The following is a 144,179-nucleotide window of genomic DNA, read 5'->3' on the forward strand; positions in this document are numbered from 1 at the left end:
TCTGGGGGACGCCGTATGAGCATAATGGAGACCAAATGGAACGGAAGGTACTTATCTGGATTTATTGAAGATATTTGACTGTAACTTGGATTGCTGAGCCTTACCGCTGGATAATTCAATACCCTGCTCGAGCAAATAATTTCTATACAAGTTACTTCATTTGTTCTACTTGACTCATACCGCCACCTTGTCCTGAGTTGCCAGACAGGTATAATCTTCTTTGCATGACTTTTGTTACTTATTATTAGTGGCTGCACCACGAGGGGACTATATAAGCGGAGCCATATCAACTAGGGGGGATAATGGCTGGTGTCAAATTAAGAGCTAGTGAGTTAACGAGTCACAGGGTGCATAGGCGGAAGTACGTATACCCCCTTTAATTGAACAACGACATGGGCAGGCATGACAGACTCAAGGTCAAACCAGGGGGACTAGAAGCATTTCTGGGCCAGGGCTTGTAATGCCTGTGGAGGACGGCCTTAGCAATAACAGTAATGTCCATAACAAGCATATAGAGGGCATTCCTGTGGATATTGGAAGCTCAGGCCTCAAATTGGGAGAAGAAGCCGAAGTGAATATCCCTTCTCACTCGGATTACTATGAGGCTTTTAATTCGAGCCTAATCTCTCCTGTGGCGATAATACATTGAACCTAACCCCCGACGGTGTCCCCGCGACTGTAGCAGGAACTCACACCATGGGTCTTAACCTCTCTACAACAGCATCTTCTGAGCTAAATCGTTACCTCAGCACTGGTGTGGTATCTCAAGCCCCAGTCAATTGCTCAATGGCCTGCAAGATGCCTCAACTATTGCTGCCACCTTAGAGAATGGGGGTGAAAATGGCTACAGTAGCTGAAATATAAACGAGGATTCTGGAAGCAGGTGCTTTGGCGAATAGTAAACCCTTCCCCTTGCCAGAAGCTAATGTTGGACTTAGTCAGCCCATAATGGTGTCTCTATCTATGGCATCTCATTCTATAAGTGGAGGGGAGACGAAATTTTCTGGATCAGTTTACTGGAAAGCAAGGAGCCTGCCTTTTACTTGACTTAATAAAGGCTCTCAGCCACTATTGTGAAGATGCAGCTGACCTAATATCATGGCCTATGCTCTGGTGGAGTTAGAGGGCAGCAATCCAAATACACTCCGAGCACTGCATATTTTGGCTAAGGCGAGAGCCCAGGAAGACTTTGCTCGGAAACGACACCACAGAAGACCTTAGAATTCTTTGCTTAGCTACCCTTCATATACATTTAATCACATACTTTTAGAGAAAGGCCAGTCAGCTGGTCAACTAAGTGTAAATGCTCTCAGTAAAGGCCTTAATTTATTAAGGGTGAGAGAGTAAATTTGGACGCAGACTCATCACTTTAATTGAAACTACCTTCTGATATTTTGCACACCCTCTACATCTGAGGCAGACGAATCCGTGGAATATTCTACACACTTGACAACTTCAACATTAACTAAGTTTCTGCTAAAGACTATACTAAAGGAACTTCGCTCAGTCCAAAGCAATCCATGCGCACTAGCTGCCAAATTTGAAAATTTGACATGAAAACAAAGTTCTCTCTATTGAGCAGCAAATGACTGAGTTTGTGGATTCTAGCAAAAAAATAGAAACTAAGCTTCAGACGCCCAAGGCTGTGTCTGCTCAAGTAAAAAAGAAAGAAGGGGATATGGGAGATCAAATTCAAACTCTTAAACAAAATGCAAGGGCCTCAAGAATCACTCCCGCAGACTGAACTTGCTCTTGGTGGGAGTACCTGAAGGGTCGGAGTCAGCAGACGGTGCGATCACACAGAGGTGACTATGATCAAATGGCTTGCTAAACATATCTTTACCTATGTTCTTGGCTACTCTCAGAGTTTTGACATGACCCTGCTGACTCACTGACAATTGCATGAGCACATAGGGTTCCATCAAGACTGTACACACCCAGAAACGGACCTCGTCCCATAATTGTCTATTTTCAGGACTTTGATATCAATGAGAGAATTCTCTCCATAGCCAGGGAGCGCAGGAGATTCACTGTCCCAGAGGGGTATTATTTTTCCTTATTCCAAGACTTGACCTGGAAAACGGCATGTAGACTTCCAGAGAGGTAGAGTCGGGCACTTTCTCTTTTATTTCCTTTAAGGAGCTGACCTGTGAGTCCTCATTACAATTAATCACCCATTGTAAATCTGGCTCTCCTCTCGACCTTGTTCCTGCTAAAATGATGGGAATATTAGCTCCTGTGCTGATCAATCCCCTCCTTTCTATCTGGAACTCCTCTCTTGAATCAGGTCAATTTCCCATGTTGTGGAAGGAGGCGATGCTAGTTCCTATTTTGAAAAAGGCGAACGCTGATCCTTCCCAATTTAATAACTATCGCCCGATCTCCCTTCTGCCTTATTCGGCTAAGATTCTGGAGAAAGCGGTGCAACTCCAACTGGCAGATTATCTGGAGACTAGCCGGCTACTCCATGACTCCCAATCAGGATTTAGGACGGGTTACAGTACAGAGACAGCTCTCTTGGAGGTCTCTGAGACAATCAGAGAGTGCGTGGACAGGGGCGAGGAAGCTATGTTAGTCCTCCTCGACCTGTCCGCGGCCTTTGATACTGTCTCACATGAATTACTACTGGCTCGTCTTAGTCATGCGGGAATTGGGGGCATGGTGCTGGCATGGCTTGCCTCGTTTCTGAAAGACCGCTCTCAGAGGGTTTTCCTCAGACCTTTCAAATCAGTGGCTCAGCCTCTTCTTTGTGGTGTCCCCCAGGGCTCGGCCCTGAGCCCATTGTTGTTTAATGTTTATCTGGCCCCTCTGGCTAATGTGGTGGAATCTTGGGGTGTCAGGGTGATCTCTTATGCTGATGATACACAGCTTGTATTCTCATTTAAGGATCACTCTGACCCTGGGTTTACCAACTTCCGCCAATGTCTGAATAATATATGCACTTGGATGACTACCAACCATCTTAGACTTAATACAGACAAGACGGAGGTAATGTTCTTTAATCAGAGAACTACCATTTCCCCGAGCCTCTGGTGGCCGACTGTGCTTGACCCCCCGCCTATTCCTGCCTCCACGGTCCGCAACCTAGGCTTTCAGTTTGATAACACCCTCTCCTGTATCCCCCACATTAATAAAACCACCGCCGCCTGCTTTGCGAAATTGGGTATGATGAGAAAGATCTTTCCTTACCTCCCTTTAAATGCTCATAGAACTGTGGTCCAGGCGTTAATCACCTCTCACCTGGACTACGCTAATAGTCTCTATGCCGGTGCCCCTATGTACCAGATTGAACGCCTGCAGATTGTGCAGAACGCCGCGGCCAGACTCATCGGCAACATCCCCTATCGTCAATCAGTAGCATCTTACCGTAAAAAACTTCATTGGCTTCCTGTCACTCGTCGTATCCACTTCAAGATTTTAACATTTGCTTTTCGAGCCCTGAATAATTCTGGTCCTGACTATTTGAAAAAGCGGATTGTCCTCTCTCATTCTATCAGATCTCTTCGATCTAATAGCCTTCGTCTTCTGGTTGTTCCTCGCTTCCGTCTCTCTAGGATGGGCGGAAGAGCATTCGGAGTTCTGACGGCCAGACTCTGGAATAAACTTCCCTTGGATTTAAGATTTGCTCCTACTGAATCTGTTTTCCGCCGCAAACTTAAGACATGGCTGTTCTCCTCTTAATTGTTCTGTTTTTTTGGTTTGTTTCTTTTCTGAATTTCAGTCGTTAGCGCCGGGACACCCCCTCGGGGGTAGCCGAGCGCTCTATAAATTTCTTAAATAAATAATAATAATAAGATGAGGGCTCTCATTCCCAGGTTTAAGCCTCATTCCCAGGTTTAAGGCCATGCCAATTACAGTCTCTTTACAAGGGGATCCTCTCTGAAAGTCAATTTGAAAGGCTGATTTATTATATTCTCCAAACCTGAGCAGGCCTAACAGTTTTTACGCAATGAGTGTGCATCACACTAAAATTATTTGGCTTTGATGCATAATTCATTGGGGGTCCAATGAGTTGAAATTGTAGGGAAGAGGGTTATTGGTGCTTTTTCTGGAAATGATTTCATGGAGTAGGAGATAAAACTTTACTATTGCCTGGATGTCCGGAGTGATAACCCATAGGCATGCAGGGTCTCCATACCCCCAGCAGTGCAGGGCTGGGGCTTTCTGAAGGTCTAGGAGTGGGTGGGGCAGGGAGGCAGGGAAATTGATGAGTGGAGGGGATGTGAAGGGTAGAGAGTTAAAGATTATTGAAAACCTGGAAATAAGGCAGCATTTGTGAAATTAGCAAATTAGCTATGGGTAGAAAAAAACTGCTAAGGACAATAGTTAACATTTTGTCAGGGAATATTAATGGTATGAAAAGGAGAAGGAAAAGCGACGGTCTTTCCTGAAGCATGGCATATTAAACCAGATATTCTGGTGGTACAGGTGCTCTGCCTCCTATCATCTGTTGTGAAAGAGGGGTTTGTGAGTATGGGCACTGTCCTCTCCATGCCAAGGTCAAATTGATGTGGATTTGGTTACGTTTTTTTCACATAGAAGCTGCCATATTGATTTCATTCTCTCCTCAATGGGAAGGCCAGGTAATTTTCAAATGGCATTGACCTTGCTTTGCTTGGTCACTGCCTAGGGTGGGCTTATTTTCTAGCTGTTTTGCGGTTCTCTCTCCTCGCCTGTGTTATCACGATAGGTTGGTAGGTCCAATCACTGCTGAGCTCCTTCATCCTGGCTGTTTCCACTCTATCTTGTAGTTGTTGATGTTTTATCTTCCCTGCCCACTTGCGACTTGCTGGCTGCTGGTACGAGGTGTGTGGGGGCTGCACTAAGCTTTGCTTCCCCAACTGCGTAGATCTGTCATGCTTCTGGTCTGTGTCCTTACTGTCCCCTCATACTGTGGCCATTTGGCTCCTTCTGGAGGCTGCTGCAATGAGTTGAGTGGCACCAACATTCCATCAGTTCTATTTCCTATGTGGATGCCACTCGTGACCCTATACCAACAGCTTGGCGTGGGCTCCTGTTTTCCAAAGCTGCCGACTTGGTCTTCCATCATTCCTCTCTACTTTTATTTGAATTTCAAGGCTGTTCTGTGCTACATTTTGTCAGGCTAAGCTGTCACCTTGTGCTGCCTCTGGTCAGACCTCCTTCTGTCAGGGACTCTTGGTTTACTGTACCCTTGAATATATATAGAGGTGCCCCTGCCTTGCTGCTGTGCTTGTTGCAAGGCTGTGCAGGGAGTCCTATGTACAGGTTACAAAATCTGTCTTTCAGCTGCCGCTTCATATCGGACACCTCGCTGTGTTTCGCCTGTTTCAGTGTAGCAGGATGGATGATTTGTCCGTTCCCTTTCCTTGCAATCTTCCACTTTCTTTTTGGATTAAGAGGTGTTCTGGGATTGGCCCGAAACATGCTTGTGATCTTGGTGGTTGTGTTGGCTGCCAGCTGCTGTGACTGCTTGCCACTTGGCTGTCTTGTGTGCTCTCTACCTGGCAGTGGTTGTGCCCCTGAGGGGGTCCTCATCCTTCCTGCTGGCCCCTTTAATACTGTTTTGTTATTTTACCATACGTGCAGCTGTTTTGACTGCCTGAGCTTGAGGGAGAAGGGGGCTTGAGGTCTGCCTCCTGTGGGATTCTCTCAATAGGCCTCCTGTTTACTCTGTTGGTCCTCCTGGAGTCTGCCTGTAATCCTGGTGGATTGCGCTACCTCCCTTGTGCCCGGGTGAGTAGGCAGCCAGGATTTGGCAGATTAGTCTCGGTTTTCAGCAGCTCTCCAAGCAGATTTTAGCAAATGTGGCTCATGCACCGGTTTTCAGAGAGGGGTCTACTGAAAACAGAGGGAGGTTGATTTGTATGTGTTCCAAAGCAGAACTAGTTAACAACTATTATCACACCATTTTGTTTCTTGGCGGGTGATTCTAGACCTTTCTTTCTTGTCTCTTCTTAGTATGTGTTTTGGCTTCTGATAAAATCTTCCTTCATCTGAATTAGAGATGCGATCTTCTCCTTTCTGGACCCTGGGTCAGTGCAGGCTGTGTTTTGTCATTTTCTTGTTAGGTTTCCCCTGCTTGTGAAGTTTCTTCTATTTAATATATCTTAAAAGGGGGCTTTTATCAGTTCCTATGGCTGAATTACTGTGTTCATTCCTTTTGTGTGGAATTTTTTTATACTTCCCCTGGCTGCAGGCATTTAAGATACTTCTAAAGCTCTTCACACTGTTTAAGCTCTATTCACTGTCAAGATAAGATCTGTTCCCAAGGAAAAGGCAGATACCTTCTAACTGTATACTGGAATCCTTGCTTTTTATTACCTAGTTGTGTAAAGCAGATGCTTGAGCCTTAGAACGTGTGGCATTTTCTATATATGCCTCAGTACCTTCTTTCCAATGTGTAGGCATTTTTGGATTGATTTCTTAAACTTAATGTATTTGATTATTATGATGAAATTCTAAATATTGTAATAAACATTGTGTGTTAAAAATAAAGTAAGTATACTAGAGCTATGCTATATTTTACTACTAAACAGGCAGCCACAAGTGCAATGCACTTGCAGATAATGGGGTCATGATTTGAATGGTGCAGCAGGTTCAGTAGGAACCGGGCCTAAAAGTTGACAGAACTCCTCTAAACACATAATATTGCTATAGTTGACTACTAAACAGGGAGTCACTATTGCAGTTACCCTACAGTTAAAAAGGACTTGATTTGAATGGTGCAGCATTTGCAGTGGCACCGGAGCCAAAAGTTCTAGCAACCCCCACTAAACCCAGATTATTGCGAAAATTTTAAACTAGTCACAAGTGTAGTCTTTGCAGACAGCAGGGTCAGGATTTCAATGGTGCAGGAGGTGCAGTGGCACAGGCCGAAAGCTCTAGGCACCCTACTAAACAACTAAAATTGCTACATTTTAATACAAAACAGGTAGTCACAGGTACAGTTACATTGCAGACAACAGTGTCATGATTTAAATGGTGCAGCATGTGCAGTGGCACCGAACCAGATTTGTCAGAACTCCTCTAAACACCTAATATTGCTATATTTAACTACCAAACAGGCAGTCCCAAGTGCAGGTATTTAGCAAGCACTAGGGTCATGACTTCAATGGTGCAGCAGTTGCACTGGCACTGGGAATAATTGCTCCATACACCCCACTCAACACCGATTATTGCTACGTTTTGCAACTAAACAGGCAGTCTAAAGTGCAGACATCTAGCAAGCACTAGGGTGATGGTTTCAATAGTGCAGCAGGTGCAGTGGCACCGGGACCAAAAGCTACAGGCACCTCACTAAACACCTAATATTTAATCAATCAATCAGTGTTTATTAAGGGTGACTACTCATCTATGAGTGTCTCAAGGCGTTGGGGGGCGGGGCTGCAGGTCCAGATGGGTGCTGAGGTTCAGTTGAAGAGCCAGGTCTTGAGATCCTTCCTGAAGTGGGTCAGCAACAGGGATAGCCTGAGTTGGTGAGGCAGGATGTTCCAGGCTTTAATGGTGAGCTAGGAGAAAGATCTTCCTCCAGTGCTGGTCTTCCTAAACTGAGAGCCAGTTCTGCGGAGCGGAGGTGTCTGGTGGGTACGTGGAATGAGAGGCAGTGTTTGAGGTATGCTGGTCCAGTGTCATGGAGGGCCTTTTAGGCGTGAGGATCTTGTACGTGACTCTTTTGTGCCAGTGTAGTTCTCGCAGGTGTTCGGAGATGTGGCTGTAGCGTAGGATGTTGAGGACCAGTCTGGCTGTTGCATTCTGAACATACTGTAGCTTCATGAGGAGTTTCTGGGTGACACCTTCGTAGAGTGCGTTGTTGTAGTCAAGTCTGCTGCTGATTAAAATGTGAGTGACTGTCTTTCTGGCCTCAGTGGGGATCCCCTAAAGGTCTTTAGAAGCAGGTGAAAAGTGTGAAAGCATAATGAGGAGATGGTGTTGATATGGCGGTCATCGTGAGCGATGAGTCTTGTATGATACTGAGGATTCATGCGTGGTCTGTGGGCATGGGGGAGGTTCCTAACGTGGCAGGCCACTAGGACTCCTCCCAAGCATTGGTGTTGGGTTCCAGGATGAGGACCTCTGTCTTGTCTGAGTTGAACTTGAGGCAGCTGTCTCTCATCCAGGAAGCAACGGCCTTTATTCTGTCATGGAAGTTGTTTCTGGTCATTGTGGGCTCATTGGGGAGGGAGAGGATCAGCTGGGTGTCATCAGTATGGGAGACTATGTTGAGTCTGAGGTTCCTGACTATGTCTGCCAGTGGGGCCATGTACACGTTGAAGAGGGTGGGTCTAAGGGGGAAGCCCTGGGGGAGTCCGCAGCTGATCTCCATGGGTTCTGAGAGGAACAGTGGTAGTCTAACTCGCTGTGTTCTACCAGTGAGGAAGGAATGGATCCAGTCCAGTGCTTTGTTGTGGTAGCAGGCGTCTTGGAGTCTCGTGCTTACGGTGCGGTGGGAGAAGGCGTCAAAGGTGACCGAGACGTCCAGGAGGATAGGGGATGCTGTTTCTCCTCAGTCAAGGAGGGAGCGGCTGTCATCGGTGGTGGCGAGGAGGGCGGTCTCTGTGCTGTGGTTGCTTCTGAAAATGGATTGAGAGGAGTCCAGGCCGTGGTTAGCTTCAATGAATTTGGAGAGTTGGGCATTGATGGCCTTCTCGATGACCTTGGCGGTGAAGGGAAGCAGGGAGATGGGTCAGATATTCTTGAGGTTTTTCGGATCTGTGGACAGTTTCTTCAGCAGGGGGTTGATCTTGTCATGTTTCCAGTCATCGTTGAAGGTGGAGGTCTTGACGGAGCAGTTGAAGGTGCAGCGTAGTTCGGGGGTGATGGAGGTGGCGGCTCTGTGGAAGAAGTCATGCGGTCAGAGGTCCAAGGGTGATCCGAAGTGAATGCGCTTCAAGGTCTTGAAAGTGGCATCCATGGTGAGCGGGGTCCAGTTGAGCAGGGTCTGTTGGGAGGCTTCGTGTGTGGTGGTGGCAGGATTGATGGGCGGGTCTTGAGTGTCAAAGCTGTCCTAGATATGCTTCATCTTGTGGTGGAAGTAGGTGCTGAGTTGGTTGCAGAGGTCTTGGGAGGCTAGGACTTCTGTGGTCTTGCTGTGGCATTTGGAAAATTTCTTGATGGTGGTGAAGAGTTCTTTGTTATTATGTATGTTGGTGTTAATTCTATCTTAGGCCGTTTTCTTTGTGGTTTTGAGGAGGAGGTGGTGTGTGGTGATGGCTGATTTGAAATCTGCATGGGCTTCTAGGGTTTTGCTGTTCATCTCTTCTTGAGCCGTCTACTGGTGCGTCTGGAAATATGGAGTGTGGCAGTGAACTAACTGACTTTCTTGGAGTGGCGTTTGCTGGGTGCTTTTTTGAGGGGTGACAAGCGTGGCTCAAATCCACCTGAGCGACTTACCTCACTCATCTATCATTCTCATATAATAAGCCAGCCAGGCAGTGGAGAAGAATTAGAAATATATTTATTAGGACATAATATTCATCTGCAGATGGGCCCTGTCAGGTCTACACCCAAAGGAGTGCATCGAGAGGACTGTCTCATCCTATCATGATAATACATTATAACATAACATGGCAGGGTAAAGACACGCCCAGCCTGGAAAATTACAGAACTAGCGAAATGGTGAACAATGAACTCATACATGAGGCATCTGAACCTGCGAAGGCAACATCGTTATCTACCCTCAAGGTCACAGAGCCGAAGCTCTGCTTCTCCAGGGCATGGAAACATTTCTGCAGAACTAACTCAAGGCAAGGAATGCTGAAACAGGGATTTTCTGCTCATAAGGGAGGGGGGAAAACTGTACCATGAGACATTGGAACTGCAGAGCAAATGTCAGCATCAGAAGTCTGCCTGCCATAGACAAGCTTCTCTCTCTTATAGGAAAGTATACAGAAATATCAATAATGGAAACCTAACCAAGGGAAAAGTAATGTACCACATCAGGTTTTCTAACTTAGAAGGCAATAATAAGACAAAAGCTTACACATTACAGAAACAATTCTATCCAACTGAAGCTTGCACATTACAAAAATAGCTCAGTGGGTTGCAGCACACGAATAATAGGCTGTAATTGCATGTTGGTTAGACACATCATGCTAACTCATAAGCGTAATATATACAGTGGGCGGGGCATCGAAAACTGAAACCTATCAGGGACACAAGTGCGTTGAAGCAGTTGGAGATCCATCATTGAAGGTTGTGTGCTGTGGTATTGCTGTCTGTGGATATAAGGCAGTGTGGTTGTACTGAGGGTGGCACTGAGCTGTTCTTTGGTGACCTTGTTCCAGTTACGGAAGTGGGTGCTGTGGGTTTGTTGAAGGCGAAATGAACGCAGTGGTTGTCAGTCCAGAGGAGGTGTGGCTGTAGGTGATGTTTTCATTGGCGGAGAAGACAGTGTTGAGCGTGTGTCCCGCTGTGTGAGTCAGAGAGGTGACAAGCTGCTTAAGTCCGATGTTGGCAAGGTTCTCCAGAAGGGATGCAGTGTTCTGATCATTGGGCTTGTCCAGGTGGAAGTTGGATGTTATCAATAGATGCGAGAGCCTGCGGTGCGATGAGGTTGATGATGGTGTCAGTGAAGGGCGGGCAAGGGCCAGGTGGTCTGTTGACGAGGGTGCTGTAGAGGGTGGTGTTGGGGTTGGCCTGGAAGTGGAGATGTTCCACAGGAGTCGTTGGGTTGTCTGGGTGGGTGGTCTGCGGAGGGAGATCTTCTGGATGATGGCGATGCCTCTGCCTGGTTGGTCGGTACAGTCCTTGCGGGTGATCTTGCAGCCTTCTGGGATGGCGGTGGCGATGTCCGGGCCTGAGCTGTGGTTCGTCCAGATTTCCATGAGAATGGCGATGTCCGGGGGAGACTGAGTCGAGGGGGTCCCAGATTTCCATGGAATGTTTGTGGAGGGACTACGTGTTGAGAAGGATGCAGCTGAGCCAGTTTGGTGCACTGTGGGTTGGCCGGGCAGCTAGAGGAGCTGGAGTGCAGAATTGGGTGAGGGTGCAGCTGCAGTTTCGGCAGGAGAAGGGTCGGCGATGCTTTGTTGCAGGTGGCATGGCATCCATTGTTGAGGGTGCTGGTGTTGTATCGGTGAATCGTCCGAGAACTAGGGTCCATGCTGGGCACAGTGCAGGCACGGACAGGCGCAGATCGACTTGCCTTTTGTGTGCCAGAGGTGGGAAGCAGGAAAAGGGGCTCTGGAAGAAGGCAGGGCGACTGGTTTCGAGCAGAGGCACGGTGGATAAAGAAGAAGGGAGTGAGAAGTTAGAAAAAAAAGTTAAACAAGTACGAAAAAAGACACAGAAAATTAGAAAAAGTCAGTAGAGTGCAGTGGGAAAAACAGGGTAGACAGCACAGGTACAGAGGACAGACCAGCAGCTGGGCAAAGATGGTCCCCACCAGCCCACCAGGGATGAGGGGAGGCAGGAGCCTGCGGATGGATGGGGGCCTTGAACACCAACCAGCATGGGTCAGTGGAAGTGCAAGGACCAGCAGCTACCAGTAGGAGCTGCGATGGAAGGGAAGCAGTTCACTGACAAGGTCAGTAATATTGCTAGATTTGTATTCCCAAGCAGGCAACCACAAGTGCAGTTACCTTGCAGACAACAGAGTTCTGATTTGAATGGTGCAGCAGTTGCAGTGGCACCGGGCCCAAAAGTTGTCAGAACTCCTCTAAACACATGATATTGCTATATTTCACTACTACACAGGCTGACACAATTGCAGTTCTCTTGCAGTAAAAATTAGCTTGATTTGAATGGTGCACCAGGTACAGTGGCACCAGGGACAAAAGCTCCAGGGACCCCACTAATCGAAGAATATCGCTAAATTTTACTACTAAACAGGCAGTCACAAGTGCAATTATCTAGCAGGCACTAGGGTCATGAGTTCAATTGTGCTGCAGGTGCAGTGGCAACGGAGACAAAAGTTGTCAGAACTCCTCTGAAAAACGAATATCGCTATATTTAACTACTAAATAAGCAGTTACAAGTGCTGTTACCTTGCAGGCACTAGGATCATGATTTCAATAGTGGGTCAGGTGCAGTGACACCCGGGCCCAAAGCCCTAGGAACCCCTGTGTAATTCGAATGGTGCAGCGGCACCTGGCCCAAAAGTTGTAGGAACTCCTCTAAACACACAATGTTGCTATTAAATCAATTAATTTGATTATTTAAGTCATAACGCTTCAACAGACTTTCGGTAATTTATATTGTACAATTACTCCGCAAGCTACAACTTACAACAAAAAAGTTTATTATTAATCACATAGGTGAAATCTAATGCATTTACTAATGCTTGTTTTCTTTTTTGCTGTGTTAGCTCTCTTAAAATGGGTTCCTTTAGCTTCCGCCTCTGATCCCTTCTGGGGTAGGCGGCTCACGCTAGGCCACCATGTTAGGTTGAATCTCTCCTCTGGGGTGCTGTGGTCAGTTTCCCGTGGGGTTTCCTATCCATTTCTCTTGCTCGAGGTTTTGAGCTTTCCCTGGTCTTTTTTAGGAGGGGAGATGTGCTTGTGGCTATTCTCACAGCTGCATTTCTTCCTATGATACTTTTACAACCAACAAAAAAAAGGGATGGCCAAAAATGCCGAAGGACCTGTAGAAGCCCCAAAGCCTGTGCAACATCCAAAATCTAACACAGAAATACACAAATGTATTGCTCAGCTCTGCTCTCCAAATACTTCCCTGAGTCTGATCTGTACCACTTGTAGGCCATCTGTACCCTCCTGTATCGTCTGTTAAGGTGGCAGATCATCCTTCCAGTTCCTATTATGTTGCTGAGAATACCCTAACAGTGTGACTGACCCTTACAATACTGCAGGAGTAAGGAAACCCAGACACCCTGGAGTCCAAGAAAGTACTGACCACAAACAAACGGTGGCAGGGTGGAACATTAAGGGTCAGGCCCGACCCAAGGACAAGTATCATCCGTGCTTACTGCCCTGGTGGCACTTGCCCTGGTCCCCAGATAATCCAGGTGGGTTGATGGCAGAAGAGAGGCAGACTAACATCTGTCAAACCAGACTCCAGAGAGATGTTTTTGCACCACTGCAATGAACACCATAACATATTCTGTGCTACATTCTGTCAGGCTGCCTTATTACCTTGTGCTGCTTCAGGTCAGACCTTCCATCGTGTTTAGATCCCATGGCTGTTAGGATTCCTGGATATTAGTCACGCTGGGACCAAACAATAGGGCACTGAAGGTACAGTCATAGGACCTTTATAGAATCCTAGAAATCCCTGGGCCATGAAAGTCGGGTATGCCACTTACCCACCCTTACACAGGTAGGGACTCCCGTCCAGTGATGGATATAGGCTCAGTCCCTGAAAGGAATTCCCATTATCATTGGTGCGAAGATGCAAAAAAATGTGAAGCACAAAACTATGCCAAGGCACAAAAGTACTGGTTTCCTATTGGGATTGGCGCTTTCATAAGTCATTGGATGAGCTAGCACCCTTTACAATGTTACAAAATGACGGCATAAATTATAACAGAAGGCCAAAATATATGCTTTTAATTGTATTTAGAGCAGTCTAAGAGACAATCCTGTATATTGGGTGGAATACAGAAAATGTAAGCACTGCCCCGGGTCCAAAGGAATCTGTTCTGGTCTCAAGGAGGCAGCGCCCATACTGATCAAATGAAGGACCCTATACAGAATCCACATGCATTCATGCTGTGACTTTGCAAATCGCAGTCCTCTTCTAGATCAGCTATATCAGGGCATTAAGTGGGCCGAGTCTTGCCGGTGCTGAGCCCCGGCAGTTCTAACAAGCATTGAAAATGCAATAGGTCTCGCAATAGAAGAGTTTGACATTTTTCGTTTTGCATATAGATGAGTGGCGTTGCGTGGATGAGTGGCGTTGCGTGGATGAGTGGCGTTGCGTGGGTGAGTGGCGTTGCGTGGGTGAGTGGCGTTGCGTGGGTGAGCGGCGTTGCGTGGGTGAGCAGCGTTGCGTGGGTGAGCGGCGTTGCGTGGATGAGCGGCGTTGCGTGGCTGAGCGGCGTTGCGTGGGTGAGTGGCGTTGCGTGGGTGAGTGGCGTTGCATGGGTGAGTGGCGTTGCGTGGGTGAGTGGCGTTGCGTGGGTGAGTGGCGTTGCGTGTGTGTGTGGCGTTGCGTGTGTGTGTGGCGTTGCGTGTGTGTGTGGCGTTGCGTGGGTGAGTGGCGTTGCGTGGGTGAGTGGCGTTGCGTGGGTGAGTGGCGTTGCGTGGGTGAGTGGCGTTGCGTGGGTGAGTGGCGTTGCGTGGGTGAGTGGCGTTGCGTGTGTGAGTGGCGTTGCGTGTGTGAGTGGCGTTGCGTGTGTGTGTGGCGTTGCGTGTGTGTGTGGCGTTGCGTGTGTGTGTGGCGTTGCGTGTGTGTGTGTGGCGTTGCGTGGGTGTGTGGCGTTGCGTGGGTGAGTGGCGTTGCGTGGGTGAGTGGCGTTGCGTGGGTGAGTGGCGTTGCGTGGGTGAGTGGCGTTGCGTGGGTGAGTGGCGTTGCGTGGGTGAGTGGCGTTGCGTGGGTGAGTGGCGTTGCGTGGGTGAGTGGCGTTGCGTGGTTGAGTGGCGTTGCGTGTGTGAGTGGCGTTGCATGTGTGAGTGGCGTTGCATGTGTGAGTGGCGTTGCGTGTGTGTGTGGCGTTGCGTGTGTGTGTGGCGTTGCGTGTGTGTGTGGCGTTGCGTGTGTGTGTGGCGTTGCGTGTGTGTGTGGCGTTGCGTGTGTGAGTGGCGTTGCGTGTGTGAGTGGCGTTGCGTGTGTGAGTGGCGTTGCGTGTGTGAGTGGCGTTGCGTGGCTGAGTGGCGTTGCGTGGCTGAGTGGCGTTGCGTGGCTGAGTGGCGTTGCGTGGTTGAGTGGCGTTGCGTGTGTGAGTGGCGTTGCGTGGTTGAGTGGCGTTGCATGTGTGAGTGGCGTTGCATGTGTGAGTGGCGTTGCATGTGTGAGTGGCGTTGCATGTGTGAGTGGCGTTGCATGTGTGTGTGGCGTTGCGTGTGTGTGTGGCGTTGCGTGAGTGGTGTTGCGTGTGTGAGTGGCGTTGCGTGTGTGAGTGGCGTTGCGTGTGTGAGTGGCGTTGCGTGTGTGAGTGGTGTTGCGTGGGTGAGTGGCGTTGCGTGGGTGAGTGGCGTTGCGTGGGTGAGTGGCGTTGCGTGGGTGAGTGGCGTTGCATGGGTGAGTGGCGTTGCGTGGGTGAGTGAATGGTTAGCTGTTGCTTATGCGACGTATAGCACTTAATACTAAAGTAGGCAGACCTTCTTAGCCTTTGTGAGAATAATAGCAAAATAAAAATAAAAACCAGATCAAGTCAAGGACGCAAACGGCACCATGCTATTGTTTATTTACTCAGATGATTTGCATAAAAATGTAACTTGTGAGCACGTTTCTCTAACTCTCCAATAATCCCATTACAACACTTTGTACAAATGAGATTGGGACTCATCCTTCCGAAGTCGAGAAAAATGTGCAACGCTGTGTTGAAGTTAATTTTTTTAATTAACAAAATGCAAATGATGTGGAGAGATTTCAAGTGATTCAGGAATGGGCGCCCTTGTAAAGAGAAAGTACGGCCGGCCTGGGCAGTGATAGGGGAGGAGGGAGGAGAAATGCGAGTCAAGGCAGCAGCAGCCTTTGATGTGCCTGCCGGCCGGCCGTGAATAATTAGGGGGTGAGAAATGCGCTCGGAGGGCTGCCTTTGATGTGGTAATGCGAGGCAGGCAGGCAGGCGGCTGGTGGCATTGTGCACGCGCTTTTTAGGGCTTGCGCAAGCGCAATGACCTAAAAAGCACATGCACTTGAAGGAATCGCCAGTGGAATCGCCAGTGGATAAACACTGGATAAGCCCCTATAGAGCTTCGCCAGCTATGCGCTGAAGCGCATCAGCAGGCGAGCCCTAAAAAGCAGGTGCCAAGATAGGTCCCTATCGGGGTCTCCATTTTTACCCTCACTCTCAGGGTGAAATACATTACCTTGGCTCTGCAGCAGTACCACCCTTCACTGCCTTTGATGTAACTTCAAAAAGACTCCTTTTAAGTTATTTCACAGTGTCATAATTTCAGAATGGAAGCATTTTCATCATTATATGAAGCAATATTTTGTTGCTAATTTATCTTATGCAACTAACACCGATTGGCAACGCTAATAGACCGAGCTTGGTGTTTGTGTTATGTTATTTGTTGTATTATATATCTAGATGCAATGATAAAAACAGCAAAATACCAGTGAGGCAGCACACTATGGTTAGCGCAGATTTTTAGTTTAGGTGTTTTAAGCCACGCCCCTTTGAGAGACCCCCCCCCCCTCCTTAGTTTTTTCATCCCACTTAACACCCTAAGCCACATACATCCTTCCGCTAAAGTAAAGACCCTTTGTCTAGGTCGAGGGGTTGGCTTGTTCCTAATCTTTTGGCTTCGAGATTAGGGTGAATGGCTATTTATTGGCAAACAAAAAAAAACCTGTGCAGTCTGAGGAGATGTTCACTGCACAAACTTACCTGTTGACTTGCTAAAATTGTGTCTGCCCTGTGAAGAATACTAATCTATGCGCACCACTCAATGTTTGAAATGCGTGTACCTTGGTAAAGAAGTGGTATCAGTAAGGAGTCCCACTTTCCTTAGAGATGGGACCGGTAAAGGTCGGTATGATACTTCGCTCCGAGCCATCAGGACACTTTGTTCCAGACCTGGGCTTTCATTTGACATCCTAATGTATTATGGAAATTACAGTCATGGTTTACTTCCACAGAACACATTTGGTACGCCTGATCAAATTAAAACTGCGTTTAGGCAACGTGATAAAAGGAAGCAAGGGGTTGTGAGCACGGAAAGTGTGCTGGGAATAGAACGGGGCGGTCGTCTTAGATAAGAGGGCACATGGGGTAAAGCAAGAAGGGTGAATGTGATTGTTATTCACTGCGATAGACGGGGTCACTTGTGGACGACCAGTAGAAGGCAAGGACGTTAGACAAGAGGATGCTGCAGATAGCCAGAGGGTCGGGAACTCACTGAGGGAACTTTATGAGGCAGAGTAGAAAAAACTTCAGGTCAGACTGGCCTTTTATTGCATCGGGCACTCTCCTCGGTGCGTTAGAGCCAATGGAGGCCGGTTTGGAAAGCTCGTGGCCGCTGATGGTGCGTCTATCACTACCCTCGCCTCTCCGAGGTTAAGTTCTCAAAGCACAGAAGAATTCAAAAGAGCGAAGGAAAGAGTGGGAGAGACAGCGCGAGCTCTGAGAGGGAGAAGAGACGGGGTAGAAAGGAGAGAGACAATGAAAGGATGGAAAGAGAGAGCAAGCGAGGAGAGGAAGGTATGGGGCTGGTTGAGCATTATTTCTGGGCTTGTTCTAGTTTTCCAGTCGGCCCTGACTGAGAGACTTAAGGTGCGACGAGCGAAAACGACGCATTCGGCTACCTCGTATGCACCCCGGGCTATCATTCACCTCTAACATGCGCGCCGGGCTCGCACATTCCAGGCATCTCGGATAAGAAGAATGCGAGATTGTAGCCTGAAATTCTTCAACCGTCAAGTACCTGCCTGGTAACTAAACTCACAGCAGAGACAAACTGCTGATAGTTTCTGCGCAGCAATTTTCATTTTTTTCTAACAAAAGCCAAACAGGCTCTTATTGCAAACCATACCCGAGCATTTCTATGGCAACAGCCTCATCAGCTGTGAAAGATACGACTGATTCCGCAGGCGCGTAATTGCCAGGCAACAGGCTTTTTTTTCTCCCTTGGAAGCTGTTCAGATTTTTTCCACAAAATCTGTTCCAAAGCTTTTTATAAAGCTGATTAATTGTTGTTTTGAAAATTCGGATGGAAAAGCGGAGAATCAACATCACATTAGGGACTGTGAGTAGAAGCAATTTTAACTGATAATCATGGAATGAAGCTCATCAAACTCTAGCTTCAAAAAACTCTGTTGTTCAATCATGTTATGAGTTTCTTATGTGTTTCCGTCAAATCAGAGCTGTTTATGGAGAAAGCGTAATTATATACCTTTTTTCCGAGACCCGCATCCCCCGCCTATCCAGGCCTTAATTGACTCCCCTAAATTGCAGAGGTGTGCATCAGTGGTCCAGCACAATTGGTCCAGTCCACCTTTTCAGGATATCCACGGATTACGTAAATGATTTTGCCTTCAGATCAATGGCGTGCACTTTTACCTCTTTGGATAGTCTGGAATTCTTGCATGGATTCACCTATGTAGACTTGCGACAGACACTGCTGCTTCAGTGCTCGGAAGCGGAAATCCTATCTAGTAAGCGATTTTGACAGGTAGCGCATCACTTCAGGATTTATGGAATGTGTAGACTTTCTTTTCCAAACTCTGAACATGATTAAACATCCCGCATTAGTAATAATGGACGAAGATGTTCCATGTCTCCCAGGTGGCAGCATTATAAAAGTACTGAAACGAGACACCAGTTTCTTTCTGCAACATAATGCAATTCTCAGAGTGCGACAGGACTAGAACCAATTTTGACAATCCTAACTTGCCAGGTTCTAGGCGGCAGCCATTACAAGCTGGATTCACTGGCTCAGCGTTCCTTATGAGGGACCCTGGCCTTGGCAAGCAGCACCAGTGAAACAGAAAGAAACAGCATCTTTGTCTTGAGGAACAAAGTAAAGGAGCTCGTTGTCCAGATTGATGTGAAATAAGAAATGAACCAGAGGCATAACAATGGGTCTCGGGTGTAAGATGACTTTGCTTTTCATTTGTTTGCTTTTAAATAGGTTGTGATCAGCCTTCAATGACTGTGCTTGAAGGGACTCACCATGCACATATTCAAATGAAACTTCCTTTCTGATCCTGTAACATCAGAAGAAAACTCTGCCAGAAACTAGACAAGGATTGGCCAGAAAACAACAGTTCTCAAAAGTAAGCAAGAGGTGTGAAGTGTTTCAATCAACCAATGTGAGAATGACTCACCACATGTGGAAATCTTGCCTAAGGACCAAATGAGCTTTTTTTTTTATGTTTGAAAGCTTTATTGAGATAAAATTGTCAATACAATAAGGTGACAACAGCGAAATGAAAAACAAAGGTTCATTCATGGGAGAAAATAGAACATAGTCAGCTGGTGGCACAACAAAAGAATCAAAGCATTTTGTAAAGATTTTAGGGGGGATAAGGGGAGGTAGGGAGGGGGAAAAGAAATAATATTAATACACTTAAGAATGAAATGGAAATAAACATAAACCAGTTAATTATTGGCAATAAAGTACAGTAAATGCACAAATATCTAGAAAAATATGTGAAATACGAACCTTATCAGATATAGAAGTGAAGAAAAGAAGTTACATTAGTGAAAGCTAATATACATAAAAACTACGAGCAGGAGTACAACTGTTCAAGGAGGCTTAACATTATCACAAGAAAGCGGATTGTATGACCTTTTTGTGAGCTGATCCAAATGTAGGGTAAGAGGCAACCAATATAGCTCAACATTGCGAGAGGGCTTGCAGCTGCCTGCAAATGCAACATCCAATCTATGAGAGTGGCACAGGAGGTTCCACCAACAAGTTATGGAAAGTTTAGTCAAAGACTTCCAATTGGAGGCAATATGTTGAAGTGCAAGGGCTAGCATAAGATCAAAAAGACCATGTGAGTGTGGGAGAAGGTCAAAAGACTCGGAAAGGCTACCCAGAAACACCAAAGAAGGAGAAAAAGAAATAGAAAGATTAAAGAGATGGGAAATGCGAGACCAGACCTGAGTCCAGAAAAGTCGGACTGAAGGACAGAAAAAGAAAAGATGGAAAATATCAGCGTTAGGAGCAGTACAGGTCCAGCAGTTAGAAGTAGAAGAGGGAAGAAAACGAGATAGAGAGAGAGGAGAAAGGTACAATCTGTGGTAGAAGAAAAATAAGGATTGAGTGAGGGATGCAGTACGGGAAGTCTTCAGGGATTTAGCCCAGAGTTTATCCCAGAGAGAGATTGGCCAAGAACAACCGAAGTCTTTTTCCCAAGAAAGTTCCAATTTTGATTTGGGACGAGCAGGATCAGGAGCCGAAAAGTAACGATAAATAAGCGAAGCCTTAGGGATAGTAGAAAGAATGGGAAGTAAGGAGGAAGGAGGAATAGGCAATACGTTCGATATCAGAGAATAGTATCGGTCAAGAACAGTTTCAATAAGGATGTAATATTTATTGGCAAACGAAGAAGGGCAATGAAACCGGGACTGAAATTGAGGAAAGGAACAGGGATTGGAGCCATCAAAAAGATGATGAACCCAGATGATACCTTTCGATCTCCATGAGGACCACGCAATGGGTCTATTACGTATAAGGATAAGTGAGTTATACCAAATGGGAAGTAATAAAAAGGATTCACGAGATATCGGGGTTGCAGAAACCAAAGGTCTCAAAAGAGAAACAGTGTATTTAAATAATGGAGGAGTAAGACAAGACGCTTTAGCAGAGAAGCGAACTGCATCTTGAAAAGAATAAGGAAACAATAAGTCACGTTCAACAGAAAGCCAAAGGGGAGAGAGAGGATCAATGTCGTGTGACAGCCAGCGGGAGGCTTGACGAAGAGAGAAAGACTTATGATAAAGTTGAACATCTGGAAAATTAACCCCACCACTAGATTTGGATTTACGAAGGGCTGAGAGAGAAATACGAGCTTTCTTCTGTTTCCAAAGAAACTTAGACAAAACAGAGTCAATACGACGAAAGTAGAGAGCTGGGACATGAATTGAAAGCATGGAGAGTAAATAAATCAGGATTGGGGCAATCATCATCCTGATGGAATCAAGACGACCCCACCAAGAAAGGTATAAGGGGTTCCAAGAAGAAAGCAAAGTGTCAATTCTAGATATGGTCGCAGAAAAGTTAAGATGGATGGAGGATGAAAGAGAATTAGAGAAAAGAACGCCAAGATATTTTATTTGTTTACTGTTCCAAGCAAAGCCAGTGGAGACAAAGAAGTGTGGAAGACAAAATTTAGTTAAGGGAAGAATCTCTGTCTTGTCCGAATTTATTTTATAACCGGAGACCAGGGAAAATTTCTCAAATTCTTTAAGTAAGGCGGGAACAGAGGTAACTGGATCTGAAATAAATAAAAGAATGTCATCTGCATAGGCTGACAATTTAAGCTGATGAGCACCATATGGGAAACCAGAAATGGAAGAATTGTTACGAATAGAGGATAGGAAGGGTTCAAGCGCTAAAATAAAAAGAAGGGGGGAAAGAGGACAGCCCTGACGTACTCCACGTTTAAGTGTAAAGGGAGAGGTAAGTTGACCATTGACGAGAACGGAAGCCTTGGGCATAGAGTAAATTAAAGAGACATAGGAAATAAATTTCGAACCAAAGCCATGCCATTTCAGAGAAGCAAGTAAAAAGGACCAATCTACTCGATCAAAAGCCTTTTCAGCATCAACCGAAATAGCTGCAAGGGGAATAGAAAGAGAGGGAGCTTTGTTTAGGACATTAAGGAGGAGCCTGGAATTATCTGAAGTAAGACTCCCCTTAACAAAGCCACACTGTTCCTTCCCAATAAGATGCGGCATAAGTGAATCAAGACGAAGAGCCAATAATTTTGCAAAAATTTTATAATCCACGTTAACTAAAGAGATCGGCCGATAGTTCTTACAGAATTTGGGATCTCTTACCTCTTTAGGAATAAGACATATGGTAGCATCTTGAAAGGAGCCTTGAGCTAGACCATCGGAACAGAAAGATTGAAAAAGAGAGAGAAGCTTAGGTAAGAGAAGATCGGAAAAATGTAAATAGAATTCAACTGGAAATCCGTCTGGACCTGGGGTCTTACCTTTAGTGAGAGAAGAAAGGGCAGTAGATAATTCAGAAAGAGTAAGGTCTGAGTCAGCGTTCGAAAAGTTAAGATGGGAGGAATCTGGTTTGGGTAAATTCTCAAAATACGTTTGGAGGAGGTCCGAGGTAGGGGGATTTTCCGGGGTATACAAAGATTCATAAAAAGAGTGAAACTGCTCCAGAATTTCGTTGTCTGTGTGTACGAGAACATTAGAGGGGGAGTAGATAGAGTCTATAAGAGTACGCTCTTTACGTGATTTTAGATAGTTAGCTAGTAATTTGCCCGATTTATTGCGGCCACCATAGTATCGTGCACTCCCTCGAAGAAGGAAAGAAGAGGCCGAATCTGTAGTAAGTTTGTTGAATGCTATTTTCGCTTGAAGAAGCTCAGGAGACATCTGATTAGGAGAAGAGGTATAAAACCGGTGTTCTAATGACTTAATATGTGCAGGAGCCACCTTACGTTTTTGGAGAAGTTTTTTCTTTTTCTTTGAAACAAAGTCGATAATAAAACCTCGAGCTGTAGCTTTGAAAGAATCCCAAAGAACATGAGGAGGGGTATCAGGGTCAGAGTTAAGGTGGAAGAATTCAGAGGTAAAAGAGCGAAAAGAGGAAGAAAAAAGAGGATCCGTGAGCAAAGAAGAGTTAAAGCGCCAGCGAGATGATTTAGGAAGAGGAGAAAGAAGATCAAAATCAGTGATAACAGGAGCATGATCAGAGATGACAATAGGTTCAATAGAAGAAGATATAAGGGATTGAGATAAAGAGGGAGAGAGAAAAATATAGTCCAGTCGAGAAAAAGAGAAATGAGGAGGAGAGAAAAAAGAGAAATCTACAGTATCTGGGTGGGTAAGTCTCCAGGAATCTACAAGATGAGTCTGTGTAAGAGTATCAAGAAACTGTTTGTGAGGTTTGTGAGGGATGAAACGAACAGAGGATTTACGATCTAAAAAGGGATCTACAATCTGATTACAATCACCACCTAATAGAAAGGAATCATCTTTATGTTGAATACATTTTGTAGTAATCAAGGGCCAAAAACTGGAATCAGCACATGTAGGACCATAAACATTGAACAAGGTGATTGGAATGGCATTAACAAGAATCCAACGTCCTTCATCATCTTTTTCTTCTAGAATTATTTTACAATTGAGGCGTTTGTGAATTAAAATGGCAACACCGTTCTTTTTATGGGAGGCCGGAGAAAACAAAACTGTGCCAACCCATAATCTTTTTAATTTCAAAGATTCAATATCTGAGAGATGAGTTTCCTGAATCAGAGCAATATCAGGATTGTAAGAGGAGAGGTGGGAAAGTACTCTCTGCCGCTTAATCGGGTGATTAAATCCTTTCACATTCCATGAAACAACTTTGAAGGTCAAAACATATGAAACTGATCAAAATTGAAAAGTGCAAAACATACTGTACAAGCAAAAATCCAAACATTAAAAATCTAGAGAAAAAACCAACTATTAAAGGATTAGAAGAAAGAAAAGTGGGAAAGAGGAGATGAAAAGGAGAAAAGAGAAGGAATAGGAGAAGGGGGGGGGATAGAATAAAGGAAAGGAAAAAGGTTCTGGAAAAGGAAGAGAGGAGAGAAAAGTTAGAATGCATAGAAGACAGTACAATTCCATAAGGATGACTGTAAAAAACATACCTAAAGGGGGAGAGACACAAAGGGAGATGGGGAAGTGGTGATGCGTAACAAGACGGGTAGACTAGGAACATAAGCACCATCGCACCGAAATCTCACGGAAGTACAAAGGTGGACACACCGTGAAGGGAGGAACCAAGACACGCCTGCATGGGGAAAGAGAGAAAATAGTTAAATTGGGAGGACATGACAGATCCGTTAATTACAGTAAAAACAAGACATAAAATTTGCTAGGAGGAGATATCAAACGGGCAAAAAAGAACATCAGAAAAATACTCCCGGAGGAGACAATAACAGGTACACAGGAGACATAATAGTATCTTCAGCCACTATGCGAAGGGGAGGAATCCATTCCATCCTTGTCGTGGAGAAGAAGAAAATTACGGAGTTCACCAGGTTCTTGAAAAGAGTAAGACTTGTTTTGATGAGTGATACTGAAGGTACATGGGTGGAACAAGCCGTATCAGGCACCAAGAGAGCGCAGAGAGGGACGAAGAGTCAGGAATTCCTTACGTCTAGCAGCTGTGGCATTAGAGACATCTTGGGAGATATAAACACGTTGACCCTGCCAGGATAGTTGCCGTTTGGCTCTAGCTGCAGAGAGGATGGACAACAAATCTGTGAATCTCAAAAAAAGGATGATAACACCACGAGGCTTTGTGGAGGACGATGAATGTGATCCAAGTCTATGCGCCCTTTGAATGCTAATGGATGTGGAAGGTGGCATGTCCAAAAGCTTTGGAAGAAAAGAGGTGAAGAAAGTGACTGGATCCCCCTCAATAGTTTCCGGCAAACCATAAAGACGAAGGTTGTTCCGCCGATTTCGATTTTCCAAATCCTCTGTGTGGCGCTGTAGAGAGAGAACAGTCTTTTCTAAGGAGTCAATGCGTTGTGAGTTGGAGTGAACCTCAGGAAGCTGCTGCTCTATGGAAGATATGCGAGTGTCCATCACCTCCCATTTGTCTTTCAAAAGTTGCATGTCTCTGCTCGTGTCTTCAATAAATGTGCGCAACGCCCGGATTTCTTCTAGAATTAAATCCATGGAAGACGACGAGGGAGAAGCATCTGGTGTAGGAGAGTTCTGCTTCAGTCTTTTGGGAGTCGACGCAGAAGGTGAAGTTTTATGTGATGGTGTGTGACCAGAAGAGGAGCGCTGAGAAGAAGAAGTCGCCATGTCAACAGATCCTGAGGAGACACCCAAATTCGAGGAAGTCACAGGAATATCAGTAGAGGACGCGAACACAAATTTGGGCTTACGCAGATTCACCATAGGAGAAAGCAGGATAATGACAGTAACGGAGGTAAAGTAACATGTGTAAAATTGTGCACCATGAAGAGTAGAGAGTTCGAGCCACTGGCACCGGAGATGATCTAATAACGTTGAATGACCTATCTAGAATGGTCTGCGGTAACACACCACAATTCACAATTCACAGGATTGCGACTAGTGCATGGAAGGTGGGCATCGCATTCGCATGACTAATGTACTCCGTATTAACAGTTAAATCAAATGAATGTTCCAGAAACTGCCTACCGGGAAGTGCTCCACCATGCAACAAAAATGTCCATCTGACACATAAATATCCGGAATAGGGCAAATTCGATGAATATTACAGTTCGAACATTCCGGCAATTGTATGTTAGATCTCAAATACAAGTATACTCGTTTTGTCGTTGAGAGTTGCAAAGATGGCCCATTAAAGAAGAGGGAATGTCAAATCCTGGAATGAGAACATTAGCTATGTCGCAGAAAGAAAAGTTCCATGTTGGAAGAACACTCACCATAGAGAGCGGCAGGTAGCGATCCTGTGCAAAAGTAGATATCAAGTAGGTCCGAAGGTGAAGCCATCAAAGGAACATCGCTGCAGGCAATAAACCATGAGGAGCCCAAACCGCGGCTCGCATATCAGGCGCGGTAAACATAAAATGGCGGCTGCATGGTAGTCCGTTAGACAAATGACCTGAGGTGAAAGAAGTTACTGATGGACCATAAATAGTCCCAAAAGCTCACCTCCAAAGTCCAAGAGCGAAGGCTAGGTAGTAGTGGCAGGAAATTTCACCAAGAAGTGGGAGAACCGGAGACCAGTGAGGAAACCGGTAGCGTCAAGGCGAATCACAAAATGGCGGTCTCAGGCGACTCAATGCTCGAAGTCGCGGCGAAGGCCCTGGAAATGGTGTTCAGAAGTCGGAAAGATTCACACTATGCTCACGGCATGTTCCGGTTACGGAATTTTGCGTTTGCCAAGACAAACGGTCCCTTTCACATCAGGAAAACCGTCCGTAGAAACCTCGGCGCTGAGGAGCTCTTCGCCTAGCCGACCATCTTGCGCGGCACCTAAGCCACGCCTCCATGAGCTTTTAAATAAAGGACAGTCAGTTCCAGGTTGACCCCAACCCCAATAGTCTAATAACTGGCAAAACACACATTAGGACCTTGCAATTTCCATAAAGCATACTTTTCTAGGAGCCCTACCCAATGCTAGGCATAGACCAGTAAGATAGCCGGCCATGAAGATTGCTGAATCATAGCAGCATGCCCTTTGGAAAGACCACTCCATTTAATGTCAACATCTTACTTATCTTCGAAGCCGACGTATTAAGTGAGCCAAGTCCATCACAACACTAGAGTGGAAAATAGCCAAGAGGTCGTATAATAATTCCCATGGCAGAAACCTAGAGAGATCTCAATGAGTAGAACATTATGAGAATGCCACAAAAATAGGAACTTCCTCAAGGGCTTGATGGCTCACTCCCAAGACCGAAGGAGTGTGTAGAATCAGAGAGATGGCTTAGTCTTTTCAACTTGTTCTCTCTCGCATTCCCTTTGGGTCAATTGAGAGCTTCCACACTCATCATATGAAATGCAAATACAATGTGCGATATTGTGCCTAATTTCTCTTACGGATGCGTTAAAATCTCAATGTTGAATAACTGCTCCTTTGATGAGCTGCTCAAAGCTTGAACAACCATACCAAATACTAGAGCAAGATGCAGTGGCTCAGTAGACCTCCAGTTATTTATTAAGGTGGAGGCATATTACGGACCTCCATCAATGTCTGCCAGGTAAAAGTTTTTTCACTATACGGTGTGGTTCATAACATTCCAGTTCAACTTCAGGACCAGGTAATTTAGTGGTGCCAACCTAAGCTTTATGCCTTGCAGCCATAAGCAGAACAAGAGCCTCTTGCCCCATTCTACGCTTCCCACAGAGAGAGAAACTGTGATTACATCCATCATGCTTGTGTCTAGCTAGATAGTGGTCGGATTGAGGGATCGAACATGAGTGAGCTAGGATCTAAATAAGGAGACCGAATCAAACTATGCATATGAATTGTGGAACAAGGAATCATAGCAATGAAAATTACCATGTGTATTAAAAACCCATTACATATGTGCTAGAAATAGGGGGCTTCTCGTTGACAGAGGTAGGCACCTTTGTCCAGGTAGGGACCCGTCAGGGTAAAGAGATTACACACTTCAGATAACCCCTGCTCACCCCCTTGGTAGCTTGATACGAACAGACAGGCTTATCTCAAAGGCAATATGTGAAGTATTTGTACCAAAAAACACAGTAAGCCAGTGTAAACACCACAAATGAACACCAGACCAGTTTATAAAAATAAAGTATATTTATCTAACGCAAGTATCTTTATCTAAAGCAAACATTACATATTTGCTAGAAATAGGGGTCTCTAGTTGGCAGATGTAGGCAGCTTTGTCCAAATAGGGACCCTTCAGGTTAACCCCTCCCATGCTCGTGACGGAACCGTTCCGTCACGAGCCTCGGGTGGGCTGTGCTGGTGACAGAACGGTTCCGTCACGGCCCCGCCGCGGCGCCTGCGTGGCGCTGATTTCCCGCCTGCGCGGTGCGTTCTATTGAGCGGGCAGGGCCGTGACGGAACCGTTCAGTCACAAGCACAGCTCACCCGCGTGCCGTGACGGAGAGGTTCCGTCACGAGCACGGGACTGCCGCGCCGCCACCCCGCCCCCTTAGCGCTGCGGCGGAATAGCCGCCGCAGCAAAGGGGTTAAAGGGATTACACACTTCAGATAACCCCTGCTCACCCCTTTGGTAGCTTGGCACGAACGGACAGGCTTATCTCAAAGGCAATCTGTAAAGTATTTGTACAAAGAAAACACAGTAACCCAGTGAAAACACCACAAATGGACACCAGACCAGTTTAGAAAAATAAAGTATCATTATCTAAAGCAAACCAGACAAAAATGACAAAGATCCAACATACATGTATCAAGATCTCATTTTTTAAACGTTTACTTCAGAAATAGAACTTGTAGAAAGAAATAGCTCCACCTGGGGCTATTATTACACCATGACAGGCACAAATACCAAATACAGGCCCAGCCGTGAGGTGCGCAGGTCAGGCACGGGGTCATATGCCCCCTCCCCCAAACAATAGTACTTTGGAGACGAAATCAGCAGACAATGCATGGCATCGTGGAGGTGAGGCGTCGGTGCCGTGGCAAAACCGGTTTCTTTGTGCCATGGGGGAGGCGATGCATTGAGTCTGTGAAGAGGCGAGGTGTCAAATCCAGGACAGGAGAAGTTGAGCGGCGTCAGCGATGAGGCATCGGGTACGGTGAAGCAATGGGACATCAAAGAGCTCGTGGTGTTGCCCTCGTCGGTTATTGGCACTAGGATAACGTGATGCTAGATCAGGGGGTGACAGCATCATTGCGAGCGCTGACATTGTGAAGGCCAATAACTGCAGGTGTAAGAGCCTCAATGAGCCTCGGAGCTGCGGTGCAGGCCGGTGGTGCATTGTGCACTTTGCGAGAGGTGCCCCCAGCCTCAGAGCCGGTCGCGGCATCACTGGCGGCATCAGAGTAGTTCTTCTTGCTTTGCAGCACCAACCACACAATTGTCAGGGCTGAGGAACTAGAATTGGCACCCTTTTAAATACAGGGGTCCAAAGAGGAGTCCAGGTGCTGGTCAGTAGGTGCAGGTAAAATCTTTGTGGCCTTAAGGTTTCAGACCAGAAGGCAAGCACAAACAAGCCCTGGGAGATTCTTCTTCAAGCAGGTTCACAGCAAAGTTCCAGTCATTGTCCTCTTGTTGCCAGAAGCAGGAACTGTAGGCAAATTCAGCAAAGCACAAACCGCAAAGGGGCAGTACTCCACCTTACAGCTCTCCAGCTCTTGACCTTGGCAGAGGTTTCTCTTGAGTCCTGAAGTGATCTAATTCTCTTGGGTTTAAGATCCAATACTTATACCCCATTTTCATTTTGTTCTCTTTGTGGCTATGATCTCTGAGCCCAGTCCAAACCAGTTCTGTCCTCTCTGGCCTAGCTTCCCTACAGGAGGTGAAGACCGTATTGGTCAAAGGAGCCACAGCCTATTCGGATGCTAGTGAAACTCCTCCCACTACTAAATGCAGACCAGATTTATTCACCCCAACTACGAGTCACCCAGGAAAGGCAGGGCACAAGTCAACCTCCCTTTGGGACTGTCTAGAGTGAATGCACATCCCCAGCTTCTGTCACTCCAAAATTAGACAGTTAAAACACAAACAGGCAAAGGTACACAGATTGGTTGAACTAGAAAATGACCACTTTCTAAAAGTGGCATTTTCAAACACTCAATTTAAAAACCACCTTTACTAAAAGATATGTTAGTAAATTCTGAGTTCAGAGAGCCAAAACTAAATTTCTCCATCTTGTCCCAATGGGTAGTTACACTTGTAAGTTGTTACCGTGCAGCTTCCATGTTAGCCTATGGGACAGACAGCCTTTCAATAGTGAAAAACAAAATACACAATATTTCACTATCGGGACATGTAACAAACACCAGTGCATGTCCTACCTTTCACATACACTGCACTCTGCCCATGGGGTACCTTTGGGCCTACCTTAGGGGGGGACTTACATGTAAGAAAAATATGAAGGTTTGGGCCTGGTAGGTGAGTGCACTTGCCAGGTCAACTTGGCAGTTAACAACTGCACGTGCAGACACTACAGTGGTAGACCTGAGACACAGTTACAGGGCTACTCATGTGGGTGGCACAACCAGTGCTGCAAGCCCACTAGTAGCATTTGATTTACAAGCCCTGGCACATTCACTGCACTTTACTAGAGACTTACATGCAAATCAAATATGTTAATCATGGATAACCAATCATAGTTTACTCACAGAGCATATGCACTTTAGCACTGATTAGCAGCGGTAAAGTGCCCAGAGTTCTATAGCCAACAAGAAATGGGTCAAAAACTGGAGCTCAAGAAGCAAAATGTCTTGGGGTAACCCTGCTAAAATGATAGGTCTCTAACAATATGGATGCCAATTGACACCAAAAGGGAGGACAAAATGCAAGTCAGAAGACATTTATGCAGACAAAGAGAAACGCCCTTTCAATATTTGTACACCAGAGCATGCTCGGAGAGGAGGAATATACTAGACGGCTCTAGATAGAAGAACAGAAACACACGTCCCTAAATGCAGAACAAAAGTGGTCAGGAGTGCACAAAGACGTCTTCAAGAATAAGATTTAAAAAGACAACTTTACACTGAATTAGCTAGGGAGGAACTGGTGGACTACTCCATTATACATGGACTGGCATAGGCAACTTGATCCACAGAACGACCAATAAATTAATGGCTCTTGCTAGAATCTTGTTTTCCCTAGATAGAATTTGGAGTAAAAAAACCTGCCCCAAAGCCAAACTATTTCTGCCCATCCAAAACTTGATTGTGTTTGCAAGTTGTGAATTAATAGAAGAGTATTGGCTGCGGTTGCTTCTCCCATTTATTTAGCCTAATTGGGATCTGTTTTTCTTTCTTAGGTCCACATATGGTGTCAGATCTCCCATAACCAAATGCTGTATGACTTTATTTCAAACATCCTATATTACTTTAACTGTAAAACATGGTGACTTGGTGGGATTCATCGTCCACATTTTCCTGAAGAGTTGACTCCTGATTCTTTGCCTTGATTATTTGATTTATTTACTTGATCTGAAAGATGAGTCTGTCCATGGAGATGGTGGAATTTCTTGAATTTGTATACGGGGTAGATTCCACAATAACCCTTGCATTGGAAGATGTTTCAGTTAGTTCTTTATTGGTCCATGTCTTCAGTTCACTGAATTGATCACTCTTCTCCATAACATCAGAGAATGAGGTGAAAGAAAATGATGCAGAGGTAAGAGTTCCTTTTATTAATGGGGTCGCCTTTCAACACGTCCTAATTGAAATAGATTTTCCAAAAGCATGCTGCATTTAAGTCAGCTTTCATAATATTTTGATTGGAAGCCACTCATAGTCCTGCTGGACAGTCCACTCTAAGACAGGATGTGCTATTATTTCTTTTGTACAAGGCCAACATGCACAGTTATTGGTCCAAAGAACCCTTGCAAATCCACAATATGACATATTACAAAACATAGGGCCTGATTCACAAAGGTAAACTTAGACCAAAGGCCTAAGTTTAGTCCTGAAGTCTAACTTTACTGCTAGTAAAGTTAGACGTTTGGTCTAAGTTTAGACCAAAAATCTAACTTTAGTTGTAGTAAAGTTAGACTTTAGGTGTAAGTTAGACTTTTGGTCTAAGCTTACCTTTGTGAATCAGGCCCATAGTTCGTACAACAAATGCAATACTCATCACCTCCCCCTTAATGTGGCAGATGCAATTACAAATGTCATCTGTGATTTATAACCAGGTTCTATATCACATTAAACTTACCATTATCAAAGAGACAACTGAGAATTTAGCATTTTTTATTAGTTGACGTATGTGTTGTCAGTAAATGGTGCTCTGCTTTTACGTGCTGTTACCTAGTAGTATAAATGTTGCAAGGTTATGAACATTGAATTTGATGTTGGGGTCATGGTTAGCATGGCTGTTGTGCCAGTTATGATTTGAAGAGTTAACCTTAACCTGCACATTTTTTGCCACCGCGCCATGGGTCAACATAAAACATATCAGAATGCAGTGAATGCAGCATTAGCACCAGCAAACGAGTCCTCTTTGCAAACAGCGTCCTTTACTGTGTAACTTTTTTATGTGAAGAAAAGATGTATGACTTTGAGTTTCTGAAAGGCTCAGAATGTCCTTTAAATTGTCAAAAAGTTTGCAAACTCTTCTATAAATTCACCGACTTCAAAGAAAGCCCTGAGCTCGTTGCTAGGTGTATCAAGTCTGCAGACTTGAATTCAAGTCTGTGGCCTTTGTCACATTTAAAAAAATATATATTTACATTTTTCAACCGAACACTCCAAAGCAATCTGACTCTAGCCTACCCCTGGACAGCAAATTGAGTAGGACTTTTATCAATCTATATATTTAAAATAGTGATCAAAATTGTCCACAGTTCCCAAACTTAAAATCATGTCCTCAGGATCTACACTCTAAAACTCCACGACAGTCTTCTAACTCTATACTAAGTTGTTGGCTACCAAGGAGATAGAATATAAGGCCATTGGTTTCATAGAAGGGGACCCAACATGTGTCCAGATTCCTAGCTTGAAATCTGTATTCTTTAGTAAAAATGTCAATCGTTGGGTGGGGGTTGGGGGGAGGGTATAAGGGAACTCCCACCGTGACCTTATGTGGTATTTATGTTTATTTTTCAAGATGTGAGGACCCTTGACTAATTTCTTGTAATGACAGCTGCAAGAGCACATTTTCTCTTGCGGCCATACAATCAGAACCTTCAAGTCTTAAAACACAGCTTTGGGGTCCCAGACCCAAAAAGAGCAATAGGATAAAAGGCTTCCTCGTCTACTCAAATTAGTTTTCTGTTTTTTTATTTTTTTTATTTGGGTGCATAGACTGTGGGTTCGCAGGGAAGATTGCACGTTTATTTTAGTTATCTGGTGAGCATCACTGCGGTGTTCGTTAATAGAGGTTGTGCTGCTGTAATGCAGCCCTTGGTTTTTAAATAGCTCTCCACAGTAATGCTTTCCGCCCACATTGCAGCCAGTATGATTTCCGACTCCCAGGCTCCCGAATCTCCCAGCTTAATACAGCTTAATACAGTGAGGGATTTAATGAGGACGCTCCCTTGCCAGAAGTCATCAGCTCACGAAACAGGCTGGCTTGATTCTGATCTAATTAAAAGGAATTACTCAAGCACTGCAGTTCTTTTCTTCTTTTCAGATCATGTTTTGCGGTGCCCAGCAGGTCAAACAGGAAAATGCCATTGTCTTGTTATGACATCCAGGGTTAAGTGGTTCTATCGAAAGAGATAATTATAACAAAAACGGAAAGACGTTTTTGTGTTCCATTTTGTGTGGCTGGAGGACAGCGGAAGGGAAGGTTGGCACAATTCCTTGTAGAAGAGTCCTCAGTGGGAAAGATAAAGCTATTGCTACAGGCAGATGCGTTTAATAGCTAAGAGTTACCTTTATTGGGACGGAAGCGTGTGATCGTTGGCAAATGTTATTTCCCTACGAAATTTTTAATTTCCAGTTAATGGTTTCCATGGTGCATATTGCCAGATATTCTTTTCAGGGTGGGCGATTTTATATCCTTTGTCCCTGAGAGTGGTTCTAGGGGTGTGCTAATTTAGAATGTTGCTGTCAGAACTGGGAAATGATGCATTTTTATTCGAAATATGTAGGAAGCTGGGTTTCTGTTGCAGTAACCCCCCCACATTTTGCCAGATTTCTGACGCACTTTGACTTGATGTGCCATGGGTCCCTGCCAATCAGGTTTCCAGTGTTCTGTATCAAAACTGTACCTTGTACCCCCAATTGGCACCTCTCTGGCCACATGTAAGGCCCATGTAAAAGGTACCATGGGTACCAAGGGCACTGCGACCAGGGAAGGCCTCTAAGGGCTGCAGCACATATTGTGCAACCCTTAGAGGACCTGTACCTTAACTCACACACACAGCCATTGCAGGCTGCATGTTTTGTTGTAGAGAAAAGTGAAGAGTCGACATGGCACACATACCTGTGTGCCATGCCTGCAACCCACTGTCGGTGGTATAGGTAAGACACCCCTCTAGCTGGGTGCACTATAGCACAGGTGGGGGTTCAGTTGCATTAGCACTGTACCCCTACAGTGTCTAAGTCCATTCTTAGACATTGTAAATGCAGTAAAACCATAAAAGAGTATATGTCTGGGAGTTTGTCATTACGAACTCCACAGCACCACAATGGCTTAACTGAATTCTGGGAATTTTGGTATCAAACTTCTCAGCATAATAAACCCTCACTGTTACCAGTGTCAGATGTATTGTACAATGCATTCAGAGGGCATCTTAGAAATACCCCCTGAAAAAAGACCAGCCTCTGGTGGGCCCTCCACTGGTAAACACCAGCCTGCCACCACAAGACATGTTTCTGGACCCCTGGGGTGGGAGCTTTCACCCCCTGAGCCCAAAAACCAAGTCTTTCCTGGGTGGAGGTGTTCATACCTCCCCCAGGTCAGGAAGAGCCATCAGTGGCAGGGGAGCTTCAAAGGCCTTGCTGCCTTTGTAACACAACCCCCAGCCTCTCCTTCTATCAGGAGCAGGCCCCCTTCCTGTCTCCCATCCTTTTCAGTGGGAAGACAGGCGGGAAAAATTAGCACAGCCCAGAAGGTGTGCCCATCTCTCACAACCCCACACCTCAGGTGCAGCCCTGCCAAGTGCCATGCATTGTGCGTTAGCCTAACACATTTTAATGCAAGTCCCCGCATTCAAAATAAATATCACGCATTCTAGCGCCTCCTCAGCTGTCATGTTGGAGCACTGCAGTATGGTAATTTAATTAGTACTGTCGGAATAAAGCTGGCAGCTCAGTTCGTTCGTGCTGCTCGCAGCTTGGGGGCTAGCTCCTGTGCTGCTTGCATTGGAAACATTTATCCAACATTCTGATTTACGTGACCTAAAGCTGTTAGAGAGGCACCCGACATCACGTGACATTAACGTCACTAGTTTCTACCAAGGCACCCGTCCCACCCTGGAATTTAGTTAAACTCATGCTTCCTGAGACAGAAGCGGGGGCGGGGCAGCATCCTAATGGTTTTAGAGTCTACACTAGTGTAAGTGCTGATATGTAACAGTAGGCAGCTCTTACAGTATCCTGCAATTTCACTGACTCGATCCCTGGGCTCTTAGCGAGCCTATGTGGCACACACTTCAGCCACGGCAATATGGCAGAGTCTGAGAGCTGCTGGCATGCGTTATCTGCAACTCGACCGACTCCAAAGGCCGTACCATGAGACTGGGCGTTTACTCAGGGCATAGAATGGAAAGGGAATAGTAAGGAAAGAATACTGCTGTGTTAGGAGTTGTTGCAACCATGAGACCAGACGCCAATTCAACTGCCTGATCAGCCTATTTTCTCACGAGGAATTCAGGTACTTTTGTGCAGTGAGTGAAACCGTCTGTGCCCTAAGTGAACCGTGATACCTTGCACCTGCGCCCGTTTGTCTATGTGGGTCTGAGCAGTCACATGACCCTCTTTTGGGAGCCTGGCTGGCTTCACTAAAACAACTTCAAGTTCCTAAATGTCATTGCGCCGTAAACACATTTTAATATTAATTATGAGTTGGCCCACCATTTGTCAGGGGACTCTCACAACTTTGACAGGTTGAGAGCAATGGCCTGAAAATTCTGGTGGTACTATAGTGTGTTTATGGTACCAACGAATGACACTGCTAGTGTGCAAGTAAAAACTGAGCACTGAACAAAAGTCAACAGCGTTGACTTAGTGTGTGAAACTGGTTAAAAAAAACCTTGACTGCTTAGACCCCTGTTCCACATTTTACTGAACTCTGGTTATCAGAGATCAAACCCCACCTCTCAATTTCTATGTGTTGGTGCATTCAAGTAATCTTTTATTAGGACTATGTTCCCTTTAAAGAGTGCTGGGTTATAAATACAAGCCATGGAGAGTGGGGTCCACCTTAGCACTGGCAGAATGGCTTCAGCTCAGCTGGTGAGTTCACATCAGTAGACAGGTGCACATTTTATTAGAACTTACTGTATTGTACATTACTAGTGCACTGTACTTTTCAGGAACCCTGAGCAGCGCAACAAAGTTGAAGTCACACTTTACTCACCGGTGACGGTGGAGTGAGTCTGGTCAGTGGTGACGGAGATATTGTCACTAATAGTCATTGAAATGTCACTCATAATTATACTGAAATTCTGAATATGTCACAATTGGCAGTCTGAAACCTTGGCAGCTATGCAGGCGGGGGAGGCGAGGTGAAGCCCACTCTTCAGTTTCCGCCATCCTGCAGATGGCAGGCACTCTCCAATCAGGATTATTGATTATGCCCACTCCGACATGTGGGGTGAGCACACCAAGGGTGTAGTCACCCTAAGGTCAGTATCCCATTGGCTACTAACCTCAAGACCCCTAAAATGTCCCCTAAATACAGTATTTAGGGGGCAGCCCTGTACTAAGAAGACAGACATCAGCCACCTAGAAAGAAGAAGGACAAAAGAAGATGCCCAGCAAAGGAGACCGGGGAGAAGAACTAACTTGGCCCCAGCCCTACCAGCCCATCAGCAGTTGCCAGAGATCCTGCGCCAAAAATTGCCTTGTCCTGCATCCAGCGACCTCTAGAACCCTTGGAATGACTGACTTCAACAAAGACTGGATCTCTTGTGTACAGCAGCTCTGTTCAAAAGAAACTCCAAAGACAGACACTGAACCTGCCGAGGATAAAAAAAAACCGACTCCTTAAACCACCATACCACCCAACGTCTACGACCCATATCCGGGTGGCCCTCTGGCCTCAGTGAGGTCCCTCAGTGCTCCAGAGTCTGAGTCCACTGTGGACTGACCCCTCCAGGACTCCCCAACGTCGCCTGCAGCCTCTGCACGGAGAACCCCATCTGAGAGTGGCCTGGTAAGGTGAAATCTGACCTCAAAAGACATCCCTCCATCCAGCCACTCTGCGCCCTGGAGAAGAAAACCCGAGAGGCACCTACATCCATGAGCCCTCCAACTTACCTGCCCAGCTGTTGGTTCCTACCGGAAGTTTTCCTGGACTGAGCCTGCAGCCAAAATCCCCCATTGGATAACATGGGGCCTCAGCAATCTACACCCTGCCACCCTAGTGCCAGAATGCCAACTCCCACAAACAAGTACCTACCTGTAAACTGATAACTTCATTTCCTCCCATAGCATTGCAATGACTGCTTTTCTTTGAAAATTCTTTCTAAGTGTGGAGTTGGCGTATATGAAAATTTGAAAAACTGCAAATGTACCAAAAGTGCATTACCTTTTGTCTAGGAAATGTCTCAGTGTGATTTCTAGGCATATCAAACTGATTAGAAAAAGAAATTTAAAAAGTAATCCAAGAAGTAACCAGTATTGTAATCTACAAAGTAACTGAAATGTAATTCTGATATTGACTTACCTGTGAATCAACCAACTGCATTTGAACCTGCATTCAACTGTAATCTAGAAATAAAATAACTAAATAATATTTTTGATACAAACAAATTGATCTGAGTTCAGTCTTTGAGTGTGTGACATCATTGCATGCCTGAGTGTGTACAACAAATGCTTAACACTACCTTCTGATAAAGCCTTACTGCTCGCCCCCACACTACCACAAATATAGAGTAAGGCATTATCTACTTTTACCTCTGCCTACCTTTGGGATTCCACTGGACTCAGTGCACACTATACCTCACTTTGGTATAGTATATACAGAGCCAGCTTCATACAAATTGCCATTCAGGTGAATTTTCCTTTTTTCTGGTGAAAAGTCGGTTTCAAATCAAATGTTTGGTGCTCTGCAAAGGAAGCGATAAATCTGGAGAGATTTGTTACCTTTTGTGTAAAAACAGGAAATATTTTACAAGTATATTAATAGTTATAAAATTGTCTAAGTTTTCCCAGCATACATGAAAAGAAAGACTTTCAAATTTTCATACACTTAATCAGTGAATCTCTACCGCATGGATAAAAGCTGTTTGTATGCTATGTGGGGTTGCTTACTGTACAGACCTGACAATCCCTTTTTAGTCATCGTGATAGTCTGGCCTTCAAAAACTATGAAGTATTTAGAGTTTGTTTTCTATTTCCATTGCAAAAGTGCATATATTTGTTTAAAGGAATATGGGTCCTCTTTCAAATGCTTTTGCTGGTTGTAGCTTCTTCAAGAAGAAGAGTTCAGCAACTACCTCAGTGCAAGGCATTTGGGGGCATATTTACAAGAAGTTAGCACACCGCAGCGTCATTCTTTTAAATGCAACAGCAATGGAATCAGTGCTCCATACTGCTCTATATTTACAAACTGACGTATTGAACCCAATGCATCAGTTTGTAGAGGCCTACCTCACAGTATACCTGTAATCAAAATCCCTACGCCTTTCCAAACCGGGCGGAAGGATATACACAGGGCTTTTAACATGGGACTTGCCTCTGTGTTCGGACGCATCGCTGAAGTAATGTCCGTATTACTACCAACTCCGGCAATGCGTCACTTTATCACCAAAAGGTGCATCAGAATTTTTTAAGCCTCTGTGAATCCTTGCACCATGGATTGTATTGTAAATACAGCGTATCCACTGTGCCGTTAGGGCATTTGAGGCAGACACAAGAAATCTGATGCATCAAGCTCGATGCATAAGTTCCTGTAAATATGCCTCTTGAAGTAAATTGGTTGCTTTGCAATAGTAGCTTATATGATGCCCCAGTGCATAGCTTTTCTTCTAGCATCTTTTTAATAGTGTTATAGCAGTTGTAGTCACTTAGGCCCTTATTAACAAGAAATGACACATCCCTGTGCCAAGGCCGCAATGCACCAAAATGTCTTGCACCTGTGTCAAAAAACCTTTTGACACCCTGGATGCGCCGTATTTACAATATGAGGCTCCATAGTGCAAGGTCCCAAGGATGCGTGAGAAATTCTGACTGATCCGTGGGAGGATGCTGCAAGGAATCCGGCCCAAAAGTGGTCAATTGCTGTAGTTGGTCATAAGACTGAAGCAACTACAGCAATGCATCAGAAGTCAGAGGCAATGCATCCGTTTTGATTGACGCAAGTAGCCCATGTGTGAGGACCAATGTAATTGAGTGTGAAAAGGTGAAAACCTCATCTTGAACTCTATTACATTGGCCCTTATAAGTGGGCATAGTGTACTTTTATGTAACACTGTGCCTACGTATGTGTGAGAGTACAAAGTGAGTGCATACAAGTCTATGATGGTGTGTGATGTGATATTTTCTGTTACACTTATCTTATGCGTGCACTTACCTATTGAGGAGATATGAGTGGATTGCAGATTTCACTGTTTCAAGTCACTTTTACTTGTCAGATACCTATACCACAGCCAACGTGTCCTTCCCATGCCTTGGTTTTAGAGGCGCAGGAATTTTGACACATCTCAAGCTCATCGGTCCGCTTTTGCAAAATGTCACAAATACTACTGCATCCATTTTATGGGGGATTTGCATACATTCAAACTAACGTGGCACAGCCAATTCCAACAAAGGTAAGAACTGACGCAGGCTGACAAAGTGACGCATCTGCCTAGATGTGTCACCTTGTAAATATGGAGCAAAGAAAGCACTGTTGCTGTAACCCAAAATAACCAATGACACAGCAGCAGAGCAAGCTCTTTGTAAATATTACATTCAGTATTTTTCCTTAGTGGCAAAGGGGAGATGATAAAAGGCCCATAGGCACAAAGCAGCTACCTCACTGTCCTATGCATCATGCACCTGTCACAACCCTCCTTTCTAAAAAGCTGGCGGTACAATTGTAAACACCAGTGTGCACAATGCTCCAACATGGGGGATATCTTTGCATTGGAGGGTACATAGCACAGTGAGAGTCGCAAAGGACAAGTGCATGGGCATAAGAGGATAAAAGCACTGGAAGGCAAAAGTGGCTCTGCAGAGTAAATTTTTTTGAACCAGGACCTGATTGCAGAGGAATTCATCCGTTTCATAAGGCAGCACAGCCAGGGAGCTGTAGATTCCAACCAGTGAGTCAGCACAGAATTGGGGAGGTGGTAGGTTCAGGAAGTGCCAGGACAGTGCAAGAAATGGATTATTTTGCCCCTTTTTAGGTCGTAGCCTACAGACATATTGAAAACTTTTAGAAAGTTGACCGAGAATTGCATTGCACCCATTGCTTGCTATTTGCTTTGTGGTTCGTAACTCCCATTTTCTTGCTTTTCATTTACTGGTTTTATTTGCTTTAGGTTGTCCAGGTTCAGTTTGTCCTACCTGTTGCCTAAACCATGTTTATGGTCTTATCCTTCTGAGTGCTCTCTTTCTGTGAACAGGCCTGTAAATCTTGTTCTTATCTTGTCACATTTGCTGTGCATTCAAAGACTGAGGTCAAATGTCAGACACTGTCTTTCCAACTGCACTTATTTACTTTTCTTTCTCTAACTTCAAAGTGAGAGAATTTATGTGACAATCTTGTTTTACTTTTTTTATTTTTATTTTCTGTACCTCTTCTATTTACATTAGTTGGCTACTTTCAAGTTCTGGTTAGATATTAGCTTGATATAGGAGAGAATTTGAGAGAAAAGACGGTGCTGGAATCCAGGTAGAGTCTTCTGTATTGACACATGCAGGGAAATGGATGTCCTCTGCCATCGACATCTACTAGTAAAGGACATCTATATCTGAAGGACTTGCAGGCTGGAGCAATGCAAGGATAGCCATTAAGGTTAGTGAATCACCACCGCATGCATGCCTAACGCTAACAGTGACTTTCCTCAGCATTGTAAACAGACATGACTGAAATCTACTCACCAAAGCAAATTACACATCGACCAAATGCAAAACTTTGTAAATGGCTGTCCTTTTCCTGGAGCAGTGCTTAGTAAACTTCCTAGTTTTATGAATGGATTTGCACAAAAATGCAACAAATCCAGTTTGTTAGAATAGACTTGTGTGTGTTCTGTAATTTCCTCGAACATGATGCTGTTCTTGGGCTGCTGCGTCATCCATCCTTGTAATATACCGATTCATTATACTGATTCATGTTTGCTGTGTTATATTCTTTTTCTGGAAAGTGCTTTTTGTCACCATAAGGATGCTATAGAGCACTTAATTCCCAACAGGAAAGAGAGCATAAAGGGAGCAGAAGGACGAAGACTGAACACATGATGAGCCTTTTAGGTGGGAAACCATGAAGAGCATCAAAAGCGCTTCTACACTGACCTCCTGCATCAAGGCAAACGCGGCTCCAAAAACAAACTGGACAAATCATCCTTCAATAAAACCTCTGGACATTAAAGATCAAATGGAGCAGATAACGATCACAAGTGCAGTCTCGCAGACTACTAATGCCAAAGAAACATCCAAACTAGGAACAAATCAGTGAATTCATGATAGTGGAACTATTGGCCTAGTAACAACTGAGACCACCAAAGCCCATCAAACTCAGGCCACAATACACAGGCTTGTGACGAGCACGTTATTCTGCTTGGCCTACATTTCCAAAGGCCCTTTCGATATCCTAAACTGAAGCAACATCCTGAAGCTGACTCAAGTGATTCCATTTTGGGAGAATGTAACAACAAAGGACATTTTAGTCGTTGAGTTCTTACACCCCGGCCTGGGGTATCACAATGAACACACTAGAGCTACCTGGAGCTCTGAAAAATTGACATTAATGTGATGACGAAGGTCGAGACCTTTAAGAATTGGGGTATCTCAATATCTGCTCCCAAGATTTTTTGATGCCCCTACCCACTTGAACAAATCCATAAGGAGGAACCCAGATCAAGCTGGATGACAAGAAGAGTCTTCTCTGTACTAAAGAATGCTGGGAGAAATTCTCCAGGACGGACCTTGTATCCAGTGGAAGAGCCAATTCCGGCACCTTCTCAACACAATCAATGAACCACAATGGGGCTGGGTAACAGGCTCACTAAACACAACTAGGAAGCGGCAATGACAAAGAAAACTTAAAAGCAACTAGGGTGAAAAGACACTAAGAATGTGCTCCTGGAATATTTATGGGTTTGTTAGAAAATTGGATGAATTGCCTACAGTACAATATCTATGCACCTTTCATGTAGGTCTTCTGCAGGAGACCTGGGTGCTAGAATCTGTCCCATTGGATGGCTTTTCACATTTTTATATTTCGAGAACTCATGCTCAAAGGCTGGGAATCAAGAGGGTGACCTCCCAATCTATTTATCAACATCTATTAATAATAATAATAATAATAAAGGGGTTTATAAAGCGCCTGGTGACGCCATCCCGGCGTATCCCCGCGCTGTGGAGCGAGAGTCAAGAGAGCAGAAACATCCATCCCTAGAGGGCAAACAGATGTGTTTTTAAAAGCTTCCGGAACATAGTTTCAGTATTGGCTAGTCTGATCACAGCTGGAAGGCTGTTCCATTGGGTGGCGGCCAACACCCGAAAGGAGCGGCCTCCCATCCTGGCCCATCTTCCGATGGAGGGCAAAGTACTTAAGGTCAAGAACGTGGGAGTGCAAATTGTGGAATTAGCCATGAAAGCCTCTGATTGCCGGATGATCACCACAGTAATTGTGAACGTTTACATTCACCCCAGCAGAAAAGCAAGACTCGAGCTCTCAAAAGCTCCAGGGTCTCGGGAGACTTTAACATGAGTCTGATGTGAGCTCCATTGCCCAACAAGGTCTTGGTAGCACAAGACCAAGCCTGGGGCATAGAGCATCATGTAAGCCCAAAATGGCATAAAAATGACAAAGGTCAGCTGCTAATAGGGGACCTGGAGCTTAGGATCCTGAACGGCCTCGCTACCCCCGGGCCTTTCATACCACTCTACAACTGGAGCCTCTCTGATCGATTACACCTTGATGGTTCCCCCTCTAATGCAACAGGTAATCTTGTTTGCTTTGGGAAAGAAGATCGAAAGTGATCATCGTCCTCAGGAGATAGTTCTTCCAATCATCCCAGTGGAACCTGAGCATCTGCTTGATGAGGAGACTGTGGCTTACATAATCAACAACCAGAGAATTCAATGGACACCCACCTCCTTGCCATACCTCACTCAAGGGGTGAAAAAACGACTTCAGATGCAATGCATGGTCCTGTGAGGAGCTGGGAATACTTTACAGCCAAATACACGGGACTCTTTGCAACAACAGTAGTTACTCATTGTATAGGCCAAGGAATTAACGAAATTTCACACGGCACCTTAAGGAGAAATCATGATATCAGGGAAATAACAAGGTGAGCTATCCACCTTTGGAGAGCACAGCGGAAAGCCCCAAGTGATATACACCTTTGGGAAGACTTACGGAAAGCAAAAAAAAAAAAAAATAAGAAAGAAAAAGTGGGAGCTATTCAGAATTAGTAGAGAAACTTTCCGGGCAAAATTACTCTGTGATGCAAAAAGAAGCAACTCAGGCAACTTTTGACAGACAGTAAACCTGTTCAACAGTCCCTTACCGCGCATGTCAAGCTCAAATGTTTCAGAAGCCACCTGGGTCAGCTTTATAGCCACTCATTTTAACACAAGGGGCATTACGTACTCAAGCAGAACGGTACAGTTATCTTTAGGATCACAAGGAACAACTTTGGAAAAAGAACCTCAGCTCACATCTCCTAGAAGTATCATTGAATGGGAAAAAGGAGGAGAATTGTTGAACAAGATAAGATAACAAGGCCCCAACATAATCACAACTGCATCAATAAGGCCAAACAGTGAGACTGATAGAGCAAGATTTCGCATCGCGACTTGCTCGATTCATGAACCTCGAATCTGTTGTAACCTTATAACAATTGTACGTTTTACTAATCTCTTTTATTTTGGGTATACGTGTGTAATAGCGAAGCTTGCCTATGTGTTTTACTAATATAAATAACCCGTGTCCATAATATGGCCGCCGCTTTTGAATTTGCTTCTGCGCATGCGTTAGACATAATCACGTGACATGACGCAGTCATAATTCGGAGGGAAAAGGTGCGCATGCGTAATAGCCTAGAAAGGCTGCTCAAACATAACCATGTGGTGAAGCTCGTGCCTTTGCTCTCGTGTCGTTAAGTGTTGCACTAATATCTAATTGCATAGTATATTTTTATAATGATAAAACAGAAGTACGAAATCATGACATGTAATACCTTCGTTTATATTCTATGTTTTAATTTGTTTTCGCTTACTTTTCATGTATCGCGGGAAATGGGGGTCCAATGGGTCGTGAGCCATCTTGAAGGTCCCTTCCGCGCATGCTCATGATGCGAGGCAAGAAACAACCGTGGACAGTGGAACTCAGCCAGCTGGCAGCCACAGTCAAGATGCTCATGAGAAAGCCACCTCTGACCCAGGAGAATGGGAAAATGTGTTCCCTTATTGAAACAAATGTATATATTCATTGTTTTCTGTGACACTTTTCCGTGAGAACCCCAAACTTGCTAGGCGGAACCTTAACATGCAAAATAAGTCTTGAAATAGTCTGTTCTGAGTGGTGTGTTAACCAAATCCTACCTTAGGACCAATCGAAATTGGGGATTCTGACACTTTGCAACATTTGGGGGGTGGTACCCTGTCCCAAAACAGTATATCTAGCCTAGGTTCACCTAGGGAATTTGTCCGACTTGTCCGAATAGCTGACCTGTCACTGACCCAACGCACTCAATAGGTGACTGAAGATACAGAGCGCTGCGGAGCACTCTGTCCGAATTTGACCATAGACTAAGGTTTTACTAAACCTTAAGTGCTGGCGGAGCACTTTGCTGGGGAGTTCGCTAACCCAATCGGGGTTCTGACTGATAGCTGCAGAGAGGGTGGAGCGCAGGCGTTGCTTCCAAACTGCGGGTGCTGGTCGTGTCCTGGTGGTCCTGTCCTGATCCTAATCTGGGTTTCCTGTCCTGTCCTGGGGTGTCCATTCTGCACCTGCTGTCCCGTTGATGTCTATCCTTCCTGGGGTTATTTCCTGCCCGTAACTGACCCGTGGCCAGGGTTGGTTTTCACACCAGTCTAGGTAAATATCTTGCTGAAATCTCTGAAACTGCACCTTCCTATTTTCTGTCTTTGCTTAAATAAAGACATACCCTTTGCATATGTTAATTTTCCATGCTTTTCTCCGCAATCATTGCATCTCATTAAAGTCATTTTTTTCATTTGCATTTCATAGCATGTTCCTATGTTACCCTACCTTTTTAGAAATCATTTTCTCCATTGTTTTTCCAAAACTCTGATGTGGTTTATAATTTTCTCATATAAATCTGACTAAAGTAGTTCCTAGATGCATAGTGTTTCTCTTTTCTCACTCTTCCTATAGATTTATAGGATCTCTGAATTTTCCCTTAGTTTAAACACTTCTCCAATAGTATAACCCTAATACGTGCATAAGTTTAGGAATGTCCATTATTAGATCTCACTTCTGAGTCTACCTAGTATATTCATGTTTTCCACTTCCCATATTTGTATTCATAATTGTTTGTTTTAGCATTTGTCCTATATGGATATGTTATTTTTGTCATCTTAGTTATTGATTGTCTGCTTGCAATAAATTGTATGCTCACTGAATTTGAACTTTAGATAAAGGTTTTAAAACTTCCCAGTTGTTCGTGGTCATTTCATGAAAATTAAAAGTACAATAAGCGAGGTTTTGTATTTTGCTGCCTTTCCTTTTACAGCTAGCTCCCTGACCCATCGTGGTCATAGGTACCCATAACGGTGGATGGTAAGTTGGGTACACTGGAAATAATCGAAAGGGACTCAATGATTATTGGTAGTAGATTGTAAGGTCATCTGATCAATGTATATATAGTAAATTGGAGTATATGGGCCCGAAGCCAGAGTGGCGAAATTATTGGTCGGGTGACCTGCGATCTCTATCAGTAATTTTCTGGTAGCATCGAGGATGGTTAGGGAATAGTTAAAGGTTAGGTAGATCTAGTTAGTCTAGCTAAGTCGGATGCTGCTATAAGAGTAGGCGCTTCAAGGGAATTGATCACTCACTTGAAAATTGTTTACTTTGAAAAATTATGAAATGTTTTAAAATTGTTATTCTTGTTATTATATTGTTATATGTATTAATCCATTCGTACGTAAAACGTTTTTTATGTTGTTAGGAATCCCCGGGGAATTGAATAGCGAGTGGTGAATAGAATCCATTCGTTTGAGGTCACTGGCTTTTAGGAAAGTTGGTGCAGGTTAGGCAGAACTGGAAGCACTAACTAGGGTTTTTTTCTGAATGTATGTTTGAATAAATGTTAGTAACGAGGTTCATTGGCAAAATTCCTATTGTTGCATAACCTAGTGAGGGTCACACCGGAAGAGTAGCAGGTTCATCGAAGCTCGGGTGAAGGCAAAGGGGCTCGCTGGTGAAACTTTAGACTCGGATATATCCCGGAAAAGTGGATGAGTCTAGGGAAGTAGCAGGTTCTCCAATGCTTGTGTGAAGGGTAGGCAGAAGAGATCTACCCGTAGTGTATGAAAAGTAAATGGAAGTAGTTTACTTGCAGTGAAAATTCTTTCCTGTCTAGACACTTGAGCACAGTGGCGAATGTGTATTCATTGTGAAATAACCAAGCACTAAGCACTTTAGAAAGTAAGAAAGTTTCCGTTACCTTGTAAAGGAGGGAGTCAGGCGCGAAGCTGCTCTGACGTCACTCTGTGCCGCGCTGGGATTGGTAGACGCAGCGGGCGGGTAGCGGAGCTGGAATTGTAAAGGAGGGGTGAGCGCCGAAGCGTGAGAACTATCTCGCAAAAAGGCCGCGCACCCATTGGTCGAAAATATTTGAACTCGTGCATTTTATTGGCCGCACGAAAATAAAAGACGCATTATGATTGGAAGTGATTTCGTAAACAGAAGTCACTTGTAGGAATCGTATGTGGCATTCATATAGACCACATACTCGACCCGATCCACGACATATGGGATTTGAGAACGATCAGTGGAAAGGTGTTAAAAACGACATTATGTACGGAAATAAGAGAAAATTATCCCTTGTAAATAAAGTAAAGAATTTTTTCAAAAAGGACAAGCCAATTAAAACTAGAGAAGGTGTTGTAATTCCACCACCAAATACTCCCGCATCTTTCATGATGTTCGATAAAGGGTACAACACATGTGTATGGTTGGAAAATTGGGCGGAATACACAAAAGATGACGGAGTATTGACTTTTCCGTTAGACGGAACATTTAACAGCAGAATTCTATTTAATTTGAGAACCCGAATGAATGATTTACATCCCAGACCTAGATTAACGCAGTACGAAGCACTAGAGGAATGGGAAATCGAGGCTTTCGAAAGGGATAAGCCACGGATGGATAAAGGGTTAACAAAATTTTATCCAAAGTTGAAGCAGGAAGCCCGAGCCAAAAAGATGAAACAGTGGAGACAGAATATGATTGTAGAAGGGCTGTTTCCAATGATGCCAGCATGTGGCCCTCCTACAGGGGAGAAAAAGACAGAAAAATGTAAACATTGGGTACCCATTGGAGAGTCGGATGATGAATTGTTAGATGACATATTTACAAGAAGCCCACCTCCTTATAATGAAGAACGTAGACCTTCTAGTGAAGGGGAAATTTTCCGAAGACCTCCTCCCCCGGAGGAGGCCAGATCTGCCAGTGCAGGAGGGGGTTGCTTCATACTGCCCTACCCCGAAAGTCTAGGACCTGTAGAGAAGAGGGATATTTATCCAAAGATACCCGTTAGTGGGGAGGCAAGATACTCCCGTGAAAAGGATTTTTGCTCTCGACCTCCCTACGGAGATGAAGCAAGACCCTCAGGTTCACGGATGCCATTCCTACACCCTCATTATGAGGAGGAACCAAGATCCCTAGGCACAGGAAGTTTGTTCCCAAGACCTAATTATGGCGAAGGACCAAGTGAAACACATCCCACTGCCCCGAGTTATGCTCCCACTCTGACCCCGCAGGTGTTACATGACAAAACCTTAGAGAGAATATTGGAAGAAAAGGAGCGAGAGGTTCTAGCAAAACAGAGAGCTGAGATCATTCAGAAAATCTCCCAGTTAAATACCAGTCCTGAAGCCTTGACAATCCCAGTAACTATCGGACCGGTGGTTCCGTTGTATGGGGACCGTCAAGGGAGTCCGAAAACTCCAGTCATTACTCCCGTCATAGCACAGCCCAGACCAGAGCCCTTAATTGTAGATGAACAGACAAGTGAGGGCGAATCTGAAGTCTCACTATTGGATCTGCCCATTAGAAATACAGGGAGAAGGATGCAGAAAAGACATAATCCTTTCAACACGAGGGAGATTCAAATTGAATCAACTTCGGGTACTAAAAGTGTCACGTTGGTGACTCCTGAGGAAATCGAAAGATGGAGTCAAGAATTAGAGAAACGAACTCCACAGACGAAACCTTTAGATATCTACAAATTGAGAGTAGAAATAGAAGAACTAATGGCAGGAAATGTAGGTTTAGACAGATTAAATACCTACTCTGAAGAAGAGCTGCTGTTTATTTGCAAAAGTCTTACCCGAAATGCCCGAGTACTCCATGAAAAATTGACAGATACGGCTGCTAGCATGGGAATAGATATTTCAAAATCGAAACCTTTGCAGAAACCCTACAGAGCAGACTTTTTAGACAAAGATTTAGAAAACCTGAATGTGTCAGGAAAGAAAGTACAGGTCAAAGAACTATTGACAGTATTGCAGAAATGGGGAGATGTAGAAAGATGGAAAGCCAGATGGGCTAGGAAAAAAGATGAGGCCAGGTCTAAGCAGGCAACTCCCGAATTTGTTCTAAAGGAAGCTGACAAACCAGAACAGTTATGCCCTATGTGCGAAGTGCCAGGTGGAAAATATGTACACGTTCCATGGTCCAGACAGGATATTGTGTCCTTTACTAATGACTTCCCAAAATTACGCGAGAAGCCCGTGGATTGGTACCGACAGGTAGAAAGGTTTGTAAAAGTACAGAAATGCCTGTGGAAGGACCTGGATGGGTTCTTCGACATAGTGGTCCCTGTAGACCTGTGGACCGAGTGTAAAATCGCCATAGCTTGGCCCAGTGAGGAATACCCGAGAGATTCTAAAACAGGAGAACCCTCTAAAGAAGTGATGAGAAAATATGAACAGGTAATTCAGCATCTGAAGCTAAAGGTGCCCGCAAAGGAAACTGATTGGACCAAGATAGATAGAACAACGCAGGAAAGGGACGAGACTGTGCACTCCTTTTATGAAAGGCTGTTGCAGGTATTTAAGACCTACAGTGGTATAGATAACATCGAGATGAAGGACATGACCCACTTCATTTACAGGTTTGTAAACGGTTTAAGACCCGAAATTTGTCAGTGGATAAAAGATAATAAAATCTGTTGGCATACCAAAAAGATGGATGAGGTCTTACGGTACGCAAAGTACTGTGAGGATGAGATGGCAGAGAAGAAAAAGGCTCTCAAGGAAAGGCCCAAGTAAAGCTCGCAGAACAGCAGGAGAAGCAATTGAGTAAGTTAAACAAAACTACTCAGAACCAAGGCCCTGGGGGTGGGGGTGGAGGAAAACCCCGAGCTAAAATGAGCAGAGAGGAAGCGAAAAAGAAATTTCCCTGCCACCAATGCGGAGAAATTGGACATTGGAGAGACGAGTGTCCATATTTACAGTCTGATAATGCCCAAACCCCTGATTTAAATCCACAGACGCAGAATGAAAAGCCAAGAAAGACCCAGCAGCAGGTAAAAACAATTCAAGTACCCCGAGCGCCAAAGCCAACTTTTAAGGGTAAATCACCGCAGGGTGACGACATAGAGATCTGGGGAGGCAATGAAAATAGAAATACAGCAACTTCGCAGTATCTACTGAATGACACTTTCTTCTGTGACGACCAGTACTGACGGGGCCTGAGAGGGGAGGACGAGGAGTGTGTACTTGGCGCCTCCTTGCCGGTAGACCAGTCAGGGCCATACATTGAAGGAAAGGTCGACGGAAATGATGTCACTTTTCTATTGGACACTGGTGCTACCCGTTCTACTGTGAGAACAGTGGACGTTCCAAACCTACCCCTCTCGGGAGAAGCAATCCAGGTAGTAGGGGTATCTAATCAATTGATTAGTACCCCCGTTACAGAACCCATGGAGATTTCAATAGGGAACTTTAAAGAAATGCACAGATTTGTCGTCTGTGATACTAGTCCAGTGAACTTACTGGGACGTGATTTGCTGTGCAAAATGAACTGTACAATCTTTTGCACACCAAAAGGCGTTGAAATTCAAACCCCAGATGAAGATGGTATCTACAAGTTAATGTTAATCAGACCTGACTCAGAAATCAAACGAATGACTATACAGGACTTGCCTGAAGAACTCCAAAAGACAGTACTTGCCTGAAGAACTCCAAAAGACAGTGAAACCAGAAGTATGGGACTTTACAGGAAAGGATGTAGGACTAATGAAAAACGTAGACCCCATACAAATAGCAATGAAAGAAAACGCAGTGTACCCCAATACCAAGCCCTACAGAATGAGTGCCGAAGTAAGAGCAGGAGTTGCCGCCGAAATACAGAAATTACTAGAAGCAAACATCATACAGGAAGTAATGAGCAGCCCTTGTAACTCACCCATTATGGGCATTAAAAAGCCTAATGGCAAGTACAGAGTAGTGCAGGACCTGAGAAAGGTAAACAAAATAGTGGTTCCTTGTTGCCCTATTGTTCCGAACCCAGCAGTGATTCTGTATCAGATTCCCTGGGATGCTGAGTGGTTCACAGTGATAGACCTATGTCACGCATTCTTTTCGATTCCATTGCATCCAGACAGCAAATTTCTTTTCTCATTTGCTTTCAACAGTCCTGTGTATGTCTGGAATAGGGTCCCCCAGGGGTACACAGAAAGCCCCTCTATCTTTATTCAGATCTTGAAAAAATGCCTTGAATCTTTAGTCTTACCTGGAAAATCTGTTTTGGTACAGTACATCGACGACCTATTGGTGGCGTCCAAAAGTCATAGGGACTGCGTGATTGACACCGTTGCCCTACTGAATCACCTGAGTGAAAAGGGACACAAAGTGGCCCCTGAAAAATTGCAGTTCTGTTCAAAATCAGTGAAATATCTGAGACACCAGATAGAAAAAGGCGTTAGAAAAGTCACCTCAGAGAGAGTCAGAATAATCCAAAATATGCAATTACCCCGTACTCAGAAAGAAATCAGAATGTTCCTTGGAGTTGTAGGATACTGCAGGCAATGGATTGTGGGATTCGCAGTCCTGGCAAAGCCTTTGATAAAAATGACAAAGAAAGAGGCTCAGGACCCAGTGGAATGGGATGATGAAAGCTTAACAGCATTTACTAAATTACGAGATTGTCTGTGTACAGCACCTGCTCTAGGGATGCCTGACTATTCTAAGGAGTTTGCCCTATTCTGTGACACTCGTGACAATTGTGCATTGTCAGTCCTAACTCAGGAGCATGGCTTAACCAGAAGACCTGTGGCATATTTCTCTGCCACTTTGGATCCAGTGGCTGCTGGATTACCTGGGTGTTTGAAAGCAGTAGCTGCAACTTGCACTAGCTTAGAGCAGAGTGAATCCATTGTCATGGGACATCCTGTAACTGTGTATGTTCCCCATGCAGTTGTGATCCTACTGACCCGAACTAAGACTCAGTATCTCACCCCTAGTCGGCTGACTAATTACGAGAGAATTCTTGTGGGTGCTGCAAATATAGCCATTACTCGGTGTAATATCTTGAACCCTGCCACTCTACTCCCTGATTCAATGATTTTGGAAGATGGGGGAGACCACGAACATGACTGCATTGATTTGACAGAGTTCAGTACCAAGCCCCGTCCAGACATTAAAGAAACACCCTTGCCTGTACATGATGAGGAATGGTTTGTGGATGGTTCATGCATGAGACACGAACAGGTGGGTCTAAGTGCTGCCTACGCTGTGGTTGCTTTAGACAGAATTACAGAAGCATCCTGTTTATTCGGAGTAAAGTCTGCACAAGTATCCGAATTGATTGCCCTGATAAGAGCTTGTAAATTGGGAAAGGACAAAAGAATAACAGTGTATACTGACAGCCAGTACTGTTATGGGGTTGTGCATGACTTTGGCCAATTATGGCTACAAAGGGAATTCCTGACTTCATCAGGTACTCACATTCGAAATGGGAAAATTATCCAAGACCTTCTAGAGGCAATTCAATTACCAAAGGAATTGGCAGTGGTCAAATGTGTTGCTCATAAAAAGGGCATTGACCCTGTGTCATTGGGAAATGATTTTGCTGATCGGGTGGCAAAACCATGTGCTAAGGATCGCATGTCCATGAATATCAGACTGGGTGGGACTGGAAACAGCTGCCAACTTATGATGTTTGAAGAAGTGCCTACATGGGATGAAGTGAGAGAGTGGCAGCATGCTGCGCCATGGGAAGAGAAGGAGAAATGGAAGGAGCAAGGTTGTCGACCGAGACGTGAGGATGGTGTCATTGTGGGCCCAAATGGTATGCCTGTGTTACCCAGACACCTGCTTGCCCCTATGGCCCGATTGATACATGAAGGGTCACACATTGGTAGGGATGCCATGGTTCTGGTGTTTCAACAGACTTGGTACAACAAGAAATTCAGGAAGGTAGCAGAGTCCCTTTGTCAGAGGTGCTTGACATGTCAGCAGTTCAACGCTGGCAAGAAGACAGTAGTCGAACTAGGGAAAATTGGGAAGTCAGGGGGTCCCTTTGTGAGAATACAAATTGACTTCATCACCATGCCTCATTGTGAGGGAAAAAGATATGTCCTTGTAGTTGTCTGCCTATTTTCAAAATGGGTGGAAGCTTACCCTGCCACACAGAATGATGCCATAACAGTAGCCAACTGTTACTAAAAGAGTTGATACCTAGGTTCGGGATTCCAGTCTTTATTGAATCAGATAGAGGCGGACATTTTCAGAATGAAATATTGGCTCAACTCTGCAAAGCATTTGGGATCACACAAAAGCTGCACTGTGCACATCGTCCAGAGGCTTCTGGAGTGGTAGAGCAAATCAATGGCACCATAAAAAATAGATTGGCAAAGATGTGTGACTCTACTGGCATAAACTGGGTAAATGCCTTACCTCTTGTTCTGATGGGACTCAGGAGCATTCCAGATCGAAAAACAGGCCTGAGCCCCCATGAGATATTGATGGGAAGAGTGATGAGACAAGCATGGGTACCAGGATACAAACTGTTAAGCATTTCTGATGATTTGGTACTTGAATACTGCAAGCAACTGGGTGACCAAGTGCGTTCTATCTCTCGCCAGATTGGGGCAGACGCCGTCGCCAACCCGACAACCCCAGTTCACAAATTGGTTCCGGGTGACTGGGTTAAAATAAAGAAACACACTCGCTCGAGTTGCCTTGAACCAAGGTGGGGAAAAAAGCGCCAAGTAATCCTGGTAACCACGACAGCGGTGAAGTGTGCAGGCGTTCCCAAGTGGATCCATGCCAGCCATACCCAGAAGGTGATACCAGACGAGGAGCCTGGAGCTGAAGGTTGTCCAGCTGAGGGGTCTGCAGACGTTGGTCCTGAAGTAGCTGATGACGAACAGCCGAGCACCAGTCCAGTTGAGGGTCCTGTAGACGTTGGTCCGGAAGTAGCTGATGACGAGCAACCGAGCACCAACCAAGATGATTGGATACCCCTAATTGATCTCATTGAAGACCCAATCAGAACAAGAGAACGAATCTACGAAGATAGAGAGTGGAATAGAGAGGTTGAGTCAGGCACAGGCGAAGACCCTCAGATCATTGAGATTCACATCAAGTCTGAGGACGAAGAAGAAGGTCAGACAGGGACAGATCAGGTGATTGACACACCTCCACTAACTCCTGAAATCGAAAAGGGAGAGACTAGAACTAGTGTAAAAGTTCGAGCAGAAGAAAATCAAGGGATCGAAGTGCTTGAACAGGATCAGTTAGAATTAGAAGAACGTGTTCAGGACGCAGAAACAGAGACATTCAAAAGCAAAAACAAAATTTCACCTGAACCAGGCCAGCTTAGTAACCAGGTAGAAGAAATAGATACAAGACCTGGGACCAGTCAGACAGGAAGGGAAGAAACGGAAGTGCCACAGACAAATGAAAACAAAAGAGCATTAGAAGAAAGCCAGATCACAGTGCCAGCTAAAAGACTAAAGAAAAAGAAACACATTGAGCCACGATATATTAAGAGGCTGAGACTGAGAATAAAAACAGTACAAGAGAAACTTGCCGACAAAAGGAGAAGTCCACGGATTGCAGAACAGCCTGGGGATAGCTCCAAAAGAAGAAGTGATCAAATAAAAAGACTGAATGAAAAATATCAGGATCCTGAATGGACATACTTAGTTTTGGAAAATTTTGAGGACCTTGATATAACTGACGAAAGCGACGAAGATCAGGTTACTGATTTGTCTGCCGAAGAAGAAGAGCTCACCTGAAATTGCGCAGAGTAAGCTACCTGTGTAAAGTTACAAAGAGGGGTTGAAAAACTTCTTCTGAGCCAAAATGTCTGATTCAAGAATGAATGGAAGGCCTAGTCGTAATTGTTGCAAAACATGCTGCAAAGTATGTATATGTAGTATAGTTATAGTTATATTAGTTTGGATAGGATTAACAATTTTCATTCCCTTTATGGTAAGCAAAAATACTAATATCGACCCTACACAGACTACTGATACTGAAGAACTGACAACACAAAGTGTAGAAAGACGTGAAAAGGCACTCAGACAAACAAAACGAGACTTAGAAGCATCAGATGAGGAAGGACTACATTACCATGGAGTTAAAAATCAGACTCATTTAAATGTTTTCGCAAACCTGTTAGTACACTATGTAGAGACTATGGAGATAGAGGATTGCTATGTCTGCATGAAGCTACCTACTTCTGTAGCTGAAGGCATGACTTACCATCACTTGCCCCTGACATATGGAATTTCCTGTAGTATTTTAGCAAGCTTGTTTTACAAAAGAGGACCGTTACAGTACTATTACTCTAACACTGACGTGATCTTTTCTGAACTTCCTATACGTGGAAACCTGAACCCTGTACATACTAAAAGTGACGTTACACGTTATATGGGAGAATACTTTCTGACTATAGGTACCATAGACCTAAATGACGCACACAGGGACAACTTGACCTGTTCATTACATGAACAAGAGAAAATATTTTTAAATGGCAGAGAAAAGAAGGGAGAGTTTCCAAAGAAAGGCAAATGACAAAAGACAGAAAACACCAAAGTGGGCTGAAAACATGGAAAGCACCTCAAATGGCGAAACAGGGCCTGCTTTGTTGCTGGATTTCGAAAAGAAAGGGAAACTCTGTCTTCACCGCGAGAAGACTAGTTATTATAATAACATTTTCATTGGTTCCAGTCAATGTGAGCACAATTACAAGGTAATTGGAGGTTGGGGTTTCAAAAATGGGTCAGAACCTGTGTTTCCAGGAATTTATTATATATGCGGAAACAAGGCTTATTTCAAATTGCCGGATCACTGGTATGGAAGCTGCTACTTTGGCATTGTTTTCCCGAAAATATACCATGTGAATGAAATTGCTGGAAGCAGTGAAAACACTAATGGCTTAGTGCGTAGCAAAAGAGAAAGCGTAGGTGAAATAATGGGTAGTATTTTTAGTGCACTGATACCTGGAGTGGGAGTGGTTCTGAACACTCACAGAATTTGCAAATTGTCCACAATAGTGGATGTGTTGTCTACCGACACGGCTCATGGATTTCTGTTGGTCAATACCGAAATGGTTGCGATCAGATCAATGGTTTTGCAGAACAGACTTGCTCTTGACACTTTATTAGCAAAAGAGGGCGGAGTCTGCCGGATGTTGAAGGCGCAACATTGTTGCACTTACATTCCGGACAAAAGTGTACAGCTCAAAAGATGTGTGAAAAATATTACTAATTTGGAAAAGGAACTTAAACCACTCGAGGTTGACAGTGCCTGGAAGAGACTAGTTGATGGTCTCTCAAATGTAGGTCATTGGTTTGCTAACTTAGGTAGAAGCTTATTGTTCAAGATACTGATGCGAATTGGAAAAATAGGTTTTATCCTATTCCTCATATTCGTCTGTTGCAAATGTCGCAAACACACAAAAGGGTATCAAGTGAATGCAAGAGGAGTGAAACGGAGTGCGGATGAACTTGAATTAGAAGAATTGAATAATCAGAATTACAAAAGGGTGAAAAATTCTCACCCTACCTAAAACGAGAAAGAGAAACTGAATAGGCTGTTGGAAGAAATAGAGTTGTACAAAGTGTGAAAGGAAAAGTTGGCATCTGGTTCCATTATTTTGTGATGATAGTAAATATCATCAAAGAGGGGATTGATAGAGCAAGATTTCGCATCGCGACTTGCTCGATTCATGAACCTCGAATCTGTTGTAACCTTATAACAATTGTTCGTTTTACTAATCTCTTTTATTTTGGGTATACGTGTGTAATTGCGAAGCTTGCCTATGTGTTTTACTAATATAAATAACCCGTGTCCATAATATGGCCGCCGCTTTTGAATTTGCTTCTGCGCATGCGTTAGACATAATCACGTGACATGACGCAGTCACAATTCGGAGGGAAAAGGTGCGCATGCGTAATAGCCTAGAAAGGCTGCTCAAACATAACCATGTGGTGAAGCTCGTGCCTTTGCTCTCGTGTCGTTAAGTGTTGCACTAATATCTAATTGCATAGTATATTTTTATAATGATAAAACTGAAGTACGAAATCATGACATGTAATACCTTTGTTTATATTCTATGTTTTAATTTGTTTTCGCTTACTTTTCATGTATCGCGGGAAATGGGGGTCTAATGGGTCGTGAGCCATCTTGAAGGTCCCTTCCGCGCATGCTCATGATGCGAGGCAAGAAACAACCTTGGACAGTGGAACTCAGCCAGCTGGCAGCCACAGTCAAGATGCTCATGAGAAAGCCACCTCTGACCCAGGAGAATGGGAAAATGTGTTCCCTTATTGAAACAAATGTATATATTCATTGTTTTCTGTGACACTTTTCCGTGAGAACCCCAAACTTGCTAGGCGAAACCTTAACATGCACAATAAGTCTTGAAATAGTCTGTTCTGATTGGTTTGTTAACCAAATCCTACCTTAGGACCAATCGAAATTGGGGATTCTGACACTTTGCAACATTTGGGGGGTGGTACCCTGTCCCAAAACAGTATATCTAGCCTAGGTTCACCTAGGGAATTTGTCCGACTTGTCCGAATAGCTGACCTTTCACTGACCCAACGCACTCAATAGGTGACTGAAGATACAGAGCGCTGCGGAGCACTCTGTCCGAATTTGACCATAGACTAAGGTTTTACTAAACCTTAAGTGCTGGCGGAGCACTTTGCTGGGGAGTTCGCTAACCCAATCGGGGTTCTGACTGATAGCTGCAGAGAGGGTGGAGCGCAGGCGTTGCTTCCAAACTGCGGGTGCTGGTCGTGTCCTGGTGGTCCTGTCCTGATCCTAATCTGGGTTTCCTGTCCTGTCCTGGGGTGTCCATTCTGCACCTGCTGTCCCGTTGATGTCTATCCTTCCTGGGGGTATTTCCTGCCCGTAACTGACCCGTGGCCAGGGTTGGTTTTCACACCAGTCTAGGTAAATATCTTGCTGAAATCTCTGAAACTGCACCTTCCTATTTTCTGTCTTTGCTTCAATAAAGACATACCCTTTGCATATGTTAATTTTCCATGCTTTTCTCCGCAATCATTGCATCTCATTAAAGTCATTTTTTTCATTTGCATTTCATAGCATGTTCCTATGTTACCCTACCTTTTTAGAAATCATTTTCTCCATTGTTTTTCCAAAACTCTGATGTGGTTTATAATTTTCTCATATAAATCTGACTAAAGTAGTTCCTAGATGCATAGTGTTTCTCTTTTCTCACTCTTCCTATAGATGTATAGGATCTCTGAATTTTCCCTTAGTTTAAACACTTCTCCAATAGTATTACCCTAATACGTGCATAAGTTTAGGAATGTCCATTATTAGATCTCACTTCTGAGTCTACCTAGTATATCCATGTTTTCCACTTCCCATATTTGTATTCATAATTGTTTGTTTTAGCATTTGTCCTATATGGATATGTTATTTTTGTCATCTTAGTTATTGATTGTCTGCTCGCAATAAATTGTATGCTCACTGAATTTGAACTTTAGATAAAGGTTTTAAAACTTCCCAGTTGTTCGTGGTCATTTCATGAAAATTAAAAGTACAATAAGCGAGGTTTTGTATTTTGCTGCCTTTCCTTTTACAGCTAGCTCCCTGACCCATCGTGGTCATAGGTACCCATAACGGTGGATGGTAAGTTGGGTACACTGGAAATAATCGAAAGGGACTCAATGATTATTGGTAGTAGATTGTAAGGTCATCTGATCAATGTATATATAGTAAATTGGAGTATATGGGCCTGAAGCCAGAGTGGCGAAATTATTGGTCGGGTGACCTGCGATCTCTATCAAGACCACGAATCATCAATCCAGCCATTATTTTGAAAGCAAATCAGAACTTATGCTAACAACCAGCGCACAGAATATCTGGAGGTAAATATCAAAAGGGTGTCAAGAAGGGGCCCCTGTCCCAAACGGAATTAGCCCTGCATTCTTCAAGGAAGAACGATATTACTGAGCTGAGAAGTTAAAGCCACCCTTCAAGTTTTTTCTGTCCACTGACAGAGCTTCCGCTTCATGGACTGGCTCAGTGATCTCACCAATATTCAAAAGGATGCAGGGGGGGACAAAAACAAGCAGACAATTACTGTCTAGGGGCATTAATTGACAACAAAGCTAAATACTTTGCAGGAACCATTCTGGAGGAACTGCAGCTGTTAGCTGAGAATCATCACATTATCCCACCAAACCAGAATGGTTTTACAAAACAAACAGGGTTTATTACCAACATTATGGCCCTTTTCCTGCTAAGCAACTTCACAATGTCATATAAACCTGTTCACCTATGTTTTAGACTATAAATCTGCATTTGACAGGGTGAGCCATAGTAAATTATGCAAAATCATGCGGATTGGAATATACCAGGAGGCTTCTTATTGGCACTACAAATGCTGAACTCAGACACATGGATCAGGATAAAACTTGGGAATGCCTCTAGGTTGTTCAAGCATAAACCTACAACAGGCTGTAAAACAAGGATGTGTGCTGGTCCTGACTCTTTTCAATCTGTTTCTTCCAGACCTAACACCCTTACTAAATAAAGCAAATAGTCATGCGCCATAATTGGACGGCTTCATTACATCAAACCTCCTATATGCGGACAATTTAGTTCTGATAAGTAGGACCAAAGTGGGACTGCAGGGCTCCTTGATGCAATCTTCGAATATTATAAAAATAATGGATTAGCTATTAACAAGAAAAACAACCAAATCCTCACATTCCAAAGGAAATAGTAGAAAAAAACACATTTGGCGCTTTGGCACAGAAGAAGTGAAACAAACCAATGTGTACAAATATCTGGAAGTCCTCTTATGACCTAATGAGAGATTTGTAGCTTAAATGGAAGAAATCAAAAGGAAAGGCAAAACACTGGGAGCTGCCCTGGGACTGCTCCACAGGAAAATGAAGGGATCTTCTTTCAGTCCAATCTTGCAGGTGGCACAAGCCAGAATCCTCCCAACGTTGGCTTATGGAATTGAGGCACTGAGGGGCTGGGACAGTGTGGCTCTCGAAGCTACAGTCTCAAAAATTTTAAAAGCTGGCTTCCATCACCTAGCATATGCGCCTCCTGCTCAAATTAGGCGGGATTGATCCGACAGGCAGCTTTCAGGAGTTGTTGCCAGAGCCTTAAACTTGTAAAGGCGGGCTCCGTGGGTACTATCTCTGGCTGGAAATATGGAGGAGGGAAAAATCACCCATGCGAGCTTTCTTACAAAGGTCACTTGACACCCTGGACCTCTCATCTTCCTGGGCCCAAAATCTGAGCTGCAGCGAGTTGAAATAAACAATTAAATCAAACACTAAATTAAAGTCTCTACTGGAGAACAAGCAGACTCCGCCAAGATGGAGCCAGGGGTGGCTAACTCTCTGCAATTGCAAGGGCTCTCCAGCAACACCCTATAGTATACACACAAAAGAACAGTTCTTAAAACTTAGGTTAGGGATAATGCCAGTATTTGTGCATTACCTGCTCTGGCAGAGAAAGGATTATGGGAACAAATGTAGGCTGTGCTCTGCAAAGTCATCATAGATGAACGTCGGAAACTACTATGCAGGGAGTTCATCAAGAGAGGGATAAGGTCATGCAGAGAGGCTGTGGTTGCTTGTTTTAACCCTGTGGATCTTACACTTAACTGTGCACTGAGAAAATTCCTCAAGAACGTGGAGAAAAAGGTGACGACAATAGAAGTCAGGAAGTAGCAGAGAGGCTCGAAAATTCATTGGGAAAACTATATTAGAGGCACTAAAAGCACTTTAGTAATTTTTCTCTCCTTAATAGGTCCCGGGAGAGATATAGTATGGTAGCACCCACTGCACTATAAGAAATAACTTTTTTAGACAGGATTTTGCTTGTTTTTGTGTTTAAGGTCAGACCACATTTTACAACTATGAGAGATGATTTTTTAATTGATAACTTGCTGATTGTTTAAGCTGGAAAAATTGTATTTTAATGATTGTGAAGTAATTGTTTTGCAGTGGTGAATTAATAGTATTGCAATGGTTTTAATTAACTAAGCAAACTTAAGTCACACTCATGTCTGCCTGCATCACTATTGTATTTCTGCAAACTGCCCACACCTCATTGCAAGAATCACAACCTACCCCCTAACATTCATACCCCTGCAACCTAATAACCACTAAATTTGGGGCAACTTGTTGCCTGATGTAAAGTGCTTCAATGCCTCATCAGAGGTAGTAAGATCTATATAAATGCAGTACAATATCAGACATAAACTCCAGTGTAATCCGGCTGGTTGTTAGTGCATCCAGGATAACAAACACCTGGACTTCTGGGTGATACGGGCTGTCTGCAGTGTCTAGTGCTGCTGTTCAGCACTATCATTCTGTTATTCTCCATGTGATCTGGGCAGAGAGAACCTGGCAGAGCACTCAGACTCTTCCATGTGGGAATTGTTGCTAATCCAATCCTGGTTCTGTACTTTACATTAAGGCACTTGTGGTGTCCTTTCACATGATGCATGACTAGAATCCTTAGAAAGTAAAGAAGGGGTCAGCTATTCTCACCTAACATGGGAGCAGTTGAAAAAGGGTATTCCAGGAAGAAAAGTGTAGCTTAAGGACCTGTAGGAACTTAAAATAGCCAGCCACGTGTCATATCTGTCTCAAAAAGCAAAAAGCAAAAATGGCTGTCAGTCACTTGTGAGCCTGGCCTAATATGAAATAACTTGCTGACACAGACAAACGCAGAAAAACGTGGCTCCTAGAGTGCAATTATAAAGTCATGTCCAAAATATAGGTCACAACAAGACAAATTACCAGAACCTGGATAGCCTTGGAGAAAGCTCAAGGGTGCATACCCCAGAGCGAAATATGTCAGCTGCTACGCTCATAAAAACGCCTCATCAGGGGTAGTAAGCGCTGTATAAATGCAATTAAACTCCACGTAAAAGTTCTGTTTTTTAAAAATAACATAAATGCTATAGACCGTCAGTCAAACACAAGCACAAGGTAACAGTGCACCTCTGAGAAGCTGATCATGCTGGGGAGAGGCTGAGGGGGGACGAGCAGTCAAAAGTAATCCTGCCTCTAAAATTCTGGAAGGGCAAAGGATCAGTAAGGCTCATATAATCTTTGCTTACTAGCAAAACATATTGAATACATGCAATCATATATATATATATAATGCAATCAAATATATATCTATATATACTGACACATATATTACACAGTGCAGTTTCTACAGGTTAGTTATAGTTCAGGCCACGTTTCTGTAGGAAAAGCATTGTTGTTTTTTGTGTACAGAAAAAAACATAGGTTTTACAGACGTTATAGTTAGAAATTAGCATTTAAAAAACCTTAGGAATTCACTAAAAAAAACATAGGTTTCAGGGACGTTATAGTTAGTTGAACATTTGACTCCTATAAAACCAGAGAAATTCGCCTGTTATAGTTAGTTGAGCTAACTATAATTTGCGCGCCCGCAATGCACTGGTGATGACGTCACATATTTCATCCCCCAAGACATAGTCAGCATTTTAGAGGCAGGAGTTTCTAAGGTTTTTCTAAGGTTTTTTAAATGTTAATTTCATATTTTAATGTTTATAAAACCTATATTGTTTCTATTATATTTTTAAATATTTTGGAACTCTATTATACTTCTTTTTTTTAACTTTAAAAATCATGTAATGTTTCATATCTTCCCCCAAAAATATGTATCTCTTTTTTCTTTTTGGAGAAAACTGCACTCCCATACCGGTAGTATACCAAGCTCCATCACCACGCGAATCCGATCCACCATAGTGCCAAACTCGTAAATGATGCACATTTCGCTTCCGACGGGTTCGTGGCATCGCGTCCCATGTAACATCATATACGCATGAAGTCGCCCCAGCTGCTACTTTGGTATCTGAAGGGTACGCAGTACCAAGCCACGCGTTACGTCATGTACGTATGGGGTCGCTCCCGATGTGCGTTGCATATGCGATGAGTGCACACCGCCAGGCTCTGTGTTACGTCACAGACATATGGTGTTGTTCTGGGTACGCCATTCCCTCTTTTTTTTTGTCTCAAAAGTATATCTAAATATCTTTAAACAGTATTTGAGAGCAAGCGATAATCTAAAATATTTTGAACATTTGTATATTTCTAACTGTAATAAACTTATATTATGATAAATATATTTTCTCAAAATCGCTTCGGGTGCGGCCTCCTTGCACGCTCGGTGCGCGATTGCCAAGTGACCTTAAAGAAAGAGCGTTTGATTGCTTCATAACATTTCCCATTGTAACAGTTGGATGACCCCACCCATTTTAGTGATTCTCTCTACAGCGTTTGATGAGACACACCCTTCTGCTTAGAGAGCTTTTTTGAAAAGGTTTTTGCTGTATACACATATCTTATACTACACACAACATGCAACGATCATCTTGATCAATATTCATGGTCTGTACACTAGCCTTCTACATGTGATGGCCATGCATCTCAAACATTACATCATTAAGCAAATGTGTGTTACACGATGCCCCTGGTGTGTGTATGTACACATTATTGTGCTGTCTTTCGGCCTGGGTATTGGTGGCTCTAAGAAGTATCATCAGCCATGGGCAGAGTGCTCATCCTAGAACACATGTGACAAACAATAAACAGTAATTTGTAGATTTGTACTGCTGTACTCTCTGTGGCAGGCTTTACCAATATAGTAGTATGTTATATGTGAGACTTTCAGATTCACGTTTGACATACATTGCTTGACTGTAATAAGCGTTATCACTGTGTATGACGTAGCCTCACTTCTGATCCTCCCTCCATCCGAGCACATTCACATGTGTACGCTTCGCGATTGCAACACTTTCAATAATATCGCACACCATTGAGATGCGTGTCTGCGCATATCCACCCACTTGACATGTGATGTTCGCCATTCAATCTTTTCAAACAGCATCTCATTAGCGATAGTTGCCGCCCTCCCGATACATGCTACATTAATGTAAATTGCGCATTCTGCGACGTCAAAACTGCAAAAGAAATACACATAAGTACACTTCCTGGCCAGGCAGGAACTGAACAACGCCCAGATCCCTAGAACAATTATTCACACCCCCCGCTGGCCTGGCGTACACAAGCCCAGCCCACTTTGCGTACGTATAAATAGGATAACGACAACGCCACATGTCCCAGTTCTTCCACACTGCCTCAGGTGATACGGCCACATGCACCTCGCATATCACAATGTGCAATAAAAAAAGGGATTCATGAGGTGTACACCATCCTTGCAATCAACACTGGCTCTAAATTGTGAACCCTACTGCCCGTCGTGTTTCCAAAGGGATACATGAGGTGTACACTATCCTGCAATCAACACTGCAACTAAATTGTGAACACTGCTGCCCGTAGTGTTTGCACACACAACAATGACAGCAGGTGAGCAGTGGGGCCTGGATGCACAGGGGCTCCAATCGAGTGCGGTGCTGGGGGAGGGGTGGGCTGCATCAGCCTGGGTGAGCAGGTGTGAACAAGCGATGTTGCTGTGCGCAATGATGTGATCTGTGACCTCATTCAGTCACATGTCTGTCTCTTTTTTAAGGACCTGCTGGACCATACTGTAGGCCTGAGCCAGCGGGCAGCGCTGCCCTACAGACACATGGCGTTGGCTTTTAGGGCACTGTAGTGAGCTCATTACTAAGTGTACATGTACACAGTCTTCTGCCACTGCATTACACGCGCACATTATGCTTCTAGCATGCACTCTGTTCCTTTGCATGTGAACGTTGGTATAACATATTCCTATTTAACCTTGTGTATTCTTGTGCACTCCAACTCCTCTTTGAACCACGATTACCACTAACAGTTGGTAGATCGTACTTCAAAAACGAAGGATCCACTTAACTGGTGTTTTATATTACGCTTATAATAAACATTCATTTACCGCCACCATTAAATTATTTATCCCTATTCAGACACTGAATTAATTGACCCAAAATGGGTGGAGCGGGTGCTCACCCCGTAATGATGCCCTGGGCATTCTGACGCCTTCCATCATGGTATTGGGACACCGTCCCCGACCGGAGACCTGCTCTCCCACCCTACAAAAGTACCCAGGACTCAGAGCTTGCACCAGCACATCATTGGACACACCGATGGTGGCAGGTGAGCAGTGAAGCCTCGGTGCGCAGGACCTACAATTGAGCACAGTGCGGGGGAAGGGGCTGGAGTGCAGCAGCCTGGGTGCATAGGTGCAGGCAAGCGATGTTCCCGTAGCTAATAATCTAGTCTCTGGCTGTACTGCAGGAGGGGAAAGGTGCATAAGCCTGGGAGCGCAGGTGCGAACAAGCGATGTGGCCGTCCGTAATGATGTGATCTCTGACCTCATTCAGTCACAACTCTGTCTCATTTTAACGACCTGCTGGCCCGTACTGTAGGCCTGAACCAGCGGCAGCGCTATCCTACAGACACGTGTAGAACGCAGTGCTGCGGCAGAGGTGAGTACATCAGCCTGGGTGCGCAGGTGTAAACAAGCGATGTTGCCGTGCGTAATGATGTGATCTCTGACATGATTAATTCTCATCTCTGTCTCATTTTAAGGACCTGCTGGACCGTACTGGAGGCCAGAGCCAGGGGGCAGCGCTGCCTTACAGAAAAGTGTATAGGGCACTGTAGTGAGTTCATTACTAAGTGTACATGCACACAGGCTTCCGCCACTGCATTACACGCGCACATTATGCTTCTAGCATGCGCTCTGTTCCTTTGTATGTAAACGTTGGCATAACATAATATTATTTAACCTTGTTTATTCTTGTGCACTTTAACTCCTCTTTGAACCATGAATACCACTAACAGTTTGTTATAAACGGGTAGCGTGGTGCAGAGTGGACGGGCCAAACTCTGGAGGAAATGTGTGAAGCATCTGCGCAGCACACACAGGCGACACACAAGGCACACTACAAAAAGACACTCCACACCAGGTTAGGTGAAAAACAGTATGTGTATTGTAAAATAAACACATCAGAAGGGAATCACAGGTGCAGATAAACTGTGCCAGCCGGCACCGGGGAATAATTCACAGGGGGACTATATACAGGGCAGCGCCAATCGGGCCACTGCCAGAACCATCACAAGTCCAAGGATAACTGAAAGTCCATCAATAAACGCATAACAGCCAGTACCTTCTGGCAAGATCATGAACTGGGCACGGTTTCATGACAGGCCTAAACCTATTAGTAGTAGTATGCTAACCATGAGAGCATTTAATCACCTTAGATTATGCACTTTACACAGGACCCCCACAAGGTAGCATTAGGGTAAAAGCATTACCAGCATTAATGCATTAGGCATACAAACAGTATGAATAACCTATTAGGCGGGAAAAGCATTAGGCATCAACCTGTGGGCATAACCATAGTTGGCATGAAGCATTGTCATTAGTGTAAAAACGATAGGCAACATCACATTAGGCATTAGCAGATGCATAAGGCACCTCCTGCGGTACATGGGGCCTAATCATATTAGAATGGGGCATACACATGAGGCATTTCATCATTGCACACCTTAGGACAGAACATTAGCATAATGGTGCATCCCTAGTAACCCCCAAACATCCTGTAAGCATTAGGGGGGGGGGAAGAAACCATTAGCGATATAACCACATGCATTAGGCATTAGCAACATTAACAGTACACTTTATGTAAATACACCTGGAATAGCTGCCTCAAGGTTGCAGATTCGCTTCTGCCGCTACTGCGCCTGAGGAGCCCCTACTCGGGGGGCTCTCAAATTACCAATGGGCCAAAATCAGCACTGCACACCGGAGGGAAAAGCATTAGGTATCATCCTAGGTACAAATGCATTATGCAACAATATTATGCAAGAAACCATATGGGGCAATAGGCTTCGCCAGCATAAACACAGTTCACCCCAATCGGGGGCACAATACTCTGAATACTGGCCCCAGGCCAATTGGCCTCTCTCCGGGGCTCAAATACCCTATGTCCGCAAAGTCAGGGCTGGCCGCAAAAACAGCACAAGCGAAGTGCGCAAAGCACTGGGACAGGGCAGGAGTGTCTCTCACTCCACTCTCTCTTCTCCTGAGGAGTACAATGCCCCCCAATATTTTGCAGCTGCCCACTGTCAACCAAGCAGGCAGGGGTGGAATCCCACATGCTGGGATCCCCTCGTAGCGCTTTAGAATCCCGGCGCTGCTCCTCTTCTCCTGGGCACAGTTGTAGCGCCTTGGCAGCAAGCAGAGCACAGTCAATGCGGATAAGGCACTCTGGCAGCATCACAATGCAGCACACATGCAGGGGAATTGATATATAGCGATTTGACAGCACAGCGCTGCAGGACCCACGCACCTTCTTCTCCTGGGCAGGGGCTGGAGGCAGCGCTCACGAGGCGCTAGATGGATCACAGTCCCAGGGTCCCACCCGAGGGAGTAGTGCCCACGATCCTCACCTCCTTGGAATACAGGCAGTCAAAGTATAGCGCTTACAAGGCGCTAGGGCAGCAGAGCAGGCAGGCAAGGCTGGGCAAGTTCAGCAGACAGTGGGCACTCTTCAGTACAGGACAGCAGCTCTTAGAAGCAGTCATCTCCCATAAAGTGGCATTCCTCCTGACATAGCAGTCTTCACTCCAGCAAAGGCTCTCACTGGCCAGCACACAGGCCCTTGCGTCGGTACCTCCTGGCAGAGTGTCCCCTCTCATTCAAGTCCATCCTCAGTCTGAGCACATGGCATCTCTACTGCTCTACATATACACCCCTCCTCCCACCTACCAGAAAGAGCTGGAAGCTTCTTGAAAGTCCCTGGCAGTTCCAGCCTCACTGTCACTGGGGGAAGTGTAGAGCACCTTGTCACTTCAAACACTAGACCACCAACCCACCTCAGGCAGGCGGCACAAGCAGAAATGGCATCCATTTTAAAAGTGACATTTCTGCAATGGTGCCAAGTCCAACACAGTTGGTAGATCGTACTTCAAAAACGAAGGATGCACTCAACTGGTGTTTTCTATTAAGCTTGAAATAAACCTTCATTTACCTCCAGTCGTTTCAACCATTAAATTATTTTTCCCTTTTCAGACACTGAACTGATTGAGCCAAAATGGGCAGAGCGGGTGCTCACCCCCTCATGATGCCCTCAGCATTCTGACGCCTTCCATCATGGTATCAAGACACCGTCCCCGACCGGTGAGCAGTGAAGCCTCGGTGCGCAGGACCTACAATTGAGCACAGTGCGGGGGAGGGTGCTGGGGTGCAGGCAAGCGATGTTCCTGTAGCTAATAATGTAATCTCTGGCCTCATTCACATGTTTCATTTTAAGGACTTGCTGGACCACACTCTTTATCGCGGACCCCAGCGTCTTAGTTAAATTGGGTGACGGGAGGTAAACACTGAGGGCTGGGTGCAGTAGGCCGACGCTCTGTCTCCTCCTCCCTCTGTTCTTTTGACTCTCCCTCCCCTTCTCCCTTCTACCCGCTCCCTCTTCCTCCCATTCGCACTATCTTCCTTTCATTTGGACTACCTTTATTTTCCTCTTCCACATGGTACACATACTTATGTTTCATTTTTGTCTTGCAGGTTTTGTACGCACCTTCCAGGGGAGTCCCACACACGTATTTCATGTTATACTGTTATTTGTTCTAATGAACTTGCATTTACATTTCTTTGTGTTGTTTTAATAAAGGTTATATTTTATTTCCAATAAATAAGTGAGTGTATAGGTCTTCTTTTTCTGACAACACTTGTCTGTAGTTTATTGTGAAAATCTTCTGTTTATAGGAGGTTATGATGTAAAACACTTGTAATTTTGCGGTGCACCTACCAAATGTAAACCAACAGACTATTACATAAATGAAGCCTGCATATTTCTACAACTGCAAGGGTTCTATGCGTGTATCACTTTATAACACCATGAGTACTGCCTGTGGGATTACAGACCCAATAAGGCACTGCCTAGGACCACAGAGGCTTCAGGGACTGCCGAGGCCCACCCTGCATATTTAAGTAAAGCCACAGAAGGTGGCGATTCCTGGACTTCTGTTGGCCTCGAAGCCCCCCGAACAATTAGTAAACAATACCCCAGAAGGTGGCGATCCGCTAGGCTGTGAAACGTCTCTGTGCCCTCCCGCACCTAATATACATGTGACATTAAGATCCCCAGTCCAACAGAGACACCGCAATATAATAATAGGATTGGCCACGGAACATTACCCACCAGGGGCCTCATTTAAATGAACAGGTGAGACCCCGCTTTTTTCTCCATTTTTTCTGCATTTTTACCAGCCAGATCCACTCTATTAAAGTGATACGAGGAAAACCTTGTATCGCTTTAATAGTCAAAGAAGGATTTGCTATCACAGGGTGGAAACCATGCACCCGCCCTCTAATAGTAAACATAAATGTCCCGCGGATGCACACCCCGGGACATTGTATGAGCTGCGCCTGGGAGGTCGCACTCCCGGGGACCATATTGCATTGGTTAGTATAAACACATACTAACACTACTTACACACGTGTAGTACAGAGACCAGAGTGTAGTGAAGAGGCAGAGGAAGCGCAGAATCTAAAAATATCAATTCTACCAGAGGTCAGATGACATAGTTCAATGAGCAGACGACCCTGGGATGAGTAGAAACAGCTACGTGAAGAAAACATGTCTTCAGCACAACGCAAGCAACTTTGAAATATTGGTGAATCCTGCCTTCTTTTTACTTTTTTCCGCTCGTCGCCAAATTTATGTAGTGAAGGGGCAGACATCAGTGGATCCAATAAGGAGATTCGTTGCAGGAAAACAAGACACCTTAAACACCCACCAACAGGAGCAGACTGCAAGGCAACTGTCTTCTCCAGCACCGTGTACAAACTCTCCAGGGTTCCCCTCATGACAGCCCTACATTCTAACATTACATACTTACATTCTAGTAGAATTACATACTAACATTCTACTATGACTTACATTGGAATACTACACAGAGCACATGACTTTACAGCAATGAGCTCATGGTTTCATCCAGGAGTCTTGAGACCGGTAGGGGTGAGTAGTTCGCTTCCCACTCCCTGTATTATATAAACACAAACTAACACTACTTCCACAGGTATACTACAGTGCCCAGAGCACATCACTTTACAGCAATGACCTCACAGTTTAGGCTCTCGGTTTCATACTCGAGTGTGGCAGCATATCATCTCAGCACCATGTCACTCTGAGCAACACCGCACTTTCAGACCGGTAGGAGTGAATACTTTGCTTCGTACTCCCCCACAGAGGTTGCAGTGCTCCTACCCTCCTTTCCTACTTTTTTCACCCTTTTTTCCCCTTACTCGCTTCAACGGAATCACAAAATGGCGGCCAACACTGCCTAGCTGCAACCCCTCGCAGCGCTCGCAACCAATAAGCAGCGAGCTCGTGCTCGTAACGCCTTAGCCAATCAGATGGCAGAATTCCCAAATATCGATATCTGTACATTTTGCTATTTCTCCAAATCTACTGAACGGATTTACACCAAATGAACAAAAAGTGTGCTTTCTAGACCAATACCCTACTCCCTGCCAAATTTGGGGTAATTCCGTTCACTCGTTCGACCTGTAGCCTTGTCTAAAGTTTCCTATAGAAATTAACATGGAGAAAACACGTTTTGGGTCCACCCTTTTATCTCGACCCCCCCCTTGACCAATCACCCCCAACTTTCCACATAGGAACTGATATGAACAAAACATTTGTTTTGAAAATTTCATGAAGATTCATCAAACGACGCCAAAGTTATCAGCAAAACAAAAAATGCTCTTCCTATGGAAACTTGGTCCTAATTATAACTACCTACAGGCAACCGCCAGTAGGTTATGTATGACCAAGCTCCCTAGAGGAGTGAAACGCGTCATGGAGGGCACTTGCCTGTGACATTTATGCTAAATAAAATGTCTTTGCTGCTTTGAACCATCTGATCGTGTGGAGGTCGTAATTAATCTTCAGGAAGCAAGAGGTCCGTGCCTGCGAGTTGCCGTTACCTGACGGGGACGTTTAGGAACTGTTTCGATATATATATATGTATATATATATGTATATATATATATATATATATATATATATATATATACATATATATATATATATTTATATATTGATTGATATGATGCTTAAGTGTGTGGAAAAGGGACAAATTAAACCGCAAGATGGCTCAGCAAGGTAATTACTTTCTGCTGGACATCTGAACGAACTACCACTCATGAGTCTGAAGCCAAACAAGGCTAACTCATCCTTTCATCCTCCATACAACAAGCTATTAAATTGGGTTATAGCGACATCTTATATTTGCAACACTTAGAGGTAGCTTAATGTGATATTATTGTTATTATTTTTTCCATCAGCTTCGTATATAATCTTACTGGCTCTTCCCTAGTATATGCAGCCTTTCACAGGCCAGGACCTGTGGTGAAAGCTCCAGATTACCCTTCTTTAGACAGGAATCCTGCAGCCATTTTTTTCTGTTCGCAAAGATCTGTCATAACATAATGAGAATGATTGCTCTGTTTTTCCTTTGCAGAGTGCCTGCTAGAGCTGACACTTTCCCCCCTCTATGGATATATGTTTATACAGATTCACTGATATGTTAGATGTTATTAGTATTTCATGGAAAGAATAAATTGTATTGATCTAGTGATTCCCTCTGGATGTCACAGCTTAGGAAAACAAATGCTGGTAGAGTTAAAAAAAAATGAAATGGCAACTATGAACATCAGGCTCATCCTTTGTTCAAATAGGGGTAGCCGCTGTACTCTAACACTACCCATGTTACCCTTGGTCTACGAGATCATTAAAGCAGAGCCAAGAGAGGATATAATGGGCTCCAGGAGCACTCTTCAGACAGTATCTAAAGTTTCACTACTTGCCCATCCTCTAATACTTCGGCCACAAACAAGAAACTATTGTGAGCAAAATGGGTTAATTACACAATGCCATAAGGTGTTAGAGGGTTCATGATGTGAATTCTACTACCCCTGAGTGAACTGACATCCATGTCCAGTCTTGTTTTACTATGTGTCCAGCTACACCCTTGCTTACTCAATTATTTAGTGCCACAGTTTTGTCTCAAATTGCTTTGAATGTGTGCTCTGCCCCACAGCTCCTTCCATTCACTCTGATCTTGAGACTGCTGACATACCTGTCTCATGCATGATTTTGTTAGGTCAAAGCTTACAAGAGAGCGCAGCTGTCTGGTGGCTTTGGACTTCTTGTGGACATTCTAAAAGTTTACCTAAGAAGGTATTTCACCCACTGCATACTATTGCCTTTGTGGTTTGTAACACCTGTTTGCTTGCATTCTATTTGCTGTCTTTAGTTGTTTTAGACTGTCCAGCATGTCTTTCGCTCTCCTGTGGAGCATAGCCTGTTTATTGTATTTTTCCACAAGTGCTGGCTTTCTGTAAACTGGCTGTTAAATGTTGTTCTTATCTTGTCACATTTGCTGTGCATTCAAAGGCAGAGGTCAAATGCCATGCCCTGCCATCAGAGGGAGCTTGGTGTTTAGTTTCCTTTCTCTGACATCAAAGTGCGAGGATTTATCTGACAATCTAAGGTGGAGAAGGAAAGGCTTTTTTCTAGCACACATCAAAATGTAAGTGTCTGTAAATGAACTATGCCAATTTTCAAAATATATCTTAATTAGAAAAACTCAAATGAAGCACATTTTATGTGTAATTCTGAAGTGTGCAGGAAACAAATATTTTAAGTCCAAATCAATACAATAGGTGATGCAATTTTCACACCTTATCGTTTGTGCGCTGTATAGTTTTATCAGTAAAACTGTATGTCTGTGCAAACATAATGGTCATTTCAATTGAAAAGGTGTTGTCTGTACTGGCACTGCACTGCCACAAAATGCATACTCCACTGTACTCTATGCCGATCTACTCCACTCTCACTCCATACAACATTCAACTTTGCAACACTCCACTCTGCTCTATTGCACTATACGATACTCAACTCTATCCCACTCCACTCTACTCTTCCACTCAACTCCACTCAACTCCACTCTATAACATTCTACTCCACACCATCCTACTCCTCTCTAAGCCACGCTACCCTGACTCTCAACTCCACTCACGCAACTACACTCTACAACATTCTACTCCACACCATCCTACTCCTCTCTGAGCCATGCTACTCTGACACTTATCTCCACTCTACGCATCTACACTCTATAACATTCTACTCCACACCATTCTACTCCTCTCTGAGCCACTCTACTCTGACGCTCTACTCTGACGCTCTACTCTGATGCTCCACACTGACACTCTATGCTACTTTACTCCACTCTGCAACACTTAAGTCCACTATAAAACACGATACTCCGCTCTATGCTTTGTCACTCTACTCTATGACACTCCATTCCACTCCATGCCACTCCACACCACTCTATTCCACTCTATACCACTTAACTCTAGACTACTTTATTCCCCTCCATGACATTCAACTCTGACACTCCACTCTTCCCCTCTCTACACCACCCTATTCTACTCTATGCCACACCACTTCACTCTACACCACTCTGTGAAACTTTACGCCACTCCACGCCACTCCACTGTACAACACTTCAACCCACTCATGCCACTCCACAACACTATACTCCATTATATTCCACTCTACTCTGACACACTACTCCATTCTATCCCCCTCCATGCCACTCCAATATACAACACTATATGCAACTCTCTCTACATCACTTCACTCCACTCTATGTAACTCCACTGTTGTCCATTCAGCTCTAGTCTACAACACAATACTCCACTCTACACCACTCCAGTCTACGCCACACTATGCCAACCCATACTATGATACTCAATGATACAACACTCTATTCCACTCTCCGCCCCTCCACTCTATGGCAGTCTTTGACTCTCCTCTCCACTCTATGACACTCCTCTCTACTCTACTACATGACAGTTCACTCTACTCCAACCTTCAACACTCCTCTTCACTCTATGCCACTCCTCAACCCTCCACTCTGTCCCACTTCACTCTACGCCACTCCACACCACTCTGCTATGCCACTAACTTTTAACCATGCCGAATAGAAGCAGTGATGGTAAGCAGCATGCAAAAAACACAATGGCAAAGTCAATAGCTCTTGTACTGGTAAGACCTATTGGCTTTACCAATGCTTGTTCTCCAAGTCAACCTCACCTTTAGTTACACTGACCAACCGCTAGATGTACTATACAAGAAACTATCTTCCCTATTGAAATTTGGTTGATGAAACTGTTGCGAACTATTAGGGCGAATTCTCAGATTTGGGTTGACCGAGAGCATGTGTTGTGTCAGGAAAACCTATGACATGTGGCAAGACACCGCCCTCTATCTGAAATGTACGCTTTTGAATATAAGTTCACTTATGCGGCATGCTGAGCAGCTATGCATCCTTTCAACTGAAAATGTGCTCGATTTAGCTGCCTTAAAGCTACATGGTTCCAGTTGCACATAACATGTCATATTTCACTTGCTCTCCCCATGAGCTATAAAACGATCCATGAAAACCACCAGATAATGAAAGGAAACCTGTTGCTGTTATTTTTTGAGCCTCTATAAAGGCTACACATATCTCCCTATTGGTGTTTAGTGCTATAGAACTAGTTACCTGATCATCTCCCCACCTCTTCTAGGATCAGGAATTTCTACACAGATATCTATTTCACGCTTGTGGCCTTTCTGGGCAATTTCAATATTTCGACAGAGCTTGATTAATATTATGAGGTCTCTCAGCATTTCGATCCTCAAGTTACTGCATAACTCTATAGGGTCCAGGCATTGAGCAGGTCTTGCACTGGATGGTCGTTTTACATCACACTAATCTTATAAAAAGAGGAGGATTGTCCCTCATTGTTGATGAATCATTAAATATTATTGTTTCTGGATCTCTCTTCTTCCTTACCTAAATTCAGTACAACCAGCAACACATACCCATCTTGGTCTAAGCTTTCTAACGACTTCTTTACCAACAAACTTATTGAATAAGCTCTGCTCTTGGGAGACAGCCTTAATTCTTCAGTCTCATCTCTATACACCTGGATTTATTCAACTATTAATCCTATATTTCCCTCTATATATTTGAAGACAGGCCTGATTCTACCATAGTGGACGTCTAATCTTCAGCAGAATGAATGAAGTGTCAATAAACAAGCATTTACAAGGCAATAGGTCTCGCATTTGCAAGAATTAGAGCTATTGGCATTGTAAATGACAACTTCTTTTACCTATCTGTTTTTGTTTGGAGCGTAGTGGATGTATATAGTGTGGAGTGGAATTGTGTGGGTTGGATTGGAATTGTTGTGGAATTGTCTGTGTTGGAACTGTGCTGTGTGGAGTGGATTTGTGTAGTGGAATTATGTGGCATGGTGTGCATTGGAAATATGTAGATAGTAATTCCATGTTATTGCCTGCACTGGAATTCAGTGAAGTGTGATTGTGTGTCAGGGTGTGATTATGTGGAATGGCATTTTGTGTTGTAGAGTGGTATGTTGTGGAGTATAACTATGTTGTTACATTTGCTTGAGTTAGAGTTACTGACTTTGCAAATGACAATGCCTTTTACCCATGTGTTATGGAGTGTATGTATGTGGTGCGTAGTGGAATTATGTGGTTTGGATTGGAATTGTTAGTTGTGGAATTGTGTGTAGTGGAACAGCGTGTAGTGGAACAGCGTGGGGTGTAGTCAATTTGCTTAGTGGAATTGTGTGGCATGGCATGTAGTGGAATTAAGTGGAGCAGGATTGTGTGTTATGGAGTGTAATTATGTGAAATGGAATTGTGTTGTAAAGTGGTATGTAGTGAAGTTTAATTATGTGGTGTGCTGTCAAATTTTGCGACATGATATGGAATTCTGTGATGTGGATTGGGTGTATGTGGTGTTGTGTAATTGTGATGTTGAGGTGAATTAGGTGTTTTGGTCTCAAATGATGTGGTGTGTATTGTAAATGTGTGGAATTGAATTGTGTGGCATGCGACTGTGTGGATAATCGACATTAACTTGTCAAAAGCAGCTCACCACAGAAGCAACCACGTTCAACAAGAACATAAGTAACCTACGCCAAACAGCAAGTATTGAGAAACACATGCACACATACACTGGGCAAAACTCATCTACCATATCCCTAGCACACGGATTCTCACTTTATTGGTGTGTGCATACAAGAACCATGCAGCAACCCTTAGTCCAGGCAGCACAGAGTACTGCTGTAAAACACCATTTTGTCAGGTTGTCTACTTTTTTCAACAGCACTCAAGCAATAAATTTCGAAGTGCATATTTAATGAGGATGAAAGTTTATTTTTTAAATTAAGATGTATGTAAGACACAAATAAATAAATGGTGACAAGGTATGTATTGGTTTACAAATTCCAAGCATGTCTCTTGTCACTGATTTAAAAAAAATAAAAATAAAAAGCTCAAATGGGGAAGTAGGTACTCAAGACAATGTCATACGAGTATTACAGCAAACTGATCTGTATTTTTGTCTGTAACTACTTTTACTTACTTTTGAAACTCGCCGATTAGAGCCATAACCTATCGTAAAGAGGACCATAGTAATCAAGGAAGAGTGGAGACTTGGGTTTTGTTCATTTACAGCCAGGTTACCTCATACGGAGGGAGGCAATTTTTGAACAGGAGGAAAAAAATGTTTCAAAAAAAGCAGAGACAGAGATTTGAGACAGTTTAAGGACACAATTGCTTATGGAAAAAAAGGCTTCGTTATTTTATTGGAAAGCTAAAGATGTGTGGGTGTATATTTGAAAACTGAACCCCTACCTAAGCCCTAGGAAACAACAACAAAAAAAAGATAAAAATAAATCATTAATCACACCTGTGTTAATGCAATGTCCACAGTAACACATCATCACAGCTGGGAACATACTTGGGCAAACAAAAAAGCAGCAGGTCACTCCCTGGTGGGAAGTAAAACACACTGTCCACATGGTAATGTTATGTATAGCCTCAAGGGTAGCACAAATAATGCATCAACATAACCCGCGGATGGCATGTCACTGCTGGTTGTTCGACATACGAGGAGGTGGGAGGCGAGAGGGTCAGACTTGCTTAAAAGTATGAGTGCACTAACCCACTGAACACTTCAGTTGGCTGGCTGAGGGAGGAGAGGCGTTCACTCGCAAGCGGCTGTCAAAAAGCCACCAGCAGCCGTGAGAGACAAAAACAAGCCCAATCCCCCTAAAAGAAAGAACAAAACCAAAGTAATGTCCTATTTAAAAAAAGCCCATCTAATGGTCACCATAAAAAATTGCAAAAAGGCTAATAAAATACAAAATGAAGGCACAGCTTTGGAGGCAGCGCTAACACAACTGTGGCATTAACAGTAGGTGGGAGAGTGAAATGCTATAGGTAAATCTAAGCAGTTATGGCATAAAAGCTGAACCAAGGCAAACAGTAACAGAGGAGGAAACCAAGAAAAAAATAGTCCCCCAAAGAACAGAAAAAGAAACATAGCATAATGAGGCAGTACTTAATACCTGCTGCGTGGAGGAACAGAAGAGAAAAAGTATGTGGATTACGAAAGAAGGACCAAGAGGTAGGAATGACCACAAGCAGGATTTTTAAAGGACACTGACATGGACAAATGAAAAGCAAAGGCAAGCAATGGATGGAGTTGGAACTACACAGAACAATTCAATAGGTCGCTAAGCAACAGAGCAAGCGCTGTTTAGTCTCAAACCTAAAAAGTCTCCTTACTACTAGATGTCTACAGATTTGAGAGGATCTGTTTGCACTAGAATTACTTTTGAAGTTGTGAATGAGCTTAACTATCCTAGCTCCCTGCCATTGTCACCATGACCCCTTCAATGTACTTTTCTTTACTGTATCATATTTGCTTTTTTACTAAATTTGAAAATATTATGAACTTTATGATATTCATAAGACAGCTTCAGATGATGGGGGTCTTTTGTAGCTAGGAGGTATTGAGTATCCAACTTAGTTTCAACGTCTTGTCACAGAAGAAATGATTTCCAGTCTGGCATATTTAACCAAGCTGTACTCTTCACCCTTGTCCATTCTGTCATCATAAATAGATGGCTCAGATGATGCCCCTACTGTTTGCTGTGCATCTATTTGTGCACTGGCTACTGTTTCTTTGCCATTGTCTTTCAAGTATGCTGTTGTTATTCCCTTGCTAATGCAGATGCCTCTGTGCTTAAGGACTATAGGCAAATCAAGCTACTTCCTTTCCAAGGAATTGGAGAAATGTAAAGAAAAACAGTTCTCTAATTTCCTAGCACCACTAACGTACTAAATGTTTCCATTCAGGCTTCAGGGCAGTCCAATGAGTGGAGGTGAACCTGGTAGCTGCCTTGGATGACATCAGATTGGAGCTGGGTACGGTCAGTGTCATATCTCTAGTTTTGCTAGATATTTCCACAGCCTTTGATAGTGTCGATCATAGATAGTATCGATCATACAGTGGTGATCATCAGACTATAAAGCATGAGGGCTGTCTCCCAAGCCCTAAGTTAGAATGCACATTTTTTGATGGCCCACCCTCACGCTGTTTATCACTCTCCTTTCTGTTCCTGCACCAAACATCTTATCTGTAGATTTTTTTCTGGTATCCTCCCTTATCCCTAAGCTCTTCAAAATGAAATTGCTACCCTTGTGACTTTTGTCATCTTTTAATGTTGGTATGACTAAATATTTCTATGCTGATACGCAGCGTCATCTTTTACTGTCAGGCCCCAATGCTATCCAAGCCAACACTCCACAATTCTGCCTGGCTGCAGTAGTCTAAATTCAGATATAACTGAATGGTTGGCGTTTGTGGCCGTCCTTCAGTGTAGATATAAGCTTGGAGGGCGGTTCTGCCAAGTTCTTTCCTTTAGCCAGTTCATACAACCCGTAACTTAGATATATAGTTGAGTTCAAAGTCAATTTTCTTCCTTACAATAATAAAGTTAACTGTGTCTACATTTTGCTCATCAAAAAAAGTAAGGAAACATTGCTTTTTCCTGAATTCACTAATAAACTCATAGTGTTCCATGTGGTTATCACTGCGTGCTTGATTATGGCTATGCCTTGTATTTATTGAAAGTGTGCAGCTTGTTCAAAAGTCTGCTGTCTATTTCTTTTCGGGCCAGTCATATTTCTCATCAGCCAGATATGTGGCACAAACAGGCAGTGGCCAATAGAAGACTATTAAAGAAACCTTGCCTGCTACACCACTCAGAACATTCTAAAGTTCCTATGTTTCTAGGGGCGTTTAGACAATATCTTCCTTGCTAAATATTTCCATCGGGAACCCAAAGACATTGTTCATAACAGGCAGGTTCATTTGTGAGGCCACTCTTTCTCCTGGCTTTAGGGCTCCAATTAGAACACACTCCATCTTCATCATCTCTTACTTGAAAATGACTTAGCCGTTATTAGACATCTTAAAACTTTCTTGTCCTCCCTGTACTTGCTAATGACCTATTGAATCTAGTTCAAGGAACAAGTCAGTCAGTAACTGTGTGCTTTATAAGCATTGTTTTATATAAATTAGTCCACTTTCACCATCAAATGCCTACACAACCACTATCAGTTAGACACACACTTCCAACAAAATGATCCCACACACACACCAAAGAAATTCCTCCCCACACACATCATCTGACACTCACTCCGTAAAAAATAACGCACACCATCAAACACCCTATGCACTTTTACACCCTCCCCACAGTATGAGATATCCACAAACACCATCAGACACCTAGATACGCGCACACACTTTGCTTACCACTATGTTGCTATCCCAGCAAACAATACTATGTATGCCACTAAAGGACAAAAAAATGGAAAATGGACAACAAAAGGAGGAGGCTATAGGTCAAGTACTAGGTAGACTAGGGTAGCTGACCAGGCAGCATGGTTTCAAAAGCAAAGATGGTACTAAAGCAGGTGTCACCTGCACTGCTTCTCCTTTGAGTGCTAAAATGCCTGAGAGGAGTGGTAGGTACCCAGCTGCCATGCTTGCAGTTGCAAACAACGAAAAGGACCAGCTGTCCAGATCACCTCTCCCTAAAAAACCTTGAGAAGAACGGAGACCTGGGCCAGTTGACAACTATTTGCACTTTTTGCAGATATGAATAAGATAACACAGTGGATGATTTAGGTTAAAAGTTCTTCTTGGGTGGCTCCATTTTGCAGTCCAAGGATACTCGGGACATGTGATAAGAGTCTCGGTGTCATGTTAACCAATGGAAACAAGTCACCCATCCAAAACAGCTGTCCCGACCTACTTTTAAGCTTCAAAAAATTATGGAGAGAAAGCCCGGGGCCGCACCCCATCATCTTGTTTGCAAGGGTGTATAGGCAGTTGGGGGGAGTTCACGACTTCTGAGGGCCCTATAGCTAAAGTAAAAGCAATTCCATAAAACGATTAATGTTGGGAGGAGTAAAGGCTCACTAATACATTTGGCTGTGTCAACATATAAAAAGATGGGATATTCAAAATGTAAAGCAAGCCCTTATGCCCATCATTTAACACCAATATAATTGCAAAGTTGCCAGTTTTTAGTTTTTACCTACTTCTAAATAGTGTGGGAAAGAGGTGTGAAATGCATGGGTTGTATACATTTCTGAAAGCAAGATAAAATTCTAAGTTCTACAAAGGGTGACGTTTGTTAGTTGATACTTAAGGTTGAAATGAACTAAGGGCCTCATTTAAAATATTTTTGCCATAGGGCAGTGCCGCAAGCCTTCCTGCTGCGCTGCCCTACGGCAGAAGAAATGGCCATGAATGCCAAATGTATCAGATACAGTGCATTCCTGTTCTCTTTCTCTGTCTTGGAGCTTGTTTGGCTACCATCCGCCAATTCAGGCACCCTTGCGCTATGGTACAAGGGTGTCTGCGTTGTGGGAATTATTGTTTTTGTGCAACAAGGTTACCTTTCCTGCACAAAAACAGTCAGTGGCGGGGATTTCCTCTTTCTGTGTGTGCAGCTGAATGCAGCATACATTGAACATGGAAAAAACAAGGAGAAATAAAGTTATTTCTTGTTGTTGCGCCTCCCCTACTCCTCCCCTGGGGAGGCGCAGGCTTTTGACGCATTCCCATGTTTTTAGAACGTTGTAAATCTTGCAATGGGTCAAATGCCAAGGGTGTTAAGTAGGAAAACCCACCTTAACACCAATGGCATGCCTCCCCATCTCAGTGTGAGGGAACGCAGCAACTTACGCTGCATTGCCTCACACCATATGTACAAGACCATGAAAAATTCAAAGAAGGCTGTGGATCACCACAACCTGAAACGGAGCACAGCATGTATAGACGACGCTAGTCGTATCAATTCTTTAACATAAGATTAGTACTCTTAACTCCAAAGCTCAACGGCACATGAATTTAATCAGGCCCTTGTTCATGTCATATTTACATTTTTGTCGTATGAAACATAATTCATTAATACATTCAACAAATCATAAAATTCCACTTTGTGGTGAAGTGTGAACTTCTTGCTGAGTCATAGAACAATGTCCAACATAACTGATTGAATAATATGCAATATCAATTTTTTTTATAAATGAGAAGATCCCAATGCATTTCAGGTTCAAACACTGAACCCTTCTTCAGGGGATGTATCAAATATTCAAAAAGACAGGCAATATCCAAGCGTTTCATCCACAGGAACCTACAACACAATGAATAACTGTTTTTCTATTCTAGAGTGCAAATTCTAATTGACACTGACATTAATGTAAATATATGCAGTGTGTTTTTAACATCCTTACCATGTACCAATATGTTATCCATTATCCAGGTATCATGCTTATATGCCGTGTAGCACGAATTAAATCCCTGGAACCGAGTGTACTGTCATTACTAAACAGGGAACAGTTGATAGGTCCTTGAAGGTCCTTCTCCTACCTGGCAGCCAAGACATGGAACTCCCTCCTCACTCACCTACGGCTGACCCTGGACCATCTCTCCTTCAGGTAGCAACTCAAGACCTGGCTGTTCAAGCAGGAGCGACCCCCCCCCCTTAGCGCCTTGAGACCCTTACGGGTGAGTAGCGCGCTTTATAAATTCCGCTGATACAGCGCATCTGGTGTTGCCTTTGCATGAGAGCGCCCATATTGATACCTATACTAGTATGGTGCGCTTAGGAGGTCATGTTGCTGTACACGGTAAGTGCAGGAGTTCGAGCGGGGACACTATACTGTACTGGTCTGTCACAGCATGTCGCAGTCTGTATTGGGATGTGCAGTATCCCCTGTGTAGCTAATGCTGTACGTAGAAAGTGTGCTAAAAAGTGAGGTCACTATTAATAAATCTAAATACATGTGTATGAGGACAGGGAAAAGTGTGGAGGTGCCGTGAAATGTGAATGTTGAACCCAAAGTCGCACTGGAAACTGGCGAGACTGGTGCAGTGTTTAGAATAAGATCCTAGTGGTGAGAGTGTAAAAATAAGTGCATTTAAAAATGGACAACTAACTCGAAGCCAGCCGACTTCTAAAATCCATAAGGGCAGTGATATCCTAGAAATAACTGGAGCAACTTCAAATTAAAGGAAGTTGTATAAGTGTTCACTAAGATTCAGTCCTGCCGGGGCCTTAGTGTTGAGCTCAATTATATATCTAGATTCCAGTTGTCTCAACAATTTCTCCCTCTTGCCCCCTCACCTGAGAGGTGGGGTACAGTCAATTACACAGTATTTGAGTTGGTCCAAATTATTCTGGTGGATATCTTTAAAGTGCCTGGCGACGGTATATGTCGGGTCACTGTTGACAATTGCTCTGATGTTTTGCAAGATTCATAGGTGCACTTGGAGCTTAGTGCTCTGTACATATCTGAGCCTGCAGCTACAGGTAAGCATGTAATCTGCAAGATCACTTCTGCAAGTGAGCTTTTTCTGAATGACTATGGGTCTGTTCCTGAATTCCACCTTGATTTGGGTGGTGTTAAGTCCAAACCTACACACCCTACAGCTACTACACTTGAAAACCCCTTTGACATCTGATAGCCAATTGGTTATAATGGTGATTTTAGGGCTATTTCTGACTACCGCATCATGCATAGAGCTGGCTCTCCTGTAGGTGATATCAGGCCTAGGAGCTACCATGGGTCCTAGCGTGGAATCAGTTTTCATGATACCCCCGTGTTTGTTAAAGATAGACTTCAGTGCCCGTGCCTCGGTGTTATGTGTGATAATGAGGCGCATGGTCACCCTGCTTTCTGTGGTCAGTTCTGGTTGAATGTCCCTATTGTTGATGTTATCTGTGGATGTTCACAGTAATAGCTGCTCTCTGTGGAAAGCATTAGCTTTGGTGATGGCTGCAATAATGTTCTTTTTAGTGTAGCCTCTGGCTTTGAATCTCATGTGAGAATCTTTTTGGCACCTGTGTAAGTCTGTGGTGTTGCTGCAGATTCTGGGCAAGCGCAGCATTTCCTCATAAGGAATGCTTGCTATTAATTGTTTTGGGTGGAAGTTCGTGGCGTGAAGGGTGGAGTTACCTGATGTGGTTTTCCTGTGAAGGGTGGACTGTAGTGTGTTATCAGGGACATATACTTTTACGTCTAGAAATTCCACTGATTCAGTGCTCATGGTTGCGTTAAACTCCAAATTATAATCATTACAATTGATCGCATTGATGAATGATTTAGCACTGTTCATAGAACCATTCCAAACTACAAATACGTCATCTATATAGCGCAGCCAACAGAGGATGTTACTGGACCAAGCTCCCGAGTGTGTGAGACGGAGGACCCGCTCCTCCCACCAGCCGACATGAAGACATGTGTAACTGGGGGAGAAGCAAGCCCCCATAGCCACACTCTAAGCTGTTGGTATATCTTGTTGTTAAACATAAAGAAGTTATGTCGCAGACACCAATCAATGAGAAACATGATGTTTGTTATGTTTGTAGCAGTGGATGGGTCTCTTGGCCAAGTATTGTTGGCATGCATTTAGTCCATCTGAATGACGTATGCTGATGTGGAGTGAGGTTATGTCGAGACATTAGGACACAGTTTGATGACCATGGGATGTTTCTGATTTTGAGAAGGAAGAGACTAGTGTCTCTCAAGTAAGTTGGTGACATGATCTTGCAGAAAGTAGTGAGCATATTTGGATATGTTTTCACAGAGGCTTTTGCGCATCGAAATAATTGGCCTCCCTGGCACTGGTGATGTTCCTTTGTGTACTTTTGCGAGAAAATACAGAATCGGTATGACCGGAAACTCATTGTTCAGGAAATTGAACTAATTTTTACTGATTGCGCCCTGTGTCCTAAAGTTGTTGAGGCTTTTTTTGAGTTCTTTGCCACTTGCAACTACTTCCTTCATGGTGTTGGGCCTGTAGCATGTGGTGTCGTTCAAATGTTTGTTAGCTTCCTCCTTATATAGCTTATTTGGCCATAGGACGATGTTGCGGCCTTTATCTGATTTGTAGGCGATGATGTCTGATCTCTCTTTAAGTTTTTTGATGAGATCCGTATATTGTTTGTCTTTGAAATTCCTCTGTGTTTGGCGCGGGTTTTGCGTGTATGCAAATTTTTGACCTCTTCAATAATGGCATCATTGTAAATGTCAATGGCATCTCTTGGCATGGTTGGCGTGAATGTAGATGGTGGTTTGAACGGACTCATGATAGTGGTTGAGGTGTCAATGCCCGCGTTGTGTAGTAAAAGTTGTGTTGGGGCATTGTCATTTGGAGTTTCTAGTTCAGTCATGGTTCTTATGGTAGCAATGTCCGAAACTGCAAGAGTGCCTGGCGCATGTACCATTGTGTTGCTGTTAGTAATGGGAGGTTTATTGTCATGTTTTAGTTTAAAGAATTTGATGAGTTTGAGTTTTCGAATGAAAGTGAGAATGTCAATTCTGGTGGTCATGCAATCAAAACCACTGTCACTTTGATCTGGGGTAATGGCCGGAGACGACTTAGTCTATGGAAACTCCAGCTGGGGACGACAGCAGGTGGCATGGGAGCCCCGGATTTTCGGGGATACTATTATACTAGTCCGCTACAGTGGCTCTCCTATTGGACAGCTGGTAGAAACCTACATGAAATCGGCTTCACGCCGGAGAGATTGTATCGCGGAGAGCTTCATTCTTTGTTGTTGCCCAGGGCCCGGATTCCTCCAACATGTCCCCCCTTGCTCAAAACAGCATTACGTTGCTGGAGGAAACCTCTTGCCTACATGTTGGCGGCGCCACCTTACGCGGCAAATATTCCTTTACTGGGCATCCCTACACCACAAGGTAGACTTACACGCACCAGACTACAGTGATGGACAAATAGTGGGGTTGAGGAGGTGGGGTCCTTTTTCGGGGACGATACTTTGTTTGACCACGAGACCTTTGTGCGGATTACTGGGGCTCCACAACGCCTATATCTGCTACATGCCACTGTGTCACACTACATTAGAACCACATGGGCATTGCGACGAACCATACCCACGCAGTATGAATTAGTACACCTCCTATATTACATGGAACCGAGAGGCCATCTAATGCGTGGGCTCTATACTGGGATTAGGTCACACGCAGCAATTTCACTCCTGGCCTTCAGACATCACTGGGCAGAGGACTCTGGTGGGGAAATTACGGACAAGGTATGGCGGACCATGTTAGAACATCCTAAAAGAGTATCCCAAAATGCCAGACTTACATTTATTCAAACGATGGTGCTCCATTAATCCGACCTGACCCCCAAGACAATACATTGTATGTTTCCAGACTCCCCTCACAGTTGCCCTAGTTGTGGAGGTGTCGAAGCGGACTTCATCCAAATGATGTGGTCTTGTCCTCACTTGCGGAGTTATTGGACGGCGATTCGCCATGCCCCTACCACAGTACCCCAACTACCGGTCCCGGATGAGACCCTATTCTGCCTGCGGTCTACGTAGACGTTCAAAGGCGCAAAAAGCTAGGCTGAAATTCCTTGACCTTGCACTTATTTTGGCTAGTAGGGCCATAACTCTGCGGTGGAAGTCACCTAGATCCCCTGTGGTTACTGTATGGCAGACAGACTTAGTACAATGGGGTCGGGCGGAAGGAGCTGCTCTTAGGATGAAGGAAGAGAAAGGGATACGAAAGCACCCTATAGCTCTGGATTGGGAAACCATGCTGATCGAATTGGAAGCACTTGATTTAGTCCTATCACAAGCGGCAGGGTCCTAGTAAGACGCCTACCTTCCCAGACATTTCCTGTGATATAGGCCCTATAACGGACACGGGTGACTGTATTTGTTCCCTATACCCTACAGTTTGAGACATATAGGAAGTTCCTCGCGGGTGGTGGCACTATCTGGAGCAACTAGACCAGGAGTGGGTGGAGGGTGGGTGGGGATTGGTTGAGATAGAAAGTTTTTATAATATTCATGTTTACCTATGAAATGACAAGTCGTTGTATTAACATTGGAACTGTACTGCATATACTTTACAAATGATTTGTTGGGTCTTGAATGCAACGCTTGGGGTACCTTCCGACAAGATATACTGTCTTATGATTGTGTTATGTATATGTCTACTATTCATTTTGTATACAAGGGAGGGGTATAATTGGAAAAGGCTGTATGGTTTATTATGTCTCTGTCGATGCCATACTCATTCCTGCAGTCGATAATAAAGTGAGTTTTAATAAAAAATGTAATCAAAGCCACTTTCTGGGCAGTAGGTCAAACCTAAGGAGAGGAGTTGTATTTCAGCCTTGGTTAGTTCTAAATCTGTGAGATTAATGACCATTTTGGGTTCATCCATCATTTTCGTCTCCAGTTGCCTCCTTGTTTTGTTGTAATTGCCTTTTTGATTTCCTCCGCTTTCTGCGCTTCCATCTTCTGATGTTGCGCCTGTGTTTTGTTTCCTCTGGACTCTTGGGCTCAATGTTTGGCGCCTGTCCTCGACTAAAAAAAAAACAATTCCTCTGTAGGACTGAAGTTGTTCCATAGCCTGGGGTCCCTGTTGCTCAAGCTACTACAAACTTTGGAGTCCGTGCCTGTTTCAACTGTTGAACTTAGGTCTAATGTTGAGGCCAAGTCCGCTTCATCCTGGGGCAAGGCATCTGATATTGCCGGTGTGGGATGTTTTGTTACGTTTCTGTCTTTTCACTGACTCAAATTTTCTTGTGAATGTGAAAATTTGTCCACATTCATAGTCGGACTTATCCCTGGCGAATTTGAATGCCCTGCGTGTCTTTATAGTTTCATCATGTTTCTTTAATTTGGTAATGATTTCCTTTTGGCCTTTGTTAACTAGTTCCTTTTGATCTGAATTGTCGAGTTCGTCGTTGATCTTATCAATTTTATTTTGTAGTTCGCTGCGATCGATGTCCACATATTTAATAAGGATTACGATTAAGCACATAGAGGCCTCAAGGTTGCTCTCCGCCCACTCTTTGAGCATGAGTGGGTTAGGGTTGTCAAAGCTTGGCGCCAGCATGATTCTCAAGCCACGTGGAATACGGCCCACATTGCGGTATTTTTGCAGAGACTTGCACTCCCACTACTTGGTGAGTTCGTTGCGCGTTATTTTCTCAAGGTTTTTAAGTGTCATTTTGATATCACTGCTTGGAGCTCCTGCAGCAGCAGGGGCTCATTGTTGGTTGTCCAATGTCGGCAGATAGTCAAATAACGCATCAGCAGCTACTTCCCTTTCCTGCAGCACTTGGTTTGACATGCTGATAAGGACAAAAATGTGTTTGTGGCTGTCGATACAGACTCTTTTAACCTGTCAATTCCCTTGCACGCATACACTTACCCAACGGTATAGAAGTGATGGATGGGTCCTCCGACTCTGCACACAGCTCTACCATGGCAAGATACAATCAGTGTGTTCTGGGCTGGGCAGGGGGCAGTGATTCAGTGATTGTTCAGTTCCCCTTCAAGAGAGAAAAGACCTTCATCCGACTGAGGAGAATCACAGGAGCCCTTGACAGCAAAGAGGTCGTCAGCGGTGCAGAGCCAGTCGTACTGCGCTTAAACGCGTAAGCAGGATTCCAAAGAACGACCACAGCGGGCCAAGCAAGGGTACAGACTCCAGTTGATGATATAATGAATTGGTTTATTGCCTTAGCATGTCAGGATGACACGTTTCGACTACAAGTCTGTAGTCTTGATCACACAGCGCACTGTGAAAATAGGCATTCTTTTAGTGACTCTTCTATGTTTGTAGTGACATAGCAGAAAATAGCACATTTTACAGCATGTAGTAAAATCCCCTAATCATCGGCCGATGACTAGGCGCAAGGATGACAAGCAAGAATTGGTAACAGACATAGACAAAGCACTGGCCTCTTTAAAACAGTGCCGAAGGTCCCTCGTTCTGTAACCTCAGTAATGTGCAGTATTGTAAGTAGGTATGTCAATGAATAGATGTGGGCAGTTTTGGAGGCATAATCGGTGTGTTAAAAAGGCACTATGTTATTACTTGTGTCCCTAGTCATGCCTGTAGTCTAATCATATTAAAATTCAAATGAATGGAGTAGCCTAATCTTGCGTTCCGGGTATCATGCGTACATGCCATGTGGCACAAATTAAATCCCTGGAACCAAGTGTACTGTCATTACTAAACAGGGAACAGTTGATAGAGCACATCTGGTATTGCCTATGCATGAGAGTGCCCAGGCTGATACCTATACTACTATGGTGCGCTTAGAAGGTCATGATGCTGTACACCTTAAGTGCAGGAGATCCAGTTGGGACACTATGCTTTTCTGGTCTGTCACAGCATGTCGCAGTCTGTATTGGGATGTTTAGTATCCCCGGTGTAGCTAATGCTGTACATAGAGAGTCTGCTAAAAAGTGAGGTCACTATTAATAAATCTAAATACATGTGAATGAGGACGGGGAAACGTGTGAGGGGCTGTGAAGTGTGAATGTTAAACCCAAAGTCGCACTGGAAACTGGCGAGACTGGTGCAGTGTTTAGAATAAGATCCTAGTGGCGAGAGTGTAAAAATAAGTGGGTTTAAAAATGTACAACCAACTCGAAATCAGCCGACTTCTAAATTCCATAAAGGCAGTGATATCCTAGAAATAACTGGAGCAACTTCAAATTAAAGGAAGTTGTATAAGTCTTCACTAAGATTCAGTTCTGCCGGGGCCTTAGTGTTGAGTTAAATTATATATCTAGATTCCAGTTGTCTTAACAATTTCTCCCTGTGGCCCCCTCGCCTGAGCGGTGGGATACAGTCAATTACACAGTATTTGAGTTGGTCCAAATTATTTTGGTGTGTATCTTTAAAGTGCCTGGCCACAGGATACGTCGGGTTACTGTTGACAATTGCTCTGATGTGTTGCAAGATTCGTAGGTGCTCCATACATATCTGAGCCCACAGCCACAGGTAACCATGTAAACTGCAAAATCTATTCTTCAAGTGAGCTTTTTCTGAATGACTATAGGTTTGTTCCTGAATTCCGCCTTGATTTGGGTGGTGGTAAGTCCAAACCTTCATGCCCTACAGCTACTGCACTTGAGAACCCCTTTGACATCTGATAGCCAATTGGTCACAATGGTGATTTCAGGGCTGTTTCTCACTACCGCGTCGTGCATAGAGCTGGCTCTCCTGTAGGTGATATCAGGGCTAGGAGCTTTCCAGGGGTCCTAGCGTGGAATCAGTTTTAATGATACCCCAGTAATATTGCTTTCTTTTACACTGATAAATTGCTTTCATGGCAGAGAAAAAGGAAGGCGTATCTGGAAAATCCAATAATATGCATCTATAGCAAACATCCAGTCCCAGACCTGCTCAGCTCCACGGTAGCTCGGCTAGTCAGAATGCAGGGCAGCAGATGCTGAGCGAGTCCTAAAGCCGGTGTCTGGTGTCACATTGCCCTAGCATTTAGTCATGGATATTTGACTATGACCTTTAATACATCTATTTGCATTAATTTCAGATGTTCTGACCTGCCTGCCCATAAAGCTTCTTAACATATTATTAGCGTTGCTATTCGAGCTCTGCACTCATTTAACGCCACAAGTCCTTACTTTATGCAGCAGAACCAGCTCATTTCCCTGGATGGTAAAGCCCTTCCACTCCCGCTGTGCACTGGAGGCGGTGAGTGGCAGGCCGCGTGCACAAGTCAGAGGAGAGAGAGAAAGGTAATGTTAAGGCTTTTCATGATCAATGCAGCCCAGTATGGGCCTTTCGATTTTCAGACAAAGGGAACAGCGACCGGACATTTTGCACCCATGAGCTGCCGCTAAGGCTGAAAATACCCCCACTAAGGCTGGACATAAGTTAGCTTTTCAAGGCCAGGAAAGTGATGTTGGAGAAAGGACCTGGAGAGCGGAATCGTTACGTAAAATGATGTTCACCTTTTTAATTTTGCAATCCACCATCAAGCAAGAAGGGAGTGAGACTGGTATTACAAGGAAGATTCCCAATGTCAAGAAGAGACTCGCACCACACCCACTGCCTCCACACAAAGAGATCTACCTATCACACATTTGTTTTCTACGCAATTCAATATTTCTCACCGACAGTAAGTGGGGAGCCAAGGCAGTTTATCCATATGAAATAATTATCTTATTGACCCTTCTTTGTCAAACACACGTTTCTGCCCACTCCTGCCACTGTTCCATATTCCCTTTTTGCTCTCTTCTCTCAGATCACTCATTTTAGCTGCTGGAAGTCTACTGCTCACCTCTTCTTTCCGATTGCCTCTCATATCCAAGTTTCTCCCTGAGCCACGGTGAACGTAAAAACAATTTGCTGTTGCCAGCTTAGCTTACTTCATTTTACTTGACTTCGTGTATCTGTAACATGTGAATTGCACTTAAGAACATTCATGACATTTGATTTCAGCTCCTGGCACACAAAGTCAATCCGTTCCAGCAGGCCCGGCTCCAGGAACTTTTAATTGGGTGGGCCAAGGACGCATTTGGGTGGGCCACTGCGGGCTCGATTTGTCGCATATATGTCTAGGCAGGCCTGCTTCAGGGCCTTCCTTTATCTCTTCTTAGTCTTACAAGGCCCAGTAAAACGCACTCTTTTCAAAATCTCTTTCTAAATGTGATCACTCTCAAAAAGTGTTTTTTCTATGTAATGTCCCTTTGATGGGAAGAGGAGGTGTCTGAGGTGGGAGTATCAGGCAAGTGACACTTCTCGGGCTCCCTCTCTGCGAGCCTTCAGTGAGAATCCCTCTTCATTACTACCTCCACCTGACCACGGACTCTTCAACGCACTCCCTTACAAGCTTGATTAGCCACTATTCCTCTCCAGTGCACCTTATCTCACAGATGACCTTGGGCCCCGCCCCATGTCAGGCACCATCTCCCGGTAAAAACTTTAGTAAAATCCCCTTCATACTTAAAACATTGAATAGAGCAATAAATATAATTAGCACGCACTTTAAAGTATGTTCCACAGTGGCCCTTATGGCCCAACTGCCAATTAAATAAACAAAAACAGAAAGGCCATGACAGGGCCGGCTTCAGCGCTGATGCAAAAGTCTTTTTTGGCGCTGCTCCAAAAACCTCTTTCTCCATAAACACCTTTACTACCACCTTCCAACAGTGTACCTCATCCATCCATGCCCCCCTATTGACCTCTTCCTTGGATTCCCTCACTGCCACACGCCACAAGTGCCCCTCATCTCCCCATAGCCCCTCCCCTTTATGAGCTCCTCCCCGGATTCCCTCACTGCCACCCTCCCCCAGTGCCCCTCGTCTCTCTGTAGCCCCTCCCCCTCATGACCTCCTCCTCAGACTCCCTCACTACCACCCTACATCAGTGCCCCTCATCTCTCCCTAGCTCCCCCCTCCACCCCATGACCTCTTCCTCGGATTCCCTCACTGGCACCCTCCACCAGTGCCTCTCATCTCTCTGTAGCCCCTCCCCCTCATGACCTACTCCTCAGACTCCCTTACTACCACCCTCCACCAGTGCCCCTCATGTTTACGTATCCTCTCTCTCATATGCATTTAATTTGTTGTATAGTGCTGCTCATATCAATGTAGTGTGTGTCAGTACTTTACACAACGCACACACTTACAGAGACAATGAATCATACAAGTATGTAGATCAGTCTACAGGGAATGTCATTGTCTCTGTAAGTGTGTGAGGATTACAAGGTGTAGGAATCACGTGTCATCCATTCTGGTGGGCAGTATATTTTAAGGGGGTTTGGTCTGGGGAAACACAACCGTAGGATTTAAAGAGTATTCCATGGGGGTCAGCTTTACTGATAAAAATGTAGATCTGCCCAAACATACTCATTTTAGCAACATTAGAATAATGAAAGACTGGGGAAGTTCTAACTATATCACAAAACCAAAAAAGCGAAGTTCTAATTATACCATTCATGTTTGTTTGCAGCTCTTTGGTGGCAGTTCATTGTTCACTGCCTTTTGTTAGGATTTTAACTTCTGAAGTAACACAAGGATCTCTGTGACAGAGGCAGTAACCCTCTATCCACATAAAAATACAGTGCGTCTGCATTTAAAAAATACTAACAGACAAATGATTGCTCTAAAGCAGGATCATTAATCACCAACTTTATCTGGGCATTTTGTATTGTTTTATTGTTGACCAGCATCGGCTACGATGAAATTATAAAAACTGTTTAAATGAAGCACATACGAAGTATGTGTCCTGCTGGGCCTGTGCAGATTTTAAAAATAATTTGTTTTGTAACACATTCTCTTACCTACTCCATTAGTCATACTTTGTGTCACAGCCTGATGTGATAAGCAGCTGCAGGGGTCAGGGGGTGACTAGGAATAAACAGACCACTTTTCCCCTGCGCTGCATAGAAAAAGAAATATCAACGCAGCAGGACGTAGGCAAAGGTTATCAAAGGTTACCGGTGTCCAAGAAAGGATTTGTTCCCTTTCAACATGCAGAGATGAAGGGGTGAAAAAAGTAAACAAAGCCTCGTTAACATGTTAATGGTCTTTAAAGACCTGTTAAGTACTTTGGTGCGGCTGCGATAATCTTAAACTGTCTGTCTGTGTGTGCGCCCGGGAAGCTGTCTCCCCGGGCTGACACACACGACCTGTGCGTTGCACGCCTGCCTTCAAGCCCTCACTGCGAGGGCCAAGGCTCCTGTTTGGGTGGGCCAGGCTCATCTTTGGGTGGGCCGGGCCCACCCGGCCCACCCTCTAGAACCGGGCCTGCGTTCCAGTATACATTCAATGGCCTGCTCCGTGAGATCACTACCACCACGGCTTATCTTCCCAAACCACCTCAAACAATCTTCCTCATCCAAATAACCTCGCCAAAGTCTGCGAGTTTGCACGTTGCGCCCTACAATCTTCAAACGGCGGTCGGCTGGCCCGCCATTTCCGTTTTGGAGTTTACAGTTTTCCAAATGATTCTTGTGTCTCGGTTTTGTAGTAGTGTGGGGCCCTAGGCCCACATGATAGCAATAAGGGTGACACAGACACCAGTGGTACCGTGGGTTAGTGAGCCGCGAGCACGTGCGCTCGGCTCCTTTTATTAACTGATGTCACGTGCCTCGTGACATCAGTGGTGGGTGGGTGTTTAGTGTAGGCTTACATTGTTAACCCTTAACAGTGTCAGCTATGACACTACATTCCTCCCAAACTTTAATAAAAATTAAGGAAAGGCACAAAGTCCGAGCCTGTGGGAGGAAGTACATAAATATACGGTAATTACAAATTTACAGTGAGTCTCTTCAGCTGCTTGCTTGATGACGGTGATGGAAATTGCTGCTGAGACTATTTCTTCTTGGCTCGACGTCCTGGTTCTCGGTGGGCGTGTTCTTCTTTGCTTGCGCCGTGGACGTGTGGTGGTCAGTCCACGGAGATCTTGCTTTTGAGGATGACGTCAAACAGGATGACCAGAAGTTAGACTTGGATGGGGTTGTCTTCAGCTGGTCCGTCGGTTTCTTCACTGTAGGCAGCTTGGCTTCACTTTTCAAAGGGTGGAGTGTTCGAAGGACATTCTTCTCACTAGGACGCCCCTCTCGCGGGTGTTCTCCTGCCACGAGATATCACCGGAGGCCCTTTTACCAGGTTTCCACTGGGCCGGGTTTTATTCCACAGCGTTGCTCCAACTCCACAGTCTGCATGTGAATGGAGGAGTCGATGGGGTACTACCTCGCAAAGTCCGTAGCTCCACCTGAAGGGTAGTTGTTGACTCTTGCCTTTGCGCACAAGTTCCTCATCTTCCCGGGACATGCAGGTTAGACGGCGATGGACTCATCTCTCGTGTTGGGACCCTCTGCCACCGGTGTCCCTGAGGCCTTTGCCCCTTGGATCTCCACGGGCTGGTGTGGATTGGTCAGTTCTCCTTGTTCACGACTTCTGAGCTCCCTCAGCTTCCAGACTGCCGCTCAATCCCAAAGGTGGGTGTTGCCAATGGTCCGGCCTGTGCTCTCCTACCGTCCACGGTTCGTCGGGGTCTTGTGAATAGGTGCCTGTTCTGTTCTTGGTGCTATCAGTGTTCTCCAGGACGTGCGGGTCACTGTACACGATGTTGTAGTGTGTCACCTCTTCTTCTTCTTCTTGTAGGTGTGTGGACTTGTTACACCTCTCTTCACCTTTTCCAGAAGTTGTTGATGATGGCGTCGTGCCACATGACTTCTTACTTCAGTTCTCTTCTTCATGGCATCGTGCCACTCTTCTCCTTTTCACGACACAGTGCGGTCACCTTTCTTCCTTTGTCTTTCTGACCAGGCTTCTTCAAGCAGCGTGCACTCCGCCTGTTTCCTTCTGGTCTTGTCCTGTCTTTAGGACACTTGTCTTCTCTCCCCTCTTCGGTGACTGGACCGGTCATTACGATCTTCTCTCTTGCCTCCTTTTGCTCCCAGTTACTCTTGGTGTAGCATCCGTCTCTCTGGGTCTTCTGATCTCTCAGTTCACGGACGTCTTCTGGCAGGACATATTCATCCTGACTTGGCAGAATTTCTTCTTTCATTTCTGGCGATCATTTTGGGTGATCGGGTTTTGTTTGGGCGCCCCTCTGGCTTGTCGGATCATCCTTTACTTTGGGCGATCTTCTTTGCTACCAGAAGGGGTGGACAGCTTGCTCTTCGTGAGTCTTCTCGCTATCCGCGACCGTTGGGATCGCTATTAGTTCTGCTGCAGTGCTTTTTCGTTGGCGCAGTTTCGCCTGCGCTCTTCGTGTGCTCTGCTTTTTCCAGAGGGTTAGCTTCACCTCTCCATGGACCTTCTCCAGTGGATGCACTTCTCGTGCTCGCTTCCGGTGAGGCTCTTTAGCTTCTTGGGGCGTTCACCTTGCTTGGTTGTTTCGCCTCCTTTTGGCTGCAGGGTAACTTTGCGTTACTCTTCCGGTGGCCGTCGGTGTGCAGTGTAGTGGTGAGTTCTTGCTTCACTTGGTACCGTCGTGATACATCTTCAGTGTAGCTTTGTTCCTTGCGGTTCATTTGATTCTTTGGCGTTGTCGCTTTTCCACTTGCGTGTCGCACTTTTCTTCTTCACACTTGGGTACTTGCCTCGCACGTCTTCTGGTGCTTTGGGTGTGGCTTCCTTACTTTCAGGCGCTGTCTGGTACTGTCCGCGGTACACTTGCACTCTTTCAGTTGGTTGCCTTTGGATCTTGCTGCTTGCGGTAGACGTTTCCGACTTTCCCTCGACGTCCAGCGTGAGGTTGTCTTCTGCGATTGCGGTGATCACCTGTGGCCACAGGCGTTACTTCTGCCGCGGTGTTGGGTCTCCGTCTTGATCCGCGTCGCTGCAGGCTTGCTATCCCTGTAGGCTGTCCCTTGTGCTTGCTTATGCTTGTTTGGTGGTTGAATCCTTTCAAGGCTGTGATTGCTGCATTTCGTCACTAGATGGCAGTGTTGCTTTTCTTTTCCTTCACAGGCTCTAAAGCTTCCTCTTCCATTCGACTTTTTGTTGTCCTGTTGTTTGTGCAATCCTGTCCCAGTGTGAAGGGCCTGTTTCCCGTGTACTGTGCAGGAGGGGGCTGGTGCGAGATGCTGATCACGGGCGTCCGGAGCAAGAGGTCACTTCATTTCCTCACGGTGAGTGCTCCTTCTTATGTTCACTTGTTTGGGAGCAACATGGTGCAGGCATCGTATGTATTTTTATTCTTTTTTGTTGGTATTGCCAGGGGGAGGGCTAGGCATTACAGGGCGTGTGCTCAAAAAGAGGGGTGCTGGATTCTACAGTATATTGCAGTGTGTGCTGGGCATTTTGGGCACACTGCATCGGAGTCTCTGGCAACTTGTCCCGCTACATTTGCCGTTCCCTCCTTCTCATTACCGCGGTCCGTTCTCATGCGGGGTGAGCACCCGCTGGCTTCTTTCTTGTCCTGCTCCCTAACGCTGCGGGCTTACACGGTCACCTTCGCCCTTTGCCTCTATCTCCCACGCCGTGCGGAGGGGAAAGCTGGTGCCATCTGTCTCGGCAGGTTGCGGTTGGGCTCCGCTTAATTCCTTTCACTCTCCTCGGATGGAGCAGAGTTCTTGTGATGGCGGGTAGGCTCCGCCTGGAGGGACAGTGCCGGGCAGTGCCTCTCCTCGCCAGACCGGGCCTCATTCCTCATTGTAGCGGGTGGGCTCCGCTCGATGCTTACACTTTCCCCGCTTCACGCGCTTGGCGGGGGGTGATGCAGGCAGGCCGTGGGTGGGCTCCGCCGGCGCTGCTTTGTTTTACAGTCTTTCACCCTCGCCGCGGCCGCCTCTCTTCACACACGCGGCGCGGCGGGGGACAGCAGACGCGTCCGGCAGGCCGCGGGTGGGCTCCGCTGGCACTGCTGAAATTAAAGTTTATTTGCGGCCGTCTCGTGCTCTGGGCGTGCGGGTGAGCTCCGCTTTGGGCAATCGATGAGGGGGGTCGCTTCTGGCATACGCGACCCCTCCGGGCCATGCACAGCTCGTCGGCTCACCTCCGGCCTACGGGCCTTGCAGTCGGGCTCCGGCCGCGGCGGGTGGGCTCCGTCCGGTCTCTCCTCACCGGGGCAGTCGCGGCTGATGCGGGTGGGCACCGCACGGTCCGCTTGGCGCAGGAACGCCTCCCTCAGCACAGCAGCAGTCGGCGGGGCCGGAGAGGTGCGGGGTCAGCTCCCGATCACCTCCTTATCACAGGCTAGGCCCGGGGCACGGTGCACACCCCGTGGGCACTCGGCGGCCGGCGCTGCTTCCTCTGGGGGTGCCCTTCGCTCGGGCAGGATTCTCTCCCCCTTTTTAGCAGTGGCTGCGTCGCGTGGAGTTCGAAACACTCCCTCGTCGCCATTGTAGTAGTGTGGCCCTAGGCCCACAGGTTTGACCGTGGTAGATTAAAAAGGGCGCAGCTGCTGTTTCCCTCCCTTGCGACAGTCCCTTCCTTGAGCGTAAGCGCATTTGCCCCAATCAAACAGACGTGCTTGCACAGCAGACATTAATATATCTGCTTGTTTTGTTGAGTGTGGAGAGCTTTAAGATGATGAAAGCGCTCTGCAGCGGCATCCCCCACGGATCGACAGGAGAAACCCTGGACTAGGAGAGCAGCGAAAGAAACAATAATTACACAGGGGGGTGGAGGGGGGGGGGATAGGGGGCTGTGTCTGATCCCAGCAGAAGGGCTGCTGGTGTGCGTGATCTTGTGACGCCCAGTATGGTGCAAACGTGCGGGCGAACAGGAGGCCATGCAAACTCAGGGGCTTATTTACAAGCCCCTTGCGCCACTTTTGCATCACTTCACCCATGTTAAAAGTGACGCAAAAGTGGCGCAAGGAGCTTGTAAATAAGCCCCTCAATGCGTGAGATGCTGCTAGGAGAAATAGAGCATAATGGAGAAAATGCTTCGCACGAGAAGGAAGCAATGTTACATGCAAAGAAAACTATAAGAAGTAGTCAGTGTGCGCCCCGAGGCCAACGAAAACGACCTGAAGTGAAACTACACAGGCAGTTGGGAAATAAACGCGACATACAATTGTCAATTGTGTTGTATTACATTGAAGTAAATATATATTTAGAAGGACGGAAACATATTAGAACAAGGTGCGAGAATGGAAGAGCATGTAGTGCACAGTAACGGACATTGAAATGTAGATGTTTATTCATGTATTTATAGTTCGTGTATTGCCTCCTACTGAACGAACTCCACCTAAACAGGTTCTAGAGCACTGTTCAATCTGTAATCTGTACCCTGATTGTTCACCACTTTCATTAGTTTTTGGGTGAATGAGGGAGCATGTGCCAGAGTAGAAGAATGTGTAAAAAGTGATAACACCTGCACTTAATCCACTCCAGTCCACACGTACACAACCATGTATCCATCAACAAAACCGAATACCTGAGACTTGTGTACTTTATTTAAGGGAAAACATGGCCCCAATTTAATTCTTTCGCATGCATGATCACATAAGCCCGGTCATAAATCAAGATGACAAGCCATCAAACAGTTAAAGTCCCATAAATCATGGAGGTTTAATAAATAATTTGTACCAGGGTCGTAAATCCTGCACAAGTGAGAGATCATACATTCTGCATTGTTCCTAGATCATAAATCAAAGTTGTCACATCACCATCCAGCCCTGTCATCCACTTGTCCTCCTTTCTGGCACCTTATGCTGTTGAGGCAATCATACATGCCGCTTTAGGGGTCATTAGGTTTCTTGTTGGCTTAACTCAGGGTCTGAGGAGAGCAGTCTCTTACTGCTGCTTAGGCCCGACTGGCTACCTGGTCTGCGTGTTTTTTCTGCCCTGCTGTCTGTCCAGTGGGCCTGGGCTGCGAGGGCCATGCTCTGCTTACTACCCCTGTCGGCTCCACTCACTTTGCCGTAAGTCATCCCCAGGTGAGTTGCCTTTATTTTGGTACACCGCCAAGCAAGGTGGGCCACCCAAACAAATATCCCCCCTTTTACCGCCAGCGCTGCAACACTTGCTGTTCTTTGGCGTGGGTGGGTGGGAAAGCAAGGATACTTCCCCTTTGATGTGGCTGCCGGGCAACCACCTCAACTGGTCCTTATGGGTCAACGTCATCTGTTATGGTGCCGGCCCTCGAGGACAGCTTTTAGAGGGCGGTCTCTACAAGAACACATGACACACAATGAGGTAAGGAGATGCAACCAGGTTGAGCAGGCTCCCCTGAGTAGAATGTGGGGCACAGACACAAAAGAACGTCACAGTAAGGAGAATATTGCGCGCACTCACAAAAGAACGTGTTAGGTACAGAGGCACAGAGGTAGGAAGACATTCAACAGTGATAAGGAGTCTCACAGACATGCACACGCATCGCACCCTAATTCTCTTGCAGAGCGCAAGCGCTATATAAAACTCTTAAATATTCCCAGTGGCAGTCCAATTAATGTGGAGCACAAAGCATAGAGAGGGAGTAATAATGAACATCGTGTGGGAGTAGCAGGTAAGAGAATACATAGCAGTGAGGGGAATATTTTGGCACACAGGAGATCGAGGGACAGTGGGAACACGAAGCACACGCTGAACGTGTGTTTGTGTCGAGCCGAGGGGTGTGGGAAGGGAAGGGTGGCAGATTGTGGCTCACCTTCCAACCTCTTGTCTCTTCCCTCAGGTTTCCTGAGTCACGAGTGCAGTAGAGGCGGCTGGGACTGCCAACATTGTACCTCTTCCTAGTACTGGACTGCCTCAGTAATAAATAGATTCCCCTATTCATGACAACAGGTTCCTATGGAAGACACACATCACATATGTATCACATACATCCGGCACACCTATGGAAAGTAGGATCTGTGAACATCACAAACAGTATGGCATGTGTCACAAGGGATGTATGACGTTACAACGCATACTATTACAACGCATGCTTTTACAACGCATTTTTTACAATGCAAGTACCTTTACAACGCATTACTTTACAACGCATACCTTTACAACACGAAATAGTAAAAGTAATGAAAAAGAACCATTACAACGAAAACACATATAACGCATACCGTTATAACGCAGAAAATATAAACCAAAAATATAATTTTTTTTTTTTTGTAAAATAAAACCTGCCACGGGATGCAGGGAAAATAGGGGTTTTGGGTGGGGAAGTGTATTAAAATGTGGAAAGAAACTGTACGTTAATATTGAGAAATGTAATGAATTCCCATAAAATTAATACTCGAGTATTAAAAATAATACTAGAGTATTAAAAAAAATTACTAACCTATTTTAAAAGGAAAGTTTAAAATTAAATAAGCACGATTTTGACATATAACGCATACCGTTATAACGCAGAAAATATAAACGAAAATTATAATTTTTTTTTTTTTTGTAAAATAAAACCTGGCACGGGATGCAGGGAAAAAAGGGGTTTTGGATGGGGAAGTGTATTAAAATGTGGAAAAAAACTGTACGTTAATATTAAGAAATGCAATGAATTTTCATAAAATTAATACTCGAGTATTAAAAAAAATTACTAACATATTCTAAAACGTAATTTTAAAATTAAATAAGCACGATTTTGACATATCATTTAAAAAAAAAACTGAAATAACATTAACTATCCGAAACAACCAACAAATAACAAACACATATCATCCATTTTACTTAGTGAAGATTAAAAAATAGTCCTTCCACTCTTTTCATGACTATAACAGCAACACACTGAAAACAAAATGGATGCCAAAACGGAATTAGGAACTTAAAATAACACTTTAAAAAACGATATTTTAAATTATATCTTTACACAGCAAATCAAATGAATTAAAATGCTTTTTAAAACGCAACCTTTATTAAGAATAAAGAACACACTGACACAAACCTATAAATACGAGCAAGACACAATTTTTAAAACAGTTGATTATCAACTACCAGAGAGAGCAGACGCCAAAAACTGACCCTCTGACCTTTTTACAAAGCGACGACCCGGAGTCATTGTGAAATCGATATATTGATACATACAAGTAAGTTTGAAAAGATAAATAAGTATAACAAGAAATAATCCATAATTACAAAGGATTAATAATAAATTATCAATAATTTAATTACAGATTTCAACTAATTTGCCGAATTGAAAAACCATATTTACGAAAATACAGCGTATTTAGACAGATATGTAAGTAACAAAAAATTTTAATAAAAAGAATACAAATGAAGGAAAATAGCAGAATAAGTCGATTTCTTTAAAAGTGGTAACATTTGAAAAACACATTGAAATCCAGAATGCATAAGAAATTCATGAATTAAAAACAAGTTCACTAAATGTGAAGAGACACATTGTTCAAAAAGTTCCGGGGTATTAGAAATGTTGTTTAAAAATTGTTAATAAGCAATCGACCAACTTATATTAAAAAATAAGCAAATATCCAATTTTAATTTTCAACAGCCAAAAAATAAAATTTGCGAAAGCCATAAAAGACACGAAAACAGAGTTGTCACTAAGGAGTCAAAATCACGATCAACAGTATCTAAAAGGTACAAATTTACAAATATTTTAAAATATTTTAAAAGTTTTGAAAGGTAAATAACCTTTACTGATGCAAAAAAAAATTATTACCATTTCCACACAGATAAATAACGAATGAAAATAAAGAGAAGTTCCTTATTCGAAAATACCAAGGACGATAATTGAAAAGGTAAATGTACTAATAAAGTGCAGTGGTAATATTCACTAGTATTAATCATAAAAGTTGCAGCAGAAGTGAAAGTGAGGGATAGTATAGGGGTGCAAATTCCTATTCTAACTCCAAGAGGGTGCAGGATTAGGGAAAGTGAGGGATAGCATAGGGGTGCAAATTACTATTCAAATTCCAGAAAGGTGCAGCAATAGGAAAAGTGAAGGACAGTATAGGGGTGCAATTCACTATTCTAACTCCAAGAAGGTGCAGCAGTAAGGAAAGTGAGGGATAGTGTAGGTGTGCAATTTACTTTTCGAACTCCAGGAAAGTGCAGTATTAGGGAAAGTTAGAGATAGTATCGGGGTGCAAATTACTATTCTAACTCCAGGAAGGTGCAGTAGTAGGGAAAGTGAGGGATAGTATAGGGGTGCAAATTACTATTCTAACTCCAGTAAGGTGCAGCAGTCGACAAAGTGAGGAATAGTGTAGGGTTGCAATGTAAGATACTAGCTCATGTGAGTTTAATCTATATTGAAAGGTATAGATAGCACAGAGGAATACAATCTTAAAAATCAAAACATCAAATAACATAATCTTTCTTTTCATTTTTAACAGATTCACAAATACATTGCAGAGAATAGCAAATCCAAGCTAATATCAAGAAAACAGATTCCAGCAGAACACAAAACCCAGACTAAAAAGGTAAAACACATCAAAATGCAACAATGTAAAAATAAACAAACAGTAACATTTTAGTATTATAACTCCTTGAAGATTTCAAACTAGGGAAAGTGAGGGATAGTATAGGGGTGAAAATTACTATTCTAACTCCAGGAAGGTGCAATAGTAGGGAAAGTGAGGGATAGTATAGGGGTGCAAATTACTATTCTAACTCCAGGAAGGTGCAGTAGTAGGGAAAGTGAGGGATAGTATAGGGGTGCAAATTACTATTCTAACTCCAGGAAGGTGCAGTAGTAGGGAAAGTGAAGGATAGTATAGGGGTGCAAATTACTATTCTAACTCCAGGAAGGGGCAGCTGTAGGGAAAGTGAAGGATAGTATAAGGGTGCAATTTACTATTCTAACTCCAAGAAGGTGCAGCTGTAGGGAAAGTGAAGGCTAGTATAAGGGTGCAATTTACTATTCTAACTCCAGGAAGGTGCAGTAGTAGGGAAAGTCAGGGATAGTATAGGGGTGCAAATTACTATTCTAACTCCAGGAAAGTGCAGTATTAGGGAAAGTGAGGGATAGTATAGGGGTGCAAATTACTATTCTAACTCCAGGAAGGTGCAGTAGTAGGGAAAGTGAGGGATAGTATAGGGGTGCAAATTACTATTCTAACTCCAGGAAGGTGCAGTAGTAGGGAAAGTGAGGGATAGTATAGGGGTGCAAATTACTATTCTAACTCCAGGAAGATGCAGCAGTCGACAAAGTGAAGGATAGTGTAGGGTTGCAATGTAGTATACTAAGTCATGTGAATTCAATCTGTATTGAGAGGTATAGATAGCACAGAGGAATACAATCATAAAAAATGCTTTTTAAAAATCAAAACATCAAATAACATAATCTTTTTTTTCTTTTTTAACAGATTCACAACTACATTGCAGAGAATAGCAAAACCAAGCTAATACCAAGAAAACAGATTCCAGCAAAACTCAACACCCAAGACTAAAAAGGTAAAACAGATCAAAATGCAAAAATGTAAAAGTAAACAAACAGCAAAATGTAGTATTATAAGTCCATGAAGGTTTCAAACTAGGGAAAGTGAGGGATAGTATAGGGGTGCAAATTACTATTCTAACTCCAGGAATGTGCAGTAGTAGGGAAAGTGGGGGATAGTATAGGGGTGCAAATTACTATTCTAACTCCAGGAAGGTGCAGTAGTAGGGAAAGTGAGGGATAGTATAGGGGTGCAAATTACTATTCTAACTCCAGGAAGGTGCAGTAGTAGGGAAAGTGAGGGATAGTATAGGGGTGCAATTTACTATTCTAACTCAAGGAAGGTGCAGTAGTAGGGAAAGTGAGGGATAGTATAGGGGTGCAAATTACTATTCTAACTCCAGGAAGGTGCAGTAGTAGGGAAAGTGAGGGATAGTGTAGGTGTGCAATTTACTATTCTTACTCCTGGAAAGTGCAGTATTAGGGAAAGTGAGGGGTAGTATAGGGGTGCAAATTACTATTCGAACTCCAGGAAAGTGCAGTATTAGGGAAAGTGAGGGGTAGTATAGGGGTTCAAATTACTATTCTAACTCCTGCAAAGTGTACTAGTAGGGAAAATGTGTGATACTGTAGTTTAAAAATAACATATAAGAATTCACATAATAATTTTTTTTCATTTTTTACATTACAGATCATGTCATCTCAAGAAACTGCAACCTATATTAAGTCAAAAAAAGGAAACCGCTTGTTGAAACATGCTGGATATATATATTGTAAAGAAAGGATAAGTGAACCACGTAGACATTGGAGGTGTGTGCAATACTACTCATCCCATTGCAGTGGCAGAGCGGTTACCCTTGGTGAAACCATTATTAAAACAACTGATCATAACCACTCTGCTTCTGCAATGGAGATTGAAGTAAGAGATACAATAAATGAAATGAAAGAAATTGCATGCACCTCCAATGACACTACTGGATCTATCTTAAGAGAGGTTGCACAGCACGTTCCCAGTCATGTTGCTAGTAATATGCCTATTATTCCAAATTTGAGAAGAATTATACAAATACAAAAGCAGGCAAGTAATACTCAAAGTTCAACTCCCCATACTTTTTCTGAAATTCAAATTCCTAATGAACTCACTATTTCTTTTTCTAATGAACCTTTCCTCCTGCATGACAACCAAAACCCTCATAAACGTATTCTTATCTTTAGTACGCCCCGTAACCTTGTTAAGTTAGAGAACAATGAAATTTGGATGATGGATGGGACGTTTAAAAGTACACCCCATCCTTTCACCCAAATTTACACTATTCACGCAAAGATTAACCACAACGTAATTCCCTTAGTATATAGTTTGCTACCTGATAAGCAATCTGCAACCTACACTGAACTTTTATCAGTGATTAAAAGTAAAACATCCAATAAAAGTCCTAGGAAGATAATTGTTGACTTTGAATTGCCTATGATCAATGTGATCACTAAAATGTACGCGGATACCCAAATTCAGGGATGTTTTTTCCCAGGCATTCTGGCGTAAACTACAAAAAACATCCCTGGTTGCAGAGTACTCAACTGATAGCAAACTACAGTTTGAATTAAAAAAAACTTACAGCTCTTTGTTTTGTCCCTCCGGAAAGTGTAGACGAGTACTACACAGCAATTACTGAATCTGAATTTTATATCGAAAATGAAGAAAAATTGGCACCCTTACTAAATTATTTTGAGGACACATGGATTGGACATCTAAGCAGATCGGGTCGCAGGAGGAAGCCACGTTTCCATGTGGAGTGGTGGAACTGCTACACGAGCTGCTTAGAAGGAGAAGTCAAAACAAAGAATGCCATAGAGGGATGGCATAACTCCTTCAACCATACAATTGGCAAACCACACCCTAACTTCTATTCATTTTTGGAAACTTTGAAGAAGGAGCAAAGTTTTCAAGAAATGAGAATCTCTCAAACATTAACAGGTAGCCTAAACCCACGCATTTCCAAAAAATCAAAGAAAATGTCTCAGAGACTATTGGCTATTCTACAACAGTTTTCGTTGTGTGTGGCTTTAGACTACCTTAAAAATGTTGCTAACATACTACATTTCTAATTTCAATGGACACCGTACTTTCCTGCTTTTACCTAAATTTTATAAACATTTCAATTCAATTGGTATTGACATTTTTCTAAATTATTTTTAAAAAAAGAACATCGGGTCAGCTTCCCTTTTCATTTTTTTTCATCTTGTTTCTCCAATAGTAATCCATTTGGAGGCAAATTCAAAAATCCCAAACAATCAAACAATCTAATTTCCATTAAATCCATATTTTTACCAAGACAATCTTGAAAAGTATCAAACGTTCAAGATAATTCTTTTTAAAATCCAAAGTGCATGAAATCCATTCTAACTGTATCCTGAAAATAATACTAATTCCTAGAATTCATATTTTTTACAATGTCCACCTTGCAAGTTTCATAACTTTCCGAATTCCAATATGTACAAGAATCTTAATCTCCATGCAAAACTCAATTCCAGAATATAAACCTAATTCCAACTACATTACCAAAATAATCCAAAACTCCATGAATGTCTCAAACGCGATTTACAAATTATTTGCGATTACATGTATTACATGCACTTTCAGATTTGTAATTGCAAAGCATTAAACAAAATAACTTTTTAAAACAATAAAAATTCTAAAGTAATAAATAAACATTTTAATCATTTTAATAAATTTTTTATTAAAATTCATCTATTTCTTAAATTTTCCTATTATTTACAGCGACCCGTTTAAGGCATACTATAGTAACATGATCGGCGACATGCTGAAATTACATCGTAACATTACATTATCATATGCAACCTCTCCTTATCATTTCTTTACAATATATATATCCTATTTAAAAAAATGTATGTTTAAAAATAAAGTTTAAAGAGTTTCCTACCTGAGCGCAGATCAGCTTCCTGCTGCTTCCTCCTTAGACGCTGTTCAAAATGGCCGCTTGCATACACGTTTACGCGTCGACGTCATCTGGAGCGACAAAGATGAAAAAAGGACTATTTATATTTCTTTTTTATACATATTATAACATTTATTTAATAATGTGTCTTTACTTTTAAAAATTACAAAAAAATCATAATAAAATGAATTAAATTATTTTTATTTTATCCTGTTTTTTTAAATAAAAAAATGATTGAAAAATATTGTGTCTGTGTTTTTAATAATGTAATTAATCTAAATGTGAATATTTTGTATATATAACAGCATCGAAAATTATGATAAATATTACTTACCTCTATACTTAATCCATTTCCATCCAAAACTTCACAAATGTACCGTTTTAACATCTTGCAAAGTAGTTCCGCGGGATTCATAACTTCAACTATGGAAATAAATAAAGGACAATACTCTCCATTGAATTCAATAGAAAAGCGTGGGAAAAATCTATTCTTTAATGTAAAAACTAATAATAATATTTTTTAAAATTCTTTACAATATAGATGATTTCTGTTATATTTGTTCTTATTCTTCTAAATTTCTATTTTGTCAATTTTTTTTAAATTTAAAAAAATTTATCCTGTATACTTTAATTTATAAAATGTTTAAATCATTATAAAAATGTTATTAATTATAAAAAATATAACTTTAAATTCCTTAAAAATTAAAATTAGTATTAACATTCCAATACTATGTTAAATATAATTTTTATTTATTGAAACTATTATTTGTTATTGTCATATTTTTAAAAATATAATAATTTATTAATTAATATTAAACTATACATTTTTTAAAACTTCATTTTAAGTAAAAATCTTGACCAATTTAAATATATATTTAATAATTTTATTAGATTAATTTTTTTAATGCATGATTATTTTTCAATTTTAAATACTTACATATATAAAATTGTACTACATTAATATTCATAAATTAATATTTCAAATATATTAATATAACTTTACACATACTTTATTTAAAAAAAATTACTTGATTATTTTAATTCTTAAGTACTTTTTAAAAAATATATACTTATTAAATAAATGTCAATAAATATACTCATATTTAATTTTTAAACATGTTTACCTAAAGATAAATCTTTTCATTAAATAAAATGTTACTAGAGTATTAATTTAAAACAGCCTTCAAATTTATTAATACTTGAGTATTAATATTCATAAATTAATATTTCAAATATATTATTATATCTTTAAACATACTTTATTTTAAAAAAAATTACTTGATTATTTTAATTCTTAAGTACTTTTTAAAAAATATATACTTATTAAATAAATGTCAATAAATATACTCATTTAATTTTTAAACATTTTTAATTAAAGATACATCTTTTCATTAAATAAAATGTTACTAGAGTATTAATTTAAAAAAAACCTTCAAATTTATTAATACTTGAGTATTTTATTTTTAAAACTTACATATATTAAACATATTAAAATAAATATAATCATATTTCATTTTTATCAAATAATACTCGAGTATTAATTAACAAATAATCCAGTAAATTAACAAATTATTTATATATACTTACGTTGTAAAGACTTGCGTTGTAATGACATCTGCGTTGTAAAGGCATGCGTTTTAAAGGCATGCGTTGTAAAAGCACTTGCATTGTAAAAGTTGCGTTGTAATGGTAGTGCGTTGTAAAAGTTGCGTTGTAAAGGATGTTCCCCGTCACAAGGCATGCAACGCCCATTAAGCTGAAAGTACCCTCCTTCATCGTATTCGGTAGCCCAGGTTGAAGCTGTGTGGGTGTCTTACCCAGGGAAAGCCTGGGCAAAGGACGTCTGGAGGAGAGTGCATCGGAATAAACATTTTCTTTTCTGGGACAGACAACTTATCTTGCTGCTTGCAGTATACTCAAAGGAGGCGATGGGTGGGTCACAGGTGATTCATAGCACCAAGGACAAAAACCCCACAGTGGTGGTTCTAATTGTGCAAGGCAGTATGCTTTACCGATCACTCTTGTTTTAAAGAGACACCATGTGTGTCCATTAACACTGGTATAAGAAACGGTGTCTGCACTTAAAAGGCAATCTCTGCCATCTTCCTGTGATTTCAAGCTAACAAGTCAGAAATAGCAAATTGTCTTTGTTGGACCTGGTCCTTTTTGCAGTTAAATCCTCTAACTTTTTGACTTTTGCCTCCTACTTTTCTGACCCTGTTTTTGTTGGCTGTAGGACTCTGGTCACTTACCACTGCTAATCAGTGCTAAAGTGCATATGCTCTCTGTGTAAATTGTAATTCTGATTGGTTCTCCATAATTGACATATTTGATTTACTGATAAGTCCCTAGTAAAGTGCACTGTGTGTGTCCAGGGCCTGTAAATCAAATGCTAGTATAGGGACTGCAGTACTGGTTGTGCCACCACATGAGTAGCCCTGTAAACCGGTCTCCGACCTGCCATTTCAGTGTCTGTGAGTGCGGTTTTAAACTGCCATGTCGACCTGGAAAGCGCACCACCTTTTCAGGCCTAACCTTCCCTTTTACTACATGTAAGGCACCCCTTAAGGTTGGCCCAAGGTACCCTCGTGGGCAGGGTGCAGTGAATGTGAAAGGTAGGTGTTGTAAGTATAATAATAATCTCTGTAGACTTCTTGTTAGTCAATAAGTCAATTTAATGACAGGAGAAGAAATAACGCTACATCTTTACAGATGACCAGACTCCAACTGTTCAGTCTGGAATCTCCACACATTGATGACATGGGTGAGAATCCTGATGAATTCTACACAGAACACATGGATGTAGACATTAAAGAAAGGCTAGATATATTTATAAATAAAGAAAGATAACATTTACGACACATCTCCTTCCCTTGGAGTGAATATAACTAATATGAGAATAAAGTAAAACATATTAATAAATACATGACGATGACATGTAAAACAATTCCTTAGCAAAGATAATCATTTAAGTAACTAGGAGGTCGATGTGATCTTGAAGCCCTGACATTGTTGGGCACAGATGGAACGTTCCCACCTGAGTCACACCTCAAGCCCAAGTTACTCATTAAATGTGAAGCATCTCCACTACCTTCCTCTCTCCTACAATTAATAACATCACGATTAGAAGGATCCTCCTGAGTGGACAACATATATCCACTATTGCTCAAAGAACTATCACATTTATCTAAAGTATTAGAATTTCCTTTCTGATACATAGCAATCCTCCTATAATTCCATTTCTCACCATTTTGTAACACCACATAATGTGGATGAACCTGTTCCACTAAAAACGGTCCCCTGTATTTTGTGAGGCCTTTTATGATTCTACCTGGTTTAACCTTAACCATGTCCCCTACTGATATTGGAGCATTGCAGTTGACTTCTTTTTTGTCACCAACCATTCTATCATCGTGATTTAAGTCAAGAAGGAACCAGTCTGGTTCCAGGTTTCCTGCCACGTATCATTTCAAATGGAGACTCTTTATCATCTTTGTGTGTCGTGGTCCTGTATGCCCAGACCATCTCCAGTACAGTCTCGTTAGAGAAATTCCCCAATGAAACAGACATCTTTAATAACTCTATTAACCCTCTCACACAGACCATTGACCTGTGGATTATAAAGTGAGGTGCGATAGTATTTGATGCCACAACCTGACAAAAAATCTTGCATTTTTTTAAAATTAATTGCGTCCCATTATCTGTTATAATAACAGACGGAACTCTTTCTTCATTAAACATTTCCTTAAGAAAATTAATTGTAGATTCAGTGGTAATGTCCTTGGTAAACCTCACTGTAAGCCACTTTGAATATACATCAATCAATACCATTGCAAACCGACTACAAAAAGGAAGATCATCCATTGGACCTATGAAGTCTAAGCATACACTATGCCAAGGTTTGTCTGCTGAAACAATGTGACCCATTCCTTGTGCGGAAACTACCTTAAACCTTTTCTCACTCTCTTTGCAACTCGTACATTTCTCTACCCACAAGGCTATTTCAGAGTCTATGGCAGACCACCAAAAGTTACTTTTGACTCTTCTTTGTGTTAAGGTTTGTCCCAAATGCCCTTCATGAGCCAACTTCACAGTCCTTGATCTCAAGGCAAATGGCGGAATAAATGTATCCCCTCTCATTAGAAATTTTCTCATCCACCACAGATAACCCATCCATAACTTTCAAGTAAGGTCGCACCGGTGGCAAAACACAACTTTCTCTAGTGGCACCTTTTTTATTAATTCTACAACTTTAGGTAGAACTGAATCATTTTTTATTGAAGAGGACCACTCTTCCTTTGTAAATGAACCTTCGCCCACAGATAAAATGTCCTGGATGAAGGCAACAGCTACCTCCTCATCCTTTTCCACCAGATACAAATCACCCCCTGAAACAGGAAGTCTTGATAGACAATCCGCCTGCACATTCTTCCATCCTGGTATATAAAGCAATTCAAATTGATATTCTTGAAGCCTTGAAGCTAATCTTGACAATCTCGGTGAACCCTTACCTGTACCACCTGGCGCCAGAATATTAACTAAAGATTTATGATCAGTGTAAATTTTGAATCTTGTGCCCCACAGGTATGTTCTGAAGTAATCTGCCCCCCAAGTTGCCGCTAATGCTTCCTTCTCGATAACCGAGTAATTCTTTTCTGATGACGACAGGGGTCTAGACGCAAAAGCAATTGTCTTATCTTCATCACAGTGTCTCTGTAAAAGAATAGCACCAATTCCCAAGTTGCTCGCATCAACCATCAAACTTGATGAAAGTTTTATATCAAAAGGAGTTAATTTTGCCTCACATGGTTCCCTTTTAATGTTCTTGAAACAAACAATCTGCTCCTCGCCCCAGACAAATTTCACTCCTTTCTTCAATAAACGTCTTAGTATTGCTGTCATCTCAGAGAAATTTCTAACAAACTTTGCATAAAATTCAATGAGACCCATGAAAGATCTCAATTGATCTTTATCTGAAGGATATGGAGCTAATTCAATTGCCTCCAAGAGGATTCCTTTTGGTTTAATGCCCTCAGATGATATACTACAACCCAAGTATTCTATTTCCTCAACTAAAAACAAACATTTCTCCTTCCTTAACGTCAAACCTGCCTCTTGCAGTCTATTCAAGACAGAAATTAGTGTTATTATGCATTATGCTCAGCAATGTTCCTCCCAAAAACAAGTATGTCATCTTGAAAGAAGATAGCTCTTTTAACCCCTTTGAAAATCTCGGTGACCATCCTCTGAAAAACACTAGCCGCAGAAATTAGGCCAAACGGTTACCTTGTAAACTGAAAAGTGCCCTCACTAGTGATGAATGCTGTCAGATGTTTCGACTCTTTATGTAGATGTACTTGGTGTTAAGCACTTTTTAGGTCCAGTTTCGTGAAATACTTAGCACCCTGTAAAGTAGTAACTAATTCACCTATGTTGGGCAATGAAAAGACATCCGCTACAACACACTTGTTCACAGATCAGAGATCAACACAGAACCTAATGTTTTTATCTGCCTTCTGCGTGATCACCACCGGAGAAATCCAGCTAGACGCTTCCACTGGCTCAATTATTCCTCCCTGGAGCATTTCCTCAATGACCTTTTTTACTTCCTCCCTTACTGCCAAAGGTACTCACCTAACCTTATGTTGTACTGGTATAGAATGATCTTTCAAAATAATCTTGTGCACATATCCTTTCAGTTCTCCTAATTCTTCTCTGAACACCCGGCTAGCATTATTCAGGATTTCAGAAATGTCTTGGTCTTTCACCACCATGATCTGAACGTCTGCTCTTGGATTCACTCTAATGTTCAGATCGTATTGGTGCAGCCACCCCAAGATTGCTGGACCATCCTTTGATATGTACACTTTACTGTAAGTTGAGTGATGCTTAAAACAAATATTACCATTAAAGTAAGAAACACAAAAGTGTCAAAGGGTCTATATACAAAGTCTATGTGTGGTACATTAAACTAAAGAAGTCAGTGTCAACCCATTCAAAAACTATGAAGAAACATAGATAAGCATCCTGTGATCCCTAACAGGATACCCATCAGTCACCACTCGGAACCGCCCTTCATCATTTGGGATTCCTGTTAACCATATACTAGGTCCACTACTGGTTTAAGATGGAAGGTCAGATATTATAACCTCTTGTAAACCTAGTAGTGACCAATATGGTTTAAAACAAATATCTGTTTTGCTGGCCTCTACAGTAAAGCGAAGAAAGTTATTCCTACTGTTTAACCAGTTCTAAAATGTCACAAGATCTTCATGTGTCCCTCGCCATATCACTAGTATATCATTGATATACCTTTTCCACATTTTTATCGAGGTGATATAGGGGTTGATATTTGGAAGGACGTGCTCTTGCTCAAAGTGGTGTACGTACAGGTTTGCCAAGCTGGGGGCAAAAACGCTCCCCATGCTGGTCCCTGACGTTTGCAGATAAACTGTGTCCTCAAACTTAAAAAAGTTTCTCTTCATGGCTAGGGTAGCACAGGCCATGATAAAGCTGAAAGATGTGATGCTGTCTAAGTCACGAGCCATCAAGAGGGAAGAAATGACTTCTAAGACGAAACTTTAGAAGTCATTTCTTCCCTCTTGATGGCTCAACTTTATTCAATATCTAGGTCCTGATGAAAGCAATGGACTCTTTAGTCCCTTTAATTTGCTGAAACATGTTGACCATTTTTACATCTAGGTAAATATTTGTTAAATTTACCTTTGCTGCTCTTTTAATATTGGTGAAGCGAGCATAAAACAGAATAACATTTTTTTTTCATTTCTGCTCCCTCACCCAATTTTATTCTCACTAAGCACACTTTTCTTCACTAGCACTGCAAATCAGTCACCCTCATGTTTGATCGATGGGTAGTTCGTGACACTCTAAACCATATTGGTCACTACTAGGTTTACAAGAGGTTATAATATCTGACCTTCCATCTTAAACCAATAGTGGACCTAGTATATGGTTAACAGGAATCCCAAATGATGAAGGGCGGTTCCGAGTGGTGACTGATGGGTATCCTGTTAGGGATCATAGGATGCTTATCTATGTTTCTTCATAGTTTTTGAATGGGTTGACACTGACTTCTTTAGTTTAATGTACCACACATAGACTTTGTATATAGACCCTTTGACACTTTTGTGTTTCATACGTTCATTTAGGGAATGTGTCTCTGTATGGTCTTTAAACTCCCTTAGGCCCTCCCTCACCTTATTGTTCTTACCATTAAAGTAACCCATGACCTCTATTTTCTCCCCTTGATATCCACTTGGATTTATATCACTCTCAGATAATGTTTTGCTTCCCCAAACATTTTTTCAGTAAACCTTCTGGTATGATGGTCCACTTCGAACCTGTGTCAACCATAAGAACAACAGTGTGACCATCTATATTGAATTCTGCTTTCGGTCTAGTCTCCCTTTTTTCATTAATGGCATTGATCTCCACCTCACCAACCACCAATATCTTATTTCCCTCTCTTTTGATTTTAACTTTACCCTCTTCTATACATGCAACCTTCCCTTTCCCTTTGGTTTTGCACATTTTTGCGAAATGTCCCAATCTTCCACATTTCAGACATTCCTTATTGTTTGCGAAACAAAATCTAAAATCAGAAGAGTGAGCAGTACTACCACACCTGTTACACATTTTTTTTTTATATCTCGTGACATAGGCCTTTTTTTGAAAAGTATTCCCTCTTCACACTTTAAATTCTCATTCCAATTTTTATCAGAGATTTCTGATATTTTTTGCTGGACACCATCCCTCTGTAATTCTCTCATGCATTTTTCGGACTCCTCCACTACTTTTGCTAGTTCAATGGCTAATTTAAGTGAAGGATTTTTTGCAGCCCAGAGTCTTTCTTGAATCTTTCTGTTGTTGCACTGCACAATTAACTGGTCACAAATTAGTTCGTCCGCCATATGTCCAAAGTTGCATTTTATAGACAGCTCGCGTAGGCGAGCTACAGAGTCATCTATTGACTCTTCATTTCTTTGTTTACTTTTGTAAAATTTGAATCTGTTCATGACTATATTCTCTTCTTTTGCAAACCTCGTTTCCAATCTCAGAATTGCCTCTTTGTATTCGTCTAAATCTGAAGCCCTTCCAGATTGTGGAACTTGAGGTAAGTACTTAAATACTCGTCGTCCTTTTTTCGCTAGAGAAGGTAATAATAATGCTTTTTTCCTTTTCGCTGAAAATTGTTGACCATCAAGAGCTTCTATATAATTCTCGAACATCACAATCCAGTCCTCCCAACTAATTGTTGGATTCCCTGGTTCATTCGGAAATTGCGATGGAGGGGCACATTGACTTGCTGTGCCATAGCTCACCCCAGGTGTCTTTAATCCACAAATTATATTCAAATTCTAAATTGGTGTAGGCACTTGATACATGTAGATTGACTATATAAAACAGAGACAAATAGTTGTAATTTTCTATATTTCTTTTCTCAGTTTATAACTCTTTAAAGCTCACATTCATACAATGTAGATAGTTTGAGAAACTGTTCCAGTATGAGGCAGTATTTGAATATAAATAGTTTGCATACAATAGACGTTTAAGTCCAAGTATAAAACAAATAAATTATTTGTATACCTCTTTTTGCGCTCCCGTGGTTAAGATAAGGAAAACATATGTAAAAGTACATACCACCAGCTGTGTGAAAATGTCCATTCCAAATTCCACACCAAATGCTCCTTTTCTACTTTACCGATACTTTCTCTTTGACTCAGTTAATCATCCCCGGTTGCTAAGGAACTATTTGTTTGTTAACTTAAAATGGCCGAAAACGTGTTACGTGGTTGCGCACTGACGCTCCTCCATAGTGACAACACACTTCTGACTGCTGTGAACTCCAGTGCGCGTTGACTACACGAAGCAGACGTCACCTCTTGGCTCGCGTCAATCACGTGAAGCATACATCACCTCTTGACAGCTCAAAGAATGCGGAATCGGATGCGCATTGATCGCATGCCGCATACGTCACTTCACAGCGCTTCGAATAAAAACAACAGCGCTGCCAGTTTTTATTACCTTTGACGCCCCGATGCGATGACGTCACCGTGACCCACGAAGAGGAAACATCCGATGAAGCTGAATCACCTCCAAAAACTTCACAGCATAATTTTTCCTGATCAAACGGCGTTCGAAGCACGGTAGGTTCTCCCTCCGATGTAGCGTTGATCTACCTCCATTTACATATGTTCCCCTATGGAAAATCTTCTTCTCAGTCTGGTCACGACCTTCAGTATCGTCGCCAAATGTTGTAAGTATAATAATAATCTCTGTACACTTCTTGTTAGTCAATAAGTCAATTTAATGACAGGAGAAGATATAACGCTACATCTTTACAGATGACCAGACTCCAACTGTTCAATCTGGAATCTCCACACATTGATGACATGGGTGAGAATCCTGATGAATTCTACAAAGGACACATGGATGTAGACATAAAATAAAGGCTAGATATATTTATAAATAAAGAAAGATAACATTTACAACAGTAGGATATCTATTGGTGTGTTTTACATGTCCTGATAGTGAAATACTGCCAATTTCATTTGTCAACATTACAAGGACTAGCCCTCCCATAAACTATTACTGGAGCTGCCTTGTAATATTTTACAAGTGTAACTTGCTGTGTTGGAACCTCTAGAGATATCTGAGGTGAAACTCTACTTGATCCACTAGGAGTCTTTAGATTTCTGGACGCAGTATTTTCTGTTTAATTGCATTATTTTATTTCATCTAGTCTGCACTATACGATATAGATTTTGTTAACTCCTACAACCGTGTTTTGACACCTTCGGGGAAGCTACCAAGCATCTATTTGTGGATGCTTGGTAGCTTCCCTGATATTATCATGTCATATATTATTAAGTCTTTTTTCTCCTCTCTCTTTATCTTTTTTACCTTTCTCTTCACTTTTTCTATCCTCTCTATCCATTTTTTTCACTGTTTTAAATGTTAAAGTATTTATATTCGCCTCCTCAGATACACGTGTATACAATGGATAGGGTGTGAATTTGTATATTTGAAAATGTGTCTTTTCCATATATTTTGTAAATAGGTATATTTTGGTTTAAAATCTCTTTTATGTCATTATGTATACATGTATGAAACATTACCCCCTTCCCTTGTGTCTTTCTAAGTGGTTTGTTGATTTCTTTTCTATTGTTATGGTTACATTTTAAATGTTGTCCAATGATGTATTTGGTTAAATATGAATGTAGTTTGTATTATATATTTGTGTTGTATGTTTGTTTACTTAGTGGTTTTTTATCTGTACTTTTTTTCAGCCCTGATGAAGTTCCGCAAGGAACGAAACGCGTTGGCTGAGACCTTTTAAAGATTGAATAAATAAAAGATTAAACTTTGACGAAATTGAGAATCTTTGGAATCTTATCTTTGGTGCACCATCTTTGTCTTCAAGATTTTGCATCTGTCTCTACAGTGGAGCATATGTGTGGCAAGCTCCGGATGTATTGTGCACAAACCAAGTACTGACAAGTTTATTTTGAAACCGATGTGCCTAACCGTGGTCAGCCACATAATTTGTTTATTAGAATTTATTACTGGACTGTTTCGCACTCGTTTCTACTGGATATATCTATTGTACTAAATTGATTGTTGATCTTGTGTAGCTATAATGCCTAGATTTCAGGATGGGCGCGAGGAGCTGGCCCAGGATCTATTCTGGCCGATCGCTCTAAAGTTGTACCTAATAAGACCACCACTGTTACATTAAGTCTTAAGAGCATGTTCTTGAAATTAGAACGATTGCGCAAACAGGAATTAAGTAGGTGGTGGGATGGGATAATATTGGAACGATATATGAACAATGGTAAGATACTGCGAGGTTTGCGAATCTTGATCTTTCCTACGTTTGAAGACCTGAGCAATGATATCTTGAAGGAGTGGGAATGTAACTTGGAGGGGGCATCTAGTACAATGATGCAAATCCTAGTTAGGCATGCTGCAGAAAAGGGGGAGAAACTGCAGGCAGAAATCGAGAGTCTTGAAAAAGAGATCAATGATATGCCACAGACGGAACTGATTGAGAAAAATGATGCCATCTTAAAAGATGTGATGGAAAACCATCAAACAAGAAATTAAGTGAAATTAAGAGAGACAATAAGGATTATAAAGATGGCAGGGTCTACACCTTTGCCAAGAATTATGATGGTGTACAGGGTACTGAAGAAATAAACAAAAAACGGACAAGAGAAAATGGAGAGGAAATTGAGGAAACAGGTTCTACTAGTAATATCTCTGTATCATCCCAGAGTAGTACCGCTTCTAATAGTACTGTTCCAGATGTCCCTTTAGAGTAAGGGGCCACTTCCTTTCAAAAGGAATTGGCCAAACTTAGAACCAGCAACCGCCTACAACTAAAAAGAGATTTTAAAAAACAAGGCGAGGGGGAGGAGGTCAAAGGGCAGATACAAAAGGAGCAGCTTTGAACAATCAGAATGTGGGGACAAAATCGAAAAAGTAACTCTTGAATACCTGTGACACTGTAGATACCATGATATGTCAAAATGTCAATACTGATTTAAAGATTGTTAATCTTTCAAATAAAATTTTGGATGCTGAAGAAGTAAAGATTCTGAGTAGAGGTCTCAATTTTTGCCCAACTCAGGCGGGTGATTTTGCGAATACACATATAGATCTTTTTAAATTTGTCAGGGTGTTGAAATTGAAGGATTATTTTTCAAATAGACCACATGATCCAAGAGGGACCAGGGATAATCAGATCATTGGGAGACACACCATAGGTGAGGTACGCAATGTACACTGCCTCCTGACCCTCAATGAGGATGAGGACATGGATATCCCCACATTACTTAGAGATTTGGATATTGTACAAGATGTAAATATAGATGCTGGTCTTCATCCACAATCAAAATTCATACCCACCGATTCTTATCATCATAATATTGATATGTTCAATGATAAGATTACTAAGGATCCATATGACCTGGAAATCCCCAATAGGTTTACGTCTAAAGCTACTCACAATATCACTATGGCAGAGAGACAGGCGCTTAAAAGACTTATTAATGACCACAACATCGTAATAAGAGAAGCCGATAAGGACGGGAACATCGTTGTTATGAATCATGGGGATTACATGCATGAAATAGCGAGACAACTAGATAACAAAGCCTACTATAGGGAAATTCCTAATAACCCAATTCCAAATAGCACTCTTATGACAAATGACAAATTAAGTGAATGGAGAGAGACAGGACTACTCACTGAAGATGAATGTAAATTTCTATGGGTTGAATGTCAGTTCTTTCCATGTATTTATGTGCTACCTAAGGTGCACAAAGGAGGACAATTCCCTCCCGGCAGTTCGATAATCTCGAGAGTGGGGTCGCCCACTGAAAAACTGTCCCAGTTTGTAGATTTCAAACTCCAAAAATACGTCCCTAGCTTACCATCCTATGTTAGGGACGGTAAGGACATCTTGACAAAATTTAGAGATTTTGACTGGTCGGATGACTTAATGTTCGTCACTCTTGACGTAGAGAGTCTTTATAAATGCATTGACAAGGACTATGGCATCAGAGCAGTACGGTCCTTTTTGGATAAAGATGATGCAGGGCTTTACGATTACAATGAGATGATAGTATCCATGATTGAGATCATCCTGACCAACAATATCTTTCTTTTCAACAATTGCTGGTTCCTCCAATTACATGGAACTGCACTGGGCTCCAATTTTGCTCCCTCGTACGCCTGCCTCTTCATGGGGTGGTTCGAGAGGGAGCATGCTTGGGGCAGAGGTGCCTCCCCCTTGACCAATAACATTGTGTACTGGGGGAGGTACATTGATGATGTGATTTGTTTGTGGTCTGGGTCAGTCGAACAACTGGACCAATATGTCACTTTCCTCAATACGAACACTTATAATGTCAAATTTACCATGACGCATCACAAGGAGCATGTCAACTTCCTAGATATTCAGTTTTATGCAAAAATGGGCAAGATAAAGAGCACTCTCTTTAGAAAAGAAACTGCGTGTAACGCAGTATTACACGCAACAAGTGCACATCCCCGCTCAGTTAAAAACAACATCCCCTTTGGCGAAATGATAAGAATTAGACGTAATTGTAGTGAGGGAGTGATGTTCAGTACTCACATCAATGACACCGTCAAGAGATTCGCCAAATGGGCATACGAACAATAGGTGCTAAAAAGAGCAGAACATAGGATTAACAACATAACAAGGGATGAAACCTTACGTGAAAAACCCATCAGGGGCGGCACAAATTCCAAGGAGAGGTTTATAACTCAGTATACCTCACACAGTGGTGATATCTTTAAAATCTTTCGTAAACACTGGCACCTTTTGACTGAGATACCAGGCTTAAAGGAGTCAATTGTAAAGAAACCCTTGATTACTCATAGAAAGGGTAAGTCTTTGAAAAACACCCTCTGCCCAAGTTATGTAACTACAGCTAGGACTGCACACACTTGGTTACCCGCCAAACCGTAAGGCTTCTTCACCTCGGAATGTGCAACATCTGTCCTCTGGGCAAAAATAAGACATTACGCTTCAGTTATAACACCAGTAAAAAATATACGATTGGCTACTTCATTAATTGCAATATCACACATGTGGTCAACATTCTGGGCTGCAGATGCGGAATTATTTACGTAGGCAGCACTATTCGTAGTCTCAAAACAAGAATTCAGGAACATAGACGTGCCATCAGAACTAAAGATATTAGTTAGCCTATCATCGACCATTATGTGAGGGAACATCCAGATGACTCTTCTTTTTGGTTCCATGCTATTGACCATGTCCCGATGCAAGTAAGGGGTGGCAATAGGGAGCTATTACTATGAAAAAAAGAGTCAAGATGGATATGTAACTTGAGAGCAACTTGCTTGGGACATAACACGGATGGGGAACTGCGTTATTTTCTCTAAAATTACTGATCAGGCTGTCAGTTATATACTATGTATGCTGGGCTCAGCATTACGCAGAAAGTGTTTATGAGGGACACCAGATTGAATCAAAATGGTTGTTTATCTGAATCAACACTTAGGTGTATATATTTGTATGTATATATAATTTTGCTTTTTTATTATATGTTTCTTTTTCATCTATGTATTACACATGGTTGTTGATATTGTTTTCTTTTGTGTTACTTCCTGTCTTTTCTATCTTTATTTCTTTTTCTTTTCAGTATTATTTTTGAGTAATCATTTCCCTCTTTGAGACCGAGTTCTGTATGAGGTGCATATGCACGAAAATAACATTCTGATAGTGACCTTTCAATTTGGGATCACTAAGGCCATGTACATATTCGATATGACGTCTCTTTGATTGGAATCCTTTAAAGATACATTTGAACTATGATATCAGGTCCTATTCTCCTTGATGTTTTTCTTTCAAATTATGTATTATATTTTTATTTCATTTCCTATACCGAGTTCCGTAGGCGGGTCATATGCACGCAATTAGTTCCTTGATAATGACATTTTAATATGGGATCGCTATTCTTCGGTATTACTTAAACATGGCGTCACCTCGGTCAGATTGTTCTACTGATATGAATATGGACGCCCGATATCAGGCAGGATGTTTTGAATACATCCCTTGACTTGACTAAATATGAGCCTTTCCCTGATATCCTTCATTCCCCTTTTTCTCATCATGCATGTCCTCGTTATTTTCTGGTACCTTTCTTCTTATCCTGTCTTTTTTGGTGTATTATTGTTTTTCGTGATTATTTTGGTGCATTGGTTTATTAGCTCTCTGCCAGTAAATCGCTTGACTTTTATACTTGGTTTAGTTTTTATTCCGTTTCGACTGGTAACGGTATTATTTACGTTTCTTGGGGGCTTGCCTACTTTATGCAGGGGTCTATACACCAACGCGCTCGATATTTTAATATGGCGCGGTTTTTGGACACAGCAAACCCGGTATTACCTTGACGTGCACATGTGACTTGACAGGAACATGATGGGATGACGCTGACTATTTGAGTCAGGAAACAGATATGGCGGGCGTTTTGAGCTCGCCGGTACTGAGGTGCTGTTCCCGACACACAATGTAATCAAGCTGTTACGTATTGGATCGGATAACGGTGGGGCCCTATGGGTGCCGTCTTGTGGGCAGACAGGCTGGGTGAACGCTGTTCAGTTTACCAGGGATTTTCACTTAAGGATAACAGTGTGGACACCACATTTAATCTCTTTGATCTGGGGACTTGACGAGCGTGCACTATCCAACAGTGGAGTGCATAGTTTGTTTGTATTTTAAGGTTGCACGATCATTCTCTATTACGTTTGTCATATCTATCGTCAAGTTCATGGCCAGACAGACCGGGTGGACGTTGTTCAGCTTATTAGGGAGATTTTAACGATAGGAAACTAAGGCGTACTCAACATTCAATGTTTTCGACCTGGGGACCTGACGAGCGTGCACTCTCTAACAGTGGTGTGCATAGTTCGTTTTTTACTTTAAGGTTGTACGATTATTTTCTATTACGTTTGTCACACTAATCATCATGCCTTGTGTTTGACTTTATTTTTTAACTGCTGTGTAAGTTTTTTGACTGTATGGGGACATGACATTAGGGAGACTAACATTAAGGAGACCCATTTTTTGTCTCTTTCCTTCTGTCGTAGCATGGTGTATGCACATCTTGTTTCCACCGAGGCAGACTCACCTATTCCTTCGCCTACCTTCTCTCGTTCTCTCCTCAGGGGGAACAAATGTAGACGAGCGGGCTACCCAATTTTCGTTGTCTGTGGGTTATATATGCCCTGCTGATTGCTGAGGTAAGCATATGGATAAGGTGCCTGAGAAGGATTAGTGTCTTCTTTAATGAATCCTTGTTTGCTTGTCTCATGGTAATCATGCTTCTATTTTTACTTTGATAGCTGAATGACTGCTTTTACGGTTATTACGCATCCATATTTCCGACAGTGGGTTATTTATGCCCTTTTCTTTAAACGAAAACGTGAGTTCATGTGCTGCAGTACTATCACTGTTTAACTTTTTCCCATGCAGTGGGCTGTTATGATATATTGCTGCAAGGCTCTGTGTGTTTACGGATTTCCACTCTTTTTTTCTTTTTTTCTTATTATGTGTATCAGAATATTTGACCTTTTTTGGTCACTGCAAACAGAAGTGCCTGAAGCTTAAAGAAAAACTACTTGATAGTTTCAAGTGTCCAGTAAAATATAGAGGTAGGATGCGTATATGCACATCAGATATAGGTCCTTTTTATAATTATCTACTTTTTGTGATTCATGCTTCCCTTTTCTTCTGTATGAATATCCTCGTCCAGGTTCACATATTTTGCTTATGTCCTGTTGGAACCCTCTCTGATCTTGGAGAAATAAGGTTGCCTATATACGTTGTTACATATACTTAGCATGAATGAAGAATAAAGGCTATTATACAAGGTGAGATTGCCCCTTATTGTAATAGGGGGGTTGTTAAATATTGGTTTGCTTGCTTTACAATGAAACTTTCCCATGAGGAACATCTGTCAGTGGCGGTCCTGGTTATGGAGTCATGTGGGCTGAAAATAGGGAACTTACCTCTGTTTTAATTGAACGATGTTAGGAGTTTCTGGCTAGACTTCTCTTTTAACTCTTGATTATGATATTAGATTCCGGCGATACCTTATACTGTTTCTTGCCATGACGACATGCCCTTGGGATTGCATGTATTGATAGTTTCGGATATTTTGATTTGTATCACAAATATAAATTTGTCATATTGAAGATATTGATGTTACTATCGTTTTATTCAGAACGTGATCTGGACACACTTGGACGATTCTAAATTCCTTTTTCTTTGGACCGCTGTGTGGAACCTCTAGAGATTTCCAAGGTGAGACTCCACTTGATCCTCTAGGAGTCTTTAGATTTCTGGACTCAGTATTTTCTGTTTCATTGCATTATTTTATTTCATCTAGTCTGCACTATCCGATATAGATTTTGTTAACTCCTATAACCGTGTTTTGACACCTTCGGGAAAGCTACCAAGCATCTATTTGTAGATGCTTGATAGCTTCCCTCATATTATCAGGTCATATATTATTGAGTCTTTTTTCTCCTCTCTCTTTTTACCTTTTTTACCTTTCTCTTCACTTTTTCTATCCTCTCTATCCAGTTTTTTTCACTGTTTTACATTTTAAAGTATTTACATTCTCCTCCTCAGATACATGTGTATACAATGGATGGGGTGTGAATTTGTATATTTGAAAATGTGTCTTTTCCATATATTTTGTAAATAGGTATATTTTGGTTTAAAATCTCTTTTGTCAAAATGTATACATGTATGAAACTTTACCCCCTTCCGTCTTTCTAAGTGGTTTGTTGATTTGTTTTCTATTGTTATGGTTACATTTTAAATGTTGTCCAATGATGTATTTGGTTAAATATGAATGTAGTTTGTATTATATATTTGTGTTGTATGTTTGTGTACTTAGTGTTTTTTTTATCTGTACTTTTTTTCAGCCCTGATGAAGTTCCACGAGGAACGAAACGCGTTGGCTGAGGCCTTTTAAAGATTAAATAAATAAAAGATTAAACTTTGACGAAATTGAGAATCTCTGGACTCTTATCTTTGGTGCACCATCTTTGTCTTCATAACTTTCAATTGGGAACATCTAGAGATTTCGAGTATGGGCTCTCTGAGCTCAGAATTAAAAAACACATCTTTAAGTAAAGATGTTTTTTAAATTGTGTATTTGAAAATGGCATTTTTAGGAAGAGGATTCAGGAAAATACCCCCTAAACCATCAATCTTAAATCATTTCACATAGAAAAACGTCTCACCATTATTTCTTTGAGCGTCAATAAGGGATGACTTTTGATTTTTTTTAGAGAGTCTTCTCCACTGTACACTGAATATATCATAAGTCAGATCCGCAGATTTAATTGTGTACCCAAAGAGATTAAGTGGAAGCAAGGGAATATGTATGTCATCTAATAATATTTTTCATTGATTATTGTATAAACAATGGCATACATTTTAATGAAACAAGGACGTACACGTAACATCATTGACCACAAATATGTGTACATACAATATAATTAGACCAATCAAGAAATAAACATAAACTGAAATATTACATTGAAATAATATTTAAACGTATGGTTTAAAATATGAAGACAACATGTGTAGTGTCCTCTGAATAATGCATGTGGGGTTATAACATATTCTGACCCTCTACTGCACAGTCCAACTGGTACTGCTTGGCCCTTCATTGTAGTGGTCGGAGCACTTTAATTGTTTGTCGGTGATGTCATAGTTCACACCACCAATATTACATGAGTTCATTTTTGATCTTTAAAGTTGATGATAACTCCTGGCCACACCAGTAGATACACCAGCACGTTTCGACCTTCGTATTGGGCCTGGTATGTTTTTTCAATGAAGGTCTTCTTCAGGGCAGGAGGACTTTTTTCGAGGAAAACATTCACACAGGAACTCCTTGCCTCTGCATTGGGTACAGGGAATATAATGGTTGATGGGTCCGTATTGTACGCTAATTAAACAATATTGCCCTGGGAAGGTCAGGGACAAGATATTGTCCAGAGCTAAAGTTTGGAATGCTTCCGAAGAGATGCTGGTGGCCTTTAGTCGTGCATTCTAATCCTTTACTGCCGTGATGGTGGTCATATTTTTCCAAGGCTGAAAGTTATGTGTACATGCTTGTTTGATTTAAATGTATGCCATCATGTATATGTTCATAAATGAAAAATAATATTAGATGACATACATAGTCCCTTGTTTCCACTTCATCTCTTTGGGTACACAGTTGAATCTATGGATTTGACTTATGATACATTCAGTGTACAGTGACGAAGAGTCTTTAAATAATTCACCAATCATCATTTATTGATTTAAAAAAATATATATTAATCATTTTAAGCGTTTTAAATAGACCCGGAGGTATCACAGCGCTTTACATAAGGTTCCACATAGTTGCAAAATGACATCAGTCACAAAATAAAAAAAATAAAAAACAAAACATAACATTAAAAACATTTAAGGAACATAGAGGGTAATTAAAATAGACTGAAAAAGGGAAAGGGGGTAAGGTATGGATACGACGGAGAGACGAAGGGAAAGTCTGCTGGGTGGGTGACGGCCAAGGGGGGAATCCACAGCCCATCTCCTCTTCAGCAATCAGGTAGCTCCACCGGGCTTCAGTCAGATAGCTAGGTCTCAACGGAAAAACATTTAAAGAGCGACCATTCCCAAACCTCCGTTATGTGGAGAATCCCTAAACACTGTGGACTCTCTCAGAGGGGTGTCTGAGACTCCAGGACATGAATGATAGGATCCCTCTTCAACAAGGGGAGAAGGAGTGCTTTGGTAAGGCGCACATTCGAGGAAGACAATTAAGGCCTTTTTCCGCTATGTGTGAACCCTTAACACTGTGGACTCTCTCAGAGGGTAATCTGAGACTCCGTGGCAAAAATGCTGGATGCCTCCCCAACAAGTGCAGAGGGAGTGCTTTAGCAAGGGGCACACACATGGAGGCCATTTAGGGACAGTTGGGCGGTAGTGGAGGACTGATACAGCAGACAGGGGTAAATTAGAGTAGGTACGCTAGTACAGACGCCTACTGCCTTAGAGCAGCTAACGATGAAGGTAGGAGGGAAAAATCATGAAAATAAAATAAGTAAGCTGCCAAACTGAACGTAGTTAAATCAAAGTCAAGAACCCTCAGGGTCTAAAATGGGAGGGCTGGCAGAACGTTTTGAGTTAAGGGTGAAAGAGCATAGGCAGAATAATGAGATCGGAGAAACATTGGGAACAAACACTAGCAGAGGGAAAGGCAAGATGTAGCCCGGGGGAAAGTTTGGTCGCCATTTTAATTTCAGGTCGGTACTGGCAGTCTTCACAGGGATGGTCAAACAATGGACAGATGAGGTGTTTCACAGTTTGAACCATCGTGTTAAAAACATACGAGTAAACGGGGGTGTATAACATGACAGAAAAAGAGTGGGGGGGAACAGTGGTATCTGCAATATTCTTGGAAGATGTGTGGATCCGTGGAGAGGAGAGAAGATCAAAGGTAGTCCATGTTAGTGGCTCCGGAACGTTCTGGGCCGATACCAGTATCAGAAAGTGCCAGGGTGGGCCTGGGCGTGCGATGTGTATCGAATGATAGTTTGGGCTGTTGTTTGTCAAGTTTTGCCCATGTTGCTTGATGCATCAATATTTTGCACCCTTGATAGAATGAGTGCGGGTGTTAATCTTTGTATATTAGGTTAATTAAGGGTCCCGAAGAGTGTTGCCCTGGTGCCACCCTTCCGGTCCAACCAGTCTGTTTCACTGGGGTTGAAGTGGTATAATGGGGTTTTCATTAGGCATGCATAGCAATGAGGAAATTGTCAGGGGCTGGCTCCGTCTGTGAGATCTGGTGATTAGGTATTTTGTTTTCGGGCTCATATGGATATTTTGCTTCTCCTCAGTGATGCAGTGCCCTGATGTTAGCCCACGATTTGTGCCGGTATTATTAGTTTATTCAGGCAGCCTCCTGGGATCGTGGGTGTGCATTTCATGCATTGGAGCAGACGGGCAGTTACTGTGGTGATTCCGTAGGATTAGCGCTATTTGAAATTGGTGCCACAGCAGCCTGGGTGTTCAGTGCATGTGGTTGCACGTCATCCAGCGTATTTTTACAATATTGTGCCCCACTCTCAGTCTGTATAGTGTCCATAGCGTGTCGCGGGGTATGGAAGTTATTGCCAATTCGCGTTGGCATACTCACAACACTGCAAGGGTTAAACAGCTCTCAGTGCGGATGTGATGGACAGCGTTATAATGAAGAATAGAAGGGGAGAGAGGGGGGGTTAGGGGGAGTGCATGACCTGCATTGCAACAAGCGTCTCAATAAAGTTTTACTAATCACCACACAGCCACTTGCTTTTTGCTTTTAACCGGGCGCGCAGGGTCACGCCACAGGGCACACACAACAATCGGCTTTCCTTCGCGCACATTCACTGCTTGCACAAATAGCAGTTGGGATCTTGCCTGCGTGTGATTTCTCCGATGTTCGGTCAGGGAACACTGCGGACTCCATCTTAGTTGGCATTGCAGCTTCCGTGTCCCCCATCATCAAAGTTCTTTTTTTGGGGGGGGGGGGCTAATAATAGTGCGATAACATAGTCCATTGCAGCACTCTTCGTTGACCCCAGGCTCCTCCAGCGGAACCTCACGGCAATTAGCAATCGGATACCCAGTACTGCAAGCAATATCGCAGGGGCAGATCGGACAATCAGGCCAGCACACGAAGGTCTCGGCAGAGGTGGGGTGGGGTGTTTTCCCTGCGATGCCCAAAAGTCGCCAAAGCAGGTGAGAGACTCACCCCACGGAACATGTGTCTTCGGGGAACGGAATCTGCTCGGAGAACTCAGGTCCACTCCTCAGACCAAGGTGTTCCACGGGGTGGGGGAGCTTCGATGTCACCAAAGTCCTCGGGCGCAGCGAGGCAGGAGAGAGGCTTACCCCACGGCAGCTGTGGTGTCAGGCCTCCGTTCCAGTCTAGCCTCAGGAAACTATGATCCCCTCATCTCTAAGTCGAAGGTGTTCCCCCGGGAGCCTTGTTGATGCCGAAGGACTTCAGGCAAGATTCTTGAGAGATTTTCTTCTTTGCGGGGGGGAGGTGGGGGGCATAGATCTTGTGTTCCCAGCTGCAGCATTGCCATGCAAACCAGCTCATTCACCATACTAGGAATCAACCGAGGCAACCCAGCCCCAGCCACCGGCTCAGCCCAGCACAGGCCAGGCCGGCCTCGCAAACCGACTCCAGCACTAACTTTGCTCCCTTTACCGCTAATGCTCAGAGAAATAATGGTGAGATGTTTTTCTCTGTGAAAGGATTTAAAATTGATGGTTTAGGGGGTACCTTCTGAATCGAGTATGTATTGAACCCAGCCCCTACATCCTAAATTGGATCACACTCCCTTACGACTAACACTTTTAGAAAGTGGGTATTTTCTTGTTTAACCATTCTGTGCCTCTGCCTGCCAGTGGAATCAACGTCTGGTTTAGACTTACAGGGACATGTTTGTGCATTCACTCTAGACAGTCACACAAAGGGAGTTGAGGTGTGTCCTGCATATCCTGATGTCTCATTACCAGGCTGATGGGCTTTCCTGAGCTAGAGTGGTAGAAAGAGCTGTCACCTGCACCGGAATAGGGCTGTGCCTATCTTTTCCCAATGCTGTCTCCACCCCCTTGGAGTGTGTTTGGAGCCAAGACCATGTAGGACAAGAACTCGTGCACTATAAAGAAAATCCTTTGAAGAATGCTGCATTCAAAGGCCAAAAGGGGTATAAGTATTAGACCTAAAACCCCCGACTTTTAGAACACTTCTGGATCAAGAGGAGACTTAGCCTAGAGGAACAGCTGGAGTGTTGTCAGGAAGAGTATGACCCCTTTGTTGTGTTGCTTTGCTGTAATGCCTTCAGTGGTTGCTTCTGTCTTGGAGAGGACAAAGACGGAACTTTGCTTTGGTATCCTGCTTAAAAGATTATCCAATGACTTGTGTGTGCTTCCCTCATTTTAAGAAGTCCCAGGGACACCAAAGACTTCATCTGCAGCATCCCTGAGCTCTGCTGCTGGGAGTTCCAACCTACCAAGTGGTGTCAATTCCAGTTCTAGGCCCTTGAAGTTGGTTCTGGACTTGAAAATCCAAGCTTTGCGCATCCAGCGCCTGTTTTTCCTAATCAGCACCACAGTGTGGAAGAAATGTCCACGCCCCCGTGAGGCCCCCAAAAATTTACACTGCTCCTTCCTGTGACTGAAGAAACTTCTGCAGCCAGTGCTCAGTGCACCATGTCTATGAAGTCCGAGACAACTGCACTGACTCCAATGCAGGTCCTGCTGTGCGGCTAAGAAGATCGATGCATTGTTGGACTGTGGCTTAAGAAACAACGTACAGCCTGTTTGCTGTTACTGCATCGACCTTCAATACATCCGGTTTCCACGCATCGCACCTGTCCGCCATCTCTACATCAACTCTGGGCTTTAGTAAGGAACCGAGGCTGTGTGTCTACGCATCACCTCCTCACACAGAAACCGACGCATCACCTTCTCTCAAAGTAAGGAACCAACACATCACCTCCCCTGAATAACAGTAAGGAACTGACGCATCACCTCCCTTGGGAGTATGAAACCGACGCATCACCTTCCCTGCTTGTAAAGAACTGATGCATTGCTTTGCTTTCTGGCACCTCACTGGCACCTGTTTTCGTATTGTGATTTTGAAGCATGTCAGGTACTTAGTACAAAAAGTAACACATCCATAGTTTTACATGGACTGAACTGTTCTGAACCTTTGTAAAGTGATATCTTAATATGTGCATGGTGGATTGTTGTTGTTTTGGTTATGTGTGGTTTAGAAAAAGATTTGTTATTTTTGTAAACTGGTGTGGTGTCCATTTGTAGTGTTTTCACTGTGCTACTGTGGGCAAAAACTTTACACATTGCGTCTGGGATAGGCCTGACTGCTCGTGTCAAGCTACCAAGGGGTGAGCAGGGGTTATTTGGGGTGTGTTACTCCCTGACTAGAAGGAAGGGTCCCTACTTGGACAGGGTGCAAGCTATTGCGAACTAGTGACCCCCCATTTCTTTTTTTGTGTGTTTAGAATGGTTTATAAGATTATTTCATTACATCAATTAAACAAAATATGCAAGCACATTCAATCCAAGCAAACTGAAAGAAAGAATGAAAAAAGAACAGTCATTAATTATATTACCAGAAATGAACAAATAACCAAATGTAAAACCAGGAAAGAGTAACACTAAATACACTGGTAGATTAAAATACCGTAGAGCCTGATTTGAAAAGTATAAACATTTACCAAACCAAATGCATTTTAAATTTTCAGAAGATGAAGAAGAAAGATTAGAGGGAGAAAGAGAAAAGGGAGAGGGAAAGAGAAAAGAGGGAAAGCATATAATAAGCAACAACAACATTATCTAAAAAACATTATTAGCCTACTAAAGTTTTAGAACATGTATGGTGGTTCGTAATTGGTAGCAATGAATAGGGATTGAGCAGGTTGTCTGGATATGAAAGACGTAAGTGGTGACCATAATACATCCTTTTTAATTAGTAAAGGAATAGAGGTAGCATATGCACAGTCCAATATATGATGAAGGCATAATAAATCCACCAATCAGTGAAAGAAATTTTAGTTGAGTCTTTCCAATTTGAGATGATAATCTGTAGGGCAATAGCTATAGTCAAGTTCATGAACTTTCCCACCATACTCTGGGAGTGCCATATAGGGGAGGAACCTCTTACAAATGTGCAAAATATCAAAAGGAAGGGACTTTGACAAAATGTCATTCAGTTTCTCCCAGATGATCATCCAAAGCTTCTTACCCAGAGGGTATAGGAAAAACATATGTAAAAATCACTCATATCATGCAAACAAGACCAGCATTTTGCATTATTAGTCGACGTAAATCTGTGAAGTTTCGTAGGGGTGAGAAATAGCCTATTGTAAAAATAACAATGTTTAAGTTGTGCTTGCTGAGTGAGATAAAGTATGAATTTTAGCCCAGATGGATTCCCATGTCTGAATAGAAAGCACTTTGTTAAGGGCCGCTTCTCACAGGAGCTCCACCTTGAATTTAGTTCTCAAGTCGGAGGGGCTAGACAAAATTTCATATACCCCAGAAGCTTTCATACCAGATGAAAAGTCTAAATTGAGAGGGGTGTTGATCTGCTGGAACGGGGCTAGAAGCCTGTGATAGAAGAGGAATAAGAAGAGTCTTGAGTTGAAGATAATGTGTAGCGTGATAAGAAGATATGTCATACTTCTCCTGAATCTCAGAAAAAGCCATAGGAGAACCCCTATTAAGTATATGGCCAATGGTAATGATACCTTTGTCAATCAAACAATCAATCAATCAGGGGAATTGTAAGCACACTACTCACCCGTGAGGGTCTCAAGGCGCGGAGGAGGGGGGTATGCCGCTTCATTCAGCAGAAGAGCCAGGTCTTGAGGGTCTTCCTGAAGGTGTTCAGGGATGGGGCGCACCTGATGTCTGCCAATAGCTCATTCCAGGTCTTGGCTGCGATGTGAGAGAACGATCTTCCACCCGATCTGGCTCTGTGGAAGCACGGGGTTTCAGCTAGTGTGAGTTAATCCATTCTCTCCAAGAGAGAACTCTGGGGCATATTATCAAGGAGGTTTATCTCCGCTTTTTTGGCTTTAAAAGCCAAGAAAGCGGAGATAAAATTATCTCCCTATTACCAAGCTGTCGCTAACACCAGTTAGCGACAGCTAATAGGAGATAGCGACCATCTTGGGCCCCGCTTTGCATGTCAGTGATATTTATCACTAATGACATGCAAAGTGGGCGTGCCAAGATGTTAGCGACTGGAAACAGTCGCTAACATCGCTATCTCCTATTACCAACTTTTGGAGATATTCGCGCTAAGCGTGAATATCTCCAAAAGCTAACACCTGCCCTGAGCAGTTCTTAGCCATGTTAACCAATGGGAGGTGGATAACATGGCTAAGAGCATTTGCTCGATAATGCATGAATATCGCTGAGTTTTCAGCGATATTCATGCATTGCGGCCGTTTTTTATCGCATTTGCGATAAACCTTGCTAATAGCAAGGTTTATCTGCGATAAAAATCGCCGATGTGCGGCGATAATTTTTGTCTCTAAACAAGTTAGAGACAAAAATTATCTCTATTGGTTGGTAATATGCCCCTCTGTTATTTAGTTGTAAGTGCTTATTGTACCTTGTAGGAGTTTGTGACATAGTGTCCATACAGGATTCAGAACTAACAATTAATGGTTTAGCAATGTGTTAGATTTGGGGGTCTCTAGTGGGCACAGGTAGGTACTTGTGACAAATAGGGACCCTTGCCTCTAGTCAGGGTAAAGGGGATACACTCCTAAAATAACCCCTGCTCAACCCCTTTGTAGCTTGGCACGAGCAGACAGGTTTATCTCAGAGGCAGTGTGTAAAACATTTGTGACCACATACAGTATCCCAGTGACAACACTACAAATGGACACCACACAGGTTTTATATAAAAAATAAGTACACTTTATGTAAAGTTACCACAAGACCCATAAACGACAAAAATCCACAATACTGTACTTTTAGATGATAGTTTTAGCTTAGTTAAGTTCAGTTCTTAAGATGTGACACTTTGCTTCAATGTACCTTACGATGCGTTGCGCTTCCACGACAAGCAATGTCGCAGCGAGGGAAATGCGGGAAAGTTCTGGTGCAAAGAAATAAAGACGACGCTGTCATGGTTCCCGGTGATGCGGCGGCATCTGCGGCGACGTCGATCCTCTTCTACGGCGAGGCGAGATACTTTACAAGATGCGAGGCACGACTGGCCTTGCGACAATCTTCCCAGCAATGCGGCGGTGTCTGCGACCACGTCGATCCACTCTACTGGTGATCCGAGTTGCTTCCTTAACGATGCGAGCCACGACAGGCCTTCCGACACTCTTCCCGGTGATGCGGCGGCGTCTGCGGCAACGTCGATCCTCTTCTCCGGTGATGAGTAGTGACAGGCCCTGCGACACGCTTCTCAGAGATGCGGCGTCTGATGAGTCGTCGATCCTCCTCTCCTGCGACACGCTTCCCGGGATGCGTCGGCGTCGACGTCGATTCTCTTATCCGGTGATGCGGGGCGCTTTGTGTTGTAAAGCGGCATCGGTGGTTCTGTGACACGCTTCTCGATCTTGAGTGGCGCTTCCAGCTCCTTGCGACACGCAAATCCCCTACAAAGTCCAGCACGGCTGCAGGCACTTCAGGAAGACTTTTGAGGAGCTGGTGGGTGAAGTCTGTTGTCCCTGAGACTTCAGCAGGAGGCAAGCTCTGTTCCAAGCCTTTGGAGATCCTTCACAAGTTGAAAGTAAAGCACACAAAGTTCTTTCTCCTTTCTTTGGCAGTCAGGCAACCACTGCAGGCCAATCCCCCAAGCAGCACTTCAGCTTAGGGATAGTCTCTCCTCAGTTTCTTCAGGTTCCTCTCCTCAGCAAAGATTTCTTCTTGTAGTCAAAACGTTATCTAATTTCTTGGGATCAGGGTCCCAATATTTATACCCCCAAATCCTTTGTCTTCTGAAGGCAGAGGGGCCTTTGCCCAGTCCAAACCAGTTCTGGAGCACTCTGTTTACTCGACTCCTTTCCTTTCACAGTGCAGGGCAGAAACATCAGACGCCCCACAGGAGGTGGAGCCAGCATTGTGGAAGGCAAGCACAGCCCTGGAGCACTTTGTTGACAGGATTCCTTCTCCTCTTTCAGTGTGCAGGGCAGAGAGAGACATCAGACACACCACAGGAGGTGGAGCCAGCATTGTAGAGGGAAGGCCCTGCCCTATTCAGGACCCCTGTGCAACTCCTCCCTCCCACCTAGATGCAGATCTCTCTATTCACCACTGGGCTGCCCCAGCCTGTCTCCTGGTATCCCCCAGCCCTGTTACTCCCAAACTCCAGACAGAGGAATACACAACCTAGCAGAGGCAGACTTGAAAGGTTAGGCAAGAAAATACCTACTTTCTAAAAGTGGTATTTTCAAACACAGAATATTAAAACCAACTTTACTAAAAGATGTATTTTATTATTCTGAGTACAGGCATACTAAACTCGAATTTCTACCATGTTCTCTGAGTCTGTTAGGATTATAAAATATAACAATTCTAACAGCCCATTCTGGCCTATGGAGAACAGGTAGCCTTATAATAGTTAAAAACTAAAATGGCTGTAATTCACTATTAGGACATGCCACACACACCAGGGTATGTCCTACCTTATACTTACAATGCGCCCTGCCCTTGGGCCTACCATAGGGGTGACTGATATGAAGAAAAGGGAAGGTTTAGGGACTGGCAAGTGGGTGCACTTGCCCTGTCAGTATGACAGTACCAGACTGCACACAGGCTCTGCCATGGTATACCTTAGACCCATTTTACAAGGTTGCTTCTGTGGGTGGCACAACCAGTGCTGCAGGCCCACTAGCAGCATTTGGATTACAAGCCCTGGGCACCCCTGGTGCACTGTACTAGGGTCTGACAAGTAAACCAAACAGTCAATCATGGAGTCACCAATTAATACATGTATTTACAATAGGGAGCACTTGCACTATGGCACTGAACAGCAGTGGCACAGTGCCCAAAGCATCTAACACCAGCAAAAACACATGAGGCAACAGCAAAAAATGGAAGGGAGACCCACGCCAATGGTGCCAGGTCTAACACAATGGCTATGGAATGGGTGAGTATTGGAGAGAAATAGGCCTTAGGGGGTTGATAGATAAGAACCGCCGTGTTCAAAGAAAAAGGTGTACATTGGGCTTGTTCCTGTTGACCCAAAGTATTCAATTCTGCTTGAAGGGTTAACGAAAGGAAGTCCAAATTTGTTTCAACGTAAAGGCAGAATGATATCTTCTAAGACTGGGAAAATTAACCCATCCAATTTCCTTTGATTGTTGCAAATGTACTAATGAGATTCTAGGCTTACTACCGTCCCATACAAAATTGATTAGGGAGTGATTAATCGCTTTAAAGAAAGAGATTGGAAGAGATTCTGCCAACATGGATAAGTAAAAATTAACTATCGGTAGCAGCATAATTTTAATAGTTGCAAATCTACCCCACCAGGACAAAAATTACAGGGACCAACCCTCTATCAAAGTCGAGATTTTTGTATTAATTTCTTTAAGATTAATTTTGATAGTTTCTTTAAGGTTGTTTGTATATAGAATACCTAAACATTTTATACTCTTTGGATTCCATGTAAACCCCGTGTCCTTAAACATGTCAGGAAGGCAATATTTATTTAGAGGATGGACCTCTGATTTGTCTATATTAAATTTATACCCAAAAACTATGGAATATTCATGTAATATTGAAAACAAATTCTGGTACGAATGTACTTGGGTTAGTAAGATATAGTAGAATATCATCCTTATATGCAGTAAATTGAATATTTATATTTTTAATCCCTTCCGTGCTTGCTTCGGCCAACGGCCGACGCGAGCTCTACCTGCGGGGTGCTACGCATGATTGTTGGCCGATGCAGCCCCGTCCGCTCCGTCGAATGCCCGCACTGTGGCGAAATTGCCACCGCAGTAAACGAGTTAAATTGGAAACCTGTAAATTGTGGAGAATTACATATTTTTTCCAGAAAGGGTTCTAGAGACAAGATGAACAATAGTGGGGATAAAGGACAACCTTGTCTAGTCCCCCTTTGGAGGGAAAAATAACTGGGTTGATGGCCATTGACCTAAATAGAGATGGAGGGATCAGAATATAGTAACTTGATATATTTAAGGATATGAGGACTAAAGCCATGCCATTTCAATGCTACGAAAATGAACTCACAACTCACACGATCCAATGCCTTCTCTGCATCCATCGTTGTAGCTGCTCCCGTGGAGTTCAACTTAGAAGCCAAATAAATTATGTTAAGGAAAGTTCTAGAGTTGTCTGCGATAGTGACCTTTCATGAATCCGGATTGATGAATATCAACTAAGTCAGGGACAACCTGATTAATACGAAGTGCCAATAACTTAGCAAAAATCTTACACTCTGTGTTAATCAGTAAAATAGGTCTGTAATTACTGCACTGGGAGAGATCCTTGCCTTTCTTTGGGATCAAACAAAGCATGGCTTGAGTAAAAGAGCCTTGTGTCCTACCAATAGTTAAAAAATGGGTAATAAGAAGCAACAACGTAGGAACCAGCAGTTGCTTAAAATGTAGAGAAAAGTATACAGAAAATCCATCATGCTCAGGGGTTTTGTATTTTGGAAGTTGAATCATGGCATTTGAAATGTCTTGCTCCGAAATTGGAATATCCAAAAAGGATAGATCTATATTGTTATTAGGTGACTTAGGAGTAGATTAGGAGAAAGCATCTATCTGATCCTTTGAAGGGGAGGATTCAGTTGTATATAAATTGGTATAGAAGTCAGTAAAGCATTCTAATATTTTGGAATCACTGTCTTGTCTAACCCCAGTCTCATCTGTTATAGCAACAATCTTAGTCTTTTGCTTTTTAATTTTAAGATAGTTAGCAAGAGATTTTCCTGCCTTATTCTGACATTTCAATTCATTTTAGCATTAAACCTAAGCAAACTTTCACATGCATCATCAAAAGACTGTTTACTATATTGCATTTTCACCTTGATAAGTTAAGACAGAGTGTCATTGTGATTTGAGGAAAAGTATTTGTGTTTTAAGGATCTAATTTGTTCAATAAGTTATGTTGATTCCTTATGCATCCACCTCTTTTTTTTTTTTTGCAACAAAATCTATTATGAATCCCCTGGCCGTTGCCTCAAATGCGTCCCAGACATAATTCATCTGTGAATTTGAGGGAAGGTTATTCTCTAAAAATGATTGTGCAAATATTGTTATATATAAATTATCCAGCAAAATGTATTATTAAATCTCCATCTGCGTGAAGTATGCATAGGAGTAGGGGAATCTAAATCTATTATAACTGGGGCATGATCTGAAATAAGTATTGGACCCATCTCAGCGTGTGTCAAAAATTGAAGAATAGGTTGTGTACAAAATATGTAATTTAGTCTAGAGTGGGATTAATGCACAGGGGAGAAAAAGGAAAACTCCAGAGCATCTTGGTCAGAGATTCACCAAACATCTATCAGTCCTCTAGAAGCGATGGCCTTATGAAATGTCTTATGCATTATGTTTGTAATACATTTGATTTGAGATTACCAATCTAAAAAGGGGTCCATATGCTGATTACAGTCACCACCCACAGCTATTAAGGAGCACATTAGAAACCAGTTAGAACTATAAAACGAAACCAGCCAAAACAATTTTGAGAAAAACCAGTGGAAATCTAAAAATACATGATTACCTAAGGACTAAGAAGTTGTAATAAACAGATTATAAGAGAGAAGTTAAGATAAAACATAGAAGATAGTGTGAAAAAGTATAGATATCTTGCCATCCATATGAAATTGGGTAATAGGTTGTATAGAACCAGAAATAAAGAATTGCTTACCAAGGAGTTTGCTGTATAACAATGAAGAAAGGAAAAGGGATAATTGAGAAAGTAAAGTAAAAGAAGAAAAAGAAACAAGAAAATCATAGGGAGAACATAAACTCCCCAGATACACATATAAAAGAAAGATGGCAAAAAGCTTTAGCCATGAGAGTAGAGAACAAACAGACTTAATGTCAAAGAGATGGGGAAACGAGAAAAAAATACAGCTTAAAATAGAAACATCAAGATTATAAAAAATATGTTCACAATAGATAGTGGAAAGACATTGTAAAGAAAAGAAGAACTAATCCAACGTGGCACCATAAGAACTTACCATACAATAGGAAGACAGCACATTTGAACAAAACGTGAACATTGAATACGAGGGTAATAATGAGCAGATGCTTTATCAACAATTCAAGAGGGAGTTGGGGGTCCTACAAAAAAAATACAAAAGGGAGAAACATTTGTTAGGTACTTAAAAATAAAACATTCATGGTTTAGTTAGTTCCATGTCTTCTACCTTATGCACATGTATACATTTTTTAAGCTGTGCAGGATCCTCAAATGTATTTGTTCTGTCTTTAGATGAAACTTTAAAAAAAGCCAAGGGTGAATAAGGCCAGAATAAGCATTTATGGATCGAAGCATTGGTCTCCTTCCTGCGATTAGCAGTAGTCTTTGAAACATCTTGACTGAAAAAAATCTTCTGGCCAGACCATAACATTTGTTTACGCTGCTTGGATGCAGTGAGGATCATCATTAAGTCAGAATACTGATTGTTTGAGGACGTTGCATAGAGAGGACCAATCCTTTGTGCCCTCTGGATATTGAGATCTGCAGGTTTTGTCAAGCCAACTATTTTTGGTATGTGAGTCTTCAGGACGTTGATCATGTCAGGGCCCTCAAAACCCTTTGGAATACCATAAATTCGCAAATTATTGGGCCTGTTGCGGTTCTCCGAATCTTCTGTTACCTTCTTAAGACGAGTGAATTCTTTATATAAGATAACCACCTTAGCAGCAACATCCTGAAAATCACTAATCCTTTGTTCCACCTCTGAGAGTTTTGCATCCAGGTGAGACCACTTAGCCTCAATTCTTTGGAGTTTTGCAGTGGTATCTACCATAAAAGGTCTTATATTCCTCAACTCGTCCACAATATTTTCCAAGGTCAGAGGTAACAGTGATTTGTTTTGGGAGGAGGGGTCTTTTTTAATCCTTTTATTGGCGTTACCAGCAGGTTCTTTGTGACTATTGGTGGTAGAAGTGATAGAGACCAAGGATTTAGTTGAGTGCACTGACTCCATATTTGTAAAAGTCAAAGAGCCAACAGGATACCTTATATATTCCCTCAGTAACCTCTAAGAAAACAGATTTATTTGATGCGCAACAACTGACAAGGAGAATCTACCAGTAAAGACGTTTTCAGTGACTAGGTAGCGTTAGGAGTAACCATAAAAGCAAGCCAGCAAGTGACAGCCAATAAATATTCGAAAGGGCTCTTTGAAGTAAGTCTGTCATGAGAATAATGCAAAATTGTCCAAAAGTACAGTCTCATCCAAAAAGAGCAAAAAGCAAAAGAGGGAAGAAATTTCTGCAGCTTGTATGTATTCAGACGATCTAAATGAAATACGCACTGACTTCTGAGGAAAAAGAAAAAAAGCGAGCTCTGGAGCTCTCAAAATAGCGGCCGGACTGAAGAGCAAACTGGGAGTGGCAAGAAAAGAGATAAAGCATGGCACTCGGACCAAAATAAAGTCTGAAAACCTACCTCGCCGCTCCAGAGAGCTTCCAATATATTTCCTCATATTTATAGAGCTGCCGTTTGCCAATATACCGTCTTTCCCCAAATACCGTTTCCTTGATGTGACAGAGAAACGCTAGGGGGCGGCCATTTTGTCTCACTGCCTTCTCGCCTCTGTGATCCCCATTTCTAGCAGTCTTGATTCGCAGTTCCATTTATGTAGTGCTTATTACTCTTGTGAGGTGTAATAAGCACTAAATAATTGCTAAAACCTGAAGAAATAGTTTTTTGTTTTTTTAATTCAAAGACCATCTGGCAATCCAGACTTTCCCGTTAAACCATGGGGCAAGGGAGTTGTGTCAAGTACTGGCTAAAACATAAAAACATTAACATTTTTACACTTGTTAACCCTTTGTGGGCATAGGTTGCACCTCATTGGTACCAATTTAACACACAAATATAGCAATAAGCAGCAGAAAGGTGACCAGGTTTCAGACCCAAACACGGGACCGAATCCGCCCTTCTCATGGTCACCGAGGAATCCAGAAAAATCCTGGATCAAGGAGGATCAGTGGCAGTGATCCTCCTCGATCCCAGTGCGGCATTCGACACGGTCAGCCACGACATCTTGCTGAACCGTTTGTCTAATGTCGGAATCAAGGACAAGCCCTGGTGCTGGCTCAAATCCTTTCTGATGGACTGCTCCTTTCGAGTTTTCAATGGGGAGTCAGTGTCCACTAGTAGACCATTAAAGTGCGGGGTTCCACAGGGTTCCTCTTTAAGCTCGGCACTTTTTAACGTCTATATGAGGCCATTGGCTGAGGTCGTCCGTCCTTTTGGGGTTAAGATCATTTCTTACGCGGACGACACTCAGCTGGTGGTCTCACTGGCGCAGGAGGTCGGCACGCCAGGCTCAGGCGGACTCAGAGAGTGCCTAGTGGAGGTAAAGAGATGGATGTCTTCATCATCTCTCAAACTAAATGGAGACAAAACGGAGCTGATGCTCCTGGGCCCCTCCGACCCCAGCTTCTTCAATTCACTTTGGCCCCCCTGTCTGGGCACCCCTCCGGCACCTAAGGATAACATCAAGAGCCTCGGGGTGTGGCTAGACAGTGCCCTCTCATTCAACATCCAGGCCACAAAACTCTCGGCTACCTGCTTTGGCCTCCTTAGAATGTTAAAAAACATTCTCCCTATTCTACCTTCGGAGGCTAAGCAGGTAGTTATTCAGGCCCTGATACAGTCTCGCCTTGACCTCAACAACGTTCCTTATCTCGGCGCTCCAGATTACACCCTATGCAGACTTCAGACGGTGCAGAATTGTGTGGCTCGCACTCTTCTCCAGCTTCCCCGCAGGCAATCAGTAAGAGCTGGACTGATCAGCCTGCACTGGCTGCCAGTGCGGCAGCGAATCCTCTTCAAGGCCATGTGTATTGCTCACCAGGTCTTCTGGGACACGGGTCCTATGATCACCCGCGACTTAGTCACCCACTATCATCCCAGCAGAAACCTCCTCTCAAGCCAGGCCTTTATGGCCTCGACCCCAAGAATAAAAAAGACCAGGTCTGGCGGCAGGACGTTCACCTACAATGCATCCAAGATCTGGAACACTCTCCCCCTTCATCTCAGAGCTAACCCCAACCTCTCCTCATTCCGTAAGCAGTTAAAAACATTCCTTTTTCACTCCCCTCTGTAATTTTACCCTGCTGACTGTCATCCATGCAGACCACCTCTGTCGGTTCCTCAGAGCTTGGACGCCCCCGGGCAACAATTCGCGCTCTATAAATCCACCAAATACAAATACAATACAATACCAGTTTACCTTTGCAAAGGGACTTCTGTTAGGCAGCAACACATATTGCTGGGGGGTTAGTACCCTTAGATCCATTTGAGCTAGAAACAAAATCCATTTTGTTACAATCTGGAGATTAAGCAGCAGATAATGGATTATGTGGCAAATGCATCAAAACCACAATTATGCAAAAAATGCTGCGGCCACACAATTCCATTTTTCCGGTAGCCCTGTTGATAGGACTGGAAGCTGGGATAAAGCTTGGGTTCCTGCTGCACTTTGTGGCTTTTCATTGGCTTCAGGGATGCACTGATGTGCGCCCCAACTGCCCCATTTTAGCAGATATACTGTGCTGCCTGAGGCATGTGCAGAATATCTGCTAAATAAATAAAATGAATTGATTTGAATTTATGTCAAAAAAATAACATATCATGAGTGTTTATAAGGAGTGGTGAAATGTAATGTTTGAAGTTTTAAAAAAAAGTTCTAATCATCAACTAAGGAAGGGGATGTGTCCTAGAGGATAATCTGTTGATCTGAGGACCTTGATTTGAATCCAGCTTTACATTGACTGAAAATTGTGCAATTCTGGGAAATCACTTAATCAAAATGTGCCTAAAATGTAAATGTGTCGGATACTAGTGTAAGTGGATGTGTAACTGTTGGAAATGGCGCTTTTTGCAGGGTTATCCCCAAACTTTTTGCGTTTCCCCCTTATTTTATCCTGACCTGTTTGTGTTGGTTTTAGGACTCTGGGCACTTTACCACTGCTAATCAGTGCTAAAGTGCATAAGCTCTCCGTGTAAATTGTGATATTGATTAGTGTTTCCATGTTTGGGCATTTGATTTATCTATTAGCCCCTAGTAAAGTGCACTCTGTGTGCCAGGGCCAGTGAATCAAATAATACTCGGGGCCTGCAGCACAGGTTGTGCCACCCCTGTGAGTAGCCCTAAAAACGTTAACTCAGACCTGCCAATGCAGAGTCTGCGCACAGTTTGTAACTGCCATGTCGAGTTGGCCAGTGCACACACTTGCCAGTCCCTAACCTTCTCTTTTTTTACGTCAGGCATCCCTCATGTAGGCCCAAGGTATTACAGCCAATTTCGTTTTTCACTATTGCAAGGCTACCAGTTCCCCATAGGAAAGATTGGGAGGTTTGTTTATAACATCTTATAAACGTAACTGGCCCAGGGAATTTTTTGATTTTCAACTAAAATAGGAAATAGACCTATTCGGGAAATTCTTGCCCTGTATAGAAGCAAATGTATGGCAGGCGTCTGCTAAGGGGCAGCTATATGGGGAAGAGCTAACACTGATTCGCTGCAAATACAAGAAAAAACATTTTTTAAAAGATTACTAGCAGTTCCAAGTTCTCCAGCTAACTACATAGTGAACAAAGAACTGTCTGTTCTAAATGTAAGTGATTCTATCCACATAGCGGGACTTACTTTCTGGCGGGGGATATGGGCAAAAGATGAAACTAAATTCACCAAAGATTTAATTATGGATTGGTTGGCCCTCGATCATAGCAAGAGAATACCGCGGTTAGAACACAATCGCAACTTGCTAATAAACTGCAAGATAGATTTTGATAGGAAGAACCCAGCACACATGCTGGAGCAAAGTAAAAGTGATCTGAAGCTTAAATATATTACTGCCAGGGAACATGTAAGAATGGAAGTTGCTGGCAATAAGCTAAGTGTTATTGCATACTGTGAACGCCCACTTGAGTTGGGAATACAAACATACTTAATCCTGGTAAGAAACACGCAACACAGATTTTAATTAACCAGATTAAGGTTTGGTACTGTACACTATTTAATAGCATTCCCTAGAACTGAAACGTGGTCTAACACTCTACCCCGATGTCCATGTGATGGAAAATCCCACCAGTCAATGTTGCACTTCATGCTCTTTTGCAGTTTTTATAAGGACATTCGGAAGTCAGTTTTAAAACCACTCTTTTTATCGAACATGCTCTTCCATTATAAACATGCTTTTAACATTATATGTAGTTTGGATTACTTAAAAATCATGAACTCAGTTATCGTTTTTATACAAAGGGCCATCAGGAGAAGAAGAGATCTTTCACATCTGGACGCATTAACATTTGAAAATCTGGAGGAATTATTTTGGAATTACCATTTATGTTTTGTCTAGGTGAATCGTAATATGTTGTTTTTAGCCCAAGTACACACCAACAGCTTATTTCTTATATTTATCTATAGAAATATTTACGCTAGTATGAAATGCAATTTATTCACATCAAGTTTTTCTGTCATTTTGCACATTATGTTTGCTATGATATAGGCTCTCTCTTTTGCACTCTATGATGTATGCTGCTTTGCACACTGCACTTTATGTGATGTCTATTAGTCAACCTAATCATACTTATAGTTTGTGCTTTTATGACGAAAATACTGATTATGGAATATTGTCGTCTTTATTTTAATCCCTCTTTACTGCTGTGTATGTCTTTTAAAATGTTTTATAGGATTAATGTAACAATGTAACATTTTAAGACAGAAAAGACTATTAGTATGCTTTTAGGGTTGTTTACCTCATACCGAATAATGGAGTTTTGATTTGATTTTGATTTGAGAGAGGTAGGAAAGTATCAGAGAAATGGTCACATATAAATATAGCACATTGAGGGTGAGGAATAAAGCCAAAGTGAGCACAAAGGATAGGACTCTAATGCCAATGGGAGAGTGAGTGAAGGATGGTGTAGTACTCAATCAGAGGTAAGTGCAAAATATAGGGATAAAGGCTGGTGACACGGCCAAGCACATGACTGTTAGGAACACTCCAAATGTTCATACTTAAGGAAATGTCTGAACAATGGACAGCAACAATGGAGCTTGTGATACACTAGTGTGCAGTTAAAGGTGCGGTGAGTTGATGAGGTACAACAAACAAACATTGGCAACGCCGATAGGTGTTTACTATGTTTATTGGCTTTGCTAATATTTTTTTGCTATGTTGTTAATGGCTGAAAGTAATGGTTGAATGACACAGCTAGCATTGCCTTTGCTATAGTGATTTTTTTTTCATTTATGCTGCACTGAAGCTAGCGCTGCTGTATAATATGGCTAAAAAACATTGACAAAGACAATAGATCTTGCATAAGCGAGCCCTATTGGCTTTGCCAATGCTTGGTATGGAATGCCATATCGTAAGTTATAAGTATTTATATAGTGGTCACAATGGCTGAAAAGCTAATGTTATAGAATGGAGAATGCCCTTGCCGAGGTGTTAGTGTGTCCAGATTGAGAAGCATTTTAGGACCATACAAAAACAGTAAAAATGTGCCATATGCATGCCCTGAATGTAATATTAGTTGTAGATGGACATAAAAGTCCAATAGGGTTACAGCTTTTATTACAGTCTTGCTTTAGGCCATGTGTTACTTTGGGTGCAATGGTTACAAAAGAACCAAAAAAGCACTCCTGGCTGCTCGTTTAATAGTAAAATGTAGCAATAATTGGTGTTTAGTGGGTTTCCTAGAGCTTTTGGCCCCTGTGCCACTGCAGCTGCTAAACCATTCAAATCATGACCCTGGTGTCTGCAAGGTAATTTCACTTGTGACTACTTGTTCAGTAGTAAAATATAGCAATAATCAGTGTTCAGTGGATTTCCTAAATCTTTCGGCTCTTGTGCCACTGTACTTGCTGCATCATTCAAATCATGACCATAGTGCCTTCAAGGTAATTGCACTTGTGACTGCTTGTTTAGTAGTAGAATATAGCAATAAGCGGCGTTAGTGTGTTTTTCTAGAACTCTTGGCCCCAGTGCCACTGCACCTGCCTCACCATTCAAATCATGGCCCTAGTGCCTGCAAGGTAAACTGTACTTGTGACTGCTTCTTAAGTAGTAAAATACAGCAACAATTGGTGTTAACTGGGTTTCCTAAATCTTTTGGCCCGTGTCACTTCACCTGCGCACCATTGAAATCATGACCAAGTGTATTGCCTGCAAGGTAACTGTACTTATGACTGCTTGTTTAGCAGTAGAATGTAGAAATAATCAGTGTTCAGTATGTTTCCTAGACCTTTTGGCCCCTGTGCCACTGTGCCTGCTGCACCATTCAAATTATGGCCCTAGTGCATGAAAGGTAGCTTCACTTGTAACTGCTTGTTTAGTAGTAAACTATTGCAATAATCAGTGCTCAGTTGATTTCCTAAATGGCTTGGCTTTGTGTCACTGCACCTGCTGCACCATTGAAATCATGAGACATAAAAGTGAAAGCCAAGTATTGTTAAATTGTGTTACAATGTGGCTGACTCTTTCCTGTGAATGTGCCATAAACAGTGTAACTTGCCCAAGATCACGATATGTTAGGCTGACGCTAAGACTGAAATGCTGTTTTGTACTTTGTTCCTGAAAAGGCAGATTCACATATTAAATGGACTCTCCAAAGAAGAGGAAGTTTGCAAAAAACTTGCAAATGTTTTGTGCAGTTGAAGAACAAGATAACATTTGAGATGGCCATGTCTAAAATAAAAAATTTTAAAAAAGGACACAAGCAGGCTCCATGGAGAAAGTATGCTGCATTCCTCTTTCCCATAAATGCTTTCACTTTGAAGTCAACCGAAAACAAAATAAACACCAGGCCACCATAAAAACACAGTTTGACATATGACCTCGTTGTTTGAATGCCTACCAAATCTGTGATGAGATAAGAACAAGATTCAAAGGCCTGTTTATTACTGAAAAGGGTTTGTGGAAGAATACTAAAAAGGCGTCTTTAGGATGTGGAGGTACGAACTCAAGCTACACAACCTAAAGCAAA

The sequence above is a fragment of the Lissotriton helveticus genome, chromosome 3_1, assembly GCF_964261635.1.
Source record: "Lissotriton helveticus chromosome 3_1, aLisHel1.1, whole genome shotgun sequence".
NCBI lineage: Eukaryota > Metazoa > Chordata > Amphibia > Caudata > Salamandridae > Lissotriton > Lissotriton helveticus.